The following is a 144,179-nucleotide window of genomic DNA, read 5'->3' on the forward strand; positions in this document are numbered from 1 at the left end:
CATAAATAAAGCTGCTATTGTGTAGACAAAGTCATAATAGCCAATTCTGGCCCTTTCAGGGGCCATAACACTTGAACCCATAATGGGATCTGACCAGTTCCAGAAAGGAACCGAAATCTTATGGTGTTACAAGTTGTGTGCAATTTTGGTTAAAATAGAATCATAAATGAAACCTCTATCGTGCAGACAAGAAATTGTTGACGGACGCACGGATGCACAGACGACGGACGAACACAAATGCTTGAAATGAGTTTTGAAATCTGTATTAACTGGATGCCCATTGGCAACATGTCGAGCCCGCCAACTGTCAAATGGACTGGGAGTTGCACACGGCACTCAGTCTCATTGAAAAAAGATTGCAAAACGTTACAATATAAGTTGAATAACAATAAAGGTAGAAGTAAATCTTAAAAAAAATCTAAGTCCATATAAAAACTCTTACCAGTAGAGATAGGTCATAACATACCTCAAAGTTGGATGAAACATACATGTTCAACTACAGAAAAGTGGTCTTGATTCTTCCCTACGACTAGGAATAAAAACGTTACAATATAAGCTATTCATAGTACCAACAAAGACAAGTAATTCTAGTTAAACGCAAGACACTCCGTCTCATGATGGTGTAGAACCGTGCCAAGTTATATCAAAATCCCTCTATGCATGAAAAAGAAATGCTCTGGACAACGTCATTCTTGTATCTGATATTTGACCTCTACGTGTGACATTGACCTTACACCTAGAGACTTGGTTCTCGCGCATGACATTCCGTCTCATAACGGTGAACATTCATGCCAAGTTACATCAAAATCCCACTATGCATTAACAAGTTTTAAGAACTTGACTGTTAAAGTCCAAAGGACAGGAACAACAAAGGGACGAAATTCAAAAAAAAATTATAAGTCCACAAAAAATCCTTACCAGGTATAGGTACGTCAAAATACACCTAAAAATTGGAGGTACCATATATGTTGTACCACAAAAACAGTTTTTTCTTACGGCCAATAATAAAAAGTTTCAAATACAGCTATTTTAGGTAACATAAAAGGGGAGTAATTAGAAAATTGTTAATGTAAGTGAACAAGAAAGGGATCTGCCAAATAAAAATAAGAGCACTGCAATGAAGAGCAATATACACAAATCAGTCATATATGACCTTTAACCCCTAAGTGTGACCTTAACCTTAAAGCGAGTCATCCGAAACATGCGCTCTGTACGTCGTCTTTCAAACTCTTTCAATCAATTTGACATTTTCACTCCAACTGTTACCTTGATCTTTGAGATAGGAACATGGGGTTTGGACACGACACTACTTCTCATTGCGGTTAACATTTGTGCCAAATATAAACAAGACTGGTCCATGCATGACAAAGTTATGGTCCACACAAAATCGGACGGACGGACACACGCACATACACCGAACCGCCAGAAGTTGCGACTAAGTCGAGCTTACGGTAAGCGGGCTCGGCAAAAATTATACATGTAGTCCAAATTCTATGCTGTTAGTTCAAAAACAAGAAAGAAGGTCAGAGGGTGAGCAGGTCGGTGGGGGTGACCAGCTGTGGGTACACAACTACACACTACACATGTTGATAATATTTTTTTCCTATATCAGTCAATGTAAAAGAAGGGACCCACGGCGTGGCATATACTGACCCCAGGACATTATGAGAAAGGGTTGCCATTATCGAATATGACAACCAGCTGATAAAGCATGTTGCCATTTTGTATTTTATTTTATTTTTAATTTTATTGAAGACCTTCGCATAGACACAATTACAGGTCACCAGCTTTGGTAGTGGAGGGAGACCGAAGGTGCTCCTCCGGAGTGGCAAGTGATTTGAAGTCAGCGACCTTAACCACTCGGCAACGGAGCCCCCTCCCCCATATTATGTTATGTTTTTAACTATATCATACGTTTCTCCTAGTTCATTTATCATATTTTATGGTTGGACATTCGCATGAAGACGTTTAGTACTGGATCGGATCTTCTTAGACGGAACGACGCTGGGACTTTACCAAGACTACCCAACCTAATACCTCAAACGCAGCAACTAGGAAGACTTTATGATATTAAGACTTAATGACTTAATTGATGCCTGCCTGCTCTGCACATCTTCTCCCATCATACATAACCACACCACTACAAATTTTCCATCGACAATGTATTGGTTGGTCCAATATAACGCTGCAGAACAAGACATGGATATCATTAACTGGAACATTAATGAGACATTTTCCAACAGGTCTAAAATACTCCAATCAAACTTTGCAAAGTTGAATGTTGAAGCAGTGGGTAAAACAAAGAAAATGTGACGTGGCACATGCATGCTACTTTTTTTGAAAACTGATGACCAACATTCAAAAACATATTGAAAGCCAACACAAAGGTGAGAAAATTGTGGAAAAAAAATCGTAAACTGAAAAATGAGTCATACATGCAGACTGATTTTGCAGTTAAGAAACAAATATCGAACCAGAGCTGCTTTTTAGAAAAGCGCATGTATCCTACAACTGCCTAATTATCTGAATAGAAAGTCTATCTTTTTATACTGTTTACAAACAATAAATATAACTTTGATAGTTTTGGAGTAAGTTCTGGAGTAAATGGCCTTTCATAATGTATCTGAGTCAACCATGCACCAAGACCTGTGTCACTGGCATCAGTATTTTCGGTAATTCAAGAGCCATCATTCAAAAATGCCTGGGCCAATTTGGCTAGATACACAACCTGGCCGAGGACTTACTGTCAAACATATTTTGTTCAAGTTTGGTGAAGATCGGATGAGAACTTTTCGACTTCGATGTTGGCATATACATTTTTGTTGTTTTCAGTCAAGTCAAAAAAGGGCAATAATTTTGATTAACATGTTCTATTTTCTCCGTCTATTTTAATTAACATTTTTGCTGACATAACTCTAAAAACTGAAACACTTTAGTGACAGTTCATAACAGATATTTCAGTTGTCACGGTATTTGACAATGTATGGAGACATAATCATATATTTTTATGTTTGCAAAATCGGAAGTTTTTGGACAAAAAAGAAAGAGACCAAAATAAAATGTCATATTATGTTGTTATTGTTATATATGTACTGCGCATTCTCGAAATGTCCCCACCTCTAGCGCTGGGTGCCATTCAGTTACAAGCGGGCTCGACAATAAAATGAAAGGTCATACGAGATCCAGACGCCAGACGGCTCGACCCACAGATGCAACAAAGTCTCCATAAAAATGTAAATCTGACAATGAAAACAAGAGATCTCCCAAATGCGCCTCGATCTTTAACAAATACCAGAAAAAATCCATCTGACCAAAACGGTGTGGTATAAATATTGCATCAAGACGAACTAGATTTGATCGTAGAATCTTACCACAAGGTTCGCGGAAAATGAGTGGAGTATATTGACAGGATGTAATTTAATATGACAGCGCAGTGAAGAATTTTCTTCTTGCCGAAGATTTAATTCTGTTTCATCTGCTTTCAAGTCATGGGATAAACAGATATCTGTTTTATCGCAATTACGCTATAATATCCACATAACAAAGGTTTCACAATTATATTTTTTTGAAGACATGATCAGCAAAATGCCCGATGTACTATAGCGCAACGCAGAACTTGGTGACCTGCAAACATCATTTTGTATAATTGCATTAAAAAATTGATAAGGTCAAATGTATTAACATACGATAATTATGGCTTATATTGTTGAACTAGCACCAGTCCCAGATTTATGACTCGCCGAACTGATTCAACTTTTTCCAGACTGGTGAAAATAGTAACATCTTCAGAATGATGAAATATGCAAAGAAAACTGCATTCCTAAATGTCATGCTAAAACATCTTAAGTACCAAACTGACCCGTTTATGACATAACTTGACAGTATGGAAACTGTCAACTGTAAATGGAACGTGTTTTAGGTAAATTATATGCAGTTATATAACTGAAATACAGTTGAAAAGAAAAAAGAATAAAAAAGCTATATACGCATGCAAAGTTTAAATAAATTCTGATTATAAATAACAAAGTAATAGTAACATTTAAAGACACTATTAACCCCTCCTGACCTTGAACTTCAAGATAGTATAACCAATTATTTGCAGTACATCCTGTACTGTTGTTGCATTTCTGCCAATTCATATCAGGAATGGGGTAGCTACGGTCCAGGAAACGAGAGTGCTATTTTTATTGTCCATTCTTACCTTGAAGACAGGACAAAGAATTCTTTGCACTGCATACAGAATGCTGTGATACATATAATTACCAAGTTAAGTCCACCATCCCATTAACTTAATATATAGATCGCATATCTACGGGGTTGTAAGTTCGGTCCCTTGGTGTGGCATGTGTTCTTAAAGACTGATAAAAGACAAATTATTAAAAAAAATTGTCCTCAGCCTTTGAATCTTGCAGGGTAGTTACTTGTGGCGAACAGGCACGTACTGGTACAAGATCCAGGAATTCTGGTTAGGTTAAGCGCGCAGTGTTACAAAATTGAGATACTGTTAAAAAAGATGCTTAAACAAAAAGAAGTAAAGAAATAATACCATTGGGTTACTGCTACCAATGTTACAGTGGTATAAATCAATACCTTTTGACCTCTCCTGAACTTTTCTAGACAGAATGAAGACATATGTAAAATGCAATGTGGTAGTAAGTAATTGTGCCATGTTTGTATGAAAATGGAGAAGGGGCTATCAGGTTATGGCTCCGACAAGTTGTGATAACAAAAGGGTTTCTGATAAAAGACGTGAGCCTAAAAAAGTCAATAATATGGTTTCTGTCTAAACTTCGAAGCAACCCAAGAATCGACATGCATTCCATCACATTTTAGAAGTTTTATCCACAACAATAGTCTGTGAGAAAATCATATCTTTCCCAGCTTCAAGAGTGACAGGTTCGCTCACAGATCCGGCCTCTACACACAGCATATTGTGGTACTCCTCATCACCAAAATCTGACATGGCTTTAGCTTTCTCTGCCCATGGGTTCCAAACAACTGCAGATTAAGATAAAATGAACTTAACTGAAACGTTACTTATGGAGATATGTATTCCATATATTCCTTTATTAATGTTCTCTTGGTGTTACATTTTGCAAAAGGGTGGTGTTTATTAAGGCCCTAAGGACATTTTTCATATTTGTTTAGTGATTATGAACTATAAATCCTGCTTAAAATGATTTGTTGGGTTTAACGTTGCACCGACACAACTATAGGTGATATTGCAACTTTCCAGCCTTGATGGTGGATGAAGACCCCAGGATCCCCTTCGTGCTTTATTTTATCATGGGCAGGCACCTGAGTAGAACCATCGACCTTCCGTAAGCCTTCTGGGATGGCTTCCTCAATAAAGAATTCAACATCTCAAGTGAGGCCCAAACCCACACAGTGTGGGGCAAGTTATTTGAAGCAAGCTACCGTAACCATTCGGCCACGGAAGACCCATCTTAAAATGAATAAACTTAACGCACTAAATTAAATATAGTGCTGGTATTCTCTTACATTCAAAATAACTAAACAAAATAATTACTGACAATATTGGGGACGTTTATTTACGCAAATTAAGATGCAAAAGTCTTCAACGGAGGAGGACGCTATCCAGCTAGTTTACGGATTGTCAGTTGTGCTACCTGGTTGCACAGGTCTGCAACAATGTTCAATGGGGCTGCTGGGTCTTACTACACCATCAAAAGCCTGTAAAGTTGTCATAATGCCTAAATTGTGTCGCTGTGACTCTTAACCCAACAAAAAAATCATAAGAGATTAAGACATAAATATTTCTTTTCGGAAAGACATTTGCAAGAGTAGTACTTCAAAGGTTACATGACTTTAGGTTTTCTACCAAGTTGAACGTGAAATATTTCAAGAATATTTATATAAGCATGAAAATACCTATGATATTGAGGCATTTTAATTAATTAGCTGCCTTATACCTTTATTCAAACGGTATCATTTCTTGATGGCATTGCAAAACTATTTTAGCATTCACTGGTTCATATTCACTAATAGCTAAATACTTTACAGATCTATATAATATGTTACAAAAATATGACTTGAAAAACTAACCAGAAAATAATACAATTTCACCACTGTAGAAACTATGATAGTAAGTATAAAAAGTAAATCTCATAATTTGCTGCTGCCTTGTGACTTGTAGAAAATTTTGCAGAACAATAACACTTCTCCAATTCAATAATTACCCAATACTGGTTATATTTGGCAAAATTACCTTACCATATATATCAAAACTTGCAATGCACTTTACTTACCTGTATCATTTAGATTTTTTGTTACAAGCCTTCTACACGAAGTTGCCTTATCCACATCAGGAAACAGCTGAACTGGGCCTGAGCACTTCTTGTAAATTCTAAAATCAAATACACAGTGAATATTCCAATAAAAAATAACAAATGTGTCCCATGTGGTTCTGGGACGATCTGTGTATGAAAAGAATTGGAACCACTATCTTACCCTTGCATGATCGTAAGAGGTGACTAATAGGGTCTTAACACTTCGTTTTGCTGTAACTCTGTGATTCCAGCAGGTATGCAAATTCTGATTCCATACCTCATGTGTTTATTTCGATGCAAATGAGATGTGAAACCAAAATTTGTAGTCCTGTTTGGCGCCATATAACCTATACTGTGTTAGTGCGCCGTAAAACCCAAATCAAATCAAAATATAACAAATGTCCTGTCAAAAAGGCACATTAAGAATGTGAACAAGAGGGCCATGATGGCCCTATATCGCTCACCTGTTATCATTGCACTTGAGGACAAGAAGGTCCTCAGAAAAAATATCTAAGTCAAAAGGACAGGAACAACAAAGAAAAGAAATTTAACCAAAAAGAAAAAAAAATTCTTACAAGGTACAGATATGTCAAAATACACCTAAAAATTGGAGGTACCATCCATGTTGTACCACAGAAAAGTGGTCTCGGTTTTTCCCTACGGCCAATAATAAAAAAGTTACTAAAAATAAGCTATTTATATTAACGTAAAAGGGAAGTAATCAAAAAGAAAATTATTGTAAGTGAACAAAAGAAGGATCTGCCAAATAAATCTGTTGACAGAAATGAAATTTCAGATCAGTATCTTCATTAGTTATGGAGATATACCCATTTTAATTTGAAATAAAGGGAGGTAATTTGACATAAAATCAGTCCATAGTTATCTAACCTGATTGCCTCAGTCCAACTAATGATAACAATGAAATTTCAAATAAGTCCTATAAGTACTTACTGATATAAATCCATTTTGACTAAAATCAGGGGAGGTAATCAGATATAAAATAACTCTGGAACCTACGATTGGATCTGATTTGTCATGGAATCCAAGATTTATTGTTGTTGAAGATATTTTGGAAGTTTGTATCAAATAAAACCATAAATGAAGTCTCTATATGGCTGCAAAAGCCAAAATAGCCAATTTTGGACCTTCAAGGGGCCATAACTATGGAAACCATGATGGAATCTGGCCAGTTCAAGACAGGAACCAAGATCTTGTGGTGATACAAGTTGTGTGCAAGTTTGGTTAAAATCAAATCATAAATGAAGTTGCTATTGTGCAGACAAGGTCAAAATAGCTAATTTTGGCCCTTTCAGGGGCCATAACTCTGGAACCCATTATTGGATCTAGCCGGTTCAACAAAGGAACTGAGATCTTATGGCAACACAAGTTTTGTGCAAGTTTGATTAAATTCAAATCATAAATGAAGCTGCTATTGTGCAGACAAGGTCAAAATAGCTAATTCTGGCCCTTTCAGGGGCCATAACTCTGGAACCCATAATGGAATCTAGCCAGTTCAAGAAAGGAATCAAGATCTTATAGTTATACAAGTTGTGTGCAAGTTTGGTTAAAATCAAATCATAAATGAAGCTGCTATTGTGCAGACAAGGTCAAAATAGCTAATTCTGGCCCTTTCAGGGGCCATAACTCTGGAACTCATAATGGGATCTGGCCAATTCAAGAAAGGAACCAAGATCTTATGGTGATACAAGTTGTGTGCCAGTTTGGTAAAAATCAAATCATAAATAAAGCTGCTATTGCGCAGACAAGGTCAAAATAGCTGATTTTTGCCCTTTCAGGGGCCATAACTCTAGAACCCATAATGGGATCTGGCCAGTTCAAGAAAGGAACCGAGATCTTATGGTGATACAAGTTGTGTGCAAGTTTGGTTAAAATAAAATCATAAATGAAACCACTATCGTGCAGACAAGAAATTGTTGACGGACGGACGGACGCACGGACGCACGGACACGACGGACGACGGACGAAGGGTGATCACAAAAGCTCACCTTGTCACTATGTGACAGGTGAGCTAAAAATGGCAAAAAATGTATTTGTGAAACAAATGTAAGGTGATTAATCCAAAACTCATCCATCTGTTTCAAAAGACCAAATGTTCCTTGAACCAACTCTTTAATTTCTTTTGAATCTTACATAATAACAGTATGGTTAGCAGGTTCTTAACTGAAGAAAATGGAGATATTCTCTGAGGATAATGCAGAGTTTTCTGTATTATACACTTCATAAAAGTATTGTTATCATTGTAAAACAGTTCAGTTCAGCAAAATCAAACTCCACTCTATACAGCATGTCAAGGGAGTTTAGGATATCCATATGATGAAATGTACTAAAAAGATATGAATTTCAATACCTGTCATAATTCTCATTTATTTGCACCATTTCTCTGTCTTCTGTATGCTCTCCACCATGTACCTGAAAAACACAGGAGCTCATAGAACACGAAATGCCCCCCTTGATACATTCAGTAATTGCACAAGGAACAGTAATTATTTGGTCACTGTGCACAAACCTCCCTATCAGCTTGATCCTAGGCCCAAGCATTCTTGAGTTATCATCCGGAAACCGTTAAAACTTTCACTGGTCACTATGATCATGACCTTTGATCTTCTGACCTCAAAATCAATCTGTTGATCATGACCAACCTCCCTATCAAGTTTCATGATCCTAGGCCCAAGCGTTCTTGAGTTATCATCCGGAAACCGTTTAACTGTTCCGCATCACTGTGACCTTGGCCTTTGACCTACTGATCTCAAAGTCAATAAGGGTCATCTGCTGGTTATGACCAACCACTACATCACCTTTCATGATCCCAGGCCCAAGTGTTCTTGAGTTATCATCTGGAAACGGATTGGTCTACATACCTACAGACCTACCGACCTACAGACTGACTGACCGACATCTGCAAAAAAATATACCCCTCCTTCTTCGAAAAACACCAAAAAGCTACAACTAGAAGACGTTTTTGTAGAAAAGCGCATGCCTCCCCCAATGCATAGTCGTATAGGGAAGAAGTCAATAGGGGACAGGAGACACTGATGGTTGGCTGCAAGAGAGTCATCTACTAGGCATGTCCCACTAAGTTTCAACATTCTGTGTCTAGTAGTTCTCAAGTTATGAAATGGAAACAGTTTTCCATGTTCAGGCTCCTGTGACCTTGACCTTTGATAGAGTGACCCTAAAATCAGTAGGGTTCACCTACTTAGCATGTCCAATCAACCCACTAAGTTTAAACATTCTAGGTCAAGTGGTTCTCTAAGTTACTGATCGGAAATGGGTTTTCCATGTTCAGGCCCCTGTGACCTTGACCTTTAATAGAGTGACCCCAAAATCAATAGGAGCCGCCTACTCTGCATGTCCAATCATCCTATAACGTTTCAACATTCTGAGTCAAGTGGTTCTCAAGTTATTGATTGGAAAGAGTTTTCTATGTTCAGCCCCCCATGTGACCTTGACCTTTGATGGAGTGACCCCAAAAACATCACGGGTCGTCTACTCTGTAAGTCCTATCACCCTATGAAGTTTAAAGGTTGTAGGTCGAATGGTTCTCAAGTTATTGACCAGAAATGGTTTTCTATGTTCTGTCTACTGCGACCTTGACCTTTAATGGAGTGACCTCAAAATCAATAGGGGTCATCTACTCTTCATGTCCAGTGTCAACATTCTATATCAAATGGTTCTCAAGTTATTGATCAGAAATGGTTTTCCCTGTTCAGGCCCCTGTGACCTTGACCTTTAACAGAGTGACTCCAAATTCAATAGGGGTCATCTTCACTGCATGACCAACCATCCTAGGAAGTTTCAACAAGCTAGGTCAAGTGGTTCTCAAGTTATTGATCGGAAATGACCTTGTCCTTTGATGGAGTGACCCCAAAAACAATAGGGGCAGTCTACTCCAAAACCCTGCCAACCTATGAAGTTTGAAGGTTCTAGGTCAAATGGTTCTCCAGTTATTGATCGGAAAGGAAGTGTGACGGACAGACTGACAGGGCAAACAATATGTTTCCCCCAGTGTGGTGGGGGAGACATAATTAATCTTGGTGTAAAACTTAAAAACCAGAGCATTGCAATGTGGAGCAATATACACTCTAAGGTATGACTATGGACCCCTAAGTGTTACCTTGACCTTGAAGCAAGCTACCCGAAACATGTGCTCTGCACATCATCTTGATGTGGTGAACATTTTTGCCAAGTTCCTATAAAATCCTTCAAGGGTTTCCAAGAGTTACAGAGCAGACACAAAACAAAGTCATATGACCTTTGACCCAAAGTGTGACCTTGACCTTGAAGCAAGCCATCCAAAACATGCGCTCTACTTGATGTGGTGAACATTTATGTCATTTTCTTCAAAATCCGTCAAGCATTCAAGAATTACAGAATGTAACAGACGGACATGCAGACAGATGGTCAGACACCGGTGTCGTAACATAATACGTCCCTTCAGGCATATAAAAATACACATCTTCATAATTGTAAACTTTGATATTAAGACTATTTCACTTTAATTTAAAAAGGGAGATAATCCGATAGCTGACCAAGATACAGTTATCATTCTTGTGCGCTGCACTTCTTCTCATCATCATCTATCAATACATCGTTTCACTCCCGATAGTGGTTATAAAGTAGTTGTTTTGACAAAAAAATTCTGACAAACGAACTGCATTTCTATCTACACGTCTCCCATTTTTTGTAGCAAGGGGGGATTATAAAGTGATTCTGTGGGTTGCATGGACGTGCAGGCTGATCTTGGTCTGCTTTGGTAGCAAAGGCAAAATCACTTGCCGCCAGCAGGCTAAGGGTTTAGTACAAGTGTACTGCCTGAGATGGTCAGATCCATCAAGCGGAATTCCTTTGACCTATTAATACTATGTCTCCTACCTTATCTTCAAACTTTAAACCTTTCAGGCCCTTCACTCCTGTTTTTCTGATGTCGTCCACTCTGAAGTATGTATGCATCAGTGTTGTAAAACTAAAGGCCTCATCACCTGGTAAATGAATTACTTAATAGAGTATTTTTTTCATACAGAAAGTGCTTTATAATATATTAAAAGCCAAAAATAACACTTTTAAGTATGTTATTAATTCCTCAAATTTCCCAACCATCTTTAGCATAGTTTCTCTTGCAAACAGGCCAGTCTACCTGGCTAGTAAATAATATGAAATCTAAAATCATAGCTTTAATATTATAATTAACTAAGCAAAATAAACTAAAGCTCCGCCCTGTTTACACCTGGAACTGAATAAGACAAACAAGTAAGACCCAGTCTGATATGTAGAAAGTGGTGTTTTAACCATAGCTGATAAACAAGATATTAAGATATAGAGGATATTTGTTTGTTTGCAGTGAGATATCAAAATATATCATCACCGATAAGGGAGACAATTGAATATTTTCACGAAGGCGGAGCAAATTTAATTATACAGCTAGCCTGTTCTATATAGGTTTGTCTAGCAGTTCATGACTCGTGTATGGCTTGAGTATTAGTATAATCCAGTAATTTTTAAGGCAGCAAAGGGAGGTAATTAAAGAATATACTTCAAGGGAGATAATTTATCTGGAAAAAAAAGAAGTTCGGCACAGTGAGTGATATCGATTTATATCTCACTGCTATTTTCCAGTATTTCACCAATAAGCATAAAATAAATGGTAATAAATGTAGTCTCTAAAGTGTTAACTAGCTTTTCCTTCTATTTGACCCGTTGACCTAGTGTTTGACCCCACATGACCCAAATTCGAACCTGACCTAAAGATCATCAAGATAAACATTTTGACTAACTTTCATGAAGGTAGTCATAAATGTGGCCTCTAGAGCGTTAACAAGCTTTTCCTTTGATCTGACCTAGTGACCTAGCTTTTTAACCCGCCTGACCCAGATGTGATCTTGACCTATCGATCATTAAGATCAACATTCTGACAAAGTTTCATTAAGATATGGTCATAAATGTGGCTGCTACAGTGTTAAATAGCTTTTCCTCCGATTTGACCTGGTGACCTAGTTTTTAATCCTACATGACCCAGATTCAAACTGGACCTTGAGACCATCAAGATTAACATTCTGTCCAAGATTCATGAAGATATAGTCATAAATATGGTCTCTACAGTGTTAACAAGCTTTTCCTTTGATTTGTGTGTGTGTGTTCGGGTTTAATGTCTTTTTCCAACAATTTTTCAGTCATATAAACGACGGCCCTTTGATTTGACCTGGTGATTTGACCTGGTGACCTAGTTTTTGACCCCAGATGATCTAATATCAAACTCGTCCAAGATTTTATTGAGGGTAACATTTTGACCAAGTTTCATTAAGATTTGGCAAAATTGTGACCTAGTGACCTCTAGTGTTAACAAGCTTTTTGTTTCATTTGACCTGGTGACCTAGTTTTTGACCCCAGATGACCCAATATCGAACTCGTCTAAGATTTTATTGAGGGTAACATTCTGACCAAGTTTCAGTAAGATTGGGCCAAAATTAAGACCTCTAGAGTGTTAACAGTCAAAATGTTGACAACGGACACAGGGTGATCATAAAAGCTCACCTTTGAGCACTTCGTGCTCAGGTAAGCTAAAAATTATATCATCGTAAGTTCATTTCAATAGGATTTGCCTGAAAAATTAAAGAAATAAAGTCACTTCCTTGGATGATAAAATGAGCTTTAAAAGGGAGTTGTGACATGCTAACTGCTACAAGATTCTAAATATTAAATAGATGTAGATTATATATTACAAAGAAAATATTACACTTCTAATAGCTCTAAACTGAATATTGGGTTAGACATGAGTAGGTGACCCACCTAAAGGTCCTAAAAAGGAATTAGACCTTTCAATAACAAACCCACGCCACTGCTTAATAGGGATGGGAACGAATATTCAACAAGAGGGCCATGATGGCCCTATATCACTTACCTGAGTACCATTGCTTTAACCAAAAACAAAAACAAAAAATTCTTACAAGGTACAGATATGTCAAAATACACCTACCTAAAAATTGGAGGTACCATCCATGTTGTACCACAGAAAAGTGATCTCAGTTTTCTTCTACGGCCAATAATAAAAAAGTTACTAAATAAGCTATTTATAGTAACATAAAAGGGAAGAAATAAAAAAAAATATTGTAAGCGAACAAAAGAAGGATCTGCCAAATAAAAACAGGAGCACTGCAATGCAATGTAAATGCAGAGCAATATTCACATAAAACAAAGTCATATGACCTTTGACCCCGAAGTGTGACCTTATCATTGAATTTAGCCATCCGAAACATGCGCTCTGCACATTCTTTCAATGAGTGAACATTTGTGTCAGGTTTGTCTGAAATCCATCAAGAGGTTCAAGAGTTACAGAGCGGAAGGGAAATTGCTACACAACACAGAGACAGACAGACGGACACCGAGGCAATAACATAATACGTCCCTGTGGGCGTATAAAAAAGAATCTAGATCTTATGGTGATACAAGTTGTGTGCAAGTTTGGTTAAAATCAAATCATAAATGAAGCTGCTATTGTGCAGACAAGGTCAAAATAACCAATTCAGGCCCTTTCTGTGGCCATAACTCTGGAACCCATAATGTAGAGATAGAACAATATTTTTTCAACTGCAGAATTAAAGATTAGAAAATATAGAAATATGTTTGGAAGTCCTTCAGTATACTTAAAACAGCAAAATATATTTACAATCTATCATAATTGAATTAATATTTTATTGCGAATTATCTTCTAACAAAACATTCCTGTGATTAAGAAAGAACTGCAACTCTAGCTTGCTTTACAGTTTTTTGCAAAGGGAAGTAACCTTAACATAATTTGAACCCAAATGACCTCTTGGTCTTGCTATAGTCCATTTTTGTGTTTGAATATAGAAATGGAATAGTTAAAAGCAATTTTTGACAGCTTAAAACATTTTAATGCTTTTGATATTTTATGTGCAATAAAGTTTACAAACAAATAATGTTGCTATATACAGAATACAGTATAAAAAACCTTATGTTATATAAAGGGTTCAGCATAAATATTCTGTCATACACAGAATTCAGAAAAAATATTCAATATCAGTGTAAATCTTAAAATAAACGATGATTAAAACAATAAAAGCTTGATTTAACCAAATATGGCAGGTCAGGGCACATGATGTATGTTGTGGAATAGTAAAATACATACATACTTTATAATGTTACTGAGAAGATACACAGGGACAAATTGCAGCCAAAAATATTTATACTATAAATCAGTAGTAATTAAAATTCTTTCAACTACACAATATTCACTAGCGGCCATTAACATATGGATGTAAAATTAACAGCTTAAGAAGTAGTATTAGTAACTTTTTAACTTGAAACTCGACAACTTTGGCAAAAAAGCAAAGAATGATTTATAAATTTTCCAGGGTTTCTTACATAATTCTAAATCGTCAAGTATTGCCTAACCATTGTGTACACATTGCTCAGAACATAGAACTGCCAGTACATATTACTGTAATGCTAAGGTAATTTATGAATGTTAAAAAAGGATGCACAGCTTTGGCTTTGTGAATGTTTAACAATCCTTTACATGTGAAGTCAAAAGCTGCTTTAATATCAATTGTAACTCCCTTTCAAGGAAAAAGTAAAGTAAAATAATATTCTATTTAAAAAATAAAATGAGCCGCGCCATGAGAAAACCAACATAGTGGCTTTGGGACCACATGGATCCAGACCAGCCTGCGCATCTGCTCAGTCAGGTCAGGATCCATGCTGTTTGCTTTCAAAACCTACTGCAATTAGAGAAACTGTTAGCGAACAGCATGGATCCTGACCAGACTGTGTGGATGCGCAGGCTGGTCTGGATCTATGTTGGTCGTAAAGCCACCATGTTGGTTTTCTCATGGCGCGGCTCAAAATATATCTGACACTTAACAACTAAAATGGTGCAAAGTGGACATTTTGGGGTGTATAGACATTCATCAAGGTTCTGCTAAATTGATTTATCAAACAAAAAATCATACTAATTGGATCTTCATAGCTGAAAATATTAAGATCTGTAAAACATTAGGACATAAGAAAAGCAATAGGTTATGAAATTGAAGTGATCAACATTTAAATTTAGAATTGTTTTCATATTTATTTGTGAAGGGGGTTCCATCACAAGATTTGACACATTGGTAAGAATAAAATGTAGTTTATGAAAAAAAGTATTTTCCTTTAAATGTGCAGAGTTTGACTTACATAAATAATTAAAGCTGTTACAATAATGCTTGGTTTGAAAAAATAAACACAGTTGAAAACTACCCTTCATATAAATGTCACACTTTCTAGGATGCACAGGGGACAAAATTAACTATATAATTTGATATAAAACTGCTTGAGCCATTCACCTGAAATTGCACACATTCATTGACTACATTGATTTGAATATAATTTGCCCCAAAACACTTTCTAAAACTGAACTTATTTAAAGTATGGTGAGAGAGGAGAAAAGCTTCGTTATTTTGAAAAGCAATCATATGCATTATTACATGGTTAGAAAAGCAATGCTGTATATGTACTTGTACAATAATGAGCCAAAAAAGGAGGCAGTAAAAACAACGGATTTAACCCTTATCATGCTGGACACGATTGATTCTGCCTTTGTGAACAGTGTAGATCATGATCAGCCTGCACATCCGTATAGCCTGATCAAGATCTTCACTGTTTGCATTCAGTCAGTATGTTTTGGTAACCATCCCTTTCATTTAATGATACTGTCCATATTGAAGATGGACAAGTTAATTATAGAAATTTAGCCCGTTAATGGTTAATAATAAATTTCTACCATGCTTGTCAGCTATTCAAACCTATGGCAAAAATCTTACATACCAATGATTGACAATAATAGATAACAAGATATTGTATCTTCATATGAATAAAATGCGGGATTAATTGTCTACAGTGTCTATATTGCATTCATACTCATCATAAGTGATTATATAATAATATAACAGTGAAAATTGAAGTTAAAATTTTCCAGATTTTGCTATTATGTAAAAAAAAAATGTTTTCTTTCTTATTTGGTTATCTACTGGTAATTCTAAAATGTGTATCTACTTGAAGTATATGCAATATAAACTAAATGCCCACAGGAAACATGTCGAGCCCACCAGCGGTCAAAAGGACTGGGAGTTCAACACAACACTGTCTAGCTGAGGCAAACATTTAAGCCCGTTTATGCGTTACAAAGTTACAGCCCGGACAATCTCTAAAATGACCTTTGACACCCAAGTGACACAAGAGAAATATAGCTATTCAAATACATTTTCTTTTTTACATCAAATCATCATTGTTAACAATATCCTCTGGAAGACTGAAGTACATGTACTTTGCCGAGTTTTAGTATCTGTTGCTTGTGACTCTGTGGACGGACCGTCTGGTGAGGTAACCAGAGTCAATGATTGGGACTAGATTAAATCATGCTGTGGAAGATATAGTTGACAGGAAGGTAGTAAGGAATAAATCTGAAATTGAATATATTAACATTTACTAAATAAATAAGCACCAAATATATACAAAAATAATTAACAAAAATTGATTTTCTATTAATGAACCGCACCACGATAAAACGAACATAATGCGTTAGCGACCAGCATGGATCCAGACCAGCCTGCACAGTCTGGTCAGGATCCATGCTGTTCAACAGTTTCTCTAATTGCAATAGGCTTTGAAAGCAAACAGCATGGATCCTGACCAGACTTTTGTAAATTTTTTTGTTAATTTTGTCAATATACAACAGTTGTAGACTTAAAAACCAACTATACTGAAACGACACTGTAAATTGTTTTAATTGCTATCCTTTCTTTAGTATACAAAATTGATTTGTTTCAGATCTTTATCATTCTCTTGAGTCAGCCTTATATTTAAATTGCACTTAATTCTATTGCTATACTTTAAATTTACCTTTACATGATAATCTGTCTTATCAGTTTATAATATCAGACAGAAAAGTTTAACACTGTTGTTTCAGGTTCAGGTAACTGCTTATTCCTGTGCCATGTCTTTAAATAATTAATTATCAAGTAAGTACTATGACTGAGTCAAATTACATCGGTGACTTGTACAGAACTCTGAGTACTTTTTATAAGATTTAAGTGTTGTTGAAGTCAGGGTGAGTATAAAGCTTTTCTTTGTATAGTCAAACTATAATGAAATGTAATAATATAATACATGCTTCATACCTTTAGTACTTTAAACCATCACACCACAATATCAGCTCTGCAAGCCACAATATAAGTAGTCCACATGACAATCTCAGCTGTCCACACCACAATATCAGCTGTCCACACCAAAATCTAAGCTGTCAAACGTTCTTTACCTGAAATAAAGTTTTATCTACATACCTAAAACCTAACACCCTTCTTATCTAAAACAATCTATCCTATAATTTATTCAGATTCAAAAAAAAATGTCCCTGTATAAGTTAGCACATGTGGACTTAAAAACCAACTGTACTGAAACTGACATTGTGTACATATTTAATGAAATTATAAGTTATCCTTTCTTAACATAATTAGTATGGAATATTCATTTGTTTTAGATCTTTGGCATTTTATTTGGTTAGCCATATATTTCATTTTCAGTTAATAATTCTACTCTTGAAATGTACAGTACTAAATTTTGAAATTTACCTTTAAAAGATAGTTTTGTCATATGAGAGACATCAGACAGGAATGTTTAACACTGTTGTTTCTGGAGTAAGTTAAAGCTAATTCCTGTGTTATGTTTTTAAATATTCAATTTTCAAATAATCATTACAACTGAGTCAATTGACATCGGTAACTTTCACAGAACTCAGAGTACTTTGCAGAAGATTTAAGTGTTGCTAAATTCAGGGTAAGTATAAAGCTCTCCTTGTATAGTCAAACTATAATGAAATGTAATAATATAATACATGCTTTATACCTTTGCTACTTTAAACCATCACACCACAATATCACATGTGCACACCACAATATGTTGTCAACACCACAATATCATTATTCCACACCACAATTTTAGCTGTCCACAGCACAATCTCAGCTGTCCAAGTCACAATCTCAGCTGTCCAAATCACAATATCAGATGTCAACACCACAATCTCAGCTGTCCACACCATCCTAGCTGTCCACACCACAATCCCCAGCTGTCCAGTCACAATCTAGCTGTCCAAAACACAATCATTAGCTGTCACCTCACAATCACTGCTGTACAATGAACTTTTCTCCTGATTTGATTGATATCTTTATTAACCTACAGACCCTTATTCAAACTACCTATACCATCAGTTTTAACATTTTAAGATTCATGAATATAGTCATAAAATGGCTCTTACAAGGAGTAACAGCAATTTGTCCTTTTTTTTTTCTTTGGTTAACTGTTTGTTAACTACAATTTTTAATCATAAAATAACCTCTTGTTTGACACGGGTATTTTAATCTCTGACCTAGTTTTGAAATTTACAATATAAACTGTCAAATTTATTGATGGTAACATTTTGACAAGTTCATTTAAATCTTCAGAATTGTACCTAACTCTAGGTTAAATTTTGTTTCATTACATGGTGCAACAGTTTGAACCACAGTTGAAATACGAAAGTAATTTATTAGTAAACGTACATTTAGTAATTGAAAAACTCCTGTGTTAACATCAATGTACACGACTCACGATTGCGGAGACCTAGGTCGTTAGAAGCTCATGTGCCCCCTACGGTTGTAAATCAGATCCTCGTAAGTTCGGATTTAATCCAGGGGCTTTCCCTTTGAAAAATTAAAAAAAAACGTCAATCTTCCTATGTGCAAAATGAGCTCTAGGTTTTGACTCTAATGACACAACTTATATTTAATGTATAATTATAAACAAAATAAAATAGACACTCTATAGCCCAAATCTGAATATTGTTAACATAGTAGACCAACATAAATCCTAACAGTTAGCCCAAAATAACACCACGAATAATAACGAAATAACAGAGGCCCATATGGCCCAAACACTACTGAGTACCATTGCTTACCAAACAAAAACAATTTTCAAGAACAGATATGTCTAAAATCATCCTAAAAAAGATCGATACTATGCTCCAGTTGTTTCAACACAAAAAATGATTCTTCATTTTCTTCTAGGGCCATGAAACAAATACTAAATTGTATGTTATGTACAAGTGAATGAAATAAAATAAATATTTGTAAGCAACCAAAAAAACCATAATAAATGACCAGTCCACTGCAACTCCCATATATGTAATTTAGCCATGAGCCAAATGATTCACATGAAACAAAAAAATGCCATTTAGACCTTTGAACCAAGTGTGATATATGAATGATCGAAACATGACACTCCACCTTCAAAATTCAATGAACATGTCAGTTTCCTAAATCATCAAGAGGTTAAATTCAAGCTGATAGGAAATTGCACTAACATGAGACTATGACGGACAAACTAGACAATAACAAATATTTGAGGAAATAAAAAATCCTAGACTGCAGTGGGATACAATCGTTTTGTTAAACTCAATCAGTAAAGAACTGCTTTGTGCGACAACAAAATAATGCAATCAGCCCTTTTCCTATCGAACCCATAATGGGATCTGGCCGGTTCAAGAACGGAACCAAGATCTTTTGGTGACACAAGTTTTGTGCAACTTTGATTAAATTCAAATCATAAATGAAGCTGCTATTGTGCAGACAAGGTCAAAATAGCTAATTTTGACCCCTTTAGGGGCCATAACTCTGGAACCCATAATGGAATCTTGCCAGCTCCAGGAAGGAACCAAGATCTTATGATGATACAAGTTGTGTGCAAGTTTGGTAAAACTCAAATCATAAACTAGAGATGCTTTTGAGAAAAGCGCATGTCTCCCACAACTGCCCCTATGTAAAATGTCTAGTTTCTTTAGATGGTTTAGACGAGTGGATCCAATTATATGGTCTGGATGAGTGGATCCAATCAGTAATTCAAGGGCCATAAATCAAGTGCTTGGGTGGATTTGGCTAGTTATCGAACATGGCTAAGGTCTTATGGCCAAACGCATTTTGTTCAAGTTTAGTGAAGATCTGATGAGAATTGTTGGATTTAGAGAGCGGACAAGAGTAAAAAGGCGGATTTCTCGGTAATTCAAGGGCCGTAACTCCAAAATGCCTAGACCGATTTGGCTAGTTATCAAACCATCAAACCTGGCGGAGGTCTCATGGTCAAACACATTTTGTTCAAGTTTGGTGAAGATCGGATGAGAAATGTTCGACTTAGAGTGCGGACAAGAGTAAAACTGCCAATTTTTCGATAATTCAAGGGCTGTAACTCCAAAATGCCTGGACCGATTTGGCTAGTTATCGACCTTGGCCGAGGTCTCATGGTCAAATACATTTTGTTCAAGTTTGGTGAAGATCAGATGAGAAATGTTTGAATTAGAGTGCGGACAAGAGTAAAAAGGCAGATTTTTGGTAATTCAAGGGCCATAACTCCAAGACGCCTAGACCGATTTGGCTAGTTATCGAACCTGGCCGAGCTCTTATGGTCAAACACATTTTGTTCAAGTTTGGTGAAAATTGGATGAGAAATGTTCGACTTAGAGTGCGGACAAGCTTTGTGACAGACACACACACACACACACACAGACTGGAGTAAATCAATATGTCTCCCACACCACTGTGTGGTGGGAGACATAATAAAGCTGCTATTGTGCAGACAAGCTCAAAATAGCTAATTTTTGGCCTTTTAGGGGCCATAACTCTGGAACCCATTATGGAATCTGACCAGTTCCAGAAAGGAACCAAGATCTTATGGTGATACAAGTTGTGTGCACATTTGGTAAAAATCTAATCATAAATAAAGCTGCTATTGTGCAGACAAGCTCAAAATAGCTAATTTTGGCCCTTTCAGGGGCCATAACTCTGGAACCCATAATGGGACCTGGCCAGTTCAAGAAAGGAACCGAGATCTTATGGTGATACAAGTTGTGTGCAAGTTTGGTTGAAATAAAATCATAAATGAAACCACTATCATGCAGACAAGAAATTGTTGACGGACAGACGCACGCACGCACGGACACACGGATGGACGACGGACGAAGGGTGATCACAAAAGCTCACCTTGTCACTTTGTGACAGGTGAGCTAAAAATCGGTCGAATATTCAAATATGAATATCAAATTCCAATATTCATATATTAATGTATATTTTTTTTAAATAAGTAGCACCCATTATCGCCAATATAAGCATGGTAATTCTACAGAATAAAACCGTTTTTTCTGACTTGTTTGTTTATGGTGTATCAAAAGATGTCCAATTAACAAGAAAATAGCAATGAATAATTGGCAGGGGTCACCGTTATGGATTAACAGTTTGCAACAGGCATAAATGTGTCAGATGCATGTCAAAAGATGTCTAATTAACAAGAAAATAGTATTACATAATTGGCAGGGGCCACCGTAATGGATTAACAGTTTGGCATAAATAAGTTAGGCATAAATGTGATACCCTTTTATCTTTTGTTCATTTTAGTTGGTGCCTGTTTTATGTAACAAGTTTTAGAAAAAAAAAACTTCGTAAACAAGAGGGCCATGATGGCCCTGTGTCGCTCACCTGAGTACTATTGCTCAAAATGATATGATCGTTTCAAACCAATTTCATAAGAAGCTGCTAAGGTGTATTCATTTAGATAAATAATAAAGGAGGTAATCTGTCATAAATTCAGTCAATATGTATCTTCACTTATTGTCCAAGTTCATCTGCTGACATAAATGAAATTTCAGATCAGTATCTTCATTAGTTACGGAGATATACCCATTTTAATTTGAAATAAAGGGAGGTAATTTGACATAAAATCAGTCCATAGTTATCTACACTGATTGTCTTAGTCCAACTAATGACAATAATGAAATTTCAAATAAGTCCTCTAAGTACTTACTGATATAAATCCAATTTGATTACAATCAGGGGAGGTAATAAGATATAAAATAACTCTGGAACCTACAATTGGATCTGACAGGTTTGTCATGGAATCCAAGATTTATTCCTGTTGAAGATATTTTGAAAGTTTGTATCAAATCAAACCATAAATGAAGTCTCTATATGGCTGCAAAAGCCAAAATAGCCAATTTTGGACATTTAAGGGGCTATAACTCTGGAATCCATGATGGAATCTGGCCAGTTCAAAAAAGGAACAAAGATCTTCTGGTGATAAAAGTTGTGTGCAAGTTTGGTTAAAATCAACTCATAAATAAAGCTGCTATTATGCAGACAAGGTCAAAATAGCTAATTTTGGCCCTTTCAGGGGCCATAACTCTGGAACCCATAATGGGATCTGGCCAGTTCAAGAAAGGAACCAAGACCTTATGGTGGCACAAGTTTTGTGCAAGTTTGATTAAATTCAAATCATAAATGAAGCTGCTATTGTGCAGACAAGGTCAAAATAGCTCATTCTGGCCCTTTCAGGGGCCATAACTCTGGAACCCATAACGGAATCTGGCCAGTTCAAGAAAGGAACTTGAAGATCTTATGATGATACAAGTTGTGTGCAAGTCTGGTTAAAATAAAATTATAAATGAAGCTGCTATTATGCAGACAAGGTCAAAATAGCTAATTTTGAGCCTTTCAGGGGCCATAACTCTGGAACCCATAAAGGGATCTGGCCAGTTCAAGAAAGGAACCAAGATCTTATGGTGACACAAGTTTTGTGCAAGACTGATTAAATTCAAATCATAAATGAAGCTGCTATTGTGCAGACAAGGTCAAAATAGCTAATTCTGGCCCTTTCGGGAACCATAACTCTGGAACCCATGATGGAATCTGGCCAGTTCAAGAAAGAACCAAGATCTTACGGTGATACAAGTTGTGTGCAAGTTTGGTTAAAATCAAATCATAAATAAAGCTGCTAATGTGCAGACAAGGTCAAAATAGCTAATTTTGGCCCTTTCAGAGGCCATTATCCCATAATAGGATCTGGCCAGTTCAAGAAAGGAACCGAGATCTTATGGTGATACAAGTTGTGTGCAAGTTTGGTTAAAATAAAATCATAAATGAAACCACTATCGTGCAGACAAGAAATTGTTGACGGACGCACACACAGACGACGGACGAAGGGTGATCACAAAAGCTCACCTTGTCACTATGTGACAGGTGAGCTAAAAATTATACCAAACTTGTAGATATTGTCGATCTTTTTGACATTAATTTTTCTTACCGTCCCCAGAATCGGTTTTCATCCGCAATCGGCTGTATTCCAATTAAATTTTGAAGTAGTTTATAATAAAATCAAGAAATAACATATGAGCCTTGCCATGAGAAAACCAACATAGTGGGTTTGCGACCAGCATGGATCCAGACCTGCCTGCGCATCCGCGCAGTCTGGTCAGGATCCATGCTGTTCGCTTTTAAAGCCTATTTGAATTGAAGAGACTGTTAGCGAACGGCATGGATCCTGCCCAGACTGCGCGGATGCGCAGGCTGGTCTGGATCCATGCTGGTCGCAAACCCACTATGTTGGTTTTCTCATGGCGCAGCTCAATTATGATTGATGCATGAGATCATGCTGAAGGAGGTTTAAGTCTGCCTTACTTTTTACATGCCGATTGAAAATTTTCAAAATGGCGGCGTCAATACAACAGCGCAAGATGTGCTTAAATGGAACAACCTGCTATTCTTAGATAAAGATAAAACTGTAATCAATTTGATTTTCATTTTGAAGCTAAAACACTGAATTAGTAAAATATGTTCATGATTATAGTGACAGAATCATGAAATAAAACGCTAGGGTCGTCGGGTTTAACTAGGTAGGTTCGGGTTACCCAAAACAAACATTTTTTACAGCTTATTACATACAATGATCACACTTTAAACAAAGGGATACATTGTGTATATGCCAATCACTTAATACGAATTTAAAGCTTCCATAAAAACAAACCGAATATGCAAACCGAATACTCAAAATAATTAATATTGATTTCAGTATTCGCTCCCATCCCTACTGCTCAATCAATTAAAATGGAGGCCATAACTCTATCATACTTTGACCTACACAAAAAATGTTATGTTCATTAACACTTTTTTTGGTGTTTGGCTGGACTCTCTACGTGCATTATACAAAGTTAAATTCTAAATAAAGTAAAAGTACCTTTGTTGTAAACCTTCAAAGAGGTCAGAAGGGAGTCTTCAGCTATTTCAACTTTATACTCTAACCTGAACCTGAAAATAAACAAATTGAAAATTTCCTTGCCTTGTAAACTTAACAGGGATCAGTACTAATCATAGCTTTGACTTTCCTTTACTAAATCTTTTACTTCTTCATTTTTTTAGATTTATTTCTCAAGATCAACAACAGGGCTGTCCCCAAAAATGCTTGATTCTGTAACTGGACAGAACCTGTAAAATAAGGAAGAGTACACAAGGTGCATGTACAGGTGTTGATGCTTTATTGTCAAGCTCAACAAGGACTATCAGCAGCTCATCATCAAAGATGTCAAGTTGATTTTAGGATGTAATGTTAAATGGGTAGGCGAAGGAGTAAGAAACTGTACTGAGAAACACGTTTATAAAAGGGGATAGGGGTAACATGGGAATATATAGATACTTCTTTACATAACAGAACAAGAGCTGTCACTAATGGTGACAAATGCCCCCCGCAGCGCCTTGACCTTTGACTCAGTGACCTTCACCTTTGACCTGGTGACCCCAAAGTTAATAGGGGTCGTGTACTCAATAAGTACTATCAGCATGTGAAGTGCAGTGGTTCATGAGTAAAGTGCCTTCATGCAAAAAGTTAACGTTGTGACGAACGAACAAACTAACGGATGGACAGTTGAAAACTAATATGCCTCCCTTCGGGGGCATAAAAAGAAATCAGATGCCTGTAAGGCATAAAAGAAGACTATTTCAAGACAAACAAGGCACTTAAAACGTTTGTATTTTTGTTTGGGGTGGCTTGTGAGAGGGTGGTGGATATTGTGAGGGGATATAGCATGTCTACTGCATGACAGCGATGCCTGCCAGGTTTCATTATTTGTTTGTTTGTTTTAGGTTTAACACCATTTTTTCAACAGTATTTCAGTTATGTAATGGTGGACTGTTAATCTAAACTGTTCTCCACAAGTAACTGCCAACCAGCGGGGGAGGACAAATGATTTGAGATACAATGTCTTTTATCAAATCATCACAGAATACATACGCCTCAGCCAGGGCTCAAACTCGCGACCCCGTGATCTGTAGATCTGCACTCTCCCTATTGAGCTAAGCAGGCGAGCTACCAGGTTTCATTAAACTACAAGTAAACTGGGTTTTTTTATGTGGTAAAGTCGAAAAAAGGGCATTACTTAAGACAAAATCAAAAATAAGTGTCCCAAAATAAAGTGAAACAAGAAATATCTTTAAAAATGATGGTCGGCGAATTATAATAAGGAAAGAAGTTTATGAATTTTTCATCTAACATTCATCTTTCATCTAACATTTTTCAAATTGCAAAACTAAACACCGCACTCTAACAATTTAAATGGTTATCTTTTAATTTTTCGCAAAGGTTTCGTAGGGTTGCAATTTTGTTTCGTTTATCCTTAGACGAATAATTACAGCAGTAGTTTGATGAAGATTTATGAAGCGGTTCATGAGAAGAGGTCATTAATCGTGTTTATATTTTTAACTAAATTGGTCCCTATCCCCATTTGTAACAAAATAGCAGGAGACCTTACGATATTGTTACACATCGAGTTTGATAAAAATCCGTTACATTTTAGTGGTTAATGCGAAGAAAGGCATATCTACTTTTAGCTATAGTGGTCCCTAATAGGGCCCAAGTTCCTATATAAATAAATTTGGAAGAGGACCTTATAATGATGCTCCAGACCAAGTATGACAAAGATCCACTAAGCTGTTCATGAGACGCTGTATAAAGGCAATTCTAGTTTTAGCTCTAGCAGACCCTAAAAGGGGTTAAATGTCCCAGCTGAACAAAATTGGCTGCGGGCCTAATAAAGATGCTACAAATCAAGTTTGTTTAGAATACATGAGAAAAAATCAATTAAAGGGTTTTTTTATTTATTATTTTTTATCTATTTCTAAAACAGGCAAACTGATCCTGCTTTAACAAATGCATATTCGCTATTCATGAATCTTTGGACAATGACGTCACACCTATAAAACAGTGAAGGTCAAGCAAAACATACAATTGTAATTATTTCAATATTTTTGTTTCATAAGCAAAGTTTGACCGTAGTCATATCACATAGAAAAACAGCGTACCTTCATTTCAGTTGATGAGATTCAGTCATTATATAGCATATATATAATAAAACAGATTTCAATTGAGTTCAATATTTGCATACCATACTTAAGAAAAATATTCATAATAATAAATCAGTTAAATAATTTATAACAAATATATCAAAGCAAACAAGTACTCATTTTAATATGCAATCTGAATAAGTCACAAAAGCAAGAAACCTTTTCATATACAGACGAAAATTGTAACAAGGAAAATCTTTTAAAAAGCACTTCTCTACATAAAAGACTCTTATCGTGATACGCAGACCGTATTCAGCTCTTTCTTTAATTTGATATATGTTGGTATTTGAACAGGTTTTTATCATATTTATTAAACTTACTTATCATTTTGAGATATATCAATATTCTTGCTAAATATACTGAGCCAAAGTTAGCTTTAAAACTGTGAACAGCGTCGTTTAGGATAAACGCTTTGTCTACATTTCACTCAGCGTAGCACAATCAACAGAGTGAAAGAAATTGACACTCTCGTCCAATCAGGCAGAGTGTTGCATAAATCTTCCATTTTGATAAATTATCTATAATGCGTTATCAAGTAGTTTGATTTGCAAACTGAAGTCACGTGGCATAGGTAACGAAAACGAATTTAGACGGCGTCGCGGAAAAGGAGGTCCATAATAGCCCTTAAGGAGGTAGGTTACCTTGTTACCAGGGTAAATTCAAATTAGTTGAACCGCAGTGATTTTTTGTATTTTGTGTAATTTAATGTTTTAACTGCTACAATCTCAGTTCCGTTTATCTCTGTCCCTTCAAGTACAATTTTTATCCAGGTTTGAAGTACATGACCCTCTTAAGGTATTTTATATAGAAAGAGAAGGAAAATACGGATATTTAACACTTTTCATTGTATTTTGGTTTCATTGTTATCTGTAGAAGTCTGCATAATTAATAGTTTTACTAGTATGCGCATTAGCTTTCTAATAAAAGCTTAAAATGTATATGTGGCGGGGCTCGTGTTTCCATGGTAACGCATTTTCTCTGATTTTTCAACAATTATGTATAAAAACCGGTTTTTCGACGGCTTCAGTGCCATTCTGTTATTGACCAACATGGAATATTTGGGTAATATGATTAACAAAATACCAAGAACTTTACATGGTACTATGTTTTTCTTAAAGTTTAGAGTATCCATGGCAACAGAGATGTTTAAAATAGCTTATATGTTGCTTTTATCGTAATTTCTTATAAAGAAAATATTATATAAAATTATCTTTCTTGTTAATGTAGCTTTAAAACATCTTATTTCTAACGTTAGTAATATTTTCGTATGAATTGCAGTTAATTTAACAAATTTCAAAGCTTAAAATACTTACAGCAGTGCCCATCGTCTGACATTTTTATTGAAAAATCGTTCTGCATGCCGCTATTATTCTCATGGATATTATTGAAATGAAAATAAAAAGCCGAAGCTGTGTTCCTTAAATAGACCAGTGTCAACGCTTTTGAATTTAACAATTAGACATATAGGTCACGGGCTTCGTTTCCATGGTAACATCAATTTAGTTCAAGATACCACAATTTTATACTGAAATTTGAACAATTTTGGAGCTTAGTTTTAGTATTTAAGTAACAAATTATCAACGGAAGCTGGGAAATAGGTATAACAAATCAAACTGTCCAATTTTTATTTGTAAATGACCGTAATAAGTTACCTTTCACCCAGCTATATTCCCAATCACATCAGTTACCATCATCCATTTTCTTACATTCCACATAACATTTCAATATAATTACATAAAAGAAGCAAAATACTGATCATTTTTCAGAGCAAAAGACTAATAAAAAGTATTTCAGCAAATAATGGCTGTTTAAAAATAGTTCAAATAAAGAAAAAGCACAGAATAACGTACTTTCAAAATAAAAGCTATTAATTTTGCGCGGTAACTGACACGTAATATCATGACGTCAATGACGTCATTTTAAGGCAACAATGTTTTGAAGCGTTTCTGCAGCAATTCATTCATTATTTCTGCATTATTAAACCATTAAACATAAGATCGGCGGCAGGTTCAAGATTTATTTCCAGAAGAATGGATATACAAACACATTTAGTTTGTCGTAAACGTCGTCGTAAATCGTCACGTTAGCTTCCGGTTGGACATGCGCACTTACAAATATCAAGGTAACCTACCTCCTTAACCTCTCAACTGACAATGACTACTAGTAATTGATCTTGAATATACATGTAATGTACAACACACTGTATCATGAATGGCACCAATTTTAGTATTAACAATATGCAAGAGGACCATATAACAATGCAGCAGACTAAGTCTGGTCTAGATCCATCAAGTAGCTCATGAGAAGTCATTTAAAGATTAATATTCATTTTCATTAACCTCCTTTCTATTTGAATACTTTAAAAGTACAGCCTGTGCACCACAATAATTTGAAAATTTCTTTGTGCTAAGTTAGGTATAAAGTCAAACAGAACATTTGCTCTACTTTTTTATCTTGATATTCCTGTTCTGGTCACACTAAGTAGAGACTTACCCTCAGCCTTCTTTACACAAGGGAAACAATCTGTTTATATAGTGAAATTGTTGAGTGAACACCATTTCTTAATTCTAATCCTGCCCATGTTATATCAGTGCAAAGGAAAAGTAACCTATCTATGATAAATGCTATGTATGATGCATCTAACAGTCTTAAAATTGATTTCTTAGATTTTCTCATATTTCTAGATATTTTTCCCATACTTTGACGCATAGGTATGGGTAGTTGAGATTGTTCTCTTTCCAGCAGGAGCCTTTTCAACATATTTCACCTTGTGAAATTCTGTGGGTTTTGACTTTTTTTTTAAAAAAATAGTCTGTTGACAAATTTTACCACAAAAAATATCCTACTTTCCCACGGGCAATCAATTATTTGATCTTTACATAGTTTTGTATTCAAGTTGCTAATCCATGTGGCAAGTATGCATGCTTAGAGGTAAAAAGTGCATAGTTTGCATGAGGTTCTAGGTCAATAGTCACCTAAGCCTATCATAAAATCTTTGCGAGTTGTCTCCATGTTTTCCAAATATTTCATCCGGGATCATTTTTTTCAGCTCAAATAACTCTTTTTCAGGAAATGATATTTTAATATTTTTTTCAGTCCTTGTATTTTGATGCAGTTAACTAGACATATATTTAATATAGACAGCTCCAACTTAAAGTTTGTATTTTCAGTTACAATGCCTACACTAAGCAAACCATTCAGAAACTTAAAAGCACAATTTAACAAATCTAAAATTATACCTTGCATTCCACATGTTCCTTGTCTCTTCATCATCTTCTAAGATAAATACTCTACTGCTAGCATCATCACCTGACTAATGTAATAATAACAATTTCACATTTTTGATTAAACATGCCCATGGTTTAAACATAAACATGTGCATTTGAACCAAAACCTCATCTGAAAGATGTTCTATTGGAGGCATATCAGTGTGTAACATATAGGAAGCTGCGACCTTCACCTTTCACCTCATAAATATAATCTAAAAAGTAGATCCCTCGGAAGCACCGAGAACAAGGCAAACAGTGAAAATTGCAGACTCGGTTTGATTGAGTCTGTTCATGAGCAGTAATGGAAAATGCAACACTGCCCACACCCCCTAGCACCGGCTTAAGCAGTATTCAATCTTCAAATCTAAATGAGTTGAAATCAATGAAATTGAAGGACCAGAAAATATAACAACTCTGAGATGAAGTCAGGGCGACTTTTTACGGCCGCCACACAGCACTTAACACCCGCTGTTGTGAAGTAAATATAATCTAAAAAGTAGATCCCTCGGAAGCACCGAGAACAAGGCAAACAGTGAAAATTGCAGACTCAGTTTGATTGAGTCTGTTCATGAGCAGTAATGGAAAATGCAACAAATCAAGAGTTCAACTAAAGACTAATAACAGAAAACCAAGCCAGGAAGAGTAATGAGGAAAGACCCAAGCATAATCCAGTCTCCAGCTATACATCCAAAACCACTTATAGTCTCTAAGTCACTGTGACCTTCACCATAGACAATCATGCTATGAAGTTTGATAGTTATCGGCAATCGCATTCTCCAACTAAGATGATCAGAACAACCAACAGACATCAGCAAGACAATATCTTAAATGCATCATAATAATTTGTGAAGCATACACTTGTATTTTAAAGGGTAAAACACCAATGGTTTTGCAAACAAGGGTCATTGACCCTGAAGTGCTCACCTGTGCAAAAGGCTTCAAGTGTGTTTGTATAACATAATGGTACAGAGTTCAGTTTATATAAATATCAAGGCTCTAACTATTATGCATTCAGAGAAGTTTCTTTTAAATTAGCCTATACTATATACATGTCACACACATATGCATGTCTGGTTTTTTAACCAATAATTTGAATGATTACAGCAAACAGTCAAACCCTAATATCACATGCCAAATATTAAGGCTCAAGCTAAGCCTATACTAAGTACATGTCACAAACAGCGGTGTGGCCATTTCTGACTCTAGGGTAATAATTTGAATAATTATGGTACAGAGTCAAACCCTCAAATCACATGCCAAATATCAAAGCTCTAGTTATTTCTATGGCTCAGAGAAGATTTTCAAGGTTTCTTATATATATAAGCATATAGTATATACATGTCGTTGGGCATTGTGTTCACCGCTACAAGTAGACACCGTCGTTTATATGACTGAACAAAAGGGCCAAGATGGCCCTACGTCGCTCACCTGAGAAACACACCATAACAGTGTAAACATGTTTGACCTAGTGATTTCATGAAAACAAATATTCTTGCCAATTCTCATTAAGATTGAACCAAAAATGTGGTCTCTTGAGTTTAAACAAGTATTTTCTTTGATATGACCTAGTGACCTAGTTTTTGACCCAAGATCACCCATATTCAAACATGGCCTAGATTCCATCAAGGCAATCATTCTGACCAAATTTCATGAAGATCAATTGACAAATACAGCCTCTATCGCATACAGAAGTTTTTTCTTTGATCTGACCTAGTGACCTGCTTTTTAAACCCAGATCACCCATATTCGAACTCGACCTAGATTTTATCAAGGCAATTATTCTGACCAAATTTCATGAAGATCACTTGAAAAATACAGCTTCTATCAATACACAAGGTTTTTCTTTGATTTGACCTAATGACCTAGTTTTTGATCCTAAATGACCCATATTCAGCCACAACCTAGATTACATCAAGGCAATCATTCTGACAAAACTTCATAAAGATCAATTGAAAAATACAGCCTCTATTGCATACACAAGGTTTTTCTTTGATTTGACCTCGTGACCTAGTTTTTGAACCCAGATGACTCGTATTCGAATTCAATCTAGATTTCATCAAGGCAAACTCTGACCACATTTTATGAAGATCAATTGAAAAATACAGCTTCTATCGCATACACAAGGTTTTTCTTTGATTTGACCTAATGACCTAGTTTTTGATCCTAAATGACCCATACTAGAAATCGACCTAGATTTGATCAAGGCAATCATTCTGACTAAATTTCATGAAGATCAATTGAAAAATACAGCCTCTATCACATACACAAGGTTTTTCTTTGATTTGACCTAGTGACCTTGTTTTTGAACTTGGCCTAGATTTCATCAAGGTAATCATTCTGACAAAATTTCATGAAGATCAGTTGAAAAATACAATATCACATACACAAGCTAAATGTTGACGGACAGACAGATGACAGACAGACAGACAGACGACTGACGCCGGATATCAAGCGATCACAAAAACTGAGCACTGCTCAGGTGAGCTAAAAATTGTTGAAAAAGACGTTAAACCCAAACAAACACACACACACACACACACACACACACACACACATACTATGGGGCATGGTCATGTCTGACCCTAATGCAATAATTTGGACCATTATGGTAGAAAGTCAAATTCGGATCACATATATCAAGGTGTCTGTTCCACCAATACATAGTTCTTTCTGTCACGATGTGAACAGACTAGACTAAGGTGTACTAGTATTACCTTGTTTTGGTTTAGTTTAATGCAGTCTTCTACCAGTATGTCAGAGATATACGTTGCAAGGGCCGATTGCGAACCCATTATATCATGTTCTTTACTCATATATAGTTAAAACAGTTTCGGGCTCAGTCAACAATTAATTGTATCAGTTACATATTTAACCAGTATCAAACTGTTCTCAGGAGTGCAAGAAACTAACATTTTTTAAAAGAAACAATGGTGGTGGACAAACTATCTTAGATGTACTTCTTTCAACCCATCATCATAATGTATTCCCTGGATTCAAACTAACATCCTCCTGAAAGCAAATCTTTTTTCTTTCATTTTACTAAAATGTAATCCAAAATTTTGTTTTAGAATAAGCCATAAATAGAGCTGTCCATAAGACAGCACGCTCGACTTTTCTCAGTGCTTGACTCTGAATTTGAGCTTTGCCAGTAAAAAAAATTCCAAGTTAAAAAGGGACATAACTCTGTCAAAAATAAAATCAGAGGTATGGGAATTGTGTCTCCTGGTGTAGACTTTGATAGTAAATAACTAATCTGAGTTTCTAGTCAAAAGATTTCATAGTAACAGAGATATTTGACTTTATCAAAAATTCTAACATAAAATTCTAAGTCAAAAAGGGGCATAATTCTGCTCAAATTCAAAGCAGAGTTATGGGGATTGTTTCTCCTGGTGTAAACTTTGATGGTTAATAAGTATTTTAAGTTTCAAGTCAATAGCTTTGATAGTAACAGAGAGATTTGACTTTATCAAAAACTTTAACCAAAAATTCTAGGTTAAAAAGGGGCATTATAAAATTCTGTCAAAATTCAAATCAGAGTTATGGGGATTGCTTCTCCTGGCGTACACTATTATAGCAAATAACTATTTTAAGTTTCAAGTCAATAGCTTTGATAGTAACAGAGATATTTGACTTTTAAAGTTTATCAAAAACTTTAACCAACGGCGACGCCGACACCAGGGCGAATGCAATAGCTCTACTTTTTCTTCGAAAAGTCGAGCTAAAAATGATTACCCAATAAATGCCATGTATGAAACTACCATACCTGGGTGACAGATTCTGTAAGTTTCCACTGCTTTATTCTTGCAAATCCATGCTGAGGTCCAAGCTCCCAGGGTCCAAAATTAGCTATATAAACAAACAAGAGCTGTCCGTAAGACAGCGCGCTCGACTTTTCTCAGTGCTTGACTCTGAATTAGAGCTTCGCCAGTAAAAAAAATTCTAAGTTAAAAAGTGACATAACTCTGTCAAAATTCAAACCAGAGTTATGGGAATTGTGTCTCCTGGTGTAGACTTTGATAGTAAGTAACTATTTTGAGTTTCAAGTCAAAAGCTTTAACAGTAACAGATATATTTGACTTTTAACAAAAAATTCTAAGTTAAAAAGGGGCATAATTCTGTCAAAATTCAAATCAGAGTTATGGATATTGTTTCTCCTGGTGAAGACTTTGATGGTAAATAAGTATTTTAAGTTTCAAGTCAAAAGCTTTGATAGTAACAGAGATATTTGACTTTATCAAAAACTTTAACCAAAATTCTAAATTAAAAAAGGGCATAATTCTGTCAAAATTCAAACCAGAGTTATGGGCATTGTGTCTCTTGGTGCAGACTTTGATTGTATATCACTATTTTGAGTTTCAAGTCAAAAGCTTTTTGATAGTAACAGAGATATTTGACTTTATCAAAAAATTTTTAAAGAATTCTAAGTTAAAAAGGGGCACAATTCTGTCAAAATTCAAATCAGAGTTATGGGGATTGTTTCTTCTGGTGTAGACTTTGATGGTTAATAAGTATTTTAAGCTTCAAGTCAATAGCTTTGATAGTAACAGAGATATTTGACTTTATCAAAAACTTAAACCAAAAATTCTTAGTTAAAAAGGCGCATAATTCTGTCAAAATTCAAATCAGAGTTATGGGGATTGTTTCTCCTGGTGTAAACTTTGATAGTAAATAACTATTTTAATAATAATTATATGAGATTCATACAGCTTGCTTTTTGTTATAGGGGAGTAAAATTCCCGATGTAAATTTTATTAAGGAAAAACTGCTTGATTTGAAAAACATTTTTCTAGGGGAGAATGCCTGTAAACATTCCCTGCTATATACAGAGGTGGGAAAAGAAACCTTGAGCAAAGAAGACGTTAATTTTGGTAAGGAGACCACAAACAAACTTTAAAGTAAAATGAGCCGTGCCATGGGAAAACCAACATAATGGCTTTGCAACCAGCATGCTGTTCGCTTTCAAAGCCTATTGCTATTAGAGAAACTGTTAGCGAACAGCATGGATCCTGACCAGTCTGCGCATCCGCGCAGGCTGGTCTGGATCCATGCTGGTCGCAAAGCCACTCTGTTGGTTTTCTCATGGCGTGGCTCAAATGATCATCACACACATAACATGAAGTCGAAAAAAGATGTTAAATTCAACAGAAACAAATGCAATATAGACTAGCTATTGTCATTTTGTCATTACTGTACAAATACTGAACGGAACCCAGCAAAACTCATTTATATTACAACCCCTACACATACAATATATAAACTGTTCAGTAGAACTGCTGCATATTGCATGTAAAGTTAATAATAAGATAAGAAGGTATAGGGATGCAATGAAAATATTGGATCATACACACTGGACATAAAAGCAAAACTTACGGAAAACAATTGGAATTCCACCTCTTATGGCTTTCTTCCCATCAAGCACTGCTTTTTCACTGAAAACACATGGAAAAGCATACTGTTATCATACAAAATAATGTTAGGCAAAGTCACATCAATATCAGAGGACTAAAATCTGTTCTTGATAGGTTCAAAAACAAACTTGTCTAATAAGAAAACTGAGAAAAACTGAGAGCTGTTTGCAAAACATTTTTGTAAGTCTAAGGCCACAATAAAAAAAAGTCTGTTTGCTGTCTCCTGGGTCTACTTTTTAAAGTTGGGAAGGTAGATAGTCAATTTTTTTTTTTTTTTTTTTTTTGGTGGAGGGATTATACTTTTGCCAGTACATTATACATATCATTTCTTATGTAGAATATTTCTTCTGTAAAAATAAGACAAATCTGTGTATGTTGTATAAAAGAATGTAAATGAATAATACATTTTAAACTTTCTTACTTATTATTTTGCTTACTTGAAATATATGTGGCCTCTGTCATATCCCAACTTAAAACAAGAGGACCATGAAGGCCCTGTATCACTCACCTGACCTAAAGATCATCAAAACTAACATTCTGACCAAGTTTCATTAAGATATGGTCTTAAATGTGGCCTATAGTGTTAACTTGTTTTTCCTTTAATTTGACCTAGTGACCTAGTTCTTTGCCACACATGATCCAGATTCGAACTTGACCTAAAGATCATCAAGATTAACACTGACCAAGTTCATGAAGATACCGTCATAAATGTGGTTTCTAAATTGTTCACAAGCTTTACTTTTGATTTGACCTGGTGACCTAGTTTTTGACCCCACCTGACCCATGTTCATAAATGTGGTCTCTAGAGTGTTCACTAGATTTTCCTTTGATTTGACCTGGAGACTTACTTTGTGACCCCACATGACCCAGATTCCATCTTGGTCGAAAGGTCATCAAGATTAAGATTCTGACGAAGTTTTGTGAAAATACAGTCATACAAGCTTTACCTTTGATTTGACCTGGTGACCTAGTTTTTAACCCCACATGACCAAGATTCAAACCTGACATAGAAGTCATCAGGACAAACATTCTGATCAATTCCCATGAGTTTAAAACGTATTGTTAACAAGCTTTACCTTTGATTTGACCTGGTGACCTAGTTTTTAATCCCATCTGACCCAGATTGAAACTTGACGTAAAGATCTCCAAGATTAACATTCTGAACAAGTTTCATTAAGATATGGTCATAAATGTGGCCTCTAGAGTGTTTAGTTTTTCCTTTGATTTGACCTTGTGACCTGGTTTTTGACCCCACATGACCCAGATTCGAATTTGATCTTAAGATCTCCAAGATTAACATTCTGACCAAGCTTCATTAAGATATGGCCATAAGTGTTGCCTCTAGAGTGTTAACAAGCTTTTCCTTTGATTTGACCCGGTGACCTAGTTACTGACCCCACCTGACCCAGATTTAAACTTGAAGATTAACATCTTGACAAAATTTCATTAAGATATGATCAAACTGTGGCTTATCCCTTTACCCCATATAGATACAACAGTATTGATTATTGGTAACCAATACACTCAATAGCATTATCTGTACATTATCTCCATAAAGGTTATTGGAGAAAAATGCAAAATTTATAACTGTGTTACTCAGATCAAAATTAGTCTATGAATACTTATTTTATAACCATTTAGTATCCAACATAATTCATTTTTTTAATTAAATTTTCTTTCTGATGGTATATTTTTCATATTTTTGTGATAAATATCTTTTTAAAACAGAAAGCTACAAACCTAAGACCATAGAAAATTATTTTAATTTAGCTGTTTTCAGCATGTGATACCACAGAAAAGCAATATTTTTACTGTTACAGATGGACAATCTTATTAATTGAAGGTAAAAAAAAGTCTAAAAAGGATTATATTAAGTAATTTTCAAAATAAACAAACTCAGCTAATCAGTCATTAAAATCTACACTTGGATCAAACATACAGAACTTCATAGGTCACAGATCATAAAATTAATTAATTACATAATGTTTTGATAATTAAGATGCATTGATCAAAGACTTTGTTGGTCCATGTAGTCAAAAATGATGCAAACAACACCCTAATTGCTTTGTTTTGACAGCTGTGCCCAATAAACACACTTCCTATGTGCAGGTCAATCAAGTGATTTATAGATTTTAAGGATCATGTTAACACCACCGAGACCACCCCTCGTGTAAATTTTAACTTTGGAAATCATACCCAACAGACCCGTAATATTTGGGATCCGACAAAATCCCCTCTAACAAAACCCCCTTTGCTCATTTTGCACAGGGGACAAAACCCCCTTCATCTTTTTTACAAGGACAAAACTTGCTTCACTGAATTATACAAGGACAAACCCCACACCCCTCCCCTCACGTTTTTACTAGGCGGACAAAACCCCCTTTGCATTTTTTTACAAGGAGGCCAAAACCCCCTTCATCCAATTTAGTTTAATGAACAGTTCAATAAGAAAAACAAGATAAAAATTCTGACCAATTTTCATGAAGATCCATTGAAAAATATGGTCTCTAGAGAGGTAACAAGGTTTTTCTATTATTTGACCTATTGACCTAGTTTTCGAAGGTACGTGACCCTGTTTTGAACTTTACTTAGATATCATCAAGGTGAACATTCTCACTAATTTTCATGAAGATCTCATGAAAAATATGGCCTCTAGAGCAGTCACAAGGTTTTTCTAGTTTTATACCTACTGGCCTAGTTTTTGACCGCATGTGACCCGGTTTCGAAATTGACCTAGATATCATCAAGGTGAACATTCAGATCAATTTTCATGGAGATCCATTGAAAAATATGGCCTCTAGAGAGGTCAAAAGATTTTAATAATTTTAGACCTACTGACCTAGTTTTTATCGCACGTGACCCAGTTTCAAATTTTACCTAGATATCATCAAGATGAACATTCAGACCAACTTTCATACAGATCCCATGAAAAGTATCACCTCTAGAGAGGTCATAAGGTTTTTTTTATTATTTGACCTACTGACCTAGTTTTTTAAGGCACGTGACCCAGTTTCAAACCTGACCTAGATATCATCAAGGTGAACATTCTGACCAATTTTCATGAAGATCCATTCACAAGTATGGCCTCTAAAGAGGTCACAAGGTTTTTCTATTTTTAGACCTACTGACCTAGTTTTTGACCACAGTTGACCCACTTTCGAACTTGACCTAGATATCATCAAGATGAACATTCAGACCAACTTTCATACAGATCCCATGAAAAATATGGCCTCTAGAGAGGTCACAAGGTTTTTTTATTATATGACCTACCTATCTAGTTTTTGAAGGCACGTGACCCCCTTTCGAACTTGACCTAGATATCATCAAGATGAACATTCTGACCAGTTTTCATGAAGATCTCATGAAATATATGGCCTCTAGAGAGGTCACAAGGTTTTTCTATTTTTAGATCTACTGACCTAGTTTTTGACCGCATGTGACCCAGTTTCAAACCTGACCTAGATATCATCAAGATGAACACTCAGACTCATTTTCATACAGATCCCATGAAAAATATGACCTTTAGAGAGGTCACAAGGTTTTTCTATTATTTGGCCTACAGACCTAGTTTTTGAAGGCACGTGACCCAGTTTCGAACTTGACCTAGATATCATCAAGGTGATCATTCTGACCAATTTTCATGAAGATCTTGTGAAATATATGGCCTCTAGAGAGGTCACAAGGTTTTTCTATTTTTAGACCTACTGACCTAGTTTTTGATGCAGTGACCCAGTTTCGAACTTGACCTAGATATCATCAAGGGTGACATTCTGACCAATTTCATGAAGATCTTGTGAAATTATGGCCTCTAGAGGGTCACAAGCAAAGAAGTTTTGAGCAGGACCATCGCACGACCGGACTGATGATTGACCAACTTTCATAAAGATCCATGAAAAATGTGACCTCTAGAGTGGTCACAAGCAAAAGTTTACGGACGCACGCACGGACGGACGACGGACGACGGACACCGCGCGATCACAAAAGCTCACCTTGTCACTTTGTGACAGGTGAGCTAAAAAAGAAACAATTAAGAGATCTTAAAAGGTCAACTGATTACAGAATTTTATCAGTTTTTTCAAAAACTGTTATAATTATGCAGTAATTTTGGCAATATTCATTTTTCAGTCTGATTAATTTTAGTTAATGTTTAGGAACAAACTGTGGTAATTGTATATAAAAGAATAAGTACATCAATTATCCATATTATACACTCAAATTTTAATCATCTTCAAGACACCATTCCATTCACATTCAATTGATGTACGTAATTACAGATACATAATTAATAGACGATATTGTCACACATTGATTTATTTTTCTGTGTTTGTCTTTTGTTATCTAAAATTAATTAAATTAATGAAATGATAAAAGTGTATTATTTGCCCTTTTGATACTAGCTAGGATGAAGGGGGTTTTGTCCTCCAAGTAAAAAACGCGAAAGGGGTTTTGTCCTCTTTCCAAAAAACGCTTAGGGCTTTTTGTCCTCCGTGTAAAGTTCAGTAAAGGGGGTTTTGTACTCCTTGTAAAAAAAGATGTAGGAGGTTTTGTCTGCCTATGCAAAAATGAGCGAAGGGGTTTTGTCCGCAGGGGATTTTGCCCTGCACTCGTAATATTCATAAAATATATATACAGAATTGTTCAGAAGGGGTAGAAAATACATTTTTTTATGATTTTCGTTATGTGACCTTTTTTTATTACAGTTGTTTTCTACTCAAACTACAGACTGTTAATACATCTTTATGATGAAATCCTGAAAACAACAGAGTCAACACGTGGTAAAAAATTCAGTGTATTTATTTCGAATGTCCAAGTTTGAATGATACATAAAAAACAATATATTACAATTTTAACAAAAATGGGGAATTAGATTTTTATTTAATACACCATATTTGATATTAATAAAAGTGGGGAAATTAGCTGATATTCTCACTTTAATTAAGAAATGGGAAAATTAGCTGATATTCTTGCTTTAAGTAAGAGGTACATTATTAACACAAACATTAATAACAATCTTACCACAATAACAACTATTTTTAGAAACTTAAAATATAATTGTAGGACATTTGCCCCCCAGGACATTTGCCCCCCAATGAAAAAATGTATTACCGGACATTTGCCCCCCAGTTGAAATGGCAGATAGGACATTTGCCCCCCACTTCTTATTTTTAGAATGGACATTTGCCCCCCCATATTTTTGTCCTATGTGCCAGTAGATATACTGTGTTTTATGTCATTTTATTATCAAATTACTCTAAAAGGCAATTTTCAGTAAAAAAAAACTTATTTTATTGATAAAAATTTGATGAATATGTTAATTACATTCAGGTGTTAAGGTAAATAATAGCCTATTATTGAGTTATAAAAGTGCTCAAACAGTGTTATAATTTTTTAATTTGTGCAATGTTTTTAACACTCAAACTTGTTAATTTGGCAATTATCTACTAGAAATATGTAAGAAACAAAGACAATGTTATCTACAATATGATAATTATCTTCTACCAAGTTCCTGAAAAATCACTAGGGGACAAAAATATTGGGGGGGGGGGGGGGGGGGGGCAAATGTCCATTTCAGAAATAAGCACTGGGGGGCAAATGTCCTATCTACCATTTCAACTGAGGGGCAAATGTCCAGCAGTCCACTTTCTCATTGGGGGGCAAATGTCCTGGGGGGCAAATGTCCGGATCCCATAATTAACATCAATATTGGCTATAATTGGCATATTTTACAAAAGTTATTATTTCTTAATTTCAAGTCATGTCATATTTCAACAATAGGAAAAATAAGCAAAGTCTTAAATTAAATCATATAATAAGTATATACCTGAAAATGACAGAGTCAACATGTGTTTTAAAATCCAGTGTATTTATTTCGAATGTCCAAGTTTGAATGATACTTGGACATTGGAGACTGGAGTTTTTATTGGGCTCTGTCAAACCAAGTATAAACATTATTTTCTGAAGAATTGGTTACAAGGAAATATTAGGGTAGCTTCCTGTATAAAACAAAGACAATTCTTGTTAAAGAATTAGTAGACTATTTTTATAAAGGCCTAGGTAAAAGAGATAAGCTGATTTTGTAGCAAGATTTCTACTTTGCTTAAGTCTAAGTTGTTGAGATGGAAGAAGCTTAACTTAAGATGCTAATGGCAAAGCCATTAAGCAAACACCTTGTTAGGTGTCAGACTATTCAAATTGTAAAGCTTTATTTATCAAATTGTTAAAACTATATCCACAAGATAAAATTTAACAAAATGGATATTATTGCAAAAAGAGAATTATTATTTTTTATCTACATCACTATGATTTTTGAACAGATGAATTTACAATTTAAAAATATTTGTATTTAGAGAAAAATTTGTCACTAAAAAAATGTAAAAAAATGATATTTACTTTCCATGAAAGATAATCTTGCAAAACAGCGGCATTTTGTCTTTGAGCTGTACATTGTCAAATCTATTTGGTAGAAACAAACTTGCATTTTTAAAGCAATCCTATTGTTTGTTTAGGTAATATTAAAGTACCCAAAATAAAATTGATTAACTGATTTTCTTTCAAATGAGGGCATATATTGCAAAGCATGACTTATTTTTCATTGTATTAACAGTCACTATATTTAACAATGTATTGTTTTAAAGTTTACAAAAATAGATTATAATATTTAAAAGTTGACTAAAACTAAACAAGAATCTAAAAAGTACAAAGCATAAATCTTGATAGTAGTTTGCTACAGGCAGCTCGATGTACAAGTATTAGAGCTTGTCATAAAAGCTGATAATTTACTCGGGCTGATGACAATAAATTTTTTCATCATGACTATTGAAAATAAATTTGTCAAGAAAATATGGATCTTTATAATACTTATCATGTAAAGGAATACGCGTTAGCTTCAGCAACACGCATTTTGTTTATGACGCATGCATTTCAATTGTCCACAATCTATTTTGTAGAACATATCAAACTTCTTTTTCAAACATATTTTTTCTCTAAATTTGTTTCTGTTGTGTTTCTTACATATTTACATAGGTAACTCCAGGAAATGAAAATTGATTAACTGATATCTTTTTTTAAATATTGCAGTTTTTGGTCATTTTTGACAGCTCTACTTTTTCTTTCATTTTTGCAACTTCTCTATTTTTTTAAAATGTCCATTGTTTGTAACATGAACCTGGAGAAATATGTTAGTCACACAATAATCATAAAAGTAATGACAAAATACTTTTGAAAAAGAAGCTCTACAAAATAGAACATGAACAGTCAAAGTACATGTGATAAAGTACATGTGGTACAGGACAGCCCGTTAGCTCAGTAGGTAGAGCTTGGTCTACGGATCGCGGGGTGGAGTTCGATTCTGGCGGCTTATGTCTCCTGACTATTGATAACACATTGTGTCTGAAATCATGGTCTCACCTTGATCAGTGGGAAGTCGCAGTTACTTGCGGAACAGTTTGTACTGTACAGAATCAGGAACACTGTTAGTTAACTGCCACCGTTACATGACTGAAATCTGTTGAAACGATGTTAAACCAAAACAACAACTGTGATATAGACAAAATATGTTGTCAATAAAATGATTTGAAGTTCTTCTATTTAGACACTTTGGTATATGTATATGATAACTAAGGCATATGTGGCGTAAAAAACTAAAACAAAAATTCACCAGTGGGGTGGTTTCAAAAGACTTGACACAAACATTTATGGTTGTTATGGTAACCACACCTTTTATTTCAGTGTAACACTGACCTTAACTCCAACCTAATGTCTCACTTTTACATAATGTAATCTGCCATAATTGAATGATATAATGCAAACAATAACATGTTTTTGGGTCACCTGTGTACTTTTCCATTCATTAATAGCCCCTTATTATATATAAAGTAAATGTGATTTTCAAAAAAAGCCACCTGCATGAATTTAAAGTGAAAATTACCAATAAATTTCAATTATAACCGCAAGATTTTCTGAAATTGATCTTAATATTATTAACAGTTTAAATTTTCCAAATATTCTTTTGTGGCAGGATTTTCCCTAGCCCCAAAAAATGTGGTAAATTTACCACTTTTCGAGGTTCATGTCCCCCTTTTCTTAGCAAAGTGGGGCACGAGTTTTCCCCAAAAAACAATTTTCCAAATTAATTAAAAGTTAATTTCAATCAATTTAAACTATTAAAAGCCCAAAAGAGTATCAAAGTATTCAAGCAAATCCAAACATGTCCCCCAAAATAGTCTCTTTTTTCCAGAAAAATAAATTTTGGGGGGACATGATGTCCCTCAAAATAAATTTCCTAGGGAAAACCCTGTTTGTGGGCTTCATTGCCGATATATTTTATTGGTATTTTGCATTTAAACTATTAGTGTAGTAAAGTGTGTTAAAATGAGTATCTACTGGGTAAAGTATAGATGTGTTAAAATAAGTATCTATTGGATAATGTATAAATATGTTAAAATGAGTATCTATGGGTTAAAGGGTTAAAGAGTGTTAACTAGCTTTTCCTTTGTTTTGACCTGGTGACCTAGTTTTTGAACCCACCTACCCAGATTTGAACTTCACCTAAAGATCATCAAGATTAACATTCTGACCAAGTTTCATGAAGATAGTCATAAATGTGGCCTCTAGAGTGTTCACAAGCTTTTCCTTTAATTTGACCTTATGACCTAGTTTTTGACCTCAGATGACCAAATATCTAACTCGTCCAAGATTTTATTGAGGGTAACATTCTGACCAAGTTTCATTAAGATTTGGCCAAAACTGTGACCTCTAGAGTGTTCCGAGTCAAACTGTTGAAAACGATGAACGAACAAGGGATGGACAACAGACAGACGACGGACACAGGGCAATCACAAAAGCTCTCCTTGACCACTTAGTGCTCAGTTGAGCTAAAAAAAATTGACCAGCATTTTAAGCAATAGGTGGGGAGACAGCAAACAAACATATTTTTGATTTTGGCCTAAAGGTCACTTCTACTTAACAAATGACTGACTGATAGACAGATTGGCAGGCAGACCCACTAACCACCCAACCAGCATGATATTACAGATATTGACCCCTTTTTTCTTCAAAAGGAGGCAGGAGTTGAAGGCAGATAAAAAATCTCTTTTCTCTCCAAAATTGCTGTTGACAGAGACCAGTCTAACCATCAGCATCTGACTGGTTCTGGGTTCACTTTTGAATTTGACCAATAGCAAGGTTGCATTCTGAGACTAGTCTCCAAACTCATTTTTGTAACCTTAGATTTGTGATCTAAAAGCTCATTTTTCTTAAAGTGGGATCTAGTCTGAAAATATACCTCTTTAGTATACAATAGTAAACTTTCATCAATAGCTTACCTGCAAAATAAGATTTCTTCTCCTTTGTTTTTCCATGATGTTACTGTGGCACCTGATGAAAAAAAAATCAATTTGTTATAACTAAAAGTGTCTGAAATTCTATCCTTAATACAACAATCATCTAAATATAAACTAGAAATACATTCTGCATGCCAAATGGCAAAATGCCGAGCCCGCCAGCACCTTTGGCCTCTAAGTGTGACCTTGACCTTTGACCTAGGGACTTGGTTCTGGCGCATGACACTCCGTCTCATAATGGTAAACATTCATGCCTAGTTACATCAAAATCCGACCAAGCATGAAGAAGAAATGCTCCAGACAAACTTCAATTTGACCTTTGACATCCAACTGTGACCTTGACCTTTGAGGTAGGAACATGGGGTTTGCACATGACACTCTTTCTCATTGAGGTAAACATTCATGATAAATATAAACAAGATTGGTCCATGCATGTCATGCAGTTAGGTTTGGGACAAAATCAGACAGATGGAAGTCCGGTTTAAACGGGAAAGCCATTTCTTTTGTTATTTTCTTTTGTTTGAATAGGGGGCCCTGGCCCTTTAATCTATTGTTAACGGATTGAAGCTGTTATTCTCTTTTGTTCTCTTTACTGTTTGAAGGCCCTCTCTTTCATTGCAGTTGTCCGCACTGAGACAAGGACGGACAGACGGACAGACGCACACATGCACACACACTGACCCGCCAAAAGTAATGACTATATCAAGTCCACCGCAAGCGGACTAAACAAAAACTATATAAAAACTAGACCCAATCATCAAATTTTACACATTAGAAAAATATTGCCCTGAACATGCAGAAATACCATAAACAGGTAAGGTAGCCGATCAAATCCGCTAATATAGATTTGTTTCTGCATTCCACTGGACTTCATATACCAGTAACCATCGTTCAACCAAATACTTTGTCGTTAATTTCCACTATGGTTTTATCAGGAACTGACATCATTACTAAGATCAGTGACTGTTATCCTTGGTCAGTATTGTTGGAATGATTCCGAAATAATATAATTATATTAGTCACATACAATTCTTGGACAGAAGCACCGCAGACCATGAATTTCACTAGCACATACTTAGTACTGTTTAAAAATTTAACTCATCTTATATATTTAAAATTACTTGAAATGTTCTGAAAATGAAGGTTGCCCCATACCTCTCCCTTGTTTTGAAAAAATTAGCTGATACTATTTTAGCCTAGGGCTAATATTTCCTAATTTTATATCAAACTTACCGTTTAAGTTGACTGTGCACTCTGAGCCATCGCTTCCTTTAAGTGTCACTTCCTCTCTACCACTGTTGCCATAAGACATCACAAACTATTTAAATATTAAACACATTCTATAATTATTTTTTGTTTTTACTTCAGTTTTATGACTACATTTGTATCTCTTTTTCCACATTAAAAATTCCATACAGAGTATATAGTGAGTGTTCAGTTTTAGAGTCTTTTGTCATATAAACGATAGTGTCTACTTGTAGCAGTGGGTGCAATGCCAGTCTGACTGTTATATCATGCTGTAGACACATGACAAACATACAGAGTAACAAACTGAGCTACAACAACTTAGTATCATTTTATCAACAAAATGTCACTCAATGTTTTCTCAAAGTCAGGGGCAATAATTCCTACACGACAGAATGAATCTGGACATCAAACCCCAGGTGCACAACTGCGCATGCTGACCAACATTCCTGTAAACTTTGGTGACTCTAGGTCAAATACTTTTGGAGCTACACACGACACAACATTAAAACAAGAGGGCAAAGATGGCCCTAGGTCGCTCACCTAAGAAACACATCATAACAGTGTAAAACATGTTTGACCTAGTGATATCATGGAAACAAATATTCTGACCAATTTTCATTAAGATTGGACCAAAAAATTGGTCTCTTGTGATAAAACAAGCATTTTCTTAGATTATGATATGACCTAGTTTTTGACCCTAGATGACCCGTGTTCAAACACGACCTAGATTTTATCAAGGCAATCATTCTGACCAAAATTCATGAAGATCAATTGAAAAATACAGGCTCTATCACATACACAAGTTTTTTCTTTGATTTGACCAAGTGACCTGGTTTTTGACCCATTTTCGAACTCGGCCTAGATTTCATCAAGGTAATCATTCTGACCAAAATTCATGAAGATCAATTGAAAAATACCGCCTCTATCGCATACACAAGGTTTTCTTTGATTTGACCTAGTGACCTAGTTTTTGACCCGAGATGACCCATTTTCGAACTCGGCCTAGATTTCATCAAGGCAATCACTCTGACCAAATTTCATGAAGATCAATTGAAAACTACATTCTCTATTGCATACACAATGTTTTTCTTCGATTTGACCTAGTGACCTAGTTTTTGACCCCAGATGACCCATTTTCGAACTCTGCCTAGATTTCATCAAGGTTATCATTCTGACCAATATTCATGAAGAATAATTGAAAAATACAGCCTCTATTGCATACACAAGGTTTTTCTTTGATTTGACCTAGTGTCCTAGTTTTTGACCCGAGATGACCCATTTTCGAACTCGGCCTAGATTTCATCAAGGCAATCATTCTGACCAATATTCATGAAGATCAATTGAAAAATACAGCCTCTATCGCATACACAAGGTTTTTCTTTGATTTGACCTAGTGACCTAGTTTTTGACCCGAGATGACACATTTTCGAACTCGGCTTAGATTTCATCAAGGTTATCATTCTGACCAATACTCATGAAGATTAGTTGAAAAATACAGCCTCAATCGCATACACAAGGTTTTTCTTCGATTTGACCTAGTGACCTAGTTTTTGACCCGAGATGACCAATTTTCAAACTCGGCCTAGATTTCATCAAGGTTATCATTCTGACCAATATTCATGAAGATTAATTGAAAAATACAGCCTCTATCGCATACACAAGCTAAATGTTGACAGACAGACGACAGACGACGGATGCCGGACATCGAGCGATCAGAAAAACTCACCTGAGCATTGCTCAGGTGAGCTAATGACCAATTTGTAACTAAGTCAGAGGCCATAACTCCTGCATGACTGAATGAATCCGGATGCAAAACCCCAGGTGCACAACTGCACATGTTGACCAACATTCCTGTAAACTTGGTGACACTAGGTCAAATACTTTTGGAGCTACGTGCGACACAACATTAAAATGACCAATTTTTTGGTGGCTCTAGGTCAAATACTTTTGGAGCTACGAGCGACACAACAATAAAATGACAAATTTTTTACTAAGTCAGGAGCCAGAACTCCTACATGACTGAATTAATCCGGACGCGAAACCCCAGGTGCACAACTACACATGCTGACCAACACTCCTGTAAAGTTTTGTGACTCTAGGTCAAACACTTTTGGAGCTACACACGACACAACATTAAAATGACCAATTTTCAACTAAGTCAGGGGCCATAACCCCTACACAACTGAATGAATCCGGACACACAACTACACATGCTGACCAACATTCCTGTAAACTTTGGTGGCTCTAGGTCAAATACTTTTGGAGCTACGCGCGACACAACATTAAAATGACCAATTTTTTACTAAGTCAGAGGCCAGAACTCTACATGACTGAATTAATGTGGATGTGAAACCCCTGGTGCACAACTACACATGCTGACCAACACTCCTGTAAAGTTTTGTGACTCTACGTAAAATACTTTTGGAGCTAGGCGCGACACAACACTAAAATGCCCAATTTTTACAAAGTCAGGGGCCATAACCCCTACACGACTGAATGAATCCGAACGCACAACTACATATGCTGACCAACATTCCTGTAAAGCGTTGTGACTCTACATCAAATACTTTTCGAGCTAGCTGCGACACAACATTCTCGGAAGGACAGACGGACGGACAAGGGCAAATCTATACGCCCCCTCCAAATGGGGGCATAACAAGAGCTGTCCGTAAGACAGCCAAGCTCGACTATTCGAAATATTGTCACAGAAGCAGGAAATTATTACCCAAAATGTTAAATATCAAAAGAGTTTTAAGTTGGAAAGGGGATATAATTTGACCCAAATGCATATCAGAGTTATGGGACTAGATGCTATCAACTAGTTTTATAACCCCGAAGAAACATGTCGACGCCCCAGAATTAGAAGGGCGTAAGTGGAAAATCATAGTTTTCGGCAAAATGAAAAAACTGTCTATGACAGATACGCCCTTCTAATTCTAAGGGCGTAAGTGGACTTTTCTGGTACAACAATTAAGTGCAGATATGCCCTTCTATTACTGGGATTCTGAAAAACATTTCACTTACGCCCTTTTATTATTGGTGAATTTGGTCAACACAGCAGTTTGTGACAAATTTTTTTTTTTACAGAATTATGCCCCTTGGTGTGTAGTTTCAAAAAATGTATGATTCATAAAAGGGCGTAACTAACACTTACGCCCTTCTTATTCTGGGGCGTCGATGTGAAGTTTCAATTCAATATCTGCATTAGTCTTGCGGATAGCAACTTGCATGTGAAACTTTAACCAGAATTTTCTAAGACAAAAGGGGGCATAATTTGCTCAAAATACTTGTTAAGAGTTATGGAACTTGACCCAGTGAGGTTGGTAATTGACCTAGAAAAAGAATAAATAAGTTTCAAAGCTATATGCCTTTTGGTAATAGCTGTATGTAATTGCACGCAAAACTTTAACCAGGATTTTCTAAGTCCAAAAGGGGGCATAATTTGCCCAAAATATATGTCAGAGTTATGGGACTTGATTCTATCAACTACAGTGAAACACCGCTCGCTCGAGGTCGCAAGGGGATGAGCAAAATGCTCGAGTTATCCATGGTTTCGAGCGACCCAAACATTGACCAACATACGAAGAAAATTGAAGTTTGTTTTACCAGTTGTCATCGAGACCATTTGCAGAGGAAACGGTGATGCGTAATAATAACACACTCGTGACATTTTCACAAAAACATATTGCAAACATTATTTATGATAGATCGTAAATGGCACAAGTTAAGAAACAGCTAAGACATTTTATTTTCATGTTGTTTTTTTTGTTTGTTTTTTTTGTTTTTTTTTAAATACTGTAATCGAATTCGCAGTTTTCTTCTCCAAATTAAGATCTCATAATTATTGTCTAAATTTTATGAAAAGGCTATCTTATTTCCTTTATTTGCATGCAAACAACTGTTGATTAAAATATTAAGACCTCATAATTATCTCCTCGATCCCGCAGAAAAAAGTAATAATTAATAACAATTTTGATCAGTAAAATTTTTCTTCCACCTTTCATCAATAATTAATCTCATTATCAGGCCAAATATACCGAAAAACATACATTTAAGATAGTCGGGGAATAGACCATGCAATTCTCACGGCGAGCGAAAATTTTTAATTAACCGATACATTCTGACCGCCGAAGGTGTGAAAAATTTTGACACCTCTGCTCGAGTTTGCCATAAGCAACAAAGAGTAAATTAATACACAGGGACCAGGTGTCATGCTCGAGCGATCGAGTTATCGATGCTCGACCCAGCCATGGTAATTTCACATAGAAAATAGAAGGAAATCGACCGGGACCACATGAATTGCTTGAGCGAGCCCGGGTGCTCGAGTCATCGATGCTCGAGCGAGCGGTGTTTCACTGTAGTTTTATAACCCCGAAGACATATGGTGAAGTTTCAATTTAATATCTGTAGTAGTTTTCGAGATAGTAACTTGCATGTAAAACTTTAACCAGGATTTTCTAAGACAAAAGGGGGCATAATTTGCCCAAAATACATGTCAGAGTTATGGGACTTGACCCAGTGAGGTAGGTAATTGATCTAGAAAAGAAAAAATAAGTTTCAAATCTATATGCCTTTTAGTAATAGCTGTATGTACTTGCACGCAAAACTTCAACCAGAATTTTCTAAGTCCAAAAGGGGGCATAATTTGCCCAAAATATATGTCAGAGTTATGGGACTTGATTCTATCAACTAGTTTTATAACCCCGAAGACACATGGTGAAGTTTCAATTTAATATCTGTAGTAGTTTTGGAGATAGTAACTTGCATGTAAAACTTTAACCAGGATTTTCTTAGTCCAAAAGGGGGCATAATTTGCCCAAAATACATGTCAGAGTTATGGGACTTGACCCAGTGAGGTAGGTAACTGATCTAGAAAAGAAAAAATAAGTTTCAAATCTATATGCCTTTTAGTAATAGCTGTATGTACTTGCACGCAAAACTTTAACCAGAATTTTCTAAGTCCAAAAGGGGGCATAATTTGGCCAAAATACATGTCAGAGTTATGGGACTTGACCCAGTGAGGTAGGTAATTGATCTAGAAAAAGAAAAAATAAGTTTCAAATCTATATGCCTTTTAGTAATAGCTGTATGTACTTGCACGCAAAACTTTAACCAGAATTTTCTAAGTCCAAAAGGGGGCATAATTTGGCCAAAATACATGTCAGAGTTATGGGACTTGGTGCAATCAACTAGTTTTATAACCCCCAAGACACACTTGAAGTTTCAATTCAATATCTGCATTAGTTTTGGAGATAGTAACTTGCATGTAAAACTTTAACCAGAATTTTCTAAGTCCAAAAGGGGGCATAATTTGCTCAAAATACATGTTAGAGTTATGGAACATGACCCAGTGAGGTTGGTAATTGATCTAGAAAAAGAATAAATAAGTTTCAAAGCTATATGTCTTTAAATGATAGCTGTATGTACTTGCATGCAAAAACTTAACCAAGGTGTGACGCCGACGCCGACTACAGGGTGAGTAGAATAGCTAGACTATTCTTCGAATAGTCGAGCAAAAAATGCAAAGTATAGTTATGAGACCTTAACAGTGCATGTCACATCATGACTGTGAATAGCGTGTGACGTTTCAATCCGTTTTCAATAGTGGGTACTGAGATACCAGCTTACATACAAAACCTAAACCAAAAATTTCTAAGTAGAAAAAGGGGCATCATTTTGTAAAAAAGCAAATAGAGTTATGGAACTTATACAATGTAAGTCAGTTCATCACAATAATAAGGTGTGTGAAGTTTCAATCCATTCTCATTAGTGGGTACTGAGATATCAGCTTACATACAAAACCTTGACCAAAAATTTCTAAATCGAAAAATGGGCATAATTTTGTAAAAAAGCAACATAAAGTATGGAACCTGTGCAATGTAAGTCAGTTCATCAGAATGAATAAGTGTGTGAAGTTTCAATCCATTCCAACAAGTGGTTACTGAGATACAAGCTTACATACAACAAGAGCTGTCCGTAAGACAGCCAAGCTCGACTATTCGAAATATTGTCACAGAAGCAGGAAATTATTACCCAAAATGTTAAATATCAAAAGAGTTTTAAGTTCGAAAGGGGACATAATTTGACCAAAATACATATCAGAGTTATGGGACTTGATGTTATCAACTAGTTTTATAACCCCGAAGAAACATGTTAAGTTTCAATTCAATATCTGCATTAGTTTTGGGGATAGTAACTTGCATGTTAAACTTTAACCAGAATTTTCTAAGTCCAAAAGGGGGCATAATTTGCTCAAAATACATGTTAAGAGTTATGGAACTTGACCCAGTGAGGTTGGTAATTGACCTTGAAAAAGAATAAATAAGTTTCAAAGCTATATGCCTTTTAGTAATAGCTGTATGTACTTGCACGCAAAACTTTAACCAGAATTTTCTAAGTCCAAAAGGGGGCATAATTTGGCCAAAATGAAGGTCAGAGTTATGGGACTTGGTGCTATCAACTAGTTTTATAACCCCGAAGACACATGTGAAGTTTCAATTCAATATCTGCATTAGTTTTGGAGATAGTAACTTGCATGTAAAACTTTAACCAGAATTTTCTAAGTCCAAAAGGGGGCATAATTTGCTCAAAATACATGTCAGAGTTAAGGGACTTGACCCAGTGAGGTAGGTAATTGATCTAGAAAAAGAAAAAATAAGTTTCAAATCTATATGCCTTTTAGTAATAGCTGTATGTACTTGCACGCAAAACTTTAACCAGAATTTTCTAAGTCCAAAAGGGGCATAATTTGGCCAAAATACATGTCAGAGTTATGGGGCTTGACCCAGTGAGGTAGGTAATTGATCTAGAAAAAGAAAAAATAAGTTTCAAATCTATATGCCTTTTAGTAATAGCTGTATGTACTTGCACGCAAAACTTTAACCAGAATTTTCTAAGTCCAAAAGGGGGCATAATTTGGCCAAAATGAAGGTCAGAGTTATGGGACTTGGTGCTATCAACTAGTTTTATAACCCCGAAGACACATGTGAAGTTTCAATTCAATATCTGCATTAGTTTTGGAGATAGTAACTTGCATGTAAAACTTAAACCAAAATTTTCTAAGTCCAAAAGGGGGCATAATTTGCTCAAAATACATGTCAGAGTTATGGGACTTGACCCAGAGAGGTTGGTAATTGACCTAGAAAAAGAATAAATAAGTTTCAAAGCTATATGCCTTTAAATGATAGCTGTATGTACTTGCATGCAAAAACTTAACCAAGGTGTGACGCCGACGCCGACGCCGACGCCGACGCCGACGCCGACGCCAGGGTGAGTAGAATAGCTAGACTATTCTTCGAATAGTCGAGCTAAAAACTTAACCAAATCGGGATGTGGATGCCTATGCACGGGTGAGTCCAACAGCTCTACCTATTCTTTGAATAGTCGAGCTAAAAAGGTAAAGCCAATATATTTTCTTATCAAAATTTGATTGTGATTGTTTTTTATTGATGAATATTAAATACCTTTCAAGGCCTTATACACCAATGGGTGTGTGATTAAATATCTGTTGCCTGGATTTCAATTTTAGTTGTGTACAAGACTGACATTTACGTAAGCCAGAAAGCCTTATAAGTAGTTTTCACTTAAATATTATCTACTTTCACCGGCTTTTGTGTCAAGATTTATTGCAGCATCCATGACACAGGGGTGTAAAATTCCACTCGCCCGCTCGCATTGGCGAGTTAAAGTCTGAGTAGGACGAGTGGACCTCGCAGTATACTCGACCGATCGGGCGAGTGGTTTTTTACGTCCTTACTTTACCAAAATTCAGAAATTACAACTCCAAAACGTCAACAAACTTTGAGATGGTTCAGTCGCTACCTGGATTGACTGGAATTTACCCGAGAATCGTAAAGATATCAAAACGTCATGCCGGTAATTTTCCATTCCACAAGCACGTGCGACCTATCATATTAAATATCTAATTTACATCGACACGTACACAAAAACCGTGCGTAGTGCATTCATTTTTTATCATTTTCGCTTCAAGTTTTCAACACCTCCTGAGAAATAATACTATTTGAATTCTATAATGATTTTAATAAGATATCGACAGAAATGTAGGCAAAATTCTATAAAACGGTCGAATTTTCATATAATTTGTAAAAATTCAAACAGCGCGATCTTAGTTACTTATTTCTTTCTAAAAGTAAATAAATGATGAATACTCGGGCATAAAATTCAGACTTTTGACCAGAAAGAACAAAAAACAGAATAAAAAAATCTTAAATAATGAAAGAGCGGCAGCAATTACAATACATGGAGTAAAACGATTTTTGGCTAGTGCGGCAGAATAGGTTACGTGACCTCGTGAACGTAATTTTAAAATAAAGCAATTTGATGTCATTGCGGTTTTTAATAAGTTTTAAATGAATCTTTGTACATGTATTTTTGACCAACAATTCAGAAGTTTTTTTTGTCGAACAATAATGTAAATTCCTTGAGGGCAAATAGGTCACAGAGGTAGGATATCCACTATAGTAACTATTGTTTGAGACATTTACCTTTTATACGCTTTTATAGCACATTCGCTTTTGATAACAAATTAAAGAAGAAACTTTTTATTGATTTCTATTTCTCAGCAATTTTAAGAATCGATGCGGTACGATCAGACAATGATGTGTCACATGGCGCGAAAACATGACGTAATGCCATGACAATCTCGAGCAAAAATACCGCTTTGATCTCCACTTAAGATGTCAAGATATTGACACACTTCTTTTAGCTCTTTGAGGGGGTGTAAATTGATCGTGAAAACAAGGTCAATTACTTAGTTTATCAACTGAATAATTACCGATAACTTTAACGTTTTTTTTTCATCTCTTTCAACACGGGTGGATGGACGATGATTATTGTGTCCAAATTTTTTTTAGACACTTTTCAAAATAAATATTTTTCGGGAAATAATGCCATTGTACATAATACTCCTTTCATAAAAGTGACAGTATTAAAAGTGTCAATTATTAGGGCGAGTGGCTGTTCACTAAGGGCGAGTAGATATTACTGGCTACTAGTCCTGCAGGGCGAGTGGTGTGAAAAATTTTTTTACACCCCTGTGACAATTATGGTGTAGCACATTTAAACAAAGAGCTATATAATAAATAGATCGGCAACTTGAAAGGCATATAGAGCAAATCTCGCCAACATCACGTCGGAACTGAACAAGGTCTCGTTTTACTGGTATATGAAACAGACAGCAAAAGGACAAAATTTGTGTCATGAAAAACTTTCTATCACATCATTGGTTTATAATGATAATGGTGTTCTTTAATGTTGTTAGTATTTTCTATATGGGGAAGGAATGACTTTATGATTAGACGTCTGAGAAATCAACAGCTGTCATCTGAAAATTGCACCTGATTCGGTTTATAACATACCGTTCGTTATCGGCAGTGTAACAGATTAATAAGCATCTGTTGCTTTGATCATGAATGATCAAGTCAGCAAACGCTTCAATAAGATAACGCACTGACATAAGATTATTCCTGATTATCTCCTGTTACCATTCTGTGTATTTTATACTTCTTTGACAGTGATTGCACAAATATCTAAGCCAATCAAAAGCCATGTAACAACTTCAATCATGTAAGATGCATTATAATCAGTGTGTTAGAAAGATGTTTGGCCCACTACACTAGTTGTTTACTTTTGATTTCTGACAGTCAGTTGTAAAGAAAAGATCAGAGCTCCAGATATTTTTGTAATTACGAATTTGTAAGAGGTGGGATACGAATTTATTTTAAAATGTGGCCGTATTAATACGAATTTATTTTAAAATGTTGTCGTATCAGTACGACATGTAAACAGTATTATGAATTTCAAAGGAAGATCGAGCCGAACTGCATGTCTGCACCAAGTTGTGCTAATCAATGCTATCCGGACTGTTGACAATTTCCATGGTGTCAAAATGAGTGTGGAATACACGAAACACACACAGATGGCATAATTGCAAATAAAATATATGGTTTTAATTTTAAAATTATGCAATTTAAACAGAATCATATACTCAGTCAGGTGCAGCAAATTCAATTGTCTGTATTGCCCAAGTTGTCCCAAAGCTTGTACGAACAAGTGAAATTTGACCAGAATTTACTATATAACTATCATATCGACAAGTACAATACAGCAATTGACAAAAAGCGACAATTAAGCAAGTTAAAATCAGATTTCGCCTCCCCTGCCAGTATTTATTTTTATAGGAAAATCTTTAAAACTTATGTATTGTCCATACATTTATGGAATGTAGGGTTGGATATTGTTAAGGACGAAGCCATCCGATATCAATGCCGATACCAACGATCAGGGTTCTCGGAAACACCGAAATCGGCGTCACTGTACACATAATTGGTCCCATAATACGCATGTTTATTGCAGCTTGGGAGTCCCCGGACGCTCGTTACTGCAGTGACACGCAATGAAAATTAATTGATTACATAAACCTGCAAATACACAAGGTTTGACTCGAGAGCAAAATATGTGGGCGGAGTTACTCGCTTGTTACTAATAGCCGCGTATAGTCAATCAGGGGTTGTTCAGGGGTTATTTTGTCCTACATTAATTTTTGACTACATTTTACCTATTTTACCTTTCCCTTTTCATCTCACCTTAACAATATTTGGGTGAAGAATTGTGATTACAAAATGTCTGTTGCTCACTATGCAATTTAAATCTAGGACTACACTGACTGTAGTAATGTTTTTAAAGCTCAGTACTGACTACAGGTAGACTTGTTAATTTAAACACTTATTAGCTTTCAAATTACCCCTTTAACAAGTCAGACTCATTGTCACTCATGATAACTTCAACCAGGTTGACTAGTATTAGTAGTAAGGTTTCTAAAGTGCAACACGGGGCCTCCGTGGCCGAGTGGTTAGAGTCGTTGACTTCAAACCATTTGCCCCTCATCGATGTGGGTTCGAAACCTCATTTGGGGCGTAGAATTCTTCACGTGAGGAAGCCATCCAGCTGGCTTACGGAAGGTCGGTGGTTCTACCCAGGTGCCCGCTCGTGATGAAATAGTGCACGGAGGGGCACCTGGGGTCTTCCTCCACCATTAAAGCTGGAAAGTCGCCATATGACCTAAAATTGTGTCGGTGCGACGTTAAACCCAACAAAATAAATAAATAAATAAAGTGCAACACTTTTTTCAACACATTCTAAATTGAACAATAACCTTCAAAACACTTGAAACAATCACTAATAACATATTTCTAATGGTTCATAAAACCTATTACTTGTTTACGTAGGTAACAGCTTAGTTTCGTACTTTTTATTAAAATCATTTTTTCATTTGTTTTGATAGAATATGACAATTTACAGAGCAAAACAGTGTCGTATACTTTGCAATTAAGTATTGGTTTATATAGTTTAAAAACGATGGGAAAAGAAGTTTTTCATATAATACTTAGCATACGAAACCATTCAGCAGTTTAGCTCTCCATGTTAATTCAAGGGAGGTTACTTGGAGCGGTGTCACAGTAAACAATGGTCGGTCGCATTATTACGATATTTGCTTATGTTTCTGCTTTATTTTGCCGCGGATTTAGTGAGAATTTTGTTTTTACTTTATGGAAATATCAAAATCGGAACCAGTTCTTTAGGAAATGGTATATACCAGTACTTTTTGAAGTGATTATTCGGTACTGTACCAATACCGGGAACGGGCGGTGTCCAACCCTAACAGAATGTCTGTAAAAACTACGAAATCCACGACCAGATATTCACAATTAAACGTAATAATGGCAACTTTATGACAATTAATCATAACTTTTACCGGCAATTACATTATATGCACTGGTAATACAGCACATAACCGCCTCGACAGCCTAGTGGTAGAGCATCCGCTTCGAGTGTGGGAGGTCATGGGTTTGATCCCGGCCGCGTCATACCAATGACATGAAAAATGGTACCAGTAGCTCCCTTGCTTGGCACCCAGCATCAAAAAGGGAAACTGGCCTCTTCTCTCATACCACAGGAGTCTGAAATCCTATCAATAAGAACATAGAAGTCTATCTTTCAGGGCTCAAGATAGTTTTTCATGAAATTAGTTTTTCACTTCATGATTTTTTTCGCAATTAGTTTTTTCACTACCAAATTTTAAATTCAATTAGTTTTTTTTTTATTTGTAATGAGTTTTTTTTTGTAAAAAGTTTAATCTTTTAGTTTTTTGTTGGAGGGAGCGTGTTTATCATTCATTTATCAACACTCGTTTTACCAATAGGCCATTTTCCATGACTGAAGAAATTTTTATGTTTCATATACTAAAGGAAGTGGCTATTCTTAGTCCCGTAGGAATAGCCTTGCAGGCTATTCTTACGGCTCTCATCGTAAGAATAGTGAAAAGTCCGCAGGTGTCTACTCCTACAGCTCTACCGTACGATTACTGAAAAGCCCGCAGGTGGTTATTCCTTTGGCAGTTTTGTGTATTTCATATTAAAATATCTGTTTTAAAATGAATAAACGTTTTAAATGACATATAATTTTAATAGTGGCATAGTGATGTTCAAAACTTTATAGAAAAACAATGTAAGTTAAGCCTTCATAATTAATCCATCTTATTTTGAAATAATAATTAAAAACAGTTAATAAATTGCTTGTTTTATAACCTTTCCATTGATAAAAAAATATTGATATAATTTGTATTTTAAGAATGTTAAGGACATTAGAAAAACATCACTGTTTACTAAAAACGTACGTTAAATGGCTTAATTATGCCCATCCGATCAGTGGACTTTTCACTATTCTTACGGGAGAGCCGTAAGAATAGCCTCCGAGGCTATTCCTACGGAACCGTAAGAATAGCCACTTCCTTTACTAAATGATTTAGTCCAGTAGATTTCGCTGGCTTTTTCCGATCAGAATCAATGACATTTGTTACGAACTCCGACACATTTCCATGTCCCATTTCTTTGTAAGATTTTTCCGTTTTTGTCACAAAATTAATATAATCATATAAAAGGAAATGCGCTGTCAGTTTGTAGTTTTGCTCATCCTCGCTTTCTTACTGCCGACACCATATTCGCAATTTCTTAGAAGGGGAGAGCATTCTAGCATATTCATAACGGCATGGTACGGATTTTATCGCTGACTTGCATTAGCGGTGTTATCATAAATTAACACCCTGACCAAAGAGCTATAAAAATAAATAGATCGGCAACTTGAAAGGCATATAGAGCAAATCTCGCCAACATCCCGTGACAACTGAATGAGATCTCGTTTACCGGAAGTGACACGTTCTCCACTCGCCATTTTGTATGCGAAAGCAATTATTCATCATTAAATTAATTATCACCGTATGACCACGCTTCTTTTGATGGTAAGAAACGTGTACTTTGTGTCTTTTAAAGACTATTTCAAATTAAACTTATGTTGTTTTAGAAGCTAACATGTGTTTTAAATGTAGTTTTAAAGGTACAAATTGTAACTCCATGCTCGCCAACGTTTGTTTTTACTAAGATAAGGCCGATTCACGTTCTGACACGAGATCACGCAAGATTACCGCCAGTTGCCATTCTGTGTATTTTATACTTCTTTGCCCTGACAAAATATATCAATGTCAACATAATGATCGGAAGATGGTTTCTTGGCCTTTTCTGCGATTTCAAGGGTTTTTCAACTTTTTGAAACAACTGAAATTAAATAACCTCATGACCCGGAGTCTATATATCGTACCATGTCATGCACTGTAATTCAACCTACCTATATAAAAGGTGAAAAGTCCACAAATCTCCCATTTAAGAAATGACAGATTTTTTAAGTAACAGGAGAAAATCTAGCTGTCATTTCTTAAACGGGAGATTTGTGGACTTTTCACCTTTTATATAGGTAGGTTGAATTACAGTGCATGACATGGTACGATATATGTCGGCGCGCGCGCGCGCTCTGCGGTGCAGGAGCGTAGCCCAAAAAATCGGGTGCCTATGTACGTCGATTACTGGACTGGGCCTCTATAGACTCCGGGTCACGAGGTTTGGTTAACTGAACCCTAGCCACTTCCAATCTAGTCGAACTAATCAGACGTATACAGTTTTTTTATATTGTGACGGTCAAACTGTAGCGGTGGCTGCAAAAGTCAGAATTTAAAAAGCAGCCACTCAGCGACAGTTTGACCATCACAATATAAAAAAAACTGTATAAGTTTGATTAGTTCGACTAGATTGGAAGTGGCTAGGGTTCAGTTAACCAAACCTCGTGACCCGGAGTCTATAGAGGCCCAGTCCAGTAATCGACGTACATAGGCACCCGCTCAGCGCGCGCTCTGCAGTGCAGGAGCGTAGCCCAAAAAATCGGGTGCCCATGTACGTCGATTACTAGTCCTATCAATAAGACCTGACATAACATATTTTAACATTTTGACGTCTATCGGTTATGTCAGGTCTTATCGGATCGCCATGTATAACATGTAGTGAGAAGCGAACACACTTCATGTCGCCTCTAATCTTCAAATTATGAACAACATAGCCCAATCCGAAGTGAAAGAACACTACTTACACCGAAAATAATCCTTTTTTCAACTGCACATGTGAATAATTATAAAATAAAAGTTACTTTTCATATATAAATATCGAGTTGTTTCTTTCCACTGTATGTATTGCCGTGTATCTGTATTATGGTGTGCAACATTGCCGGTCTATTCCGAATGTTGTGTAAACACAGTTTATTTTGAGAATCAATTTTAGACGAAATATTTTCCCTCTGGATCAATTGGCAAATAGTTCACGTGGAAAATTGTTTTCGTCTAAGTCGATTCTAAATATATTATAACCTGCTGAATATGCTTGAAAAATGGCGGAATGTGTATTGAAAACTGTACACAACTGACATATATTGGATATGAGGGCTTTTAAAGGTAAATTTAAACGATATATTACTAGAATATGATAAATAACGGTAGGCTGGACTGTCTAAACCTGCGTATATCGTATATTTTTCGTGTGAGAAAATGCTACATTCTACTGATTAGGGCCCTTTTAGACGTTACAATGCAGATTGAAAATAAAATGTAAAATAATGAATGTTGAAGGTAAAATGAGCATGTACACGTCTAATATTTTGGACTAGTCGATTACTGGACTGGGCCTCTATAGACTCCGGGTCACTAGGTTTGGTTAACTGAACCCTAGCCACTTCCAATCTAGTCGAACTAATCCCACGTATACAGTTTTTTTTATATTGTGACGGTCAAACTGTAGCGGTGGCTGCAAAAGTCAGAAATTAAAAAGCAGCCACTCAGCGACAGTAAGCTTGTCTACTTCCCATCCGAAACCTATTGCACTTACCTCTCGTTCAAAGTATTCTATCAAATACAAGTATGTCAGTAAACGATGAACTGTTCAAAGTTTAGATTAAACTGTATCACTTTGTAATTTCGACGACGACACAATGTTACCCTCTGTTAAGCATGAAATATCTTAACAGCGAAATTTGATCTACTTTTTCCTGGCGGTAATGTTGTTCCTAATCCCCGTACCGTACACGTATCGTACAGGAAACGACAGTTTATTTTTAGCAATATATAGGCATAGGAAATAGAGATCAATAATATGAAATAAGGCAAAGCCTCAAAGCGAGCTCAAAGAAATCGGATTTAGCTAAAAATATTATGCATCATTTATTTGTCACAAAGAAACTATTTACTAGTCACAAGAATTCAGGAGAACCTATTCGCTTGAAAGAAGTCTACATTTAGTGTCACCATGCCTATAACAGTGAATATCATACGTTGCAAAATTTATGGGAGCCGGTGTCACGGTGACGTCATTACCGCGTTCCCGTTTCTTTCTGCTTATTAATGACATTTTTTCCATTTTCTGGCCGATGCTTGATCTTTTAAATGCAAATAATATTTTTTTCAAACAACTGGAAATCATTCTTTCATTCTTGTTGAGTGATGAATATTTTTTAACAATTGAATGAAGTTCTGTATTCACTCCGGAAAGAAGTACTTCCTGTGAGCACCTATCAGCTAGGGTGCGCTTTTTAAAAACTTCCGACGAAACTTTTCAAATCCATCACCAAGTGTGAAAGTATACTTGCATTACCGTAAAGCTCGATTCTCGAGCAGGCCCTTCGGGCCTGCTCTTCGAGCTCGCTATAATTGCACCTTACTTATCCTACCAAGTGTTCTGTATTACAAAAGTTATTCTATTGCGACATTTTGATACAAGCAAAACTGTATTATCTGCACTATAAAATACTTACAAGTATTTCATTTTATTATCGGCTTGATAAAAGTTATTTTTTCACCATAAGTAAGTTGACAAAATCATAGGAACCAGGTTTTGAGGGGTAAATCAAATACATACAGATAAATCCTAAATGTTTTTGTTGTGCAAAAAAAGTATCATATTGTGTCTTAAACCGCTTTCATTTTCCACTCATTTGTGTAATTGCAAGGGAAGTAAACTAATAGATATCTCTGCTTATAAGTACTAGCCCAAGGCAAGAGTTATCATTCTTTGCGGATCACAACTTTAAATTAAATATTTAAACTTCTGTAATTGATATAAACAAAACTATCATAAATTTCACATTTGTGAAATCATTTTTGGTTATTTCAAGGACTTGGAAATCAATTTCTAGACTTTATTAAATGTGTTTCTATCATTGAAAATTTTAGGGTCTATCTCTACAATATATTTCGCGGTTATTCTTTGACAGTGCTTTAGGGTATAGCGGATTTTAGGGTATAGAGGATAGATTGATAACTTTTATATTTAGACTTGAATTATTGTATAAATTTTCATATCATTCTTTTACTGGCATGCGAACAGACATTCTGGCATACATTTTAAATATTTGCTTGTTGTGTTATTTTTCATATGTCATCAAATGTAAAATAAAGCTATCACTTATAGACTAAATCAATGTATATGTATTCAGGGTATTTCAAACTTTTCTCTACAAGTTCTATTTTGAAAGTGACTACAGAAAACATGAATTCTTGCTTTGTCTTTTCGATATTCCGCCCGAGAAAACACATTTCATACATGTGAATAACATTAATATTACGGCGATAATTGTTCAAAAGCATTTTACCATGCTGCACAATTTTTGACTTAATTCTTTACATTGTCTTTCCTTGATTGCGAAAAATATTCGGACGATAATTGTTGAATATATCTAATGACATGTATAATCTTAAAACTTGCGAAAACAGTCACTTTCATGTACACATCACAAGATACCGCCTGTCAACGGATTTAAAGGCGGAGCTACGATGAAATTTACGTCACACGTTCCACACATAGGAAGCTGTCATTGGTTTATCGGTTATCTTAACTGGCATCGCTTTACCTAAACTATCGGGTAAGCACGTGGAAGCTTTTCGAATACACTATCGGATTAATCGGGGTGTTTATTGGGATGATTTTATGACATGTCGCTTCGGCAATTAAGGGATGACGGGGGAAATAAGGGATGTCGAATATACAACTTAAAGTCTGAAGGCATGTCGCACGCGACAGGCGATAATAGCCTGGCGAGAACCCTGGATCATCTATAGTAAAGAAATCTTGGAAAGTTTGTTAAGTTGTGGATTTCAAACTAATAATGGAAAAAATGACCAAAACTATCCTGTACACCCTAAATCAGCTCATATGTAAACAATGGCTTGGAGAGAAAAACACATGAATTTCTATGAAAAGCTGAATGTTTTAAGAAGAAAATATGTTTTCTGCCTGATATACTGAAAAAAAACTACTATTTTCATTTCTTTGAATTGGAATGCAGAAAAAATTAGCTATCCGCTATACCCTAGATCTATAGCGTTAATATGGTAGAACATAATTAATTAAATTGTATAGATATATTAAGCTTATTACAACAGAAAACTTTCATATCGAAGTGAGAATTATATAGATCCAAAGAAGTAAAATACATTTAGATATCTATAGCTCTTTGATAGATCTAAATTGTTTAGATTATGTAGTTGCAAGATATAGCCTTCAGATATGCAGACAATTAAGCAAATGCATGAATACCTATTTTGTTTAACACGAGTTGTTTTAGCTACGTTGGTAGAAAACTACATTATCGATCAGCTAGAAAGTAATTATATTTCCTCAGTAGCAATTCTACAAGTTCCGTTCCGTGCTTATATGAAAAGGAGTAATTTTTAAGCTATAATGCGTTTATAAAAGCCTGTTAATAATAATTCAGGCGTAAAAGCCTTTCCGGATAGGATGGCGAGTATGGGTTTATTACTAAGCTGCAAGTAAGGGAAGAACTGTGAATACATCGCATTCCTTTAGAACACTTTTTATACACTTACATATTTTCTAACACAACACTCGATATTTTAACATACAGGCATACAGACACAAATAGGAAAATGGCGCGAAGAAAAGGTAGATTCAAAGAGTACTCAGTTTGTTTGTTTGTTTTTTTTTTTTTCTTCTTTTTTTTTTTTGCTCTGTAGAGTTATTTTCCTTATTTTCTTTGTTATTTGAGGCTACAAAATTTACTTTCTCGTTAAGAATTCATTTATATCGATATAATTTTATGTTATGCTGAGTAGCATCCACAAAACAACTTATCTCTTTGTAAAAAATAGAAAGAAGTAGGGAATATTTTAAGGAAACCGAAGCGATTGACTGTTTATTTCTATTTGTAATTCAGTTGTGATTATAGAAAATGTCTAATCATAAAATGTCAAAAACACCAACATCCGCTTTATCATCAGGACTTATTGTTTGTCTTCCGGTGACACAATTAAAATAACTGTTGTTTTTTAATTCCAAATGTCCAACGTTCATTATATATGTCACGCAAAACGGTAGACATTATTTGTTTGTCGCAAACTTTGAATACATTTTTCGCTGGAGCCCTTATCTTATCAGGTACTTTATTCTCAATCGATAACTAGGTAATATGCAGTGATGTATAAGTTTAAATTGAATACTTAGTCAAAAAGCTGTGTATACAGTATAATATGTATTTTGCAAAACACTGAGTGCGAACTATTTTCCAGATATTCCGTAGTGTAGGACAAGAACTTTAATATAATATTTAGTTTGTGTGTGTCTTGTTTGGGAAACTGTTAAAATTCAGGTACAAAGAACAACTTACATTCAGAAGAGTTACTGGCATCTGTAGGCTTTTTCGCTGTTATGGTAGAAAAAGAAAATGGATTCTCCAGATAAAAATACGAAGCTTCTTGAAGACCTTAATGATCAGAAGATATGGGAATACGCTCCGGCTATTGCATACTCCGCATCTGTGATGATACTAGGAATCTTTGGAAATATCTTCTCCATTGTATACTACGGATTTAAATCCCCTAAAACTACTACCAATAACTTGATAACGGCTTTGGCCATAACTGATTCTGTTACGTGTATCGTTTTCTGTGATGAAATAATTGAATTGTGTTTTACAATCACCTTTAAGAATGTCATCGGATGTAAGTTGATGTATTTTACAAATCACTCATTGGTGGTAGGGTCTTCATTCATTTTGGCTTTGATATGTGTAGACCGATTCCGAAAGATCTGCCGTCGGCAATCGTGGCAGTTGACTGTAACAACAGCAAGAATATGCATTGGAGTATTGTCATTTCTGGCGTTTCTCCTGTCGATTAGGGATTTTGTTATTTTAGACGTTGTGCAGGTAAACCTTACTCTTCCTATGCTGAACAGATCGATAACTGGTTACTACTGCACACACACAAGGGAAAGGGATAGGAAAACGATCGTAACTGCATTTCAGTTGCTCGATTTATCAACATTCATTATTGTACTTTCAACAGTGACTGTCTTGTACTCATTTGTGGCCAGAGAGCTTTGGATTCAAAGGAAACGGAAAGAAAGTCACATGCTCTCGGTACAAGTCAAGTCAAGCGTTCCTGAATCTGAATCAGCTGATGTAAAATGTTTTCCTAATGTATTAATAGACAAAACCATTTCCTCTGCTCAAGATAAAATTGCTGACTCAAATTATTCACATTCAGACACGAACGCTGACATTAAGATACCACAATTAGTTTCCAGCACATTATCAGAAAGGAAAGAGATATACAACATTGCAATATTTGAAACCTATAACAAATCATGCGAGGCCACAAATAGAACAGAAAATATCAAAGAGCACAAGGAACGTAATTCAAAAAGAAAACATGCTTATGCAATCGAAAGAAAGATAGCAGTTATGATGATTGTTATTACAGCGGCAAGTTTTTTAAGTTTTGTACCTTACTTTATTGTGAGCCTTGGATTGAAACGAAAATCAAACACACCCGAGCAAGAATTCAGTGTCGGTGTACAGATTGCATTACGGTCGTTCATGCTTAACAATGCTGTAAATCCTTACATCATGGGGTTATTCAACACACAGTTTAGGTGCTTTGTAAAAGATAGCCTTAGTAAATGTCAGTGTTTAAGGAAGTAGTTTACTGTCCGGCTAAATTGTTTTCTGCAAAGTTTTACTCGATTAATCTCTAAATGGTTCATGCTGTACAAATAGATCTACTCTTTGCTACATGTAGGGAAAACTGCTCACATTTATGAAATGAACACATTTGTGAATATCGTATGCGTCGTTTCCCTTGTCGCATGATAATGAAATGAAATAAACAGAAATACTGGCTTAAATTATTGCACGGCATGCATTTATTCTCTTATATGGTTCTATGGAAGAAAACACAACTTCAAACATGATCAGTTTGAAGTAGATCTAACAAGTGAGCTTGCTTATAGTGACAGCCGGAAAAAAAACTTAAAACACGCGGTCATTAGCGTGTAGAAGTCATGTGAATGAGCAATGATTTAGGACTATATAGGCCTACAGAGACGTACCCTAAATCCACTTTACACAAGGGAAACTACCTGTTTATAGAGTGAAATAGTTCAGTGTAATCTATCTGTGTTGCCTTAACAGAATAACGTAGACACGCATCCATCAGTCCTGAAATTGTTTTCTTTGAACTTCTCATACTGATAGATAATTTCCATATTTTGATGCAAAGATACAGATCTAGACCCAATAGATTGTTTTCATTTCAGCGGTAGCTTTCTCAGTATCATTTTCCCTGTGAAACTTTGTCTGTTTCTTGATAAATTTAAGTAATAAAATATGTCACACTTTTCTCAGGGCATTTCTTTGACTGACCACGACGCTCCTGCTCTCCAGCCTATCAAAATCCACAGGTGTGACAGTCGAATGTATCATTGATCATAGATCAAGGTTCTGTTTGGCCCTTTTGTAATATACATACAACTATTTTGTTGCTATATCTGCAATAATTAGCTATGATTTTAGACCAAAAAGACTGAAAACTCGTTTAAAACGGTGAACTGTTTATTGATGGAACGCCATCATTACGCTATTTCTGATTCATATTTGACGTCACAACTGAAGCAAGTCGTCCAACCATTGAATATTTTTCGTATCCAATGGGAGTTGAATACAGGGGGTTTTTTTTGGGGGGGGGGGGTTTAACGTCGCACCGACACATGATAGGTCATATGGCGACTTTCCAGCTTTAATGGTGGAGGAAGACCCCAGGTGCCCCTCCGTGTATTATTTCATCACGAGCGGGCACCTGGGTAGAACCACCGACCTTCCGTAAGCCAGCTGGATGGCTTCCTCACATGAAGAATTCAACGCCCCGAGTGAGGCTCGAACCCATATCGATGAGGGGCAAGTGATTTGAAGTCAGCGACCTTAACCACTCGGCCACGGAGGCCCCCGAATACAGGGTTTTGTATTCGTTAGTATACTACAGGCTGTATATCAGACTGAAAATTTGTAGGTATATGATAAGTACATGTGTCTGGATTTTGATGTATGTAAATGATAAAACAAGGACAATACAGGACATAGACAAACATAAGTTAGTTGGCATCACACCTCGCATCATGTATTAATTTAGATGGAACGGATTACTTGCTTACTTTGGTTATAAAAGCATGCATGACGTTTGGGTATTTTACATATTTACATTGTTAGAAGTACTTTAACACTGTCGCTGTAACAATAGATGAGTTTTAATTTTGATTATATCAGGTTGGGCAAAGTTTATTAAAGGTGGTCAATCACATTTAAACAACATTTAATGACATTTTTTACTTTTTGTATATTCTGGTAGAGAATTATTTAAGGAACAAAAAGACCGATTACATAGAGTTAGATTCCTATTTGAAATGTATATTTTATTATTTTTATAAATTTTTGTAATTACTCCCCTCTAATATGAAAGTATATAAGAAGTTGGGAATTTCTTTTTATTTCGACATATCAACTACTGAACAATCTGAACCAAAATGCAAGTTTAAAAGCTGTGTGTAGCTTCTGAATTCATTTATTTCCAATCTATCTTGGTTGCGCAACCAAGATAGGCAAAGGGAGGTAATAATAATTTTTATACGCCCGAAGGGACGTATTATGTTATGATGCTGGTGTCCGTCTGTCCGTCTGTCCGTCCGTCTGTCCGTCTGTCCGTTAGCAATTTCGTGTCCGCTCTGTAACTCTTGAACCCCTTGCAGGATTTCAAGGAAACTTGACACAAATGTTCACCACACCCAGACGACGTGCAGAGCGCATGTTCCGGATGTCTCGCTTCAAGGTCAAGGTCACACTTAGGAGACAAAGGTCATATCAGTTTGTTTCGTGTCCGCTCTGTAACTCTTGAACCCCTTGAAGGATTTCAAGGAAACTTGACACAAATGTTCACCACACCCAGACGACGTGTAGAGCGCATGTTCCGGATGTCTCGCTTCAAGGTCAAGGTCACACTTAGGAGTCAAAGGTCATATCAGTTTGTTTCGTGTCCGCTCTGTAACTCTTCAACCCCTTGAAGGATTTCAAAGAAACTTGACACAAATGTTCACAACACCAAGACGACGTGCAGAGCGCATGTTCCGGATGACTTGCTTCAAGGTCAAGGTCACACTTAGGGGTCAAAAGTCATATCAGTTTGTTTCATGTCCGCTCTGTAACTCTTGAACTGCTGGAAGGATTTCAAAGAAACTTGGCAGAAATGTTCACCACATTGCAACGATGTGCAGAGCGCATGTTCCGGATGACTTGCTACAAGGTCAAGGTCACACTTAAGGGTCAAAGGTCATATATGACTTTGCTTTGTGTATATTGCTCTGCATTGCAGTGCTCTTGTTTTTATTTGGCAGATCTCTTTTTTTGTACTTACAATAATTTTTTTTTGAATTACTTCCCTTTTATGTTACTATAAATAGCTTATTTTAAAACTTTTTTATTATTGGCCTTAGGGAAAAACCGAGACCACTTTTATGTGGTACAACATGGATGGTACCTCCAATTTTAAGGTGTATTTTTACATACCTGTACCTGATAAAGATTTTTTTGTAGACTTTGAATTTTTTTTTTTGTGGACTTAGATTTGTTTTTTGAAGTTTTCCTTTTGTTGTTCCAGTCCTTTGGGGCTTCAAAAGTCAAGTTCTTAAAATTTTGCTCCTATCCTATGATGTAAGCCTTCGGGCGTATATTGCCCCGCTGGGCGGCGCTCTTGTTCAAATATGCGTTTCTAATGAATTCCATCTAAATACATAATTTTTAATGGAAATATTTTACAAATATATTATAATATGTCTAATATTTATACATTTCCTTAGGCAAAGTATGTTTATCAAATTTATACTTATGATAAAACAACACTATCTTGGTTGGGCAACCAGGATAGGAAAATGAAATTTTAAAAATACCTCCAGTGAAAATCTAATTTGTATTAAGTGTTAAGTGAACATAAATGAGTGTAAATGATCAGATGCTAAAGTTTCGAGCAAATCCGTTACATGGCCAAAATCTGATTATCCACCTTTAAACCGACAAATAGCATTTACCTTCTGGGTTTATTCTATTCTTAGAAAATTAAACCTTGAATACGACATGGCAGAAATCAGCCACCATTACATAATTACAAAGTCACAACGTTCCACCTTTTGTACGGTCTGCCTTTGAGGATATCGAAAAAAAAGTTCACTGTTAACTATTAATCGCAAGCTGTACTTTATTCCATAACGAATCTTCGAAACTTTATTTCTGATGTCAAATAACAAAACGATTAAATAGTTTGACATATGAATTGGCCAGCAAGGCATTCAATAAGTGTTAATTTCGGACTTTGTGACAAATAACAAGAGGGGTGCTATTTTGTTCCGTTCCATGACAGAAAGTATTTTTATGACAGAAGTTTTAGAACTTATTTCCCGAGACTGTTGAATGATACACCTTTGAGTAATAGACAGTCTAAATTCTAAGACGTTTAAAGAATAATCTGAAAAAAATATGTCAGAGGTTTTTATTAATTGTTAGGTACTATTGTGGTTTGCAGAGCTATGTCAGCTACATTTTAATGCATTGGCCTTCAATGTCAATTTTGATTTATGTATTTTATGATTATTGACATAAATGACATTTTATGTTTAAAAACTTAAATAGTTGAATATAATATACTTGTGAAAAAATAGGCGTTTAATCAAATAAAACAGTTTCAGTTTCAAGATTGTAAAGACAAAATAAATTGCTATAATGATTGCAACATATTTCCTTGTTTTCAAACTGCCCAAATAACCTTGAACTTTTATGTAAATTAAATGCAATTCAGTAACATGTCATATACTTTCTATTTGAACAAAAAAAGTACTGAATGTACATCCATTACAATACGCTTACTATCATGTGACAATTTATTCGCACTTTCCTAATTTTCATTTTATCTTGTTTTGCATACATAGTACAACATTTGCAAAGTCAAGTACAAATAAATGAAGTTGGAATTTTTATGGTATAAAACACGTAAAAATGAAAGCTTCCGTGAGACTCCCTAATAAAACAATGCACATCATGTTTTATTGTCTTCATTTGCAGTGTTTAAATTGATTCATAGTTGGAATTTGTTTAAAGTCAAACATATGCATTTGTTTTTACACCGTCTGTTAGAACAGCCAATATTTTTTTCCGCCGCGTCACAGCACATTTTTCTACGCGCAACGGTCAAGTGCATTTGAGTCACATGCCGTCGTGATGTTTGTAATACAAGTGTTTCTAGTCGAATAGCTTGGCCTTTGTAAAGCCTAGACATTGAATCCACCGTATTTATTCAGTAACTATAGTAATTTATACAATCATTTTAAATTACACCATCTTACGTATATGGTTTGTAAATACACATATAAGTTACTATAAAATGCATACCGGACGGGTTTTCCAATGCTGGCAAATGTCGTCTTATCCAGTGTTGTTATATTTTCTGGTCCTTTGGGATTATGGAGTACATTAAAAGTATGTGTAATAGAGTTCCGCTTAAAGGGAATTCCTATAGTTTTTTATGCGCATCTTTCTGCGCAGCCGACACTTTCTATGGAAAACTGAACTGAAGTCAACATTTGATGAAACATGTTACAGACTATCTTAAATATGAGGAATTTTGAATGAAATAACATTTTTGATAAGTTATATCAGTAATCAAATGTTGATACTGGTTTATGTTGTATTGACAAGTATCATGCCTGACAGGTATCTTGCTATTTTTGTGGTTGTGTTTTCACATCGCATTTTAGTACAAAGACAGTGTTGTTCATATAATGTAAGATAATTTACTTAGTACTGATAAAACAATATCACCTTTCAGATTATTTAGTATTCAATTATAGAAAGAATTAAGAATTTTTAAAACTTTTTTTTAACTTTTAGCAGACATACATGTAATCAATTTGGCCAGGTTCGCGCCATTTCCGTCCGAACAGGTGTTGTATTCTAGCGGTCTTAACATAAAATTTAGCCTGGTGACCCATACATTTTTAGCCATTTTTATGCTCACAATGCAATTATCTATAAACAAGAAGAAAAAGAAAAAATTCTATGAAAGAGTTTTTTCAAAATTAAAAAAAAATATTCTTCACTATGGGTATTTTTCATTGAAAAAAGTTTACAAAAGTAAATATGAAACAATATTTTTTTTCATTTGTATCCATTATTGTAAGGAGAGAGTATTACAAATATGACTATGATATCAAATAAGTATATAATAAAATCTGTAAAAAGAAAAAACCGTATTGTGCTGCCTGGATGTATATTTTGGTTGGTATTTATAAAAAAGCAGAAAATTATGAATATGTTGAAAAATCGCTGGCAGTTTCAGCAACAGTGGGTGTGTTCAAAACAATTTTTCACAAAAACAAGCCTGGTGACCTATTGTTTTTATTTGTTCATTGTTTTCAGCACAAATTTTCCTATCATATATGTGAATTTAAAAAAAATTCTATGAAAGGAAAAAAACTATAGGAATTCTCTTTAAGCCGGTGCTAGGGGCTCTCATGAGCAGACTGTGACAGGAATGGCCGTACCGGCGACAGTAACCATCAGAACAAATCAACACCCTTTACAATATTTACAAATTTATTTACATAAGATGATTATTTACAATGAATAGATGATATGAAAAAAAAACTGATTATAAGAAAAAAAAATAAAAGTTCAGTATCACCAGATACAAAGTTCGTATAGTTCCATTCTAATGTGACGTGGTACAGTTCTTTAATTTAATTGCGAACTTTAAGTAGCACAAACAATATCAAGACGTATCTTGAAATAAAGTCCCTTTAAACCGTGAATACGTTGATTCCGTATTGGCTCCCTATGGTGGTAGATGATTGCATCCCTGAGCTGACTTCAGAGGATAACAAAAATCATCGTCTTTGCGGTTTACGGCACAACCATGGGACGAAAGCTCTGCGCTGGGAATATCACATCCAGGCGAGTGAAGACAAGTGAACCTCGGGCATTGTACTTCCGGGTTATGACATCACCAGGTAAAATCGTCTGGCGGAAGAAGCTTAAATATATAACAAATGGTAAGCACCATAGCAAAACAAATAAGTCAGGGCATAAAACTGCTCCTTTGGGTACACCATACCTCCGTAGGCTCCCATAAATAATACGTGCTACTTATACAAAATATATGTGCTACTAAGTTCATACGTCACGTTATTAAAATACGTCACTAATTACTTCCATTATTACAAAAATTACTTGCTTAAAAGACTAAAGTCAAAGTATGAAAAGATATGAAAAGTATATGATGAAACATTATAGATACGGAAATGATAAACTGCAGCTATTATTTACAACTACAAATTAACAAAATTCAATATAAATCAAACGTTATACAATAATTTGTATCAATATAATGTCTAATGTCATACAACAAAACGGACATTGTATGTATATGCAATAGACTGGCATACAATTTCAAATTACAATAATATATTACATACACAGTACTAGACTTGCCATATAGATTTATACATAACAATACAATGCAGTAATGGCGTTCCATAATTAACACAATGTTTGACATATGTTTTTGAAACAGTGCTTTACAAATATCATGTTACAAATTTCAGTATAAATCTAACATCTTATATAAACGAAACGTTTAGACTCCTCTTTCGAAATAATTTACAAAAGTCTGAAATATTTAATAAATTATCCTAACATACCGAAACTAGCTAAAAATCATAAGCCGAAAAGTAAATGTTACAGAATTCTGTAGAATGCACAAAAATTTACCAAATAAAAATCGTAATGCAAAAATCATACAAGAAAATAATTCAGACATAGATTCGTCTATAATGTCGGAAGGTGGTGTGCGCAAGGCATATTTAGTCCAGTCTATTTAAAGGATAATGTCCCGCCAAATACTAAATTTCATGGGATTCACGGCCTATGCGTGAACTCTTGCTATTTCTATTTTCACGGGATTCACGATATAGCCGGGGAATCTAACTACTTTGGCGCGGATTGAAATTGACAATTTGAGGCCCATTATAGTGGTTTTGGGGATAAAAACATAAATTACTGAAGTTTATAAAATATCAACTTTCTTGTTACTGAACCGAATTTAATGAAATTTACATGGATATTTAAGTTATGAAATACAGAAAAACCTTAGAGGTATTTCATGCGTGAAATCTAACATTTACCTCAATAACTCAAAAATTTACAAAAAGATGATGCAATACCTGCATTTACACTACAGATAAAATAAGGCCCGTATGTCTATTTGTGACACAGACTCAGTAAAACCGAGTCTGCTATTATTCTTCTTGATTACATTCTTTGCTTCCAAAGGATCTTTTACAGATTTTATTTACAACCTAATTTGTAAAAATGAACCGTAATAGAAAGTAATTCGTATAATTTTATTTCTTATACTGTATTCAATGTTATAAGAATATTTCTCTGTTTTAACAGTCACGTGGGAGAACGAGACGGTTACATGTCTCTATCGAAAAAAATAAATCCTAGATTCATTTTGACATTTTTTGAGGAGAACTACATTTATTTCACTTAAATTTCCGAAGGCGTCGCCTTAAAACCATTCGAAACGAAGTCTGTAAATCTGTTGACGATCACTTTATTGTACATCTGTAGCAGCGCTTTATTGTAAATAAGTATTTTACGACGCAAAACATTTTTAACATACTCTGGTTAACATAGAGTAAGTTAACACCGCTATAAGCATCATCTTAATTAATACAGACAGGGGATGCTCCAATAAGGTTCGTATAATTGACTTTTGAATAATTTAACTTAAGTAAGTTAAACTTTAAATTTGAACTCAATGTCTATACACATTTTTTATCTGAATATGTAAACAACAACTTTTGATTTGTATATATTTATTTCGTTACTTTTTAACTACAGTACAACCTCTCCAGAGCGGCCCTCTCTTACGCAAAAACCTCTCTATAACAACATCATCAAAATTTCCCTAAGCTGAAATATACTATCAAAGTTACCTCTCAAGAACAACAACCTCTACATAACAGACACTATTTGTATATCCCAAAGGGTGTTGCTGTACAGAGGTTGCACTGTATATAACAAAGTGATACCAGGAAGTTTAGATTGTTGTTGCGGTTTTTTTCGATGCAGTTAAATTTATTTTTATTTTCTCCTGATAATGAACAATCCATTCTATGACATTTAAATACAAAAGTTGAAACATTAACAGGAATTGATGAACTGTGTACCCATCTAGTGACCTATTTCAGTGGTGTCACTAACTGATACGAAGGTGTGTGTCTTTGAAGGTGGAATTGAGATTAGGAGAAACGCAAGTTACTAGCATTCTGGAAGGAAGGCGTTCTGAGGAATAACAATAATTCCAGATCAAAAGGTAAACGAACAATAACGATAACGACACAATAACTGTGTCTGTTTGATTGGTTTAAAGTAATCTGTTCATAGAGCAGGCTAGTTCTAAGTTCAATGGACTTTCATTTTTATATGTCTTGTGAACACGGTAGGTATTTGAAATTGTTTGCCGTTAAAATTAAGTACACTTCCAGGTCCAGCATAAAACCTTATCATGTATTCTTATCATAGGTTATTCTTAATCATTCAATTTGATACACGATCGGTGTATTGCCTAATCCGCATTGATGCATAACCCGCAGCGAAAAGCTTAAGGTGATACTTTGTTAAGAAGCAGCATGTACATGACCATATTTAATTTGCATTACTATCAAAGCAAGCATTTTAGAATTTTTCTGTAGACTGAAAATAAAGCTTTTTGTTTTGTGTAAGAGACAGTCGAGTTTAAAAGAACTGTTGACATTGTATCTGTACGTAGAAATTCATCCTTCCTCCTCTACCAGGACGTAACGAGAAAATGGATTCCTCAGAAGAAAATGCGCTGCTTCTTGAATACCTTAATGATCAGAAGATACGGGAATACGCTCCGGCTATTGCATACTCCGCATTTGTGATGATACTTGGAATTTTTGGAAATATTTTCTCCATTATATACTATGGATTCAAATCCGCCAAAACTACTACCAATAACTTGATAACGTACTTGGCAGTCACGGACTTTGTGACATGTATCGTGTTCTGCGATGAAATAATTGAATTGTGCTTTACAATAACTTTCAAGAATGTTATCGGATGTAAGTTTATGTATTTTACAAATCATACATTGGTAGTAGGGTCTGCTTTCTAATGATATTACCTTCTAGGGTCATGTACGTCACGGTTTCATCAGTAGAAACTCTATTGCAAGTATTTAACTGCTTCTGACATACATGTAACTTGTATCGGTAGCCAGTTTAATTTTAGCGTCAGTACAAGAATAGCCTGATCAGTCAAAATAAATCAGTACAAATATAGCCTTATCGTCGTTCAGTCATAACATATCAGTACAAATATAGCCCTTTCGTCGTTCAGTCATAATAAATTAGTACATATATAGTCCCATTGTCAATTATCCATAATTAATTAGTATAAATATAGCCCGATCGTCGGTACGGGATTTTGTGTACACATCACATACGGACAAATCATATGAGAGTAACTCCAAAATATGTATTTCGATGATTCGGAATAAAACGACGATCATTTTTAATAAATCGTCAATATAAAACTCAGTGCATACTTATAGATAAAGGTTGTAATGCTCTCAACTGAATTAACGGGCATATAACTATGTTTGGCATATTTCAGGAATTGTTATAAATTTCGTCAAAATTTGACAATGCTGAAATTCTTTGTAGTCGATCTAATCATGGACGACTAAATAATGATCCGTAGACGCCGTTAGCATTCAGTATATCATTACATTAGGATAATGATTTTGCATGAAACCCAAATTATTTTGCTCTGCTCTTGTAAATGTTAATCACGGTGGGGAAACCACGTGACTAACTTGGATAACGTGCACGCAAAAGTGCTAAAAATAGGCCCGCTTCAGGTATGTTTTTTCACTATAACTTTTTTGATCCGCAATTGTTTTAAACGAGATAACGTGCATAAACCCCGCAATAAAAAGCTCTTTCAGCGCATATATGTAACTTGATGAAACTCCCTCCCGTTTTTACGCAATCCTTGCCCAACCGATTCGAAAGATGCAAAATATTTTGGTAACGAACACGTCTGTTCACAAGTTACGCACCTAGCACAAATTCTGCAGAGAATTTTCGCTGGAATTTAGGTTTAAAATAAAGCTTGTCATTGTCCAAAGTCCTGTACCAAATATTTAACATGACTATTCAGGAATATTAAAGATATCGTAAGACAAAGGGTGCGGTAACGTACACGTTGCGGTTTTTCAGGGGGTGACGTACACGTCATTTTTCCCCAGAGGGTAACGTACACGTCAAAGACTATTTATCATGCATGTAGAACATCTTTGTCTTTAAATGACTGAACTGTAAACATTTTGATATTGTTAAAAAAGATGCAGATGCTGGGAATAGGCTGTTTTTCTTTCGGTAGGTTAGTATATACAGAGATGCTACAGTGAAAATGAATAGCAGTTGAAATTTTATGGTCTAAACGTGTATGTTATTTTGACAAGTAGACATTGTTAGCAGTTGCCATTTTAAATGTTCACTTTTTTTTCCAAATATCAAAAGTTAATTAGGTTTCTGGGAATAAACCATGTAGTTCTGTCTGTCAGCAGGGTTTAATCAAATCCATATGTTCAAATCTTCTTGATGACCCGTTGAAACATTTTTTATATTGTTAAAAAGATGCTGGAATTAGTATAAATTCTGAACGATAACTCGAACGATAGCATGTTTGATAACCATGTTTTTTCTTCATTAAAACGTTAGAATACAGAAAATCTTTTTGTTTAATATGACAGCGTGCACCTTATTTGTATCATTGACAAACTTTTTGAGTTCTATCATGCATGGGACAATAACAATCAACCAATAATATAAACACGTTGTCGTTTAAATTATCGTGCGGGAGTAATATGTTATTCTTTCTGTAGGTTAGTGACAGTTTGTTGGTCAGCTAGTTATTCATTTAGACCTCCTTACTGAAACAACATATCAGTATTGACCTAAATTTTGCATATCTAAGGACTATAGCCATTCCATGGTTGATTAAATTATAAATGCTGACATATTCTGATAATATAGATCTATATAAATGCGTCAATTACATCCAAGGCTTTAAAGTAACAGCTTCGGTTAAGTTTAGGTTGTTCATTCACAAAATCAAATACCTTATATATTTTGATAATGATTTCATTATTATATATTTTATTGTACAGGTATAAGCATTAACGAGATTATAATTAACTATTAAACTAAACTAAGCTATACTGGATCGCAAAAAAAATTAGAAAATGTCGCAAAAATTCTTGAGTTTTTTTTTTAAAACAAGTACAGTTGACTTAGACAGTTTTTGTGTCGCCTACAACAAAGAAGCTGCGACATATAGGGATCACTTTTCCGTCGTCTGTCCGTCTGGCGACCGGCTGGCGTCCATCACGCTTCTTGTCCGGAGCATAACTCAAGAAATAATAAAGGTGCTAATTTGTTACTTCACACAATGATCGAACACAGTGAGAGGATGTGCAGTATCAAAGAACCATAACTCTAGGTGGTCCCATTTTTCAATTATCTCCCCTTATCCTTATAAAAAAGACTTGTCCAGAGCCCAAGTCAAAAACTATTTGAAGAATTGACTCGATACTTTACACATTGACAGAAGAGTGCAGTGTGATGGTCACATTTTTAAATAACCTCCCCTTATCTTTATACAGAAAGCTTGTCTGAAGCCCAAGTCGAAATTATATAAAGGATTGACTTGATACTTTGCACATAAATAAATAGAGGTCCAATGAAAGGAAGTACAGTGTCAAAGAACCATAACTCTAACTCACCTTATTTTTGAATAACCTCCCTTTGTCTATGAAAAAACTTGTCTGGAGCCAATGTCAAAACCATATAAAGGATTGTCTTGATACTTGATACATTGATAGAGGTCAGTGAAGCAAAGTGCAGTGTTAAAGAACCATTACTTCAGCTGACCCCATTTTTGAATCACCTCCCTTTATGCATGAAAAGGAAAAGCAAGAAGCTTGACTGAAACCCAAGCCAAAAACTATGAAGGATTGATTTGATATATTGCACATTAATACAGGTCAGTGAAAGAAAGTGCAGTGATAAGGAATCATAACTCTTACTGACTCCATTTTTAATTACCTCCCTGTATGTATAAGAAACTTGTCTGGAATCCAAGTAAAAACAATATAAAGGATTGACTTGATACTTCGCACATTAGTAGAGGTCATTCTTCTTCTCTTATGTGTACTACTCTAGCATTCGTCCCCAGCAGGCGACACGTGCGATATTATTATTTATATTGAAGCGCAATAATTTTTGGACAATAAATTTACACTGCGACTATAAGATCTATTATATTGACTTTTATTTGACATGATATACAAAATATAAACATGTCAAAAAGAGAAGTAACAAGTTTTTTCTGTTGTTATTTTTAGACAATGGGTCGTCCAAAAAAGTTTTTCCCACAACAGTGATAGGTTCACGCTCCACTATGTCTCTTCTCGTGCGCCTTTAAATTACTTTTCTCCGAAAAGACATTCCACACTCCTGGCAAATATATTCATTCTCCGTGCTATAAATAGATAATAGTTTTACTGCTGTTACTCTCGGTGCAACAATGATACCTATATGCGTATTCAATACTTCTTTTTGTTTGTCTTTGATTTACGTCCTCTTTCAAAAGTCAGAATCATGTGGTGCGGACAACTAAACTAACTATCGTTACTGGAAAGAACAAGTACTAGGCTTCCATCACCCGTAAGCAACTGTCAACTTTTTCACTCAAAGATACATGGTCAGTTGCGCATATGATGGATTTAGAGCAAAATAATTTCAAAATTTTATCATTTTACCTATTTATGTATAGATATACAAGAGCAGTAAATGTGTAATTATTTCCAAGCTAGGATGAGGACCGACGCTACTCATTTTCACTGTAGCATTTCTGTATATACTAACCTACCGAAAGAAAAACAGCCTATTCCCAGCATCTGCATCTTTTTAACAATATCAAAATGTTTACAGTTCAGTCATTTAAAGACAAAGATGTTCTACATGCATGATAAATAGTCTTTGACGTGTACGTTACCCTCTGGGGAAAAATGACGTGTACGTTACCCCCTGAAAAACCGCAACGTGTACGTTACCGCACCCTTTGTCTTACGATATCTTTAATATTCCTGAATAGTCATGTTAAATATTTGGTACAGGACTTTGGACAATGATAAGCTTTATTTTAAACCTAAATTCCAGCGAAAATTCTCTGCAGAATCTGTGCTAGGTGCGTAACTTGTGAACAGACGTGTTCGTTACCAAAATATTTTGCATCTCTCGAATCGGTTGGGCAAGGATTACGTAAAAACGGAAGGGAGTTTCATCAAGTTACATATATGCGCTGAAAGAGCTTTTTATTGCGGGGTTTATGCACGTTATCTCGTTTAAAACAATTGCGGATCAAAAAAGTTATAGTGAAAAAACATACCTGAAGCGGGCCTATTTTTAGCACTTTTGCGTGCACGTTATCCAAGTTAGTCACGTGGTTTCCCCACCGTGTTAATATCCATTTACCAGCGATTTCTAAAGGTATGCGCCGGTATGTCGTCTCTAACACTATATAGTTCACTTTTTTTGGAGGGGGGGGGGGGGGGGGGGGGGGGGGGGGGGGGTGGAGGATGAGGGATGCAAAAAAAGGCATTTTCATGCTAGGTATTGCTTTTATTCTTTATTTTCAATTTTATCTGTAATCATATCATTATAGAGTATTTTAGAAGAGGTCAGACATATGGAAGTTGGTAATATGTAGTTATGCGATGTTGCTTTTCTGACAGATGAGGATACTGGGAAATTTTGCGGATGTTATCAATACTATTGTTTGCAATAGTGATGTCATTTGACGTTAGCCGGTGCTCTAGCATTATGGTCGACACCCTGTTGTTGTTTTTTTCTGTGTTTTCAATAGCATCTGGATTATTTTATACAAGGAACATGGTCTGGCAACAAGTGAAAGAATGGAAAAGTAAAATAAAACACTGTATACTTTGACAATTTAATATGACTCAAAAAAGGAAATATATTTAATACCGTCATACCTAAAGGACGTTTAAAAGATTTGTTTCCGTTTCCGAACAGTAAGGACAACTCGCCCAATTGTTATTTATTGATTAAAACGATACATGAAATGCCTAATTTAGCTACTTTACAATCAATATTAACAATGGTAATTAGTGACGTGTAACACCTCACAGATCATAAAAACGCAAAAATTTGGTAAAAATAAGCTTGCATCATATTGCATGGTACGAAACGGGTGCACTTGTCACAGGTTGTTAAAATCTGAGCCCCTATATATTTGTAGTTTCCAAACATTATAATCTGCAAACCAGCAAATTTTCATTACATTCACACCGGTAACTTTTCCTGCAACATATGCACGTGCTTCTTTACGTCATTCAATTGTAAGAATTGAAAAAATTGTCCAATCACAAAACGCCAAAGTTACAACTTTCCTTTTCCCATCGATCCTATTTTTCGTTCTCTCTCTGAGATTATCGAAAGTAAAAGTTAATACAGTTTAATTAGCTGTAACATTTTCAAAGGTAACTGTTCTTTTGATGTTATAAGTGTCGCATATTGTTTTTCGTCCAAAGCAAGTGCTCTTCCTTTCATCTCTCCTTTGATCAATTTTATGCTGTTATTATGAATTCATTGCTAATTCGCGCCCAATAACCGGCAAAAAAGGACCTTACTCTTGCGCTTTAACAGTCTGATCGCCTCAGTCTTTATTGTACGGAGGGTATGGAAATGTTTTACGATTGGTGTTTTACATAAAACTCGCTGTATTTTTAATTTTTTCTTTGGTGACTAGTTAAAGTTCAACGAATGATCCAGTTAAATTGCTAAAGCATACAAGAACATTGATTCTTCAGACTGAAGAAAATATGAAATTACTTGAAGACGTGAATGGCCAGAAGATACGGGAATATGCGCCGGTGTAACATTAAATTTTGACCCCGTTGAAAATTGACACCCATGGGTTCTTTTTAAACGTTGAGAATTGACTCTCAACATTTCAACATTAGATTTTGATCAAAATGTCGTTGAAAACTGATCAGTCGTTAAATTTTGATCAGTAATTGGATCATTTTTAACAGTTATTTAAGTTTAAGTTAAACGTCCGATATCGTCTGTTTGTAGAAGAGAACCACAATGGAAAGAACAAGAAAGTAGTGCAGGCTTGCTGGATATCTTCTTTATAAATAATTTCACAAGACCGAGCCCGGGCTCAAACCGCTGACTTCCCGAGGCAGGCGAGAGACAGGAACTGTTAACAAAAGTCGATAGGAGGATAGGGTGTGATCAGACTTCGACAGGCACATCAAGACTTCCACACAGGAAGTATAAAGATATCTATATGGAATATCTCTGTAAATTATAGTGATATCTCGTTAACACAAAGAAATGTATTTTTGTAGGGATAATACACGTTTCTTGTGTGTATTAACGTCTGCAGAAGCCCATGATCGCCAACACCACTAGAATGGATAAGGTGTTTGCTTGAGGTGAAAATGAGGTCGATTATGGAGGTAGATGACTCAGTATAATGCGTAGGCGAATCTATAACCTGATGCAGAGACAACTGAGAACATATATTATGAACTTTTCTCAAGGCAACAGTATTCATTACGTTCAAGTTAAAATCGCCCATAATTAAGATATTTTCAATCCCCGTATCAATAGCTAGATGCATAGAATCAACATTCAAGGCGTGATGAACAGAGTCAGTATTAGGTGGTCTGTAAAAAAGTCCAAATAGAATATGTTTGTTGGAAAGTACAATTTCAATCCAGATACATTCAGTACCATTAATTTCAAGATCATGGCGCCTTTTATAATGAATATATTCTTTAACATAAAGTATTACTCCACTGTAGTTGTCTGTGCGATCTTTTCTTTCGGGATTTGCAAACGAGTGAAGAACTAGATCAGAAGTTGGAATATGTGGGCCAAGCCAAGTTTCTGAGAAAGAGAGGATGTCAAAATCCATCAGTTCGGTGTAGAGCGTGTCGAGTTTTGGAAACAAACTCTGAACGTTGTAGTGAACAAAAGAAAGGTTCCTAGAAAGATCAATATATTCACTATCAGATGAGACAGATGATGTAGGTGACGTACTACAGTCACTGGATACAGGACCTGGGTTTTTGAGGACATCTCCTGACAGAAGGATTACAGCAGAAATGTTCCAGAATTGAATAAAGGCAAAAAGCAATATGATTGAACAGACAAGACAGAGCGAAATGATAACATTTAAATGTTGATTCTTACTCGGTGGATGTAAACGGCGGTGAATAGGTAAAGATATTGTTTTGAAAGTCAAGTCGTTGTCATAAATACACAGTCTCATGCAAACAGGGACATAGGTGATGTAGGTGGATATGAATAATAAGATTTGTAAAATCTAAACATGAAGTGAATACGAAAAACTCTCATGTTGGCTGAGGAAGACTGCTTAATCAATCTCATGTTATAGTTGACAGTAGGCTCAGGAATTTGAAAATAACCAATATGACAGAACATAGTAGTTGCAAGTTACATGAAGAGATCCATCAATGAATATGAAAATTGTGCGTGTTCATCCGTGAGAAAGAGCATAATAGAGAAGAAATGTGTAAGATTAAATTGAGAAACATTGTTTCTTGCGAAGATTTTGAGGTGAAATAGGTGCTATCAAATTGGTGATGAACAAATAGTGATGATAACGTAAATGAAATGTTTTGTAAGAACAAAAGTTTTTAGGTGTGTTACACATAGACTGATCAAATAAATACTCTGTTATATCTTTTATAGTTTACATAATTTATATTCTTGATGTGCGTTTAAATAATTTGTTCGGATCGCGCCATTAATCAGCTATTTTAGTGTTCTAGTAATATCATGAACATGTACAATAGTAAAATAATATGAATTTCATTAAGCAGTATGTATGACTTTTAAATGCGTAGTATTTCAACATTTTACCAACTCAAATGTACGCTAATTAACTGTGCTGTGTATATCTTGAACGACGACTAAAAAGGATATTACACAATCATAGACTTATGCCTTTTAAATTAACCATATCATGCGTAAATCATATTTTACTCCATTTTACAGTTAAAGCTGTTAATTTTAATTTGTACATTACTATTGTAATTGTATGTGTTGTAAATTTATGGAATTAAGGCCAGACAGGCTATCAGAAATAACTATGAATATTCAATGAGCATCACGTGCTTAGCACTTACGTACAGTATATATGATAAATTTATAAAAGTGTGTATATCGGTAGTCTACTCACAGTATTGCATGAAGATGTTAGATAAGTAATAAACGCAATAAACATTTATGCATATCACTCATTCAATAGTGTTAAGTTTCAACTTTATATAAAAGTAAAATATGTACTGAAACAGTCAACAATAACAGTTAACAATTACGCGTATTTTGATCGACTTTTGAAAATAGACAAACAATAGTGATATAAAAATCATCAGAAAGCACTTGAACTAATGACTCGGATTTCAATCAAAGTCGATTCAAGATGTATTTCAGTAAAGAAAAATGCCGAAAAGTGTTGTAAACAAGTCAAATGTGACGAATATTATTTTTATGTAAAACGGATTCCTCTTGATAATAAATGCATTTCGTATGGAAAAAAATAGTAGAATCTACTCAATATTCAGAAAAAGGGTAAAGTTTATCAAAATATATCTTTTATAAGACTCCCCCACCCCCACAGTCTTTACACCCCGTTTAATCGAAAATATTGTTCATGCTATTACGTGAATCAAAGAACTATAAAATACACAGATTTATTTTTATAGCTCTTTGCGTGAATCTACTGTCAAAATGCAAGCAATGCCGCCTGTCTTTTTAAAGTATTTCACGCGATCATCCGATAAGAAGTCGGCTACGTGTAATATGTGTGGAGAGAACCTTACTTACGGAGGGCTACATCCCTGTAAAACATGTAAAAATAAGTAAAACGGTAGATTATATGTAAATGGAGGCAAATAACAAATATTTTATATTCAAAAAGATGAACAAGCGATGAGAACGATAAGTCAGTCTTAATTCGTAAATGTCTAAATTATTTCCGGTGTAAACGAAAGTAGAATTAATGCAGATCGCTGCTAAGGGTACGATAAATTCATAAGATTTTGAGTTGATTTGTTGATCATTTGATGACCGAATATTCGAATATTCGTTCGGAAGGCTGACCGAATATTCGAATACCAAAATTGCTATTCGTTGCCATCCCTAATATAAATATACAAAACTCAATCAACATATAAATAAAAGTGTCTTTGAAACAATACTGCCAAAAATGCAATTAAAGTTTCGATATCGCATAGACATCTTATTGTGATTGTAAATTCATTAACAAGAACTATTTACAGCGAGCAAACAAAACTTTTCATACAAAACTGTATACAAGTACTATATACATATTGAACACCAGCGTAAATTATTTTTAAATAGCAAAGGCTTCATAAACCGATAAAAGTTTCGAAACGGATCAAAATATTATGAATATTATTGTGAATTGAGGCTCAGTTGTACTAGACAGAATACCAGTATACACAAATATACCTAGCACGATCTTGGTTTTAAAAAACGATAAGATTTATATATTATAGTTTTATATGTCAGCAGCTAAACATTTCAATGATATGACTAACTAGATATTGTAATTTATTAAAGTATAGACAGGCGTCTCTTAGTATTAGATGAGGATGACTGACTGAAAGGTTCAAAGCCAAATATATATATATTGAAATCGGTTTGCAAAAAAAAAAAAGATTCTGTCACTGCTTATGTGAGAAGATAGGCTCGAGGTAACAGTTTAGGCGGTAACTCGACAGGAGCCTCGTTACCGCCTAAACTGTTACGCTCGAGGCCGGAAATTCCCATCTGCACCTTTCAACCACTAAGATCATTATGTAGACTTTGTTACGTCTATGATATCGCTTTGTAGAGCGAAAGATACTAACAAACACTGTTTTGAGGAATTTGTTTTTTTAAACTATGTCGAATTGATAACTAAGAACTTTTAGTCGTACAGGAGTAACATTACCCTTTTGTACTACTTGAGTGAATGAAAAAAGGATATTGCGTGCCTTTCTGAGGCATCATTTGTTTTGAAAATTGATATAAGTAGTTTATGTTATCTTGATTTCCGCAGATAACTTCCAAACTTCTTTGCTTAAATCCTGACGACAGAAAATGACCTCCGATCAAATCGTCACGTAGAACGGCTCGTCGAAAATTCAAACTCCCACGTCCGTAGATCTGCGCTCCCTTTGTAGGGCTAAGCGGGAGAGCATTAAAATTGATATATTAACACCGATCTATATTCAACACTTCATTTTTTTTCTAAAACTTATGAAAGTAATCATGAAAATTATTACTGATGTCATGTAATGCCTCCTTGTATCTCTGCTTATATATACATCCATAAATCGCCAGTCCATATTATGTGCTATCGACCTGCAAGTAGTTCAACCCAGGCTCATTATGCTCAATAAATCTTGAGAGAAAAATGTTCAAAATTCTTTTTCTGACGTCATGCTATAAAATACTTACTGATCGTGACTAGTTTGCCGGTCAATGTTCAAAATCTATTAATCTTCGGTCCTTTTCAGGCAAATAAATCTGACTGTTGACCTGCGGGTCACTCTGTAAGTGCACACAATATTGCTGAATAAAACTGAATATTCTGCACTTGAACAATAAATCATTGATAAATGAATCGAATTATTGTTTCGTGGAATGGAAAAGATATGGGTTATTTATCGATAACTTATTATTGGCGTTCGAATATACGAATATATTTCAGTTCCAGTTGGGAATTCTTCAAGGGGAAATAATTACATATTTGCCTTTGTTAACGGACGTTTTGTGGAACTGTATGAATACAGGTATTTTAGTGGCAATTAGGATCATTTCATAAGAAAATAATAAAATCTTTGATATTTTTTTTTTTTTTTTTTTTTTTTTTTTTTTTTTGTACTTGTACACATTTCAGTTCGGTTTATTTCCTGAGAAAAATTACATCTTTGCTTATGTTGATGGAAGTTTTAAGGACATGCATATTGTAGTGTTTAAGTAAAATGTATGCTGTTATTTACTGAAACATCAAGTACCTTTATAAATTTGACCTATGATTCAATATTATACGAAATCCAGATATTGTACTTTACAAATTGTTATTTATTTTAATGCGTAGTGAAATTATTGATTCCATCTATTAGTAAACAATTAAACGAAACTCATTCACAGTTTGGGTGAACATCTGACAATAAGAGATAGCCAATTCAGCAATAACAAGTATTGAATATTAATTTTATATCGTTCAACTAAACAATGAATATGCATATTGATTGATTATATTAATTATGTTCAGCAGTTTCCACACGATTTGGAATTGTTGTATTACTGGTTGTTACACACCTCACAATACATAGTAAACCAAAAATATCTTTTAAAGAAATAAGTGGTGAAGTGGAAAATGGAAAATCAGACTTTAACAGAAAGAATCACCAAAGTATTTACTTACATTGACGGAAAATCTATGATGCAGCTCTGTAATGACAATAAAATAATTAATTTGCAAATATTTGAATAGGCAGCAAATTTAATAATAGGTACCATATCAGTAATAGACAGTCAACGACAAAATAATTTGACGTCTTTACGTGTTGAGAGTCACTCTGCTTGTTCGTAAATACTCAATGGTCTTCGGCAAGCTTAAGAAAAGTAAATATTCTGTTTCTTTCCACGAGGTACGCAGAAGGAAAAAAAGGTTTACTTTCAATTCCATTTAAAACAATTTAACCTTTGAAATTAAAAGAAATAATTTTAGATTTCTTTTTGTACCGAAACTGACAAGTATCATGTATTTGCTAGGCTATGTGTCTTTTATTATTCAGTGTTATTAAAGACTTAACTAGCACAAATGTTTATTATCATTTCAACATGCATTCGTTCCATACCTGATTTCAAAATCATGTAAGTTAGTAGCTGTGTTATACAGCTTTAGCTGACAAAGAGAGATTATCTTTTCAATACACAGATTGCTGTAAATATAGGTCAAGCCATGTAATAAAGCTAACGTCGATAAAAATGGATTATGTTTTCAACGCACATTCATTTCGTGCACCGTTTGCTATAAATATGTTATAAAGCTTACGTCGACATAGAAGGATTTTTTTTTTCGGCGCAGATCCATTTCGTGCCCAGATTGCTAAAATCTGAAAAGTAAGGGACGCCGACACATGTAATGTTACATTGTATTTTGGACTGAAGCATGTCGTGACAACTGAAATACACGATGATCTTATTAAAGTTAGGTTTTCGGATAATTACTTGCCAAAAGGTATATCTGTGTTTAAGAACAACGTAAAATGAATAACATATAAGTCGCAATATATCAGATCGCCAGCTCTTTTTCTATTATTATTTTATGTGGTCAGACACATAACATCCAATCATTCCGACTGGGTGATTTTCAGGTGGATTTAACATAGCTATGCTATTTAAGTATAGATAGTATAAGAAAGCAAAGGTTAACTAATCCGCATCATCCATCACACTCGTTCTGGCACTATTTGATTATTTGATAAGTGTTGCATACAACCGCATATCATTCCTTAAATTTACTGATGTCTACCGTATACTCCTCGTAGATCTTGGATTCTGATAAAACGTATCTATAGTTGACGCAAATAAGTAAAACATTTGCATTTCACAAATGAAGGAGTAATTGTCCTTTACTAGACTTCAGCGAATCAGCTATCTTAAAACAATGTTTCGATAAAAAGTAACATTTTCATTAAGGCCAAAACCTACAGTAAAAATTCAGGAAACATGTCTCAAAATGATTTGCAAGTGGATAGCACTGAATGTTCTATCTATAGATTTTATTCATAAGGCTTAAAAAATTGTTTGTTTCCGGTACCCCGACCTACCCTAAATTTTTGGCCCGACCCTAAATGTTTTTATGGCCTTGGAGAATATTTTTTTCAACTTTTTAACAAAAAGATGCAAAACTGCACTTTTTATGCTTTAAACATGGCCAGTGATGTTAGAAATCAACTTACTGGTGCTCTAAGGGCATAACCCCCTTATTTGTAATCATTTTTTGACAAAAAAATAATTTCCGAAAAGTCTCCCTTAATAAAAAAAAATTCCAAAAAAAAAAATTTCCGACCTACCTACCCTAATTTTTTTGAGCATGTTATCGGATACAAAGAATTATTTTTTTTATGCCTAAATATACATATCTCTACTCCTTCATTTTTTATTTGGTGTTGATTTGTTGCTATAAGTAGTTCAACACAAACTAATTTTCTTTGTTTGTTCTTAATGGTGCTTCTGTTGTTGATCTTGTTTCTGCAAAGTCGCCAAATATGTATGTTTCACCGGGGTTTTGATTTATATATCTATATATCAGTATTCAAGTGTCCAACAATCTTTCACTTTCCATTAAATGAGACATATTGAATTTTTGAAGTGTTGTAAATATGTTTTCTATACAGTTATTAGAACTTTAACATTGGTAACAGATAAACCCAAAGTTATTTTATTATAACTATCATACAATAGCCGCCGGTCTCTTTTTGCCACGCCGGTATTTGGCAAAGTCAGCCTATATTTATACGCGCTTTACAAAAATGAAAATTGCCTTAAATTGTTACACTAACACACCTATTTTTAAGGTAGTATGTTTTGATATAATATCATTACTAGTTTTTTGTATATAAGGACGCGAAAATTGCATTTGCCATAGCAAAACCGGTTTTGCCACGGCAAAACGGTCTTTTGCCATGGCAAAATACGTTGCAGTGGCAGAATTATTTTGCCATAGCAAGAAAATTCAATATTTGGCATGGCATTTTTTTTTTGTTAAGAATGATTTCAACTATTTCCAAACGAATGTATAGGTAGAAACATGCTGTTCCATACCGATAATTCAGTTTTTTTATTTTGCCATTGCAAAAACTGGCCATGGCAAGTTTGCCATGGCAAGATTCTGCCATTGCAATTTTGAAATATTCGTATTGCAATTACAACATTGATTTTATTTTTTAAACCATATTAGACCCGGACATACCTGTTAAATACTTTACAGAAGGAATAATAGTTAAAACAAAAATTACTGCATTTTCCTAGTATTTCAGGCAAAATTCAATATATGTGCACATGAATCAATTGAATATGATGTGCTTGAGCTAGAGTTAAGAATGGAAACACTGTGGCTATTTGACGTGCTATGAATTCCTCTTGACGGGAAGTAAGTGTATACATGTACATTGCCTTGTAATTTTGAGGAACATATTTAGTGGTCGTTGAAGGGTGAAGTTTAGCACCATATTAGTTTAAAATCCTTATTAATGATGGTTTGTCACTGACTGTTCATCCAAGATGGTGCCCTGTTGTGTTCCTTCTTAACGCGGAGGTCTACATCTTGAAAAAATCAAACAACACCACATTGTAGTATGACAGAGTTGTTTTACATAAAAATTCAACAGCAAATAAAACATGTATTATTCTACAAAATCGTTGTCAATTTATTGATATATGTATTGAATTCCGGAAAGGGGCTTGATAAAGGCGGCAGACTTTCAGAGATTTCAGAGCCATTTTTAAAGAACTGTTACATTTCTTCGTGTTGATGCATTCACAATAATGTCCTAGAGCGAAATTTCATATAACTAGGTTAAACGTAGTTGTAAGCAATTGTTCGTTTTTTTTCTTTAAAAATGAAGAGGGGGACAACTTTTTTAAAATATTTTCTATCCAGTCGAACGGGGTAGTAGAGTAAACATGTATTGGACAGAAAGATTGTTGGTTACGATGTTGTTTGTTTACGAAAAACTTTATGTGGTATGGTTATATATTGCTAAACCTTCACGTATGTTTGGTCCTGTTTTTTACTTCTGTATCTTTATTATTGTAATTGTTACAGTTGCTTACGTTTAGCCTTACGTTTAAAGCCAATCTCTGACAACGACGTCAGTGGTTAGAGCATTAGATTTGCACCCAAGCGACCCGTAGTTCGAATCCCGTCAAAGACAGCTGGGATTTTTCGCATAAAATGCTTTGCCTTTTGAATCTTTACGCCAAAAATGTCGTAAAATTGGGGCTTGTCTGAGAAGCGGACTTTATCTCGTGCCAAAATGGCTTACACGTCATCCTAAATTATGACTTCCTTGAAGATGAAGTGCAATGATCGCTTACGCATAGCCTATACGTTTAAAGCCAATCTCTGACAACTCCTTCAGGGAGTCAACTGTTTGGTTAGAGCATTGGACTAGCACCCGAGATACCCGGGTTCGAATATAGTGTACATATATAATGTAGGCAATATGGATTTTCCGTCATATGCTCTTTGATTTGTTACGGCTAATAGTCGTAATATTTATTTGTGTTTATAGTGTATGCATGTGCTTAGTCGGTAACATTTACAAACACCATATAACCATATGAAGTATTGTTTGGACGGCTGCATTCGTTCAGTTTATCAAGGGCAGATAATTCAAGATCAAGCACCGGTACCGGTGATTTTTATTACATATTTCCGTTTCTCAGTAAGTACACAAAGCTTAAAGAAATTCTGTCCGCAGGATTTTTCTTTGTCTATATACGTATAGGAAACTGTCAGATCTGTTTTTGATACTATATAATTTGTTCTTTAACAGCACAAAAGAAACCGAGAAAGTCTTATTTTAATGCAAGTGGACTCTATAGATATGGTCTGTTGAGCAAGTTTGACTGTCTTCTGACTGGTTATGTAAGATAATGATTCCAAAGGAAAAATTAACTCGACGGAAGAAAACGAGTCTTCGTAATGCTCAATGACCGCATCAATAATTCTGAATTTGTCAATCAAATCAAAGTCCTCTCCCTGTTGGGTTTGAACATGCGACGGATTTGAGTTGGACACCATTTTTGTACACCATCTGTTTTATATAATGTAGTCGTTTATAAAACAATAATTGAATTGACAGCAAAATGACTGTTTTATCAATGAGATGTATTTTTAATACAAAATTACGTTATAAACACATTATGTTTGAATATGTACATGTCACGAAAGAAAGATATATTTTGTGTTTTGTTTATGATGGATTTAATGTCACAGCGACACAATTTTAGGTCACATAGCGACTTTCCAGATTTTGATATTGGAGCAAGACCTCAGGCGGGCACTGGGTATAACTGCCAACCTTCCGTAATTCAGCTTGATGTGTTCTTCTTATGTACCCAAGCAAGATTTAGAATCAACAGCAAATGATTAAAAGCTGCGATCTAACCACTCAGACGGACAAGATTTGAAGTACTATGAATGCCATGTATATATTCTCAGGAAAACAAGGGAACATTTACTTGTTGATGGAAAAATTACATGAAAGCAGAATATTTCATGAAACAAAGAAGGCATCACTAGCAGCAACAGAAGTAGTAGTAACAAAAAAAAAGAAGTAGAGGCAGCCAAACCAAAATATTACTGTGATCATATATATATTAACATGCTGCATACTTGAAAAGGTAGACAGATTATGCGTAACAAGACGACCTTATGTATAAAGTATGCATAAAATGATAAAACATTCACATGTTATCACAAGAAAAACATCATAACATTACTTGAGTATGTCAAAAGTTGAATATATTTACAACAGTTTGATGTGTTTCATAAATAAACCCCATTAGTTATATAAAAACAATTGAGGCGTTACAAGTTAAATTAAAGTAAATAATCAAGAAATATGTGTAAGATAAAAAAATGACTCCAAATCAATCTGCATTAAGAGTTGGAAACTTCGATTTTAACTTCTTTTTGAAAATATTATCCTTCAGCGGCCTCATGTTAGTTTGTTTTTCCAAGTGTATTTTGTAAACAAAAATATTCCCTAAATTACTCTTATTAGGAAACGATATATCACAAACAGTGTTTTCTCGTTGAATAAATCAGAGTTCAGAGGGCAACCCGAATAATATAATATAACCCATCTGAACGACTAACAAAGATTTTATTCATGAATAAATCACTGTTTTAGATCAATTACATCCATTTTAATACAATATCAAGGATTTTTCTTTATATACCACATATTAGCCTATTTTGTGTAGTTTTTCCTTGCTGTAAAACTACCAAAATCATATTTGAATAAAAAATGATAATGAAAATAAATAAAACTGTAACACAGTTAACTGTTCTAAACACAAACTATTAGTTTTGTGTTTCTCCTTTATCGGAATTTATCAGTAATGCTTGATATGTACATTTTTGTACATTGATAATTTTTCTGGTTACATAGACATTTCAAGAACACAAAAAGTGTTAGAGATAATGAACACTTTGATTTACAACAATGATTTGTTTTCTTTAGCAACTAAGGAATCATGTAATTTTTGGATCCGCACTTTGCATTACATCAATTGAAAAATCTTTCTAGTACGAATAAACAAATTATTGTACAACCGTCTTTATATTTCGGCTCATTATCAGTGGTTTAGATGTTTATCTTTGGCTATCTCTTGAAACTGTTTTAAGAAACATTCCATTTATAGGCTTTGTTAAAAGGCTCTTCCCTAACAAAAGAGGATTTTCCGTCCGATCACAAACTTCCAAGCGAAAATGTTTTAAAAACTTAACCATAATTATGTTACACATCAATTGCACCATTCACATTCCTACGCATGCGCGAGGTCCCACCCAAACGGTATGTATACATAAGGGTTAATATTGTTTCTGTTTGCTGGTAAAAACTTCTCCGGTAATATTTTTCGGGCTTGTTCTAGTCTTTAGGCATTCGGTGCAAGGCAAAAATAGTAACAGTTACAGATAATCCTTTGGGGGTTTTACACCCGCAGACGCTTGTATCAACACAAACCTCTCTTCCAGTTCTGTTTGCTGCAGGATACAGTCTCACCGTTTCACACTAAAACCAATCTAAATATTCCAGTTTCATTGCGCACTAGTAATCAGGGTCGTCTGTTCCAATGGTATTGTCGATTTCACCCACTAGTGTATCCTGAATCTTGGGGTTCATTGCAAGAAGGTAACACATCCAAGTCAAGGCTGTTGCGCATTGGTAGCTAGTTCGTCGTCTGTTAGGCCGTTGAAAGTCATTTGGATTTTTAGGAAATGTCTCAGACCTGAGACGTCCTGTATTTGTTTGAACAAATTTACTATTGAATTCTCCGTTACGCCTACATGGGCTATGCTACCATTTACATCTAATTTCGTTAGCCTTTTATGTGCATACATTAAGTTATGAGGCGTGTCTTTGAAGTGTTTTTCAGCCTGAGTTTTACAGTAAGCTATCATTTCTGCAACAGCGTTTCATAAGCTACAGTCACACACACGGATATGTCCGTGCGTTGAGGTACGGTGCGGATTGGTTGATCTGTGGGGGAGTAGACACGGATAAGTACGGAGCAGTACGTCTTAGTACGGTAATAATGGTGAGAAACGGGGAACAAAAAGATACAGGACGCGAATAAGTACGGATAGGTACGGAGTACTACGTTGAACTACGTTTTACTGCGCTGACAACTTGCCCGGCGCGTTGAGGGATCTACGGTTAACTACGTTGAACTACGCTTAAGTACGGACAGCCTCGGATAACTACGTTAAGCTACGGATCAATACGCATGACTACGTTCGCATTAAGGTTTAGCAACAGGCCGCTAAGTAACATATAAATAAGCCACGTGTAGCCAGCGTTTTCATTACGATTATCTTTGACATCATGTCAAACTACGACAAGGTACGTTTCAGTACGGATAACTACGTTTAATACGTTGAACTACGGATGAATAAGTTTCGACGTAGTTGGACTAAGTCACGCTCAAATGGTCACGGATCGCTCAAACTTTTGTGCATGTTCAAAAGTTGGAGAAACATGCAAGTTTGGAGTACGTCTTGAATACGTTTTGACCAAGTGTTAATACGGATAGATACGGATTACTACTTTGAGGTACGGCACAGGTACGGATCGATATGGATTACTACGTTTCTATCCGTGGCTAAACGTAGCTATCCGCGCCGTATGTTTGACTGGGGTATTACGTAGTTAAGCGATGTTTTGTTAACATACTCCAAATCGAGAAATTTAAACACGCGTCTTATACCCTATGGTAAGGGATTTACTGGATTTGATTCCTTATTAAGCGTGCTTACAACTTTCGCGTGTTCCGTCAATTCGCTCTCCATATTTTTCAATGTTTCCATTTCTAACCCAAACGAAGTGCTACAAATTATATCCATTGTTAATGCCCCAAGAATTTTTCTCAAATAACACTCAACTTCTCCAGCATGCCCAGTCTTTCATATAGATAGTCTGTCAAAACATTAATACATTTTAACAGCCTCGGTTGCATTTCTCGAACTTTTCCGGAACTAAATGACGGGCTGATTAGTGATCTAAGATAACGCCAATGTTCACCGATTGCAATGACCACTCAATTTCGCCACCATTTTGAAATATACAGAGCTTGCATTCTGTATGGAAAGTTGCTAGATTGTCGCACAAGTATCTCTCTTATAGACACAGGATCTGCTACAACGAGCGTTGGAATGTTTCCAAAGTAGGAGCCAAGGGCGGTGCCACACTGGTTTATTGCAAAAACGTCATGTTCTAAAATACCTTGTCGGTGAAATGTTGCAAAAGCTCCAATAATAGGCCAAGTCGGTTCACATGTTAAAGCAACATTATAAAAAACGTTGCCTGTTTTCTTCGATGAAGTACACTGAAAACTACGAAGAATAGCAGAAATGTGAAATAACTCCACGCGACAGCGTTGAATTGCAGGAACATATCCATTTTCTTTACTCGCTGTATAATGTCGTATATGTTTATTCATATGATAAAAAGTGCGGAAAAATGCTTTTATAGGACAGATTTGACATGGGTCGACGAACAAGTTCTTTGAAATGTAGCAAAAAATACACTTATTAATCATACCATTTAAACAAAATGTTATGAACTATATTGTTTTCTTTTTAATATCTAAATTGTTCAAGGTTTTCATATAGAATTATTTCTCCTTCTTTTTATGATAATAATAATTACTATTATTATTAATAATAATAATATTATTACTATTGCTACTCCTACAACTATTTAACCAGCCCGCTTAGCTCAATGCGGAGAGTGCCAATCTACGGATGGCGGGTCGTGAGTTCGATCCTCGGGCGGGCCGTATGTTCTCCGTGACGATTTGATAAAAGACATTGTGTCTGAAATCATTTGTCATCCATCTCTGAATCATGTGGGGAAGTTGGTAGTTACTTATGGAGAACAGGTTTTTACTGGTACAGAATCCAGAAACACTGGTTAGGTTTACTGCCCGCCGTTACATAACTCACGAACAAACTAACCAACAAACCTAATTCTACTTCATTAGTTAGTACAGTTTAAACAATGTTACATGTATGTTACTATTTTATATATTATAATAATTATTGGTATCTTATTCTCTCTGTCAACTATTAGTCAACACACCTTCCTTATATCTTAAGTGTTTATATTTTATACATGGATAAGTATCAAATCAATAAGTTCTATGGGTTTTTTTAAGTTTTTATTCTATGTACAGATCATATTGCATGAATCGTGCGTGCAACGTTTTGTATTAGGTTGGCGTAGTTATACCTATCTTAGAAGGATATGGTCTCAAACTGTATAATGTTCAAGCCATTTGGATTTTTTTAACATTCCTTTTCAGTGGAGTGTGTTTCTTTTTGAACTCGTACATCTTTTCTATAAATGGCCCATATGTCTGCTATAAATAACCCACGTGCCTTATATGGCCGTCTTTATTGTTTAGCACATGTAAGATGTAACTAAAACCAAATTCATAAAAACTTACATAATTATTTTGCCAAAGGTAACACCTATTCATAGACAAGATGGAAACCAAAGTTCATAAAAAATAGTTCCCCTACAACTGGACAAATATTTGTACATTTTACTAAGTGCATTTTGTATTGATAAGTGCATCATCTAAATGATTAATGAACCATGTGACGGAATACTTTAGAAGTTTTCTTCATGTCATTCCAAATGAAAGGTAAACTAAGTACGATTTTCATACTTCGTAAAACGATGCATACAGAACTGAATAACTTCCCTGAAAAAAAAGAACATGCACTTTTTATACTCTGTTTATAATTTTGTATATTTTATAACAGGTTTATGAGAAATAACTTATGAACTAAATAGTTCCAGGAGAAATGTCTTCAAGTAGCACTTATATAGGGACTGAAACTGACTTTCGTCCGCGCTTTAAAAACGCACTTATATGGCACAAGATCACAGTTATATACCCTTGGCTGACCACAATTGCAAGTCGTCGCGTGGAAAATAGTTCCTCTGATAGAGGATGAATATTGGTGATTTTTTATTGAAAGACCTGCAATAAATGGCATGATTTAATAGAGGAGATATGAAATAGTAGATGCATGTACAATTTGACAGACTGAGAAAGTCAAAATATGCATAACATGACTTTTTGATAGGGCCTATTTTGCCCGTTTGCGGCCATCTGGAGTGTAGTCTTTATACACATGCAAGTGATTTGGTTCAAAATGGTGGAAAAAAGAGCCGGTTAAACCCATGTTTATTGTAGCTTGAATTCTCTCTTGAATAGTTCTGTCGAGTTCATGTACTTTTAGGGGGTAGGAATGTATGCAAAATGGCGATTATGTCCAGTGCCTATATAGAACATATAGTAAAAATGTAATTGTGTTCTTATGCCATACATCTTGAACAATCGGTAAATCCTCGACGTTGATTATAAATTTAGATCTTAGAATCCCACTCAAATTAAACCACATCACAATTTATCTCGCCTTCTACAAGTTCCTCACATTTCTACTGGTGAATACACGTCACGTTCAGACAGGATATATTCCATATCCCGCTAGTAATTTTCCGATATAAATTTTGATTAAGGTCACACACGCCTAAATAGTATTCTCTGCATATTCTATATAAACCTGGCATTTTTTAAAGTGCTAACAAACATAGCTAGATCCATTTCAGAGAACAAATCTTTACCCCATTTTTGTTATGATAAAACTGACATACAATGAAGTGAAAAGTAGTCATGTACATTTATATCTCCTAAGAGAGGTTTCTTTTGTCACATTTGTTTACTGTAAAACCACATCAAACTCACACTGATGACTGTGACCTGGAAGTTCTACTCTTACTCTCACTTCACCAAATACAGCCTCCTCTTCCATTGTTTACAGAAATTTAAAAAATACATCAACAATGAAAATGCGCGAAAAATGGAAAAATTAGGATCTATTTATTAGGGACTTCTTTTGACCGAATTACTGCATTATGACCTAGAACCACTGAATTCCAAAAGCGGCTGGATAACTTCCACCCATGAAAAAATTCTACACTAAAGCGAGGCTTCGAATCCAAGACGGTGAGAGATAAGTGATTCAAAGTTTGCGACCTTATCCACTCGACCATGGAGACCTCTCATTCATTTTTGAGTTATGAAAGAAAACTCTGTATTATCTGAGCAACCTTCTCGTGTTAGAAAACTGATCTGTCAGACGTGACTGTAGTTACTTCCCCTGACGGTCTCCGTCCGTAATATCAGACCAAAATGAAATGAACGAGTAGGACTAAAGAGACACTAGGCAGTAAATACTATAGTAAATAGTTTATTTTGCCATTGTTTGGTTCGGAAGCTCAGAGGGGACATGTGAGTTTTATTTTTATATTATCACTTGGCCACGAAAAATATAAAATAAATAAAAAAATGAAAAAGAGCTATAGAAATAGAAAGTTAATTCGTTGCCTTAAGATATGAAAAAGAACAAAGAATTATTTCGTGGCCATGAGATATGAAAAGAAAAAAAAAACAATAGAAAACAAAAACTAATCTCGTGGCCTAAAAAACAATGAAGAACAAAAACAAAAAAAACAAAAACAAAGAAACAGAAAAGTAAATTCGTGGCCAAGAGATACAAACATAAAATTAAATTAAAACTAAAATGTAGAGATAAAACTCACATGTTCCTCTGAGCTTCCGTAGCTCCGTCAGGTAAAGATGTGAATGAGAAAGCTGTATTACATGTTCAAGTACGTGCAAATTATAACATTGGCACCAATAATCGGTGCAATTCTGTTAAAAGAAACAAAGCGAAACTTTATTTATATTGTTATTATAATGGTAATGAACATTATTTCAATAATCAAAGCCCTGAGACCGATAATTTATCATTATCACCCTATACTCAAGTCATTCGCTGTTAACTACGCAAAAAGTGTGGGCTAGGTGGGTCATTTTCTTTCATAACATACATATATAATTTAGCAACGTTTGACATGCCATATTCAGACTGCCCAATAATCTTGATATTTTATGTAAATGAAATGCGATACAGTAACATATCACACTTCCTATTCGAACAAAAAAGGGAAGTGAATGTATTTCCGTTACAATACGCTTACTATCGTGTGACAATTTATTTGCACTTTCTTAATTTTCATTTTACCTTGTTTTGCAGGTACAATATTTGCAATATCACGTACAAATAAATGAAGTTGGAATTATTCATGTTATAAATCACAAAAAAAGAAAACGCTCGTGACACCTGAGCGCTAGTGAACATTTTTTAAAACCACAATGCACATCTTAAATTTACTGCATTGTGCAACGTTTTAGTTGATCGAGAGTAGGTATTTTCCAGTATTCTAACACCGCTTCAATGGAACAGGCAATATTCTTCCCCCGTGTAAGAACATATTTTTTCCACGTACAAGTCGGTCAAGTGCACTTAAATGATATGACGTATTGACGTTCGTGAACAAGCGCTTCTAGTCGAATGGTGGCCTTCTTCAATGAAGTAAAACAAAAGGTTTTTCTTTTGAACACTTTGATATTATAGTAGCGTATGAGTGTACGCATTTAATCATAAATTGCAGCACCTGAGTCATCTTGTACCTCGGGGTGTAAGACGAGTTTTTCTTGCAACGGCAAAAACAGGGATTTCCCTGTCTGACATGCAAGAATATAAGAATATATCTCAGTGAGACAGAAACTTGGAAGAAGTAGACGATTTAAGGTCTTTGCCGAAGAAAAAGTTATCCGAGAACTTTTTACATTTTTGAGGAGTTTTGATATGCATTTCGCTTAAATTTCCGAACGACCCGCCTTAAAACGTTTCAAAATCTGTAAAATTAATCCTCTGACGATCACTTTATCTGCACATATGTAACAGTGTTTTGCTATGAATAAGTATTTTACGACGCAAAACTTGTGTAAATACCGCAATAAAATTATCTTCATTGATGCAGACAGGAGGTATTACAACAAAGTAAGTAATATCTATATTTTACTTCTTTTGAATACTTTAAGTGTGTTAAACTTTAGATTTGAACTCAATGTCTATAAATTAATTTTGATTTGAATATCGGCACAACAAATTTTGATTTATATCTATTTATTTTTGTTACTTTTTGACTACACCAGGAAGTTTAAATTGTTTTGTGGATGCATGGATCCTAACCAGACTGCGCAGATGCGCAGGCTGGTCTGGATCCATGCTGGTCGCAAAACCACTATGTTGGTTTTTTTCATGGCGCGGCTCATTTTACTCTGATAAAATTCCGCTTAAGCCAGTGCTAGTGGGCGTGATTATTTTAACGGATTTGGTTCCAAGCTTCAAAGGATCAAATATATTTCATTATTACTCTTTTATAATTGCAGATAAAACACATCAGTTCTAGGATATTTAAATAAGTTGAAACAATTACAGAAATCGATGAACTGTGAACCTATCCAGTGACCTATCACAGATGTGTCACTAGCTGATACGAAGGTGTTTGTCTTTGAAGGTGGAATCCAAATTAAGTAAGGAATGCATTCTGCAAAATAATGATAATTACAGATTAAAAGATAAACTAATTTAAAAACTAAGACAGTAATGATTCTGTGTCTGTTTGATTCGTTTAAAGTAATTTGGTCATAGAGCAGTCTAGTCCTCAGTTCAATGGACTTTCAGTTTTATATGTCTTGTGAGCACGGCAGATACATAAAAATGATTGTCGATAAAACTGAGTACACTTCCGGGTCCAGCTTGAAACCTTATCATGTATTCGTATCATACGTTATTCTTAATCATTCAATTTGATGAACGATCAGTATATACTGCGTAATCAGCATTGATGCATAACCCGCAGCGAAAAACTTAAAGTTTATACTTGGTTAAGAAGCAGCCTGACGTGACCATATTTAAGTTGCAGTACAATAAAAAAAAGCATTTTAGAATTATTATGTAGACTGAAAATAAAGCTTTTTGTTTTGTGTCTTGTCTTGGAGACAGTCGAGTGTAAAAGAACAACTGTTGATATTTGTATCTGTACGTAGATCTATATTCATCCTTCATTATCTGCCAGGACGTAACGAGAAAATATGCAGCTTCTTGAAGATCTAAATGATAGATGCTACGGGAATACGCTTCGGTGTTTGCATACTCCGCATTTGTATTGATGCTAGGAATCTTTAGGAATATTTTCTCTATTATATACTACGGATTCAAATTCCCGAAAACTACTACCAATGATTTGATTACTGGCTTGGCAGTCACGGACTTTGTGACATGCATCGTGTTCTGCGATGAAATAATTGAATTGTGCTTTACAATAACTTTGAAGAATGTTATCGGATGTAAGTTTATGTATTTTACAAATCATATATTGGGAGAAGGGTCTGCTTTTATTTTGACTTTGATAAGTGTATACCGATTCCAAAAGATCTGCAGGCGGCAATCGTGGCAGTTAACTGTGTTAACCGCCAAAATTTGCGTTGGGGTATTGTTATTCTATCTTTTCTCCTGTCTGTCAGAGATTTGTTATTTTAGAAGTTGGGCAGGTAAACCTTATATCCCCCGCGCAGAATAGATCAATTCCTGGTTACTACTGCACACTTACGAGGGACAGGGACAAGAAAACGACAGCCTTTCAGTTGATCGATTAAGTAACTTTTATAACTTTTATCACAACAATGGCTGTCTTGTACTCATTTGTAGTAAGAGAGATTTGGGTACAAAGTCAACGGAAGGAAAGCTATGCACTTCTGGTAGCGGCAAAATCAAGTGTTACTGAATCAGAATCAACTCGGCTGATATGAAAGACTTTCATAAGAAATCTACAGAAGATACTGGCTCATATGTTCAGAATAAAAGTACTGACCAAAACGTTTCACACTCGGACACAAAAGTTGACTTTAACACTCCACAATTAATTTCCAGCCAGTTACCCGAACAAAAAGATATTTTTTTACGGTTAAAAGTAACATTGCAAAAATTGGCGATGATAAACCACCCGCGAAAAGAATTCAAACAGAAAATAGTATAGAGCACAAGAAGCATAATTCTAAAAGAAAACATGCTGATAGCAGTTATAATAGCAGTGATAATTGTTATTACAGGGGCAAGTGTTTTAAGCTTTGTGTCTTACTTTATCGTAAACTTTGGAGTAAAGCGGACATCAAAAACTCCCGAGCAAGAATTCAGTGTCGGTAAGCAGAATACACTATGGTCGTTCATGCTCAACAATGCTGTAAATCCCTACATCATGGGGTTATTTAACAGGCAGTTTAGACGTTTTGTAAAGGATATCATTTTTAAATGTCAGTTATTAAGGAATTAGTTTATATAGGTATTGTAAAGGAAATCATTTGTAAATGTCAGTGTGTTTTAGGAAGTAGTTTAGACGTTTAATAAAGGATATCATTGGTAAATGTCAGTGTTTGGGGAAGTAGTTTTGACGCTTTGTAAAGAATATTATTAGCAAATTGCAGTGTTTGGGGACGTAGTTTAGACGCTTTCATTTGCAAATATGGGTGTATCAATAAATGTTTGCAGTTTGGTCTAAATTGTTTTCTACAACAAATATTTGATTAATTTCTGTCAGTACTTCTTAAAAAATTAACATGTTTAATTCATATTCTTGGAAAAACATCCGCGCAGTCTGGTCAGGGTTCGCTAATGGTTTCTCTAATTGCTATAGGTTTAGAAATCGAACAACATGGAACCAGACCAGACTGGTCTGGATCCATGCTGGTCGCAAAGCCACTATGTTAGTTTTCTCATGGCACGGTTCATATAAAAGGTTATAATATATAACTTGATTTTGGACGTAAATATAGTTGTGAACATTCATTATTCACACTATATCTACTGTGTAATTACATAACAATTTAGTGGTTTTACATTTTATGATATGCATTTACTTATTTGTTTTTATGTAAATAGTGTGTGGAGTATGACTCCCGCAAAATAATTTAAACGACAGCATGTTTATGTAACATTAAAACTCTCGGACAAAACGATTTATACTCGGGGGCTACGCCCTCTCGTACAAATCGTTTACCCTCGAATTTCAATGCCTTTTCTGTTTTGTATCATAGCCATCCATATATGGTAGTTCAGTAGGCGTTCCACATTGCCATATACAGCAGTTCAGTGAGTACTTAAAATCCTTGCTTTACAAATGTGTAAAGATCAGGTAAAATAAATCAATGCGAGCGCAGAAAAGCAATAAAATGCACTTCGCTGTCTGCTGTTAGAGACACGCCCATACACGCTGGCATACTTTCCTATCCAACAGTGCCGTAACTAGCGTGCGGGTATTTAATACCTGTACACTTTTAGTGGCAGGGGCCAGTTTCGCATTTGGCCCGGGTACGTTTTTAAAATAAAATAGACATATGTACTTTACAGGCATATATATTCAACTGGTTATTTATGATGTTTATAGAACTAAGGATTCCTGCGTACGAGTGATTATTGTGTAAAATAAATATGTGCATGTATCGATTTTCCTAGCTCCATGTAGACGGCCGGGTCTAAAACTTTACCTGAGGTAACGGAAGTCAGACGAATTGGAAACAGTCCTCCATCCATCCAGCTTCAGCTCAAATTTGCGGAAAAAGTAAACGGTTATGTGATACTTTTCTTCCCACCATTATTTTCGTCTGGCCACATGCCTTAAAAATATGCATGTGTTTTAGGTCAGTCATTTGCAGATAATACGGTACAGGTCGCGCAAGGAGTGCATTTTGGGCCATTTTTGTCTAAAAATTTAGTGTCCTGAAACCTGCGTTTTACTCGTTTTTATCACAGAAGCAACATAATCGGCAGACTGAACATGTCACATAATGAAGTGCTATGCCTATGCGAGACATTCGCTCAACAATTGCCTTGAATTTGTCGAAATTGGATTTTTTATGATTTTTTTCGCACTGGTATCAGCGCAGAGTTGTGGAGTTTTCAAATTTACTGTCCCTTGCCCCCATTTAGTTACCGCACCCTGCGCTCAGTGTTTACGATTTACCTGTACCAAATTTGTTAAGAAAAAGCACCGAGCTATTATCTGTTATAAAAATGAACAACAACGATTCTGTGTCTGGTCGGTTCGTTTAAACTCATATATTATTACACATATTAGGTCAGAGAGCAATCTTCTCTAAATTCAATGGACTTTCATATCTGTATCTCTTGTGAAAACAGCAAATATGTAAACTTGTTTGTCGATAAAACTAAGTATACTTCCGGGTCCAGCTCTTTCCTTTTCATGTATTCATATCATACTTTATCCTTATTCGGTGGTGGACGATAGGTATATTACGTAATCCGCATTGATGCATAGTCGATATTCTGTTAAGAAGCAGCATGTATTTTGGAATACTATTAGAGCAATCATTACTGAATTATTCTGCACATTGAAAATAAAGCATTTTTGTTTTGTTTAGGAGACAGCTGAGATTGAAAGAACAATAAGCATTCAGACTTGCTGACAATTGTGTCTGTACATAGAATTTAATCCTGTCTTCTCTGTTAGGACGTAAAATGGATTCCTCAGAAGAAAATGCGCAGCTTCTGGAATACCTAAATGATCAGAAGATACAGGAATACGCTCCGGCTATTGCATACTCCGCATTTGTTATGATACTAGGAATCTTTGGGAATATTTTCTCCATTATATACTACGGATTTAAATCCCCAAAAACTACTACCAATAGTTTGATAACGTACTTGGCAGTCAAGGACATTGTGACATGTATCGTGTTCTGCGATGAAATAATTGAATTGTGCTTTACAATAACTTTCAAGAATGTTATCGGATGTAAGTTTATGTATTTTACTAACCATACATTGGTAATAGGGTCTGGTTTCATTTTGACATTGATAAGTGTAGATCGTTTCCGAAAGATCTGTGGCGGCAATCGTGGAAATTAACTGTGTTAACCGCCAAAATTTGCGTTGGGGTATTGTTTTTCTATCTTTTCTCCTGTCTGTCAGAGATTTGTTATTTTAGACGTTGGGCAGGTAAACCTTATATCCCCCGCGCAGAATAGATCAATTCCTGATTACGAGGGACGGGGATAAGAAAACGACAGTTACTGACTTTCAGTTGATCGATTAAGCAACTTTTATAACTTTTATCACAACAATGGCTGTCTTGTACTCATTTGTAGTAAGAGAGTTTTGGGTACAAAGTCAACGGAAGGAAAGCTATGCGCTTCTGGTAGCGGCAAAATCAAGTGTTACTGAATCAGATTCAACTCGGCTGACGTGAAAGACTTTCATAAGAAATCTACAGAAGATACTGGCTCATCTGTTCAGAATGAAAGTATTGACCAAAACGTTTCACACTCGGACATAAAAGTTGACTTTAACACTCCACAATTAATTTTCAGCCAGTTACCTGAACAGAAAGAGAAATTTTTTACGGTTAAAAGTAACATTGCAAAAATTGGCGATGATAAACCATCCGCGAAAAGAAATCAAACAGAAAATAGTATAGAGCACAAGCAGAATAATTCTAAAAGAAAACATGCTGATAGCAGTTATGATAATTGTTATTACAGGGGCAAGTGTTTTAAGCTTTGTGTCTTACTTTATCGTGACCCTTGGAGTAAAGCGGACATCAAAAACTCCCGAGCAAGAATTCAGTGTCGGTAAGCAGAATACACTATGGTCGTTCATGCTCAACAATGCTGTAAATCCCTACATCATGGGGTTATTTAACAGGCAGTTTAGACGTTTTGTAAAGGATATCATTTTTAAATGTCAGTTATTAAGGAATTAGTTTATATAGGTATTGTAAAGGAAATCATTTGTAAATGTCAGTGTGTTTTAGGAAGTAGTTTAGACGTTTAATAAAGGATATCATTGGTAAATGTCAGTGTTTGGGGAAGTAGTTTTGACGCTTTGTAAAGAATATTATTAGCAAATTGCAGTGTTTGGGGAAGTAGTTTAGACGCTTTTATTTGCAAATATGAGTGCATTAATAAATGTTTGCAGTTTGGTCTAAATTGTTTTCTACAACAAATATTTGATTAATTTCTGTCAGTACTTCTTAAAAAATTAACATGTTTAATTCATATTCTTGGAAAAACATCCGCGCAGTCTGGTCAGGGTTCGCTAACGGATTCTCTAATTGCTATAGGTTTACAAATCGAACAACATGGAACCAGACCAGACTGTGAGGATGCGCAGGCTGGTCTGGATCCATGCTGGTCGCAAAGCCACTATGTTAGTTTTCTCATGGCGCGGCTCATATAAAAGGTTATAATATATAACTTGATTTTGGACGTAAATATAGTTGTGAACATTTATTATTCACACTATATCTACTGTGTAATTACATAACAATTTAGTGGTTTTACATTTTATGATATGCATTTACTTATTTGTTTTTATGTAAATAGTGTGTGGAGTATGACTCCCGCAAAATAATTTAAACGACAGCATGTTTATGTAATAGAAAGAGCATTGAAATTCGAGGGTAAACGATTTGTACGAGGGGGCGTAGCCCCCGACTATAAATCGTTTTGTCCGAGAGTTTTAATGATCTTTCTGTTTTGTATCATAGCCATCCATATATGGTAGTTCAGTAGGCGTTCCACATTGCCATATACAGCAGTTCAGTGAGTACTTAAAATCCTTGCTTTACAAATGTGTAAAGCTCAGGTAAAATAAACCAATGCGAGCGCAGAAAATCAATAAAATGCACTTCGCTGTCTGCTGTTAGAGACACGCCCATACACGCTGGCAAACTTTCCTATCCAACAGTGCCGTAACTAGCGTGCGGGTATTTAATACCTGTACACTTTTAGTTCCCGCACCCTGCGCTCAGTGTTTACGATTTACCTGTACCAAATTTGTTTAGAAAAAGCACCGAGCTATTATCTGTTATAAAAATGAACAACAACGATTCTGTGTCTGGTCGGTTCGTTTAAACTCATATATTATTACACATATTAGGTCAGAGAGCAATCTTATTCTCTAAATTCAATGGACTTTCATATCTGTTTGTCTTGTGAAAACAGCAAATATGTAAACTTGTTTGTCGATAAAACTAAGTATACTTCCGGGTCCAGCTCTTTCCTTTTCATGTATTCATATCATACTTTATCCTTATTCGGTGGTGGACGATAGGTATATTACGTAATCCGCATTGATGCATAGTCGATATTCTGTTAAGAAGCAGCATGTATTTTGGAATACTATTAGAGCAATCATTACTGAATTATTCTGCACATTGAAAATAAAGCATTTTTGTTTTGTTTAGGAGACAGTTGAGGGTTGAAAGAACAATAAGCATTCAGACTTGCTGACAATTGTGTCTGTACAGGGAATTTAATCCTGTCTTCTCTGTCAGGACGTAACGAAAAAAAATGGATTCCTCAGAAGAAAATGCGCAGCTTCTGGAAGACCTAAATGATCAGAAGATACAGGAATACGCTCCGGCTATTGCATACTCCGCATTTGTTATGATACTAGGAATCTTTGGGAATATTTTCTCCATTACATACTACGGATTTAAATCCCCAAAAACTACTACCAATAGTTTGATAACTTACTTGGCAGTTACGGACTTTGTGACATGTATCGTGTTCTGCGATGAAATAATTGAACTGTGTTTTACAATAACTTTTAAGAATGTTATCGGATGTAAGTTTATGTATTTTACTAACCATACATTGGTAATAGGGTCTGGTTTCATTTTGACATTGATAAGTGTAGATCGATTCCGTAAGATCTGCCGACGGCAATCGTGGCAGCTAACTGTATTAACAGCCAGAATATGCGTTGGGGCATTGTTATTTCTATCTTTTCTCCTGTCTGTCAGGGATTTTGTTATTTTAGATGTTGTACAGGTAAACCTTACTCTCACTGCGCAGAATACAACAATTCCTGGTTACTACTGCACACATACGAGGGACGGGGACAAGAAAACGACAGTTACTGCATTTCAGTTGATCGATTTAGCAACTTTTGTTATAGTTATCCCAACAATGGCTGTCTTGTACTCATTTGTGGCAAGGGAAATTTGGATACAAAGGAAAAAGAAGGAAAGCCATATGATTTTGGTAGCGGCAAAATCAAGTGTTACCGAATCTGATTCAACTGATGTGAAAGGCTTTCATAAGATATCTGCAGAAGATACTGGTTCATCTGTTCTGAATGAAAATACTGACCAAAACGTTTCACACTCAGACACGAAAGTTGACATTAACACTCCACAATTAATATTCAGCCAGTTACCTGCACAGAAAGAGAAATGTTTTACGGTGGAAGGTAACATTCCAAAAATTGACGATGCTAAATCACCCGCTGCAATAAATCCAACAGAAAATAATAGAAAGCACAGGGAGCATAATTCTAAAAGAAAACATGCTGACGCGATTGAAAGAAAGATAGCAGTTATGATGATTGTAATTACAGGGGCAAGTATTTTAAGCTTTGTGCCTTACTTTATCGTGAACCTTGGAGTAAAGCGGAAATCAAACACACCCGAGCAAGAATTTAGTGTCGGTATGCAAATTGCATTACGGTCGTTCATGCTCAACAATGCTGTAAATCCATACATTATGGGGTTTTTCAACACGCAGTTTAGACGCTTTGTCAAGGACATCATTTGTAAATGTCAGTGTTTGAGGAAGTAGTTTAGACGCTATGTACAGGATATCATTTGTGAATGTCAGTGTTTGACGAAGAAGTTCAGACGCTTTGTAAAGGATATTATTTGTAAATTTCTGTGTTTGAGGAGGTAGTTCAGACACTTTTTAAAGGATAGCATTTGTAAATGTCATTGTTTGCTCAAGGAAGTAGTTTAGACGCTTTGTAAAGCATATCATTTTTAAATAAGAAATAGTTTGGAGTTTGGGCTTAATTGTTTTCTACAACAAATATTTGGTTAATCTGGGTCAGAACGTTTTCAAAACTTACATGTTAGTGTCGTATTCTTGGGAAAAAAACTATTCATAGAATTGTACGTTAGCTTACTAGCTATTCCTGAGTAAAAGAGGACTACCAAAACACATTAAGCTGTGCGTGGGTGTGTTAACGGATCATTGACAAAATGATTTGGACTGACAGTGTTATATAAACAGATTGGTTCCCTTGTGTAAAGATGGTTTAGGGGTGAGTAAGTCTCTACATTTAAGGCCTCTTTCTATGTTTAAATATTTATGAAGATCGAAAAGGATAATGTTTGTACTGGAATATGTAAATGAATATAGTTACGACAAACCAGGAAATTTATTATTCAAACTATATCTACTCTGAAATTACGTAATAATTTAGTTGTTTTAGATCTTATGATATGCATTTACTAATTTGTTTTTATATAAATAGTTTGTGGAGTATACTTTGTTCTGAAATACAGTATAATATTATGTTTCTGTAAATAACACTTAGTTTCTATTGTTATAAATCTTTATAAAATACTTGAACACAATAACCGCTATAACAGTACATATAATATAATAATAAAGATTGCTTTATATCATGGCTATTTGGTACTGTACACGTTGTTTTAATGTCAGTTAAAAGAGAGCCATTCTAAATATAATGACACTCGTGCTGGAATATGGTAAACAATCTGTGTAGAGAGTTCAAATTTAGTTTATCCCTTCAAATTATTCGCCCTGACTTCCGTCAGGTGATCGTTGCAGCGTGGTAACTGAAAAATACTACTCCAAAGTTCTTAATTCGATAAATATTTTTGAATAAGTGAGATGATTGATTTGTACCACTTTTTCGTCGTTCAGAAATTTGTGAACGATGGCGCTTTTGTGAGCCGCAGCACTTTTGTAATTTCGTTGAACTGTTTTCAGTGCTTGGTCTCTATAAAACTTTCCAGTGACTGAGTTCCTGACGGTGTAGGAATTTGTATAGTACACACTGAGTTAAAGAAGATAGAATACAAATACAAACGTTTTTGACACTTTTAGCTTTTTTGCAATTACTGGTCTACGTTCACCTTTTCACAGCCACTGTCTGTTGTCAAAGCGAAGCTGTGGCTTATAAAAGTATATCCAGATCTCGTCTCATCTTAGGAGCTACAATCTTAATTTCGAGAAATAGGCGTTTCTTTAGCACATTTGACCCTACTGGCCTTTTGCTCCTCGACTGACAGGTGAGGCAGTATTCGGGCACAAATCTTTCTTAAACAAGTGCTTGGTGAGAATACAGGCCGGTTTTCTATTCGTTTGTATTTCAGACAGAAAATATAAGGTATATAATAAGTACATGTGTCTGTATTTTGATGTATGCAAATAATAAAACAAGGACAATACAGGATATAGACAAATATAAGTTAGCTGGCATCAGACCTCGCATCATGCATTAACAAGTTCGTTTTTATTTAAATGGAACGGATTACTTGCTTACTTTGGTTATAAAATTATGCATGACTTTTGAGTATTTTACATATTTACATTGTTAGAAGTACTTTAACACTATCGCCGTTTTAAATTTGATTATATCAGGCTGGGCAAAGTTTATTAAACCGACAGGTAGCATTTACGTTCCGGGTTTATTCTATACTTAAAGATTTAAACCTTAAACACGACATGGCCACCATCACAAAATAACATAGTCACAACGTTCCACCTTTTGTTCGATCTACCTTTGAGGATATTGAAAAAGGTTCACTGTTACTCGTTATTAATCGCAAGTTGTACTTTTATTTCATAATAAATGAATCTTCAAACTTAATTTCTGATGTCAAATAACAAAACGGTTAAATAGCCCAGCAAGGCATTCAATAAGTGTTCATTTCAGACTTTATGACAAATAACATGAGAGGTGCTATTTTGTTCCATCCAATGAAAGAAAGTATTTTTATGACAGAAGTTTTAGAACTTATTTCCCGAGACTGTTGAATGATACACCTTTGAGTATAGGACAGTCTAAATTCTCAGACGTTTTAAAGAAGAATCTGAAAAAAAGTATGTCAGAGGTTTATATTAATTGTGTTTAAGGAAACAGTTAGGTTTCATTGTGGTTTGCAGAGCAATGTCAGCTACATTTTAATGCATTGGCCTTCAATGTCAATTTTGATTTATGTATTGTATGATTATTGATATAAATGACATTTTATGTTTAAAAACTTAAATGACGCTGTTGAATATAATATACTTGTGAAAAAAAAATAGGCGTTTAATCAAATACAACAGTTTCAGTTTCCAGGTTGTAAAGACAAAATAAATTGCTATAATGATTGCAACATATTTCCTTGTTTTCAAACTGCCCAAATAACCTTGAGCTTTTTTGTAAGTTACATGCAATTCAATAACATGCCACACTTCCTTTTTGAACATAAAAAGTACAGAATGTACACCCGTTACAATACGCTTACTATCATGTGACAATTTATTCGCACTTTCGTAATTTTCAATTTATCTTGTTTTGCATGTACAACATTTGCAAAATCACATAGTTTTACAAATAAATGAAGTTGGAACTTTTATGGTATAAAACACGTAAAAACGAAAGCTTCCGTGGGACTCCCTAATAAAACAATGCACACCATGTTTTATTGTCTTCATTTGCAGCGTTTAAATTGATTCATAGTTGGAACATGTTTAAAGTCAAATATATGCATTTGTTTTAACACCGTCTGTTAGAACAGCTAATATTTTTTCCGCCGCGTCACATCACATTTTTCTACGCACAACGGTCAAGTGCACTTGAGTCATATGCTGTCGTGATGTTTGTAATACAAGGGTTTCTAGTCGAAATAGCTTGGCCTTCGTAAAGCCCAGACGTTGAATCCACCGTATTTATTCAGTAACTATGGTAATTTATACATTTTACTCCATCTTACGCATATGGTTTGTAAATACACATATAAGTTACTATAAAATGCATACCGGACGGGTTTTCCAGTGCTGCCAAATGTCTTATTCAGTGTTGTTATATTTTCTGGTCCTTTGGGAATATGGAGTACATTAAAAGTATGTGTAATAGAGTCCCGCTTAAGCCGGTGCTAGGATGCGTGGAGGTGATGCACACTTCATTACCTCTCATGAGCAGACTCAGTAAAATCGAGTCTGCTATTATTCTTCTTGATTACATTCTTTGCTACCAAAGCATCTTTTACAGATTTTATTTACAACCAAATTTGTAAAAATGGCCGTAATAGAAAGTAATTCGTATAATTTTATTTCTTATACGGTATTCAATGTTATAAGAAAATTTCTCTGTTTTAACAGTCACTTGAAAGAACGAGACGGTTACATGTCTCTATCGAAAAACAAATAAATCCTAGATACTTTTTGACATTTTTTGAGGAGTTTGACAGACATAACTACATTTCTTTCACTTAAATTTCCGAATGCGTCGCCTTAAAACCTTTCAAAACGAAACTGGTAAATCAGTTGACGATCGTTTTATCTGAACATCTGTAGCAGTGCTTTATTGTAAATAAGTATTTTACGACGCAAAATATTTTAACATACTCTGTTTAACATAGAGTAAGTTAACGCCGCTATAAACATCATCTTAATTAATACAGACAGGGGATGCTCCAAAAAGGTACGTATAATTTACTTTTGAATAATTTAAGTATGTTGAACTTTAAATTTGAACTCAATGTCTATACACATTTTTTATTTGAATATGTAAACAACAACTTTTGTTTTGTATATATTTATCTCGTTACTTTTTAACTATATAACAAAGTGATATACCAGGAAGTTTAGATTGTTGTTGTGGATTTTTTTACGATGCAGTTAAAGTTATTTTTATTTTCTGCGTTGATATGAACAGTCAATTCTATGACATTTAAATACAACAGTTGTAACATTTACAGAAATCGATGAACTGTGTACCCATCCAGTGACCTATTTCAGTGGTGTCACTAGCTGATACGAACTGTCTTTGAAAGTGGAATTGAGATAGGGGTAACGCAAGTTACTAGTATTGTGTAAGGAAGGCGTTCTGAGGAATAACAATAATTCCAGATCAAAAGGTAAACGATTAATAACGAGTCTGTGTCTGGTTGGTTTATAGTAATTTGTTCATAGAGCAGGCTAGCTCTAAGTTCAATGGACTTTCATTTTTATATGTCTTGTGAACACGGCAGATATTTAAAATTGTTTGTAGAAAAAATTGAGTACAATTCCGGGTCCAGCTTAATACCTTATCCTGTATTCTTATCATACGTTATTCTTAATTATTCTAATTGATGAACGATCGGTGTATAGCGTAATCCGCATTGATGCATAACCCGCAGCGATTAAGAAGCAGCATATACATGACCGTATTTAATTTGCAGTTCTATCAAAGCAAGCATTTTAGAATTATTCTGTAGACTGAAAATAAAGCTTTTTGTTTTGTGTCTTGTCTAGGAGACAGTCGAGTTTAAAAGAACAACTGCTGACATTTGTATCTGTACGTAGAAATTTATCCTTCCTTCTCTGTCAGGACGTAACGTGAAAATGGATTCCTCAGAAGAAAATGCGCTGCTTCTTGAAGACCTTAATGATCAGAAGATACGGGAATACGCTCCGGCTATTGCATACTCCGCATTTGTGATGATACTTGGAATTTTTGGAAATATTTTCTCCATTATATACTATGGATTCAAATCCACCAAAACTACTACCAATAACTTGATAACGTACTTGGCAGTCACGGACTTTGTGACATGTATCGTGTTCTGCGATGAAATAATTGAATTGTGCTTTACAATAACTTTCAAGGATGTTATCGGATGTAAGTTTATGTATTTTACAAATCATACATTGGTAGTAGGGTCTGCTTTCATTTTGACTTTAATAAGTGTAGACCGATTCCGAAAGATCTGCCGGCGGCAATCGTGGCAGTTAACTGTGTTAACAGCCAGAATTTGCGTTGGGGTATTGTTATTTCTATCTTTTCTCCTGTCTGTCAGGGATTTTGTTATTTTAGACGTTGTACAGGTAAACCTTACATCCCCCGCGCAGAATAAATCAATTCCGGGTTACTACTGCACACATACGAGGGACGGGGACATGAAAACTACAGTTACTGCCTTTCAGTTGATAGATTTAGCAACTTTTATAATAGTTATCACAACAATGGTTGTCTTGTACTCATTTGTTGCAAGGGAGATTTGGATACAAAGGAAACGGAAGGAAAGTCATATGCTTTTGGTAGCGGCAAAATCAAGTGTTACAGAATCTGAGTCAACTGATGTGAAAGGCTTTCATAAGATATCTGCAGAAGATACTGGTTCATCTGTTCTGAATGAAAATACTGACCAAAATGTTTCACACTCAGACACGAAAGTTGACATTAACACTCCACAATTAATATTCAGCCAGTTACCTGAACAGAAAGAGAAATGTTTTACGGTGGAAGGTAACATTCCAAAAATTGGCGATGATCAATCACCCGCCACAAGAAATCCAACAGAAAATAATAGAGAGCACAAGGAGCATAATTCTAAAAGAAAACATGCTGACGCGATTGAAAGAAAGATAGCAGTTATGATGATTGTTATTACAGGGGCAAGTGTTTTAAGCTTTGTGCCTTACTTTATCGTGAACCTTGGAGTAAAGCGGAAATCAAACACACCCGAACAAGAATTCAGTGTCGGTATGCAGATTGCACTACGGTCGTTCATGCTCAACAATGCTGTAAATCCCTACATCATGGGGTTATTTAACACGCAGTTTAGACGTTTTGTAAAGGACATCATTTGTAAATGTCAGTGTTTAAGGAAGTAGTTTAGACGTTTTGTAAAGGATATCATCTGTAAATGTCAGTGTTTAAGGAAGTAGTTTAGACGTTTTGTAAAGGATGTATGGCGTTTGTAAATGTCAGTGTTTAAGGAAGTAGTTAAGACGTTTTGTAAAGGATAGCATTTGTAAATGTCAGTGTTTAAGGAAGTCGTTAGACGCTTTGTAAAGAATATTATTTGCAAATGCCAGTGTTTGGGGATGTAGTTTAGACGCTTTCATTTGCAAATGTCAATGTTTTAATAAAGAAGATTGGAGTTTTGGCTAAATCGTTTTCTACAACGAATATTTGATTAATCTCTGTCAGTATTTTTTTCAAAAATTACATGTTAATTTCATATTCTTGGACCAACAACTATTCATAAAATTGTAGGGTAGGTTTTTCGATATTCTCGATAATTCAAGAGGAACTACCAAACCACATTAAGTTGTTTAGGGTTTAGGGTTAAGTATCTACTTTTTAAGATAAGACTTCTTTCTTTGATAAAATCTGTATGAAGATCGTTTGAGGCTCCTTTTTCTGACTCAATGTTCTATTGTTAAGAATAAAGAGTAATGACGTAGAACTTGGTTTTGGACTGGAATGCATGTAAATAAATATAGTTACGACAAACCAGGAAATTTATTATTCAAACTATATCTACTGTACAATTACATAATGATTTAGTGGTTTTAGATCTTATGATATGCATTTACTAATTTGCTTTTATATAAATAGTGTGTGGAGTATATTTTGTTCTGAAATATAGTATAATATTGTGTTTCTGTAAATAATACCTAGTGTCCCTTGTTTATCAAAATACAGACTTCTGTTACCCGATTTTAAATGGTGTTTTTACTGTTAGACTATATGTATCTTCCTGATTTAAATATGGAAGTGTGCGTATTTTGTTCGGATAATACATGCATGTGTTTTGGGAGGAAAACGTAGTTGTAAGATATTTAGCAAATAAATTGACGGTACTTATTTTCCGGGTTTATTCAAATCAGACTGCTGATTAAATAATACAAGATTCTCAACATTGTACTTACCCGGTAAACAAGTCAAATATACTTATTGACGACGGCAATGGACAATGATGTAGACCTAGACTGGAATGTATGTAAATTATACATAGTAACGACATTTGTAGAACCTTGAATTACATTTACGAGTACGACAATATTCCTTAAACGTTTAACGTTTGTATCTCGAAGTTTAAATTTTTTCACTTTACTCTAGCATTGTTGCGATGATACCTCACAGGAATCTTATTTTTTTCAACTGATGATAGTAAAGACTTCTCATGATCTGCACTGTTCGCCATTCAGTCAGTATCTTATTGGTTTGCACCCCTTTTAACAGTTAATGGTACTGTCCAACTTGAAAGATGAACAGGTTCATTATAGAAATTTAGCAGACTAAGGATTATGGCTTCCTTTTTAGACTTTATACGTTGATGAGTACGGGTCCTGGACAGAGACAAAACATAACTCTGTCCCTCTGGTCAGATCGCTCTGTGTCTGTACTAGTAGAGGATGAATTATGCGCCCTGTGTGGCTGCATTTGAACTATGTAAAGCGCCTTTGAACGTGAAATTGATCATGAAAAGGGCGATATATAAATCTGGTATGATAATAATAATAATAATAATAATAATAACTGATAATTAAATAGCTTGGTAGCTTTAGATAATGCGACTTGCATTTATCAATTTCCTTTAATGAACTAGATAACTTGCTTACAGCGTTTATAAAGCGTACCGCCCTTGAAAAAAAAATCTGTTTAATGTTAATTTTGTGATATTATTTTGGAGTGTTTTACAAATTTCTATTGTTATTAATATTTATAAAATACTTATAACAATTACCCTTATAACAATAAATATAATAATAAACATTGATTTATATCATGGCTATTTAGTATTTTACACATTGTTTTAATGTCAGTTGTAAGAGAGCCATTCAAACAAATTGATAATCGTGCTAAAATAAGGTATACAATCTTTCTACAGACTTCAAATTTAGTTTATCCCTTCCAAGTATTCGCCCCTGACTTCCGTCAAGAAATCCAAGAGGTGATCGCTGTAGCGTGATGTCCATTGGTACGGTTTAAGTAACTGAAAAATATTACCCTAAAGTTCTTTATTCGAGCCCTGTCTTTAAGGACTATACATCTGATGCAAAACTAAATATTTACAAAACGGTACGATAGTTATCAATACAACTTTGTAGTTATTCATGTAGCTTGTCAAATTTCTATACGAAGCGCGTGATTGTCGTTTTTAGAATCACATTCGTATCAGATTGTTCGACATTTATCAACAACATATTTTACGTGTTTATTTAAACTTACATACAAAATAAAGACTTCTGTTATTCGCTCAGGATTTCAAGGTTTTTGAAACAGTATCTTTCTAGTTTAAAATTTCAATTTATACAGATTAAAAAAGAAGTCGCTATATGACATATAATTGTGTCTGTGTGACAATTAACCCAGCAAAAAGGTACGTGCGTTGGATCGGAGTGAATGAAAAATATGTAGTACATAACGACATACTCAGAAAAGTTAACTATATCTACAGAACATAAGTTGAAGATAGTTTGTGTAAGACTTAACAACACGCATTAACCAAATTTCTCAAGGTAATGTTCTTTTGATCATATTTTGCTACCTAAATCACATCAGACCTATCTCCCTTCGTCAGGGCTCGAAAATGAACCAATACGCTAACGTTCAATATGCACGAATATTCGTGAGTTATATAATAAAATGACAAAAAGATAACAACTTTATTTTCTGAAGGTTACATACTATACTAAGTGTACAAATACAAATAGTATACAAGTTATTTCCAGTATGGCCTTCAATTAAATTTCATATACATTCAGATATTTACACAATCATATACAATCAATTTATAATCAAACATTTAAAAAAAAACACATATCAGAATTACTTAAATGTTTCTTCGACAAACACGTCTCAAATTACAGGTCTTAAAAAGCATAATATACACAAATTATATTGGTGGAACCATCCGAACAATTAAGATGCTTGCAATGTGCTTTTCACATTTGGTTCAAAAAGGGACTCTTGAGAATTGAATGACTGCCCATGTTGATATCTACATTAGATAGGCTAGTCCACTGGCACCAGAACAGAAAGAAAATGCCCTTGTACATGTTATACCCTACCCCTAGGTATTCTATAAGAACCATGGTAATGAACGGGAAAGTGCGCTAACCCATTTTAATCGTACATTTCTCACCTAAAACCCGCAGTTCGGTGAATGGGTACCCAGCATATTGAACAAGCGGTAATTTGTCTTACATCGTGCACCAGTCACTTTGTCTCAATATTTCATATTGCAGAGATACTCATATTTTATGCTTTCGTACACGTTACAGAAAAAACAACTTGCGTAAACTTCCCTAATGAACATCCGGTATAGAGGTCACAGCAGTGTGCACATGTTAGGCGAAATGTAAACAAACAAAAACAGAATGCAAAATATTCACAGTTTTACAATAAAACTCGAAATGATGAATGAAATTCATCTTGTATATGATTTTGAATTTGAAGTCATACATTTGTATACATCTGTACTGTTTACTTAATTCATAGTGCACATTTATGCGACACCTACACATATTAGCGTACACGTGTAGTTAAACAACGACAGACATACATTTTCACTTCAGCCAATCACAAGTAAGAAATATTGAAAAAAAATGTGACCGGTACACAATGAAAGATAAATTACCTCTTGTTCAATATCAATAGTAAATATTTACCGAACTGCGCGGTTTAGGTATAAAGTGCGCAGTTGAAATGGGTAGGTATATTTTCCCGTTCATGACCATGGTTCTTATAGAATACCTAGGGGCAGGGTATTACATGTACAAGGGCGTTTTCTTCCTGTTCTGATGCCAGTGGGCTAGTCATACAGTGAACACATGAATAAATATTATATAATTATAACATTACAGCACATCAAATACAAAGATAGCATGCCAATTTGATATGATGATATTTCAAATGCACATTACAATACAATTCTTATTAAGAAAATAGGATTTTATTCAAAGAAGAAGTTCCATCAATTTTCAGATGAAATATCTGTTGAAATGAAGCTCACAATAACATTCCTGTTAAGAATGACAGTATATCCTATGATACATTTAAGATATAACAAATCTAATTGAATTGTAAATAATCACGACAGTACATCATATGATCTGAAAACAGGGTATGTATAAACAAGATAGAAAAAAATCCTTATATGGACATAATGTCATTTTTACTTATGAAGGTTAATCATCAGAGGAAGTTTGTATCTGGCATGCTAGCTGTAAAGCACTTAAAATTACGAGAGGGCAGTATTCTTTATGAGCAACTACCTTGTTTACTTTATGTGTCGTCCCGATACGATTTCTCCTTCTTTGATGTATTAAAATATTTCAACTTTTCCCAATAAACGCTGTAATATGAGACTTTTCATGTATGTGTAAAACTAGGATTTCGGCTGCTAATATCAACATTAGATATCAAGTTAAATTATAATCCTGCCGTAATAACTGTAGTTAAAACCAATATTCTAATATTAATTTTTAACGTTAGTGAAACTTTAAAGTCAGATATATACTTTAACTATACTTATATTATGAATTAGCTGTACCAAAGAAACACAAAAATGTTTCCTTACACATAAATAAGGTTATTCGGGGACATTTCTCAAGATTTCAAGATTTTCTTCAATGAACTGTCAATAGCTTATAGAAAAGTCTGATCTTTTGTACACTTTTCTTAATATACATTATACCAAAAATGTTTGAATTTTTTGTACTAAAAACTATATCTACAATGTTTTCTAAGATTCTAAAGCATTCTATTGTATTCTAAATATTCATTGTATGGAACGAATAGTATTTTCTATATGTCTCTTTTGTCAAATGATTGCTGAAAAAATAGTTTTGGGAGATACATATGTAAGCAATGGCATCACGAAAAAAAAAAATTGATTGAATTTATGTATAGACGTGCATTTTACAGACACATTCGGGTCAATGAGTTATTTCTACATTTATTAACCCTTATCCTGTTACATTTCTACAATGAACTTGTCCGTCTTTCAACTTAGACAGTACCATTAACTCGACGCCCCAGAATAAGAAGGGCGTAAGTGTTAGTTACGCCCTTTTATGAATAATACATTTTTTGAAATTACATACTAAGGGGCTTAATCCTATGAAAAAAATGTTACAAACTACTGTGTTGACCAAATTCACCAAATTATGAATAATAAAAGGGCGTAAGTGAAAAGTTTTTCAGAACCATAGTAATAGAAGGGCGTATCTGCACTTAAATGTTGTACCAGAAGGGTCCACTTGTGTTTATAGAATTAGAAGTGCGTATATGTCATAAACAGTTTTTTTCGTTTTGCCAAAAACTATGATTTTCCACTTACGCCCTTCTAATTCTGAGGCGTCGAACTGTTATAAGGGGTGCTTACCAAAAAGACACTTACTGAATGACGAACAGTGTATATCAGGATCAAACTGCACGCATGTGCAGGTTGATTATGATCTGCACTGGTCGCAAAGGCAGAAGCAATCGTGTCCAGCATGATAAGGGTTAATAAGCTTTTGAGGAAAACGCATTTTCCAACTAAATTGTCACTGTATAAATATAGCCCGATCGTCGATTAATCATGATTAAAATCACACACATCACACACGGACAATTCATATGATATTAACTCTAATATATGTATTTCAATGATTCGGATTCAGACAACGACGAATACAGTACTCTCAACTGAACGGGTATATAACTATGTTTGGCTTATTTTAGGAATTGTTATTTCGTCAGAATTCGACAATGCTGAATTTCTTTGCAGACGATCACATCGTGGACGACTAAATCATGATTCGTAGACGCCGTGAGCATTCAGCATATCATTACATTAGGATAATGTTTTGGCATGAAACCCAAGATATTTTGTTCTGCTCTTGTAAATGTGGATATTCATTTACCAGAGACTTCTAAAAGGGCGTTTAAAAGATCCGTTTCCGTTTCCGGACAGTAACAACAACTCGACCAACTTTTATTTATCTATTAAAACGATACTGGAAATGCCTCATTTAGCTACTTTACAATCAATATAAACAATGGTAATGTAATGTGAAATACTTTACAGAAGAATTTGGTAAAAATAAGCTTGTATCATTTTGCACACAGACACTTGAGGGTCATGAACCCCAACCCCTATCCTCCAAATATTAGCCAGTATTTTTAGCATTATAACACGTACTGAGCATAGGTAACGATCATAAAACGGGTTTTGTTACAATTTCAGCATAATTTGGAAATGCACTTTTCTACCATCAATGCTTTTTTAAAGAGTACTGATTTTAAAGGTGCATTTTTGAAACATGCTGAAATAGTAACACAACCCTTTTATGATCGTCACCTTTGCTCAGTACGTGTTATAATGTTAAAAGATATTGGCAATCAGTTGGCAGGGCCTGAGGACGGTGTGTGTGCGTGTGCGTGTGCGTGTTGGGGGGGGGGGGGGGGGGGGGGGGGGGCAGGGTGTCCTGATCCCAAGTGTCTGTGATTTTGCATGGTACGAAATGGGTGTGCTTGTCACAGGGTGTTAAATTCCAGGCCGCATATATTTGTAGATTCATAACATTATGATCTGCACACCAACCAATTATCATACCATTTTTTTTATTTACATCGATAACCCTTCCTGCAACTCATGCACGTGCTTCTTTACGTCATTCAGTTGTAAGACTTGAGAAATTTGTCCAATCACAAAACGGCAAAGTTACAACTTCCCTTTTCCCATCGATCCTATCTTTTTGTTATACCTCAGAGAATATCGAAAGTAAAAGTCAATACAATTTAATTCGCTGCAATATATTCAAATGTTAATTGTACTTTAATGTTATAAGTGACGCGTATTGTTTGTCGTTAAATACAAGTGTTTCTTCCTGTTATCACTCTTTTCATCAATTATATGCTGTTATTATGAATTGATCGCTAAGTGATTGGTGCGCACTCCATAACCGGCAAAAAGGACTTTACTCTTGCGCTTCAACTCTCTGATCGCCTCGGTCTTTATTGTATGGAGGATATGAAAATAACCAATGTTTCATGATTGGTATTTAAGATGAATCTGATATAACAAAAGGCAAACTGCATTGCCAGGTTTACGTCACGGTGACACTAGAACAGTCGTATCAATAAAAAAAATACTATTACTCACATTGAATTGTCGAGTGGAATAACAGTCGCTGAGTTTTTATTGCATGGTTTCTTTGGTGACGAAAAGTATACAAGAACATGGATTCTTCAGAAGAAAATATGAAATTACTTGAAGGCCTGAATGATCAGAAGATACGGGAATACGCCCCGGCTATTGCATACTCAGTGTTGGTGATTGTACTTGGGATTGCTGGGAATATTTTCTCCATCGCGTATTACGGATTCAAGTCCCAGAAAACGACTACCAATAACTTGATAACGTACTTGGCAGTCACGGATTTAATAACATGTTTCGTTTTCTGCGATGAAATAATTGAATTGTGTTTCACAATAGCTTTCAAGAATATCATTGGATGTAAAATAATGTATTTTACAAATCATACATTAGTTGTAAGCTCAAATTTCATTTTGGTATTGATATGTGTTGACCGTTACCAAAAGATCTGTCGGCGGCAATCTTGGCAGCTTACGGTAACATCAACCAGGATATGCGTAGGTGCATTGCTGTTTCTGGCCTTTCTACTGTCGGTTCGGGATTTTGTGATATTAGACGTTGTACAGGTAAACGTTACTCTTCCGGTATATAATAAATCGATAACCGGATTTTACTGTACACATTCAAGAGACAGCGACATGAAAACAGCTGTTACTACCTTTCAGTTACTCGATTTAGCAACTTTTATAATTGTTATATCAACAATGGCTATTTTGTACTCATTTGTGGCAAGAGAGATATGGATACAAAAGAAGAAAAAGGAAAGCCACATGGGTATTTCCACGGCAAAATCAAGTGTAACAGAGTCCGAATCAGCTGGTATAAAAGGCTTGTCTAACATATCAGTAGTAGAAACTGCTTCCTCTGCTCTCGATGAAGATACTGATCCAAACGTATCATATTCAGACACGAAAGTCGACATAAAGAGCCCACTGTCAATTATTGACAAGAAAGAGAAAAACATTTCCGTGGAATTTGACTTGAAAAATATTGCCGATCATGATAAATTCCGTTCGAAGAAGACAACTACAGAAAATAGCAAAGTGCACAAAGAACATCATTCAAAAAGAAAACGCGCTGAAGCAATTGAAAGAAAGATAGCAATAATGATGATTGCTATAACTGGAGCAAGTATTTTGAGTTTTGTCCCATACTTTATCGTGAACTTGGCGGTTAAACGAGGTTCAAATACTCCCGAGCAAGAATTCAGTGTCGGTATACAGATTGCATTGCGATCTTTCATGCTCAACAATGCTGTAAATCCCTATATCATGGGCTTTTTTAACACGAAGTTTAAACGATTTGTTAAAGACATCATTTGTAGATGTCGATAATTTAGGTAGATACATGCATTTCCTTCGTTTGGACTCGACAGTTTTCCATGGTCATTATGTAGACTTTTTGTCACAAATATTGCTTTCTAGAAATTTACCAGCAAACACTTTTTTGAAGAGGGATTTTTTTAAACTATATTGAATTTTATAACTATGAAATTACGGATGTAGCAGTAACTTTTGTACTACATCACTGGATAAATTAAATTTATTTTGCATGCCGTTCTGAGGTATCTTGTCGCAAAAAAATGTATTTCACTTGTTTTGAAAATTAAAGCAGCATGCTAAAAAATAATCTTTCTTTCAAGTTGAAGTTTGGTCACATTTTGAACATTAGAATATGAATTTTTGTTTCTAAAATATTTTAAGAATTCCAAATCAAGAAAAAAGGATGACCGTAACATAAAGTTTGTCAGTAATTAAGTTTTAAAGCCTTCTTAAGAAATATAGCATTTATTTCAAGATATCTAAAAAAATATTTTGTTGTTGTCGAACGATCTGGAGGCATGTCGCTTTAACGTAAGTAGTTTATGTTAGGTTTTAGCGCCGTTTGTCAACAGCAGTGCTATTAGATATCAGCGGACAGTTATCCTAAACACTGTTCACGGATTTATACATGTACCAGCTGTTCTGTCTGGTGCTCCGCTCCTGTACTTAAATCCTATAGATAATGGCCTCCTACCAAATCACCATGGAGAACATTCAAGTAGATCTACGCTTCCCCACCTTCCCCCCCCCCCCCCCCCCCCCCCGCGCCCCACCGTCGTGTCAGTATTATTTTGAATTATAAAGATGCACAAAATATGTTGTAAACCAAGTTATTACATAACTTCTTATATAAATTGCTGGCCCATTGTTCTATATCACGGATCTATATTCAATATTACATTTTATTTCTAAACCTTGAAGGAAGTAATCATGAAAACTATTTCTGATGTCATGTAATGCCCCCTTGTATGTCTGCTTATACATCCATAAATCGCAAGTACATATTTTGTGATATCGAACCCGCCTGTAGTTCAACCCAGGTTCGCTATGCTCAAGTCAAAACTTGAGAGAAAAATGTTCGAAATTCATTTCTAATGCCATACTATAAAACACTTATTGAATGATTTGCCGGTCAATTTAAAAAATAACTATTAATCTTCGGTCCTTCTGATCTCAGGTAAATAATTTTGACTATTGACAGGCGCGCCACTCTATAAGAGTACATCAAAATTCCGTACATTGTAAATGATTGTTTTATGAGTCGAATTATTGTTTCATGGAATGGAAAAGATGTAGGTTATCAATAGATAACTTATTGTTGTTGTACGAATATACGAATATATTTCAGTTCCAGTTAGGGTTCTTTCATGGGACATAATTAGATTTATGCTTTTTTTTTTAACCGGAGCTTTGTGGACTTGTACAAATAAAGATAATTTAGGTCAAATTAGAATTATGTAAAAAGACATTAGAAAATAATTACATCTTTGTTTTTGTTAATGGAAGATTTTTGGACTTGTACAAATGCAGATATTGTTTCAGTTTGGAATATGTCATCAGAAAAAAATTAATTACATCTTTGCTTATGTTGACGGAAGTTTTAAGGACATGCTTATTGCAGTGTTTACGTAAAATGTATGTTGTTATTTACTGAAACATCAAGTACATTTTATACACTTGACCTAGCTATGATTAAATATTTACATTGCTTTTGTAAAATCCAGATATTGTACTTGTATGCGCGCATGGAGTAAATGTTTTCTGAAACTTTAGCCATTGTTATTTATTCTAATGCGTAGTGGGAATAGTGAGTTCTTCTATTAGCAAATAATTAAGCAAAACTCATTCACAGTTTGGGTGAACAAAATTAATAGCTTTGATATTAAATGCATATCTGACATTAAGAGATAGCCAATACAACAATAACAAGTACTGAATATTAATGTTATGTGTGAATAACGCATATTGAGGGCTTATAGTTTTAGATTAAAGTTAATTATATTCAGCAGTTTCCGCACGATTTGGAATTGTTGTATTAATGGCTGTTACACACCTCACACTAAATAGTACACAAGAAATATCTTTTAAAGAAAAAGGAATGAAGTGGTAAATGGAAATCACATCTAAACAGAAAGTAAAGCCAAAGTACTTACTTATAGATTTACAGAAAAATCTATGATGCATCTCTGTAAATGACAATATTATATGATTTAATTGGTGATGGGTAAATAAAAAGGAATATGCATTTGCTGACTTGTTTCACTAATTATGTTTCATATGACATAGAATTTAACAATGGAATAAGTTGTTGAAGTTGGTAATGAATTAATCACAGTAACGAGTTAAGAGAATGAAAACAGTCATGTGTAAAAAGGACAGTCTGTGTTATTGTGTGAGATGTCTAAATAATTTCCTTGTGTTTTAATATTTATTATTTCTCAAACTGCTAACAAATTAATATAAATTTGTTATTAAAATGTTTATTCACATGTACAAAATATCATTTTCACTACATGTTAATTGCTGTTGTATTATAAATAAAAATTAATTAAGTTATCGCTATAGTATTGGTATTGCATTACACAGTTGAGCAAACATTGCAAAAGAAACAAGTAAGGTTTCATTATTGTCAAAATCAAAATGTAACAATGCAATCAAGGTATATTATACTTCCTAAAAATGTTACGAATATGAGCATATTATACCCATTTTTAATTAAATAGGCAGATATTTAAAGCAATATCCACAAAAGAAAAATAAGTTTTTAAGATAAAAAGTTGTATTTCCAGAACTAAATACAGAATATGACTCCTAAATCAAAAAAGTTTTTTCTTTTTTTTTTTTGTAAAATATCAGTTAAACTCCTTTTTGTGCCAAGCAGACGAGACTATCTATTCCAACTTGAACATTTTATATTGCCTATACTATTTTTATGATGTTGTCTTCGTTTGATCATGATCTGCACTGTTCGCCAATCTTTTTGGTATGCACCCCTTTTAACAGTTAATGGTAATGTCCAAGTTGAAAGATGGACGAGTTCATTATAGAAATTTAGCTAGGTAAGAGTTAAACTGATGAGGAACAACCTCGTGACATGGTCTGATATACCTAATTTCGAGGTTGTGATACTATATCTGGCAATTTAAACAGAACAGCAAGATTAATAGATAGTAATATAAATGGTTAAAGACAATTTGTTAGGACAAACATTGAAGGTCACCCCAAATGCGAACGTGCCATTTGTCTGTGAAAGTATTGCATTAGGCCAAACTAAAACACACTAGTTTGCGGTTACTAAATATGTCATATGAGTAAAAGAATCATCGTTGTGCTGGTTATGATAGCGTATTTGCAAAACTAAATTAACGTCCGACGCACAAAAACAAAGTTCCGATGTAGTTTAACATTCGTCACCATTACAAAGAGCACTACAAAAAATATTACCATCCGAATCTACAACCAGTGACAGATGATTATACTCTGCATAATATACAAAGGGAGTGGATACGCCAATGGTATTCTCTTGGGCCTCCATGGCCGAGTGTGTAAGGTCGCCGGCTTCAAACTATTTGTCCCTGAGGGGTTCGAGCCTCGATCGGAGTGTTGAATTCTTCATGCGAGGAAGCCATCCAGTTGGCTTGAGGAAGTCCAGGGGCCCGCCTGTAATGAAATAATGCACCTAGGTTCTTTTTCCGCCATCAAAGCTGGGAAGTCGCCATATGACCTATAATTGTATCGTTATAACGTTATAATAGCATTGTTATTCAGCCTTTGCCTGGGTTTGGCGGCGAGTGAGGGGAAGATCTCGCTTCATTTAGCTCTAGCGGCTGTGAAATATCAAAATAATTTGAACAATCATAGGAAAGGGTCGCCAAATGAACATTTGTATATAATTGTTTTAAAATTGAACCAACAGTTTCTTGCTATTTCCACTATATTCACGTAAGTAAACGAGACCACGCCTTCTTTTTGCATGCTTTTTGACGTATCAAATGATTTTGAATTTTCCATGACATGACGAAGAAGAAACCACGTCCTCCGGTAGCCAATATTGTCTTTTGACGAATCAGAATCATTTGAATAATCTTGGTAAAGCGTCACATATTAAAGGAACATTTTTGAAAATTTGTTTTAAAATTAGGCAAGCAGTTTTTAAGGTTTCTCTATACATATTAGCAAGCATGATCATGTCCCGTGGCGTCCATGTGTTTTTGATGAATGGAAATTGTTTCAACAATCACATTATAGGGCCACCTAGGGAAAATTTGTGTGAAAATATCAAAATTGAATCAGTTATTTAGGTGGAGATGTCGTTCGATTTGTTTTCTATTTCAGCTCTTGCGACCACAATGTGTAGCTAAGAAGAACCGTTTGAAAATCTTTGGTAGCTATACATTGATCTAAGATTCACGTCAAGAGTCGTTGACGTCTGCCAAACGGCTTCAAAGTGGATGCCATACGAAGAAACTATAAACTGACAGGCGCACGGCGAGTTATCAAAATAGCTCACCCAAAGTACTTTGTACTTAATTGGGCTTAACCTTAAAACATCTATCTACCTATCTATGCAATGATTAATGACCGGAAGACAACGAACAAAGTTTTGTTTTTATTTAGGCCTCAATTTAGCGCAGAGGAAGGGCGATGGTTTTGGAACATTATCTTCAGAGAGGTACCGAAAGAACTTACAGTTATACACCGATAAGACAGTGTAGTCCAAAAAGGAATTAATGTAGATCAAAATACGATAAGAAATTCAGATATAGCAACGGCTTGTACAAAATAGGGAAGAAGGATGATATTAATTTGATGCCCTTTTTAAGTTTACTTGTACTTGTACCAAAAAATCGTCAGCATTGACGGGTCGCTAATGTATGAACGAGCTGCAAGGTGGTTTCGACTGACTCGTAATTAAGAGTAGTAGCAGCTGAGCATGAATTTGAAATTACTTCAAAAATTATTAAGGGTGCTTATCAACTGAAATGATTTTTATAACCATCCTCAGTCAAAATGAATATAAGGATAATACACGTTTTTGTGTATTAATGTCTGCAGGGCCCTGAATTTTTGGTGATCGAGACCTTTGCCGATAAAGCATTATTTTTATCGATCGCAGGACCTTGATTATTAAATACATGTAACATTATTATAACTTTCAAGTACGTAGTAAAATCTTGTTTTTTAACAATATTGGTGCCAACGTTATAATTTGCACGTACATCAAGCAATGCAGCTTTCTTATTCACATCAGTCTTTACATGTCCAAACTATCGCACAACAAGCTATTTACAATTTACTGATTAGTGTCTACATAGTCCTACTCGTCACGTAATTATGACTTTTATTTCGTACCGTCAGGGGAGGTAACTAGAGTCACGGTCTAACAGATCAACTTTCTAACGCATGAGAAGCTTCTGTGTAAGCTGTCCAGCCACTTTTGGAATTTCAGTGGTTCTACTCAGGAGCACTCCTGTAATGGAATAAGGCCGGAAGGGCATCTTGGGTCTTTATCCACCAAGTCACCATATAACCTATAACTGTGCGTGACGTAACTCCCGTGTATCTAAAGAACGTAACCGTTACGTATAGATATTGATGTTATTTCACCTGCAGTATTCTTGCATACCAGACTGGGTTTTCTGGTGCTTTCACCGGTGCTGGAACACCCCATCTTACACCACAGGGTGTCAGTTTTGTATGGAATATATACGGAATACTATTTTGGCGTGTGTGACCTAGAACAAAATTCGAGCAAAAATTGAGATTTGTCCAGATATTGATATAAATGGGCTAGTTTGGTCAGAGTTTTGTAGAAAATGAGCATTTCGTTGAAAATTTGCTATAAAATTGATAAAAACAAGAAAAATCACATTTTCAATGTTTTGGGTGTATTTTTTTAAATTAACATTTACTTACTAAATGTTGCATATTTCAAAGTTTTAATGTGTAATTTGCTTGCAAATTGTAGTAAAATATTTATAATAGGGCAAAAACAAGTTCAGGCTAGAAGGTGTTGCGACATCAATTTTGAAGGAAAATTGACGCAAAGACACATGCGACTGAAAATCCCATAAAACCTTGACAACTGATTTTATCAAGCTGAAATTTGGTATTTTTTCATGCAAAATATGCTACTGGTACTATACAAATGAAATTGAGACTATTACAGAAAGCTAGTTTTTCTTATAGGCTTAACTATACTAAAGGAACTAGTGTGGGAGCCAATTAGTCTAGTCGCGTAATGGCGGACAGGATTTCGAACACTAATTTTTCCCTTCGCATGGCCGCAGAGGTCTAAATTAAAGCAGTTTTCTAATTAAATTTCATTGTGTGTGTATATTTGACATTTTGGTAGAAACAAATGGGAGAGGAGGTTGTTTTTGGTGAAGTGAAACTAAATTTTTGTATGAGTAGTACTTCCAGGTCAAAACAGTGTGATTTTGATGTGATTTTATAGCAAGCAAATGTGACAAGAGACATACCTCTTACAAGAAACATGGCCCCTACTTTTCTCTTCATTTTATGTCTCTTTAAATTGAGGTACGGATTTGTTGTCTGAAATGGGTCTAGCTATGTTTGGTAGCAAGTTATAAATGTCAGTTTTATAAAGAATATATAGGGAATACTATTTAGGCGTGTGTGCATGACCTGAATCACAATTCATATCAGGATATGGAATATATTCTGTCTTCACTTGACGTCTATTGACCAATAGACCAATAGAAATGCAAGAAACTTGTAGAAGGAAAGTTAAATTGTGATGCGGTTTAATTTGAGTGGGATTCTAAGATCTAAATCTAGAATAATCGCCGAGGGTTTACCGATTATTCAATGTTTACTGCACGGACGAAAGTCAGTTTCGGTCCCTATATGAGTGCTGCCTGAAGACATTTCACCTGGAACTATTGAATTCATAAGTTATTTCTCGCAAACATATTATAAAATATACAAAATTATAAAGAGAGTATAAGAGTGCATGTTTTCCATAGAAGTAAATCAGCCCTGTATGCGTCGGTTTACAAAGTATGAAAATCGTACTAAGTTTACCTGTTATTTGGAATGACATTAAGAAAACTTCTAAAATATTCCGTCACATTATCCATTAATCATTTAGGTGTAAAAAATGCACTTAGCAAAAGGTACCAATCAATTCGCCCAATTGTAGGAGAATTATTTTTTTTTATGAACTTTGGTTTCCGTCTTGTTTATGAATAATTGTTATGTTTGGCAAAAAAATGTTGTAACTACTTATGAATTTGGTTTTAGTTACATCTTAAATGCACTAAACAATTAAAGACGACCATATAAGGCACGTGGGCCATTTATAGCAGACGTATGGGCCATTTATAGAAAAGTTGTACGAGTTCAAAAAGAAATTCAGTCCATTTAAAAGGAAAGTTAAAAAATTTCTATCTCCAAAGTGTCTTAAATATTCTGCAGTTTGAGGCTCTATTCTTCTAATATAGGTATAACTGCGCCAACTTAGTACAAAACGTTGCGCGTGCCAGTCTCATTAAATGATTTATGCAATATGAACTATAAATATAATAAAAACGTTTAGAAACATTGAACACATTGACTTAATACTTATCCATGTATAAAATATAACTCCTTAAGATGTTGAGTGATATTTAGACAGAGAGACTGAGATATCAGTAATTTTTACAATATATGAAACAGTAACATAACATTGTTCAACCTGTACTAACTGTAAAAATAGTTGTAGGTTATCTATTTGTTTGTTTGTTTGTTTGTTTTTCAGTTATGTAACGTCGGGCTGTTAGCCTAACCAGTGTTCATGAATTCTGTATCAGTTCAAACCTGTTCTCCGCACGTAACTGCCAACTTCCCCACATGAATCAGAGGTGGAGGACAAATGATTTGAGACACAAATGTTTTTTTATCAAACCGTCATGGAGAACATACGGCCCGTCCGAGGATCGAACTCACGACCCCGCGATCTGTATATTGAGCTAAGCGGGCAGGATAAGTAGTAGTAGGAGTAGCGATAACAGCAACAATAATAATAATAGTAATAATAAATCGAAGAAGAAGAAGGGGATATAATTCTGTATGAAAACCTAGAACAATTTAGATATTAAAAACAATATAATTCATAACATCTTTATTCAATAATAAGTGTAGTTGGTGTTACATTTCAAGGAACTTTTTCGTCAACCCATGTCAAATTTGTCCTATAAAAGCTTTTTCCCGTGCCTTTTATTCTGTCCATAAACATATACGACATTACAGCGAGGAAAGGAAATGGAGGCGTTCCTGCAATTTATCGCTATCGCGTGGAGTTATTCCACATTTCTGCTATTCATCGTAGTTTTCATTGTACTGCATCAAAGAAAAAAGACAAAGTTTTTTCATGATGTTGGAGTAGAGTGCGAACCGACTTGGCCTATTGTTGGAGCTTTTCCAACAATTCACCGACAAGGTATTTTAGAACATGACATTTTTGCAATAAACCAGTATGGCGCCGTCCATGGCTCCTACCTTGGAAACATTCCAACGCTTGTTGTAGCAGATCCTGTGTTCATAAGAGAGATACTTGTGCGACAATCTAGCAACTTTCCATACAGAATGCAAGCTCTGTATATTTCAAAATGGTGGCAAAATGGAGTGGTCATTGCAAGCGGTGAACATTGGCGTTATCTTAGATCACTAATTAGCCCGTCATTTTCTTCTGGAAAACTTCGAGAAATGCAACCGAGGCTGTTGAAATGTATTAATGTTTTGACAGACTGCCTGTATGAAAAGACTGGAAAGGCTGGTGAAGTTGAGTGTGACTTGAGAACGATTCTTGGGGCATTAACAATGGATATAATTTGCAGCACTTCGTTCGGGATAGAAATGGAAACATTGAAAAATATGGAAAGCGAGTTTACGAAGCACGCTAAAGTTGTAAGCACGCTGAATATCGAATCAAATCCAGTTAATGCCTTACCGCTGATTATTCCGAGTATAAGACACGTGTTTGAATTTCTCGATTTAGACTATGTTAACAAAACATCGCTTAACTACGTAAGGAACGCTGTTGCAGAAATGATCGCTTACCGTAAAACTCAGACTGAAACACATTTCAAAGATACGCTTCATAACTTAATGAATGCACACAAAGGACAAAAGAAATTAGATATAAATGGTAACATAGCCAATGTAAGCGAAACAGGAAAATTTGACAGTAGAACCGCTCAAACAAACACAGGACATACTAGGTCAGAGACATTTCCTAAAAATCTGAAGGACTTTCAACACTTTAAAGAGAAAGGCCTAACAGACGACGAACTGGCTGCCAACGCGCTTATCATATTGATGGCTGGATACGATACGACGGCAACAACCTTGACTTGGATGTGTTACCTTCTTGCAATGAACCCCAACATTCAGGATACACTAGTGGGAGAAATCGACAACAGCATTGGAACAGACGACCCTGATTACGAGTGCGCAATGAAACTGGAATATTTAGACTGGTTTTTGTGTGAAACGCTGAGACTGTATCCAGCAGCAAACAGAACGGGACGAGACGCTTGTGTTGATACAAGCGTCTGCGGGTGTAAAATCCCCAAAGGATTATCTGTAACTGTTCCTATTTTTGCCTTGCACCGAATGCCTAAATACTGGAGCGAGCCCGAAAAATGTATTCCGGAGAGGTTTTCGCCAGCAAACAGAAATAATATCAATCCTTACGTATACATACCGTTTGGGGTGGGACCTCGTGCATGCGTAGGAATAAGAATGGCGCAGTTGATGTGTAAAATAGTAATGGTTAAGATTTTACAACATTTTCGCCTTGAAAGTTGTGATCGGACGGAAAATCCTCCCCTGTTAGAGAAGAGCCTTTTAACAAAGCCTGTAAATGGAATGTTTCTTAAATTAGTTTCAAGAGATAGCCGAAGATAGACACCTAAGCCACTGATAATGAGCCGAAATACAAATACACTTGTGCTATGTAACTTGTTTTTGTCGCCAAGAAAGTTTTTTTTTTCAGACGATGTAATGCTAAGTGAGGATTCAAAAATTACATAATTCCTTATTTGCCAAAAAGAACAAATTATTGTTGTAAATAGAAATGTCCATCATCTCTAACACCCATTTGTTTCTCGAAATGTCCATGTTACCAGAAACGTTATCAATGTACATATCAAGCATTATTGACAATTTTTGATAAAGGAGATGTGAAACCAAAATTTGTAGTCCTGTTTGGCGCCATATAACCTAACTGTGTTGGTGCGCCGTAAAACCCAAATAAATAAATAAAGGAGAACGACAAAACTAATTGTCTTGTGTGGAACAAACACTGAACGATAATTATTTACAAAAGGAAGTTAAGTTGATTTTAAGTCATTTTAATCTTACACATACGTATTTCTTGATTAATTTAACGCCTCTTTCATTTTTTTATATATTACAAATGGATATTTATGAAACATATCAAATTGTTGTAAATATATTTAACTCTTGACATAATCAAGTAATGTTATGGTATTTTTTATGTGATAACATGTGTAATTAATATTGTAAATGTTTTATCATTTTATGCATACTTTATACATATAGAGACTGCGCGGATGCGCAGGCTGGTCTGGAACCATGCTGGTCGCAAAGCCACTATGTTGGTTTTCTCATGGCGCAGCTCATATTGATGACGCCGAGTGGTAAGGTCGCCGGTTTCTTATCACTTGCTGTTGTTTCTAAACCTCACTTGGGATGTACAATTCATGTCATGTGAAGATTGGAAGCTTGACGGTTCTACTCAGGTGCCCGCCCGGGGTATTCCTCCAATATCAAAAGCTGGAAAGTCACCATATGTCCTACAATTGCGACGGTGTGACGTAAAACCCATCAAAAACAAAACACAAATCGTCCCTTGCTTTTTTGACATGTATATATTCAAACATAATATGTCTTTAACGTATTTTTGTATTCAATAAAAAACAAATTTCAATGATAATTTTGTTGTCAATTCAATTATGTGTTTATATACAATTCCATAACAGAAAAACAGATGGTGTATAGAAAGGGCGTCCCACTCCAGTCTTCAAACCCAACTGAATGCGGTCATTGAAGGTAATGGAGACTCGTGTTCACCAATGAAGTTAATTTTTTATTGGAATACTTATTCTACATAACCAGTCACAATACAGTCAAACTTGTTTGACGGACTATATTTATTAAGAGACCTCTTAATAAAATATAGTCCGTCAAACAAGTTTGACTGTATTGTGACTGGATTTTCCTGTTGGACTTTGGTCATTGCTTTTTTTTTAATATCATTTTATACAGACCAAAGTCCAACAGGAAAATCCAACTTTTGCAGCCGTCCATACATATGGTATGTGTAAATGTTAACATGTGCTTAGTCGGTCGTGCTTACCGACTAAGCACATATATACATAAACACAAATGAATGTCTAATGACTTATCGCCGTAACAAATCAAAGTGCATATGACGAAAACTCCGCCTGAAGCGGGATTCGAACCCGGGTCGCTCGGGTGCTAGTCCAGTAGTCTAACCACTAAACCAAACAGTCGACTCCCTGAAGCAGTTTCAGAGGTTGGTTTTAAATGTAAATGCTATGCGTAAGCGACCGTAGCACTTCCCCTCTTCAAAGAAGTCATCATGAAATTTAGCATAAAAAGGGCCATTTTCGACACGAGATAAAGTCGGTTTCTCGGACAAGCCCCCATCTTACGATTTTTTTTTGGCGTAACAAACTAAAGACAAGAGGACCATGATGGTCCTGAATCGCTCACCTGTCTCCACATGACCCAATTTTCATGAAGATCCATTGAAAAATATGGCTTCTAGAGAGGTCACAAGGTTTTTCTATTATTTGACCTAATGACCTAGTTTTTGAAGGCACATGAACTTGACCTAGATATTATCAAGGTGAACATTCGTAGATCACCAATTTTCATGAAGATCACATGAAGAGTATGGCCTCTAGAGAGGTCACAAGGTTTTTCTATTTTTATACCTTCTGACCTAGTTTTGACCACACGTGACCCAGTTTCAAACTTTATCTAGATATCATCAAGGTGAACATTCAGACAAATTTTCATGAAGATCCATTGAAAAATATGGCCTCTAGAGTGATCAAAAGGTTTTTCTTTTTTTAGACCTACTGACATAGTTTTTGACCGCAGTTGACCCAGTTTCGAATTTGACCTAGATATCATCAAGATGAATATTCAGACCAACTTTCATACAGATCCCATGAAAAGTATGGCCTCCAGAGAGGTCACGATGTTTTTTTTATTATTTGACCTACTGACCTAGTTTTTGAAGGCACGTAATCCAGTTTCGAATTTGACCTAGATATCATCAAGGTGAACATTCTGACTAATTTTCATGAAGATCCATTGAAAAATATGGCCTCTAGAGAGGTCACAAGGTTTTTCTATTTTTAGACCTACTGACCTAGTTTTTGACCGCCGTTGACCCAGTTTCAGACTTGACCTAGATATCATTAAGATAACATTCAAACCAACTTTAATACAGATCCCATGAAAAATATGGCCTCTAGAGAGGTCACAAGGTTTTTCTATTATTTGACCTACTGACCTAGTTTTTGACGGCACATGACCCAGTTTCAAACTTAACCTAGATATTATCAATGTGAATATTCTGACTAATTTTCATGAAGATCCATTGAAAAGTACGGCCTCTAGAGAGGTCACAAGGTTTTTCTATTTTTAAACCTACTGACCTAGTTTTTGACCGCCGTTAACCCAGTTTCAAATTTGACGTAGATATCATTAAGATAAACATTCAAACCAACTTTCATACATATCCCATAAAAAATATGGCCTCTAGAGAGGTCACAATGTTTTTCTATTATTTGATCTACTGACCTAGTTTTTGATGGCACATAACCAAGTTTCAAACTTGACCTAGATATCATTAAGGTAAACATTCTGACCATTTTTTATGAAGATCCATTGAAAAGTGTGGCCTCTAGTGAGGTCACAAGGTTTTTCTATTTTTAGACCTACTGACCTTGTTTTCGACCGCACGTGACCCAGTTTCGAATTTGACCTAGATAGCATCAAGATGAACATTCTGACCAACTTTTATAAAGATCCCATGAAAAATCTGATCTCTAGAGTGGTCACAATAAAAAGTTTACGGACGCACGCACGGACGGACACACGGACGATGGACGCCACGCGATCAAAAAAGCTCACCTTGTCACTTTGTGACAGGTGAGCTAAAAATCCAACAGCCTGTTGCAATATTCGAAAACGGGTCGCTCGGGTTCTAGTCCAATGCTCTAACCAGTGAACCAAACAGTCGACTACCTGGCGCGGTTGTCAGAGATTGGGCTATGCGTAAGCGACCGTGACAAATACAATAATATAGATCAGAAGTAACAAACGAGCACAAACATACATGAAGGTTTAGCAGTATACAACTGAACCACATAAATATTTGGTAAACAAACAACATTGTTACCAAGAATCTTCCTGTCATGTACTACCCCGTTCTATTGGATACAAATGTTATCAAAGAGTTGTCCCCCTTTCCATTTTTATACAACTGCTAAAAACTGTTTAACCTAGTTATGTGAAATTTCAGCTCTTGGACATTATTGCAAATGCATCAAAACGAAGACATGTAACAGTTCTTTAAAAACAGCTCTGAACTCTCTGAAAGTCTGTCCCCTGTATCCAGCCCCTTTTAAGAATTCAATGCATTGTTTGCATTCTATGCTTCCAAGGGATCCTAGCTTTTACCTATTTTAGTTTTATTATATCTTGAAAAATTTCAAACAACACCAAATTATAGTAAGACATGAAAATTCAACTGCAAATAAAACATGTATATAGCAGAATCGGTTTGACTGAGTCTGTTCATAAGAGGTAAAAAAATGTGCAACACAGTGACTTCTCAAACCCCCTAGCACCGGCTTAAGCGGAACTCACCGTTAAGTAGGAACACAGCAGGGCATCGCCTTGGAACAGTCGGTGACAAAGAATCACTAATGTATAAGAATTTGCTAAACCTCACTCTTTAACCGCCACTATGTTCATCAAAAATTACAATACGGAGACACTTACTTCCTGTCAGGTGGATCACATAGCATGTCAAGTAACTACGATGTTTCCATTCTTAACTTTAGCTCAAGCACATCATATTCAATTGATTCATGTGCACATATATTGAATTTTGTCGGAATACTTGGGAATTGCAGTAATTTCTGTTTTAAAGGCACTCGCTACAGTTTTCCGGACGGGTCGATATTTACCCCAACACCGTGTCAATTTGTAATCGATGTAGCTCACTGTAGAGCTGTTGCGGTCTTCTGCGCATGCCCGGAAGTGATTATCTAATGTCGCGTACGGTAAAAATTCGCAAATTATTGTATGTTCGCATGCATTTAATGTAAAGAATGTATAATATACTGACTAAAGGTTAGGGTTAGTATCACCATGGTTACAAAATATATTCATTTAAAGTACTTTTAGTTCAAATTGCTTCAATCCGACATATACTGATCTCTGTTATTTATACCAGCGTTCCAACTCTGCATTGAGTCACAACTGTTTCTAATCCCGTGCGGTACCCGTACCGTACATTCGTAAACTATAGGTTTTGTTAAAAAAAGGCGGAAACTTTCGTCGTTCTATGCCATCAAAATGCTTCAGAAACACCTTAAAATCCGCTTATTAAAAAATCTGCCGTTTGAAAATTTTATATATATATTTCTAAGTCATTTGCTCAAACACTGAAAGAGTATTTCGTACTAACCTGCGTTGTATAAATGCCCGCCACACACCACCTCGTTGTAATTTGATTTAAGCGAAATCTAATATGGTGACCTATCAATTTTCTTTTTGTTTTAGATTAGGTAGACATAACCAAAGGTATGTGCAGAGTTTGATTAAATTCTATTTCGTGAAACTCGATAAAATAGCAGAAGTACCAACTTAAAACTGACAAAAATATGCAAAAATAGCCCTAGGGTCTGGTGAACAAGTATTCCTTTTTTTTACAAAATCATGTTCTTTTGATTTCTCTGAGCATGTTTCAAATAGATATATTGTTTTCCGTTATAAAAATGCTTAGATAATCAAATTTATGCTGATTATTGTACTTTACTGAAATATATTTTAGGATTATAGAAATTTTGAAAAATGTTTAAAATAGCACCATATCTAGGGGCAAATTAAATTGAAACAAAGCTGGTGACCTAGTATTTTTATTTCATTTTTCAATACATCATAACATGATCTTTTAATACAAAACATTTCATCAAAATCTATTATTAAGAAAAAAATTACGAAACTGTAGCGAGCGTCCTTAACTATCATTCCTTCTGTTAAGTATTTAAGAGGTATGACCATATGGTCATAAATGTGACCTCTAGAATGTTAATTAACTTTTCATTTGATTTGACCTGGTGACCTAGTTTTTGACCCTACATGGCCCAGATTCAAACTGGACCTAAACATCACCAAGATTAACATTCTGACCAAGTTTCATGAAGATGCAGTCATAAATGTGGCCTCTACAGTGGTAACAAGCTTTTCCTTTGATTTTCCTGGTGACCTAGTTTTTGACTCCAGATGACCTAATATCAAACTCCTCCAAGATTTTATTGAGGGTAGCATTCTGACCAAGTTTCATTAAGATTGGGCCAAAACTGTGACCTCTAGAGTGTTAACAAGCTTTTCCTTTGGTTTGACCTGGTGACCTAGTTTTTGAACCCAGATGACCCGATATCAAACTCCTCCAAGATTTTATTGAGGGTAACATTCTGACCAAGTTTCATTTAGACTGGGCTAAAATTGTGACCTCTAGAGTGTTAACAAGCTTTTCCCTTGATTTGACCTGGTGACCTAGTTTTTGACCCAAGATGACCCAATATCAAAGTCGTCCAAGATTTTATTGAGAGTAACATTCTGACCAAGTTTCATTAAGATTTGGCCAAAATTGTGACCTCTAGAGTGTTAACAGCCAAATTGTTGACGACAGACAGACGGACGGACGACGACGGACACAGAGCGATCATAAAAGCTCACCTTGAGCACTTCGTGCTCAGGTGAGCTAAAACTTATGAGAGTTATAACATTAATAAACTTTGGGTTTAACTGGTTCTGAAAAATGCCTAGAAAACATATGTTTATATAACTTCAAAAATTTAGTATGTCGCAATTAATGGAAACTGAGTGATTGTTAGACACATGCATGCTCATGTAAAGATATATACATCAAAATCCCGATGAAACATATGTACTTGGCGACATTGCAGAAACCTCAGCACCAAGAGAAACACTATTAAGGACAAACAAAGAGAAATAGTTTGTGTTGGACTACATATAGCAACAAACCAACACTACAATAACACCAAACTGAAGTGGGAGAGATGTATATATCTCTATATAAAGATAAATTGAAGTAAAATCTATGAAGAGAATAAAAAGCGCCACCCACCTGCAAAACATTGTGAGACATGTTACCTGAGTTTTTAGCCTTAAAGAAAATGCTTTTTTATCAAAACATTGTTTAAGGGTGCTGACTGGTTGAATTCTGGTACTTCATTTGTAAAAAGTGCAAATGATGAAAAAAAATACGAGTAGCAATATTACTCATATGCGTAAACTGTAGATACGTTAGTTGTGTAATAGTCATAGTTTTGATTTACAAGCTACGTTAAATCCAATGGCAAATCACCCAATCAAAATGTTTGAATGTCATGTTTCTGACCGTATACTGTAAAATCGTTTATTTTCGTGGGCAAGAAATTTCGTGGTTTTGGTCAAAACGGCAATTTCATGGGGATATGGATTCGTGGATTTTAAATTTTGAACAAAAAAAGAATGGGAATTTTACTTATTCGTTGGGATTAAATTTCGTTGATTGACACGACCACGAAATCCACGAAAATTGGCCCCCATGAATATTAACGACTTCACAGTAAAATGGAAAAATATCTGACGATCTGCTATATTGTGACATATATGTTATTTAATCTAAACTGTTTTGTAAAATACGGACTGAAAACCTGTTAGTAAATTATGTAAGATCATCGTACATTTTAATGGGCACCAAAGTGTTATCTTGCACGTTTCAGTCAAATGTAAAATTACAGGTGTCGGAGTCATTATTGTCATAATTATTCTATACCTATTTCTTTCTTCAAAGCAGCGATACCTCTTTGCACCATGTGACCGTACAATATATTTCACATTTGAAAAAAAAAAACAATCTATATTTAACGTTCAAAATATTTACGTGACATTACATCCAAAATAAGGCAAGGCCATTAAACCGTCAGTATGTGAAAGAAATCATGTAAAGGTTCCGCAAAAGAAGTATACTTTTTGGAAAAGCACGTATATATGCATTTATTTTCCGGTGTTGTTTTAGCTTTATGCCACAGTAAAACTTTTATTCGTAATATAGGAACTCGTCGTGATGAGTTGCTTATCATGCACCTCGACGTAACTTCCGGTTGTTGGCGTTCCTGTACTAATAACCGATTATTATGCACAATTCCGGATTACTCCCGACGTATAAATAGTATTATCGAGTAGTTTGTACAACACAACATTACATTCTTATTCAATGAAAATATAATATGACCTCCGGTTTACACAAAAGGAAAATTTGGATATATATAAATAGCAACAATTAGTGCACTTCCCGGTCAATGTTGTATTAAAATCGTGGAGTTAATACAAAAAGTGAAAGGTGCAGAAAGATAAAACTTGGACTATGAAAGTACAGCTTGCATTATAAAGAAGAAGAAAAACAACAACACAATTTGATATTTATATTATATAGACACATTATTTCTTGTATGCAGTCCCTGTTTTGGCAGCTGATCCACCTCCCTGAATGTGGGAAATCCATAGTAAGCGGAACAATGAATAAACATATGCAATAACAAGATTATAAAACAGGGGGCAATATTGACATACAAGGCGCCCGTCGGTATTAGCCCTTAGGCAAATATCAAACTCATGATACGCACCGCTGGGAGCGTAGCGGCAAGGGAGATCACTACGTAGGAGTTTGGGCCAATGCCAATATCGACTTAAGGCACACCAGCCCTGTATAATTAAGAAATTACAATTCGATTCTAACACGGCATGTATGTAGGCCTACTAGTATCAACAGTGTTAGAAAAACTGGTAACTACTGTTTACGACCGTGCTACGCACCTGGATCGGATGACGTCATTGTACGCGCGTGGGTTAGATTTTGCTCTACATGTAATGTAGCTTATTTGCTGGTCGTGTTAGATAAGAATAACCTCAAAATCATTAGTAAGTAACGTTGCTTCATTGGAAATAACTCCGTCAAATATGAAAGTCGCTTCTTGTAAGTTTAATCTTTTTAACACAACAAAAGGAGTGTTGAATAAACAAGGGCGGATCCAGGGGTGAGGGGGTCGACCCCGGCGCCCTCGCCCCCCCCCCCCCCCAACAAAAAAAAAAATCGCCGGAACATAGGTAATTTGTGTTTTGTTCTGGGTTTTGTTCTGGGTAAAAAAATGTGCAAAATATGCACTTTTCTCGCTCGCTACGCTCGCATACGTTATCTATCTCTTGTTCTGGGTGAAAAAATATAATAATATGCATATTTACCTCGCTCGCTACGCTCGCATAGGTAATTTATCTTTTGTTCTGTATAAAAATACAAAATGTGCATTTTTTCTCGCTCGCTACGCTCGCACAATGAAAATCTAACAAAGTTAGCATGAGCTCTAATAACGCTCTTTACCATTTCTATGTTAATAGCCCTTGATTTTGTCACAAAACCTGTCCTTTTCTTTTTCAATACCAAATAAAGTACTTCAGAACGCCCAGAATGCACCAGATAGATCCATTGTTTTCAAAATATTCCGGGAACATGCCCCCGGACCCCGCTAGTTGCGCCCCCCCCCCCCCCCCCCCCCCCCATTAACAACAAATCCTGGAACCGCCCTTGATAAAAACTGCAGGAAAAACTGTAGGCCTACGGCAAACAGAAAGGCCGCATGATATTAGCGAATAATGAATATGTCCCAAACAGTGATTTGTCTTTGAATAGAACCATTGTTTTTGGTTAAGATGCAAAGGAATTATACCCCAATGGCGCAGCCCAAGTTATATTATAGTACACGTCTGAATTGCAAATAATGATCTTATTCAAGAGCAAATCACTGTCCTGCATCTTCCATATGCTTCAATAATTAAGGGTAAATGCCACAGTTGCTTATATGTATACAGGCAAAACTTTTCTATTCGCCTCGGGTGACATTCTGTCCTCGGGTTGACAATATCAGTGTCACACACGCTGCCATATGATATTTATTATATTATACCAAACAAAATTAAGTACATAGAAAAGTTGTTGTTTTTCTTTCTGACAGTTAGCATACTGCTGTCTGAATGAATAGTGACGTCACAGACACTAATATATGTTTACAATGGATGTATTCACTTCATGATTTGGCTAAAAAAATGAAGCAGTTATTTGCCCTTGTATTCAAAATTCAGCGCGGTCACAGACCTGACAGTCTCTTTCGCTCAGTCATGTGTCAGAAAGGTTCGGAAAATGTTTTTGATTGTTAAAATATCTCTTTCTCAGGTAAAGGGATTTTATCATTGTAGACAAAAGTGAGGTATAATAATATGTATGTCCATCCGATAATATTGATCATCCATTCATTTGGACACACCTATATTCTTAATCTCACCACGTATTTCGTTTAAACAGTATTTATTAAATATATCATATACATAAGGCACATACATACAAAAAAACTTACAATAAAAAAAATGTAAAGGATATGAAAACAAGCTTTCATCGAAAACTTATATTAATTCTTTTTCTCGATAAGGATAGGGTGTCACACTAGTGAAACCAAAATTTGTAGTCCTGTTTGGCGCCATATAACCTATACTGTGTTGGTGCGCCGTAAAACCCAAATAAATAAATTGTCTAGTTATTTGTTTGGTTTAAACTCTTTTTATAGTTTTTTACCTAGATAAATATGAAAATTTTGAAATTATTTGAGAAATGCTGCTTAGTAATAAGAATGTGATGCATGTGGCCAGTTCACGCCAATGTCGTCATCAAATGAATATCAAAATATTATTACTTGTCACTAGAAACTTTATACAACTTTTGCGAGAAAATGTGTTCTGTTCTGTTTTTTTTTTTTTTTGGGGGGGGGGGGGGGTTCTTTTTTTTTTAGTTTTAAAACACAAGATCTATCGGTTTCTTTTGTAAAATGTGTTTTTGTTTTATTCAGTTGCGCGGGAAATGAACATAAGGATCGTCATATGAGGGTGCCATCAAGATTGCTTACGGATGGTAAGACGACCGCCCGTGCCGACATATTGCCCGGCGGGCCGGCGGGGCACCTGCAGTAGTGTATTCTCCTACCACTAAAAAGAAGTTGCCGTATGACACCAAAAAAAAGTTTATTTCATATACACAAGGTGGGATGGTTGGGGAGAGGGGTGGGGATAATAAATGAAAACTATTTAGACTAAGGGTTGCAGTTCTTTAACTCCGTAATTACTTTTTGCTAGCTATCATTGTCACATTTGTGTAAGAAATCTTATTAATTATTCAGTAGTTGAAAAGTTCAGAAAGGGGATATAATTCAAAAGTGTTGGGACAGTGCAGGGTGCCCTGTTCTATTGTGACATTTTGAAATAAGCAAAACTCTGTAGGACTGGATAGCGAAATCAAATTTAAAGCAATGAATACTTTTAACCCTTTACAGAGTTTTTATTAAGAATATAATTCTACGTTTTTATGCCAAATCTAAAGAAAAAATATTTATATCTAGTATGCTTTTGAAAAGGTAAATGTATGTATATACGGGTGTTG

The 144,179-nt window shown here is 35.2% G+C and overlaps 5 protein-coding genes and 1 long non-coding RNA gene across 11 annotated transcripts; 4 read left to right on the plus strand and 2 right to left on the minus strand.

Moving 5' to 3' along the window:
• Positions 1 to 3,983: 3,983 nt before the first annotated feature.
• On the minus strand, positions 3,984 to 61,271 carry LOC123565460 (uncharacterized). The gene is made up of 11 exons (XM_053549537.1): positions 61,090 to 61,271; positions 45,797 to 45,881; positions 44,546 to 44,597; positions 35,185 to 35,243; positions 33,578 to 33,660; positions 29,785 to 29,858; positions 24,387 to 24,457; positions 11,184 to 11,290; positions 8,659 to 8,720; positions 6,270 to 6,367; positions 3,984 to 4,998 (listed from the first exon to the last, which is right to left on the minus strand). Exons 2-11 carry the CDS (start codon positions 45,873 to 45,875, stop codon positions 4,823 to 4,825), a joined length of 861 nt encoding a protein of 286 aa, XP_053405512.1. The 5' UTR covers positions 45,876 to 45,881; positions 61,090 to 61,271; the 3' UTR covers positions 3,984 to 4,822.
• Positions 16,342 to 18,386, minus strand: LOC128558975 (uncharacterized). The gene is made up of 3 exons (XR_008371989.1): positions 18,204 to 18,386; positions 17,480 to 17,616; positions 16,342 to 16,762 (listed from the first exon to the last, which is right to left on the minus strand). It is a non-coding gene; the product is annotated as an uncharacterized LOC128558975 (long non-coding RNA).
• A 3,665-nt stretch (positions 61,272 to 64,936) lies between the features above and the next one.
• On the plus strand, positions 64,937 to 66,196 carry LOC128558856 (growth hormone secretagogue receptor type 1-like). The gene has a single exon (XM_053549072.1). It carries the CDS (start codon positions 64,937 to 64,939, stop codon positions 66,194 to 66,196), a length of 1,260 nt encoding a protein of 419 aa, XP_053405047.1.
• Positions 66,197 to 99,912: 33,716 nt separating this feature from the next.
• On the plus strand, positions 99,913 to 116,645 carry LOC123522879 (tyramine receptor Ser-2-like). 6 transcript variants are annotated; one of them, XR_008371992.1, is made up of 6 exons: positions 99,913 to 100,048; positions 100,441 to 100,584; positions 104,488 to 105,696; positions 107,313 to 112,567; positions 112,845 to 113,003; positions 113,383 to 116,645. XR_008371992.1 is itself a non-coding variant. In XM_045300367.2 (3 exons), the coding sequence occupies exon 3, from the start codon at positions 113,473 to 113,475 to the stop codon at positions 114,742 to 114,744; it is 1,272 nt and encodes a 423-aa protein (XP_045156302.2). In that variant the 5' UTR covers positions 112,148 to 112,567; positions 112,845 to 113,003; positions 113,383 to 113,472; the 3' UTR covers positions 114,745 to 116,645. The 6 variants fall into 6 exon arrangements, 1 of the variants encoding a protein (XP_045156302.2); XR_008371990.1 differs by having other exon boundaries at positions 104,488 to 112,567; XR_008371991.1 differs by lacking the exon at positions 104,488 to 105,696.
• Positions 116,646 to 122,092: 5,447 nt separating this feature from the next.
• LOC123565459 (bombesin receptor subtype-3-like) lies at positions 122,093 to 123,343 on the plus strand. The gene has a single exon (XM_045359326.2). It carries the CDS (start codon positions 122,093 to 122,095, stop codon positions 123,341 to 123,343), a length of 1,251 nt encoding a protein of 416 aa, XP_045215261.2.
• A 2,679-nt stretch (positions 123,344 to 126,022) lies between these two features.
• LOC123522877 (cytochrome P450 3A24-like) lies at positions 126,023 to 134,140 on the plus strand. Its single transcript, XM_053549538.1, has one exon. It carries the CDS (start codon positions 131,597 to 131,599, stop codon positions 133,241 to 133,243), a length of 1,647 nt encoding a protein of 548 aa, XP_053405513.1. The 5' UTR covers positions 126,023 to 131,596; the 3' UTR covers positions 133,244 to 134,140.
• The last annotated feature ends 10,039 nt before the right edge of the window (positions 134,141 to 144,179 follow it).

This window comes from Mercenaria mercenaria, chromosome 8 (assembly GCF_021730395.1).
Source record: "Mercenaria mercenaria strain notata chromosome 8, MADL_Memer_1, whole genome shotgun sequence".
Lineage (NCBI taxonomy): Eukaryota > Metazoa > Mollusca > Bivalvia > Venerida > Veneridae > Mercenaria > Mercenaria mercenaria.

Bases quoted from the DNA above. Each gene is read 5' to 3' on its own strand.
- LOC123565460 (XM_053549537.1), bottom strand. From the start codon at position 45,875: ATGTCTTATGGCAACAGTGGTAGAGAGGAAGTGACACTTAAAGGAAGC. The intron at 8,721-11,183 runs GTAGGAGACATA...TGTGTTTTTCAG, and splicing joins GTTTAAAGTTTGAAGATAAG to GTACATGGTGGAGAGCATAC. The intron at 4,999-6,269 runs GTAAGTAAAGTG...CTTAATCTGCAG, and splicing joins AAAAAATCTAAATGATACAG to TTGTTTGGAACCCATGGGCA.
- LOC128558856 (XM_053549072.1), top strand. From the start codon at position 64,937: ATGGATTCTCCAGATAAAAATACGAAGCTTCTTGAAGACCTTAATGAT.
- LOC123522879 (XM_045300367.2), top strand. From the start codon at position 113,473: ATGGATTCCTCAGAAGAAAATGCGCTGCTTCTTGAAGACCTTAATGAT.
- LOC123565459 (XM_045359326.2), top strand. From the start codon at position 122,093: ATGGATTCTTCAGAAGAAAATATGAAATTACTTGAAGGCCTGAATGAT.
- LOC123522877 (XM_053549538.1), top strand. From the start codon at position 131,597: ATGGAGGCGTTCCTGCAATTTATCGCTATCGCGTGGAGTTATTCCACA.